General features: G+C 41.1%; 2 protein-coding genes across 3 annotated transcripts; one reads left to right on the top strand and one right to left on the bottom strand.

Moving 5' to 3' along the window:
• Nucleotides 1–2,763: 2,763 nt before the first annotated feature.
• Nucleotides 2,764–22,720, top strand: lin28b (lin-28 homolog B (C. elegans); the record flags this gene model as incomplete). Its single annotated transcript, XM_079180825.1, has 4 exons — nt 2,764–2,785; nt 9,329–9,519; nt 19,809–19,996; nt 22,405–22,720. 4 exons carry the CDS (start codon nt 2,764–2,766, stop codon nt 22,718–22,720), a joined length of 717 nt encoding a protein of 238 aa, XP_079036951.1.
• A 13,295-nt stretch (nt 22,721–36,015) lies between these two features.
• LOC306711608 (glutamate receptor ionotropic, kainate 2-like) lies at nt 36,016–85,312 on the bottom strand (the record flags this gene model as incomplete). 2 transcript variants are annotated; one of them, XM_079180618.1, is made up of 16 exons in its annotated part: nt 36,016–36,180; nt 38,797–39,047; nt 42,448–42,673; nt 44,663–44,880; nt 45,810–45,928; nt 49,429–49,652; nt 50,313–50,519; nt 50,612–50,725; nt 50,866–50,973; nt 52,584–52,727; nt 63,198–63,371; nt 64,737–64,790; nt 66,063–66,244; nt 68,650–68,913; nt 69,599–69,766; nt 85,189–85,312. In XM_079180618.1, the coding sequence occupies 16 exons, from the start codon at nt 85,310–85,312 to the stop codon at nt 36,016–36,018; spliced, it is 2,742 nt and encodes a 913-aa protein (XP_079036744.1). The 2 variants fall into 2 exon arrangements, with proteins under 2 accessions (XP_079036744.1, XP_079036745.1); XM_079180619.1 differs by having other exon boundaries at nt 68,656–68,913.
• Nucleotides 85,313–144,179: the final 58,867 nt, after the last annotated feature.

Raw genomic sequence — 144,179 nt, 5'->3', positions numbered from 1 at the left:
TCTCAACAGTCACATGTTCACTCTAATTTCTCTCTATTTATTAAGGCCTTTTCTTTCAAATATAACATTTCAATTGCATGAGAAAAGAGAAAAGGCTGTAAGGCTTCGCCAGCTGGAGACAACGTGGCCTTTCAAAAGAGAATTTAGGAGGATAGAACTGTCCTAAAAGATCCTTTGATTCTAATTATTAACACACAAATACACTACTTCTTTCATCAATATTACTCATTACCTGATACAATTCATAATTTTCACACACATACTTTCTAGTAGTTTAATAAAATAAACTTAGAAGTCATTCTCGAATTAAGTCCAAGAAAAGTGAAATGCACATAAAATCAGAAGATTGAAATGTTTGTTACAATATTTTCTTTTCTCGTTTAACGTGGAAAAAGTTGTGTGGGATTTTAAGAATTTGATGGAGATATTCAGATTCTTCAGTTCCACAAAATTAAACTAAATATATCACTTGCATTTTTTAAAAATATGATTTTGTTTCTTACTCACTTAATTCTAACTAAATTATCTTCTTTAACTTTCAGCTCTATGTGGACAGAAATCCACTTGTTAACGAGCTTCTTTGGGACTCACGTTTAGAGTAAATGAATGGAATAAAATGTAAGTGGACTAAATAACGTTTACAGTCAAAATGTCAACAACAAGCTCATTTTAAAAATAGAATAGATACATTTTCAACTTTTCACATCATAGCTAATGAGTGAACAATTCAAAGTCTTTGCAGGTTTTAAGAAACACATGGTACGCATGTGGGAATTAATATTAATACATTATTCCTAATGACAAAAAAGCACATTTCCAACCAATAAGCACCATGAAGACAGAGTTTGATAAGGAAATGTGACTTAAGCTACATAATGACTACTGTGTAGTTCGATCACTTACTTGAGAAATAAGTAAGCATAATTGAGAACAGAGAGGATTCTCAACAAAAGCCCAATATACCTTAAATAATTTATGTATGTGCACGAGAGAACAATTAACCACCAGAGGGCGCGTGACAGGCCTGTGGAACCCCGCAGTATAGGCCAACATCCCAGACCGATGACTGGTGTGCAAACTTTTGAGGAGGGGAAGTCCTTATTTCACATTCTGTGATAAAGCTGGTGCTGCATTAGAGTACAAACCAGCTGACTTGATTTAAAATGTTAAATACGTCCTATATTATCCTTTATACATTACAACATATACGTTTTAACGCATTTGTTATGGATTCTGTAATAACTTGTGTCCTAAAAAGTGTTGTGAGACTGCTGGAGCGCGTGCTAATTTCTGACTGACTAACATATGTGAACACACACACACACACACACACACACACACACACACACACACACACACACACACACACACACACACACACACACACACCTGTGATCCTACTGAAATATTAATACGCCAACCGGAAATGGCAGCTCAGCCACTGCTGAGGAACTATATAACTCAGCGGAGGAGCAATAATTAATTGCACATCAATGTTATTGCTATAATAGTTGTCATTTTACTTTATGTTTTCTCTATCGCGTTCATATTCAACAGCATCAAACCTTTTTGTTTGAATGATTTTTGACTTTCTCATGATAGAAAGAAGCTGATCCCTTATTTTAGCTTGATTTTCTGTTGTATCATTGTATTACTTAGAGGCCTTGCATGTATTTAATTGATCAGAAACACATCAACGTCTCTTTGTGTTTACAGTGTTTAAGATGCAGAGTGGTGCAGGTGATTGTCTGTTGCGAGCCAATGGATGGCGCTATTTATATCAGTCTTCTGTGTCTCTTGACTCTTTGGTCTTATCGACTCCCAAGCCCTGGTCTGGGAACAGTTTACTTGTAGCCCACTGCTTTGTGAGGACACAAGGCCGAGTGAGCGCAGAGCAGATGTCAGATCAGTAGGGAGGGTTTGGGGTTGGTAATGTATGACATTCAAGTGTGTGTGTCTCTCTGTATAGTTTTTTTTTTTAATGCGAAATTACTCATTGGCATGCTTTCACGGGAATCTGAAGTGTTTTAATGATGTCTAATAGTTTAAAGTGCTTTTGAACAAGCTGGGTGGGAGATGTGAAGTGTGGATCTCCATCAACAGGAGAGAAAGAGGTGGGGGAAGTCTGTGAGCATGGTGGGGGAGGCCAAGAATGCCACATGGTTTGAAGAGCCACGATAAAGCTCGAAGATATGCAGGAGATTGGGTTCAAATGTACCAATGAGAATATCTGGACTATTGGAACATTTCGCATATAAAACGCCCTTCTGATTCATCTCTAGGGAGTCTTTTTCACACACAAAAACCCGCCGAAAGCAGCAGATTTACCGGCACTGACTCTGAGATCAGAAGCAGCATTTTGTCGGGGGAAAAAAAATGGGGGGCTGTCAATGAAAAATGCGCCTCAACTACCGGATCATTTCGGAGATGATTCTCCAGATGTGTGCCACAGGCTCCCAGCAATCTGTTGGGGACACGTTTCAAAACTAAACAAGCCTGGCCCCTCACGTTGCTGCGTCTTTTGTTACCGTGTATAAAATATTCATCCACGGAAAATCTCTTTGATTCCAGCCGGTCACTTGGCTTCATACGCCAGGTTTAAAGTCAGCCCTAAGCATGTAATTCAAACTGGAGCGTCGACAGGCTTCTAGTCCAGTCCTCCGCTTTCCTCCACATTAACTCTATCAGAGGGGACACCGGGAGAAGCGTTTGTTTCTGCCTGTGCCATCTCATTCATTCACGCCGGAACAAAAAGGGGGGAAGATGTCTGCACCCGCTCCTACAGGTGAGTCCCTTTTTTTTTTTAAACTCCAAAGAAAGGCTCTGGACGAGTAGCCTGTTTTCTTCAACTACATGTGCCGGAAAAGCCCTGGAAGTGGTATTATTTGGTTGCAGCTCAGCTCACCCCTGTGAAGCTGTGGAACCTGCTTCTCATTGACCTGAGATGACCGGATTTGAACAACTTGGCAAAGTGATGGATCGGCTCATTTATCAAAAAGCCATTCAATAGAGTGATGAAGTGTAAGATGCGCACACATGCCCGGATGGAAGCCCGTGATTTAAATGGCACATCGGAATCAATACTAAACTATGAATTCCTTGTGTGAGACCATAAATAAAGAAGAGTTTAAGAGAGAGAGAGAGTAAAATAAACGTTACCGATCACTGCCGCCTTAACTTCATAAGAATATTACCGGGATTTTAGAATGATCTTCCGATTAATAAATACACCGATCATTCGATCAGAAGTCTGTTCACTGGTTGTATGAAGTTGATCAACAAATGGTGGAAAACTTCTGAAAGGTTCAATGAACCTAAGAAGAGGGAAATGAAGTACATACTTACCCATCGAATCCAAGCAGAAATATACAACCAATAAATAAGACGGTGAATTGAAGCGGATATTTTTGTCCCATTGTGCGCAGCTTTCGGCGCACCGGCTGCAGAGGCGCTTCTTTTCCAAACCTCCCCCAATCTCTCTCTGACGTCACCGATATTTCATTCACATATTTTCGCCCTGTTTACTCCTGTTGGAGGAGAGTTTCTTCTATTGAAAAAAATACTACTATCACGTGATTTACCTACCCCAAAAAGTTTATTTTCCTTTTTTTGTTTCTCGCTGTTGCTTCCCTATAGAACTGAAAGGAAACCCACCCTGCTGAGTTCAGGTGGTGATAGAAAGCTGCCTGTATAGGCTCTTTGGAAATGTGTCGGATTCAAAGTCTTGATTTAGGATTATTGCGCCAACGCAAATCTGAAATCACATTTTGAATGAATGACTCGATGCTAATTTTGCTAAATGAAGCGAGTGAATGAATCAAATGTCCCACAAGCTTCTGTTTGACTGTTGTGGTCAAGTGTGGAGCACATGGCCCACGTGCACTTCTGTGTGAAGCTTGTGTACATTTTTCGTTGATTCAAAATATTCCTGAACGAAATCTTTAGAAATGGCAAATGAAGAACGTCATTTGAATGCAAAAAAACCTATTGTTTCTTCTTCTTTTACAGAGACAGGCAGAAACCTCCAAGAATGTGATTTCAAACTGGAAGCAAATTCGCCTGTGTTTAAAGTTTAAAAAAATAAAATAATTCAGAGAATAATGTCCTTTTCACGTAAAAAGCTTTCACACGTTCGTACTCCCCAGTCCTTGTAAAATAACTCTTAGATTTGATGACCTGCTTTGCCAACACTGTTTACACTTCCTTGCAAAGGATATAAAACGTGAAGGATTGGTGGCTGGAATGCATGAAGTAAACGACACAAAAATAACCCCTTCACTAAAAAAGAAAGGAGAAAGGGGAGAGACAAACTCAATGAACCCTTTGAACTGCATTGACAGCAGCAGGGTAAAGGCACATTTCCTCTGGGAGCCTTCAGGGTGACGAGTGGGGGTTGGGTGGGGTTAGCTGGGGTGATGGAGTCCAAAGTCTGCTCAGAAATGTGGTATTCAAACAGCTCAGGAATCTGCTCCTGCTTATGGGGTCAAATCCTCATAATTATCTGTTTTGGTCAAAATAACTAACTGCTTATATTCTCAGACATGAGTTCAGTTTGCATTCATTTAACTTACAGGCTGTTCTTGTCTAAATGACGGATTATGGTTTATGGCTTATAATAAAAAAAAGTTGATTATAATTTATGACCTTTAGTTAGTGTTCACTGGAGCAAACCACCATTATTAAAATGGGGTGTTTCCTTTCTCTTTTTTTCAAGTCTTTAAGTTGAAATACACCATATATTCTCCGGTGACTGGCTGTGAAAACAGCAGGGGACTTTAGCACTATATGCCTGAGCCGTCTAATATGTCTTATTTTATAAATATATTCAAATGTTTTAAACAGACTAAACCATTGAATACTTGCACACTGTCTTGATTCTTAAACTTATATTCATGCAGTCCTAACAGAGGTTCATAATACCTTGAAAGGGTTTGCGCACGTCTGTTGGTGTTATTACAAAAAGTAATGTGTCTTAATCAACATATGTTGATAATATACATTCTTCATTATTTTTACATTCAATTTAACATGAGAGCAAAATCTAATTATAAACTTTGCCAAACGCGTCCTCTGAACTTAATCAACTTTAAATGCCATGATTACCAAAGTGAATCATCAACATTTTTATACATAACATTGTCATAACTGGATCTTAAAAATAGACCATTTTATGAACTTTTTGCTGGACTCTTTTGGTTCAAGTATGTTAGTGGGAAATAAAGATTGTTCCGAAGCTCAACCACATTTGAAAGCAATGTTATCCTGCAGCATAAAGGCAAATAAAAGGAAGCCAAAGTAAGACTTTTATGTTGATTATAAGATAAACACCAGATAAATTAACTAAAAAGTTGTATTTTCAGTTCAGCTTTAAAATAGACCAATGCTATGAATTCTCTTAATTAACGCAGAACTTAATGTTAAACATTTTAAACATTTCTCCACAAAAGGAAACAAGGAAAATAAGATTGATGACTAAACAAGTTTCAGCACAATCTTATCAGCATGAAGGCCAATACAAGTAACTAAAGTATAACGTGTGCGTGGTGGGGATTAAAGTAAATAAAACAGGGGAAAAGTTTAAGTTGGTGGTGGTTATAAGATCTCATGTTTGTATTTTCAGTTCATCTAAAAATAGGCCGATTCATGTTTCACACTTCTCATATGAAAGGTTGCTATTTTGTTTGAAGCACTCTTCTACACAGAAACACACAATAAAGACATTTTAAAATAGTCTTTTTATTCAGCATGAGGGTAAATTAAAAGATTGTTCAAGATTTTTATTTAGTATTCTTTTTTTTTAAAAATACAGCAATGTTGATCCCTGACCTTTTTTTGCTAAACTTCATTAAAACAAACTCGCTCTTATTAGTCGATGTGCAGTTTTCTACAAATAAAAAAGTGGAAAAGATCTAAAATGAAAACAAGTTTCAAAACAATCTTATCCTGCTGCTTGAAGACAAATAGAAAGGGATGCCAAAGCATGTGTTGATTATTTAAAAAAAAAAAAATGTAACGAGCAGAAGTTATATTTTCAGTAAAATAAAGTTTCAATTTCCCCTTAAAACACCCTGTACTCATACATCTACCATCAGTTTGACACGTTTCACATTGAATAAAAACATTTTCAGCCATATTAAGGTGTTCAAATTGAGTGTAGGTGGCTTTAAATCTCCACTAATTACTGTTTTGGTATTTCAGTTGCTTCCTTTGACCAACAGGCACACCCAAGCCACCCATATCTAAATGATTCCATTAGCTTGCACACATGTCAGTGAGCTGCACTGTGGGGATTTCCACCGACTTGTCCTAATCAGAAAGGTCCTGTCAGGATATGAGTGAGTGGATAACATCTGACACTGGTATCCAACCCTGTGACCCAAACAGTAATTCTATGGCCACTGCAGAGGCCTCCTCTACAAGCATCTTCAAAAACAGGCCTTTTTGCGCGGGGGCTGGGATGGATGGATTGGGGGTAGGGGGAAAACTCGTGAATTCCGGAGGGTGGGCTCTTTGGCTCTGGTGGAGATGGGCTTGTTGTTTTTTCATTCCTCCAACGTGTTTTCCCTCTTTGCTCATATACCCGGGAATAACCCCTGGAGAACCGTCCCACCGGGGCATAGATGTGAGATACGAAGGGACGTTTCTCAATGGACGTAGTATTTTTCAGGCTTGTTGTTATCAAGCTGCTGCGTGGCCTTGAGTAGCCGCAGCTCATGGTTGGACATATCTCTCCGGAGAGTGTTTGTCTCATGCTGGTGGACATAGAGTGTAACTTGCATATGCAGTGAGACTTGAATAAGGGTTTAAACTCTTGAGTTTATCCAAGTTACATTTTTGTGAAAGTCTTTTCCTGTCTTTTTTTTGGAATGACTTACATTTATATGCTTTATATTCATATAATTTACTAAAGTAATAGGCATCTACAAGTAATATTTGTCAAACAGACACACAGTTTGTAGTATATGAAGATGAGAGGTTATTAACTTTTTCTTTTGCTTCATTAGGATCCACTTTCTACTCAAAGTAAACGGGTCGAAATTGTCTTAACAAGCTCTCATTGCTGCATCTTTATTCTTTTGTAATGCAGAAGAGAATCAAGCACACGGCTGATGCCTTCCCTCAACAACGTATAGCCACCGTTTAATCATCTTTGTGCATCACTTTAAGTGTCTCTGTAAAGCTTCTGCAATGTGCCCGTTGGCCTGAGGCTTGGTTTTCTATACTGACAACTGAACACATCAGTTTTCAGGTTTGTTTTTCTGGGTTTTCCAGTCACATTCCAAAGCTGTGAGTTCAGCTCTCCTCTGGTGCCCACTATGATGCTGGGAGGTAACTGGTTGTGTGTGAGGAACATGAGCTCAAAAACATGTCCATGCATAGAAAGCATGGAAAATGAGCATTACATTTTTTTTTTTATTCTGTGTTGTTATTATAAGTTATTTTCGTCTGAGGTGAAGGGAATGTATAAGTCCCTCAGTGTGGTTGGTTGTTTCTTTCTGTCATGAAGACCGGAGTTTATTTAACCGAAATATAGACCAGGCTTAGAAAAGTATAGGGTTCCAGTTAGGTGTTATGGTGTCAAATGTAGACATGGGTCTCCATGTTTTATTGTTATTATTAACCTTATCTTCCAAATCTTTTAGTGTTTCAGTTAAGTATAAGGCATGTCGAAGAAGTTGTTTAGACATCTACGGATGGATGGTTATAAAAAACCTGAGCTGTGTTTTAAAGTCTATTTCGTATTTTGCAGATTTTAGATTTTAGTGCACAAATTGACACACTGCTGCATGTTCATACATGATAATTGGAAAATCTGTTTTTATTTCAACAAACTCTGCTAATTTCTCGACATATTTTTCAGTTTTCATCCCCCATGTTTTATTTGTCCCTCCCTGCTGCTATGACCACCCAATTACACCCAAAGGATTCATTCTAATGTAATTGAATCCCATCTAATCTCATCTCAGAGTATAATAGCTTTAGGCTATGTACCAACCCATTATGGTATAGCTTTACCACCAACAAAACACAGTGCAAACAGTACAATCTCCTGTGTGTTAGAGGCTCTCATTAACACAGCGCTTGTTTTTATTGAATCATAATCACCGAACTGAGGCTGTAGCCTACTCTGCTCACGGTTGCGAGTCCGATTCCCCCCCCCCCCCCCCCCCCCCTCTTCCCTGGAATCGCAGAGCAGATATGAGCAGCAGGAAAGCGTGGAATTGTCAAAGTCACGTGTTCTCACTACGGGAACGGGCACAGCCAGCTCGAGAGCGAATGAGAGCGAAGGAGGGAGAGAGAGAGAGAGTGAGAGGGAGAGAGGGAGGGAGGCAGAGAGAGAGAGAGAGAGAGAGAGAGAGAGAGAGAGCAGTGCAGAGGTGGTGTGAGTGAGGAAGGGATTGAAGGGAAGAAACAGAGACATGACACAAATATCAAAAGGCAGAGAGCACGTCGTACCATGCGAGCTAAATTGGTGACCGATGGGATCGAGGATATCGGATTAATGGTGACTACTGCAGCCCGTTTTCGCAGAGGAAGCTTCTCTATTGCAACTTGGGCGCAGAGGGTCCGCGGGGAAACATGGCCGAAGGTTATTCTGCAATTATTCTTCTATTTTCATTTTTTTTTTCTTTCCTCCCTGTCTGCTCGCGCGAGGAGGAAGGTAGTAGGAAGGGGGGGGGGGCGCAAGGTGCAACGTGGTTGTTGTTCCAAACCCACTAAAACACCGACCTGAACCGCCCCATGCCCAGCACCGTCTCTTACCATGTTTCGCTGCATTAAGATGCATTGTTAGGAGCGTATAGTGCTACTCTGCCCACTACTACAAGCGCGAGGAGCCATGCGTACACCTGCCTTTTGGATCACACGGCAAAGCAACTCCACTGTAGGAGTGGGCTGCAGATGCACGAGACAAATATCCTCCTCAAGTTCCACCGGGACTGAGCGTGCCTTCGCACGAGTCAGAGGCGATCATCTGTCAGGGAGTAACACGCAACTTTTTTTGAGGGAATGTTTGCGTTGATGCACACCGCATCACAGCACCACGCGCACCCCCCCCCCCCCCCCCCCCCGATCGCTTATGTGATGTCGAAAATAGTAGTGGAGGAAATTTCTACCGGCCGTGAACTTCACAGAGCCCAGTGTTATAGCAAGTGGAGGGGATTCCCCCCCCCCCCCCCCCAACGCTTCTTGAAGTTCTTTTATACGCAAACAGAGCCCATTGAACTTACATAAACCCGTATGCGCGCAGGGAAGTAGCCATCCTGTGGTGTGAACTACCTCCCGAGCCTGTGAAAATGTTCTAACTTTTGCCTCTTGCGCGTTTCAGGAGGGCCGGGTAAAGGTGGCGGAGAAGACCCCGCCAAGTCCACCGAGCAGGAGGACCGGACTCGACCTCAGATCCTGTCGGGATCGGGCTTCTGCAAATGGTTCAACGTCCGGATGGGCTTTGGATTTATTTCAATGACCAGCAGCGAAGGGAGCCCCGTCGACCCCCCTCTGGATGTTTTCGTCCACCAAGTAAGTTGACGCCAAAACCCCCCCCCCCAAAAAAAACAGCACAAACGAAGGAATGAACATCCTCTGTGTAGTGACATGGCGATCATCGGCCTCATCCGGTTTTCTAAAGCATTGACTGAAAGAATAGTTGTATTTCCTTCTCGAACTATTTCACTGTCAATTCAAATCTTACCTTGATCCCCACAGCCCCCCCCCCCCCTTCCCCTCGTGTAGCCTACTTCTCCCCAGAGCACCAGGCTGCATTGTATCATCCGGATGTTTTGCATTGCCCAACATGTTACTGTGTAATCACACGTTGTCCACGGGCTTGAAGAAAAAAAAAAAAAAAAAAGAAAAAAAAACTCAACACGTTAAGTTTCCTCTTTAAGCCACATGTGCCCCCCCCCCCCCCCCCCCCCGCGCACTGTAAAGAGAAGGGGAGACATGTCATGTGGCTATGACACGGGTAGTTTCACACTTGGCTCTAATGGACAGCAGAGCTGGCTTGATATGCGGCCACTTAACATGTCGGAAGGTACGTTTTAAAAAAAATGAAAACAAAAGTCAAACTGTGCACTCTGGCGCTGTTCTGAGAGGCGTTTGGCTCTGCTGTTCTTTTCGTGGGTGCGTTTTTTTGAAACAGCACTTGGCCAGTTTTCCACCGCATGTAGAGTCACTGTTGATTTATTGCGCGCGGAGTTCATTTCTGTGGCTTTGTTTTCCACTTATTCTGCAGCACTCAAAAGAGTCCCATGAAGTGGCTTTGAAATACTCAGGGAGGAAGGACAGAGGATGAGGAGAGGCATTTTCTACCATTTCATGTGACCTCCTCCCCTAGAGGTGTGTTTGTTGTGGACTCACGGGGTATTGTGCTGAACTTGTGGGAGGGGGGTATATTAGGGATCAGATGCTGTGAAGGATGAATAAAAAGAGGTCCACTGATCATTATCAGGCACATTGGGAGTATTGAGAAATGTAATTTATGGTTTCATAAAGGCATTCGTTTATTTCCTTATAAGCCCATTCACGTGGAGCTTTTGATGGTATACTTTTGTATCGGTCATAAGTTGTTTCCAGTCTGAGATAAGGAAGGGGGACCTCTGAGGTCGACTTGATTGCTAAAGATGTTGTTAACCTATTTGTTGTCCCTCAGCTGTGCACCAGTGGGACAGTTTGCGGTGATGAAATTAGGTCTTTATTACTGCTATATTAAACATTTCTCCATGATTTCTGTTGCGTTAATCACCCTATATTTTGTTGTTTCTTTATATGTATGTGAGATCAAGAACATGTTATTGTCCTTGACTTGTAACTTGCATCTTCTGCTCGTTATAAGTGTACTATTGATCTATATGAAGTTAGTTATTTTTTTATAATTTATTCTGACGATAAAATCAATTTGGATTTAGCTGTCTGATTATAATGTGATTTACAATCCGCAGTGAACTTGGTGCTAAAGAAAAATCCCATTTTCAGTGAATTATGTTTAAGCAATATGTTGACCTTTGCTCCATCTGTCTCCATAGTCATGGCATGGACAATCATAGGCCTCGAGCAAGTAATGCACGTTTAGTGTTTCTTACCGTCTTCTGTTTGTGCGAGGATCCAATTTTTGAAATCCGAGCATCGCTGTGCATATTTAAAAAGGATGAGCGGCTCAGGAGCATTGCATCAGTTTTTTTTGATTGATGCTTTCATATTTGCATCCTTCAACATACTCAAGGCTCCTAATTTCCCCTGCTGGCCACAGCTGTTTTTTAGAAGTGGATCAGCAGGAGAGAAGGAAGGTGTAGTCTGGTAATACGGCCTGAACACCTGAGCAGAAGTCAAATAACGTCCGTCTGTCTCAGCCGTTTGTAACCTTTCGGAAAGGCCAGGCTGGTGCCATATATGAGTCTGTGGGAATTAGTTTTTCTCCCAAGTGCATGCTGTCTAGTGAGGTATTTTGGTAATACAGGTGCATTCAGAGATGCACATGGTTGCAATTAACAACTGTCGCGTTCTGCTCTAGATAATGGTTTTCTTAAATTGTGTATAGTTGCATTTTTACATGTTTTAAAAATGCAAATTGTTCCACTTAAACCTATTTATAGAGGAATTGTCTAGCATACAATGAATCATATGTTTACACTAGTGCACCCCCCCCCCCCCCCACACCCCCCAATGTTTCCAGCTACGTGTTTACAATAATACAGCTGTCATTTAACACAAAGAGCAGACAATATGCATTCATAAGCACATTGTCATTCTGGATGCAAAACACCCCAGTATTTGCATATGCACTCTCATTAAATCAGTCGCTGGATTTCTCTGACTGTGTCTCTGCTGTCAGCCTGAAGACATTTGGACGTATTGATGCTGTTTTCAGGTGTTTAGGAAATGTTCAGACGTGGGAACATTGAATTTACATCCTGCAGGTTGCCACAATACCTTTAAAATATATATTTTCGGGAATATTGCTGTTGGGATACAAATATTTGAAATCCGTGACAAGCATGAAGAGCAGACTTTAGCTTTGCAAGCTGCTGACAGAGAGAGTTTGGCTCGACTTAAAGGTCATGCAATATTGTCTGCATTTATGATACACGGTTACCTGTCGGTTACTGTAAAAACAAAGCGCCGGAAAGATTGCAAATAGTATTCCTTCACAACACTTACCCTATATGCCCGAGAGAGAGAGAGAGAGAGAGAGAGAGAGAGAGAGAGAGAGAGAGGCAGAGGTCAGAACGATGGGGAGGGGAAGAGGGAGCATGAGGACATAGAGAACGAGGGGGATAGAGGAGGAGTTTTCCTAGGAGAGGGAAAGAGGAGGCATGTGGGAAAAAAAAAATAGGTGTTGGTGGTGCGGGGGTGGGGGGGGTGGTGCTAGTGGTAGTCGAGCAGGAAAACACGAGCGAGAGGTTGGAAAAAGACGAGTCCGTGAAAGAGCAGGAGGTAAGAGAGGGCGGGCGAGAGAGAGAGAGAGTGTGTGTGTGTGTGTGTGTGTGTGAGTCAGCGAGAGGGTCCCCGCCCGACCACGAGTTCTCTTCCTGGGAGGCCTCTTCATCAGGGCTCCTATCTGATCACTTCCTTTTGGGAGGTGGTTGTGTGTGAGAGCGAGAGAGAGAGAGTAATTAAGCTTCTTCACCCACTTTACCCCTCTGCTTAGTGAATCCGCACACAAAGCCATTTCATTATCTCTGTTTGTCAACCCCTTCTCCACCTGGACTGAGTGTTTTTCTGTGTGTAAATGTGTGTGTGTGTGTGTGTGTGTGTGTGTGTGAGTTCCTGCTGGGACTCGGGGGTTGCTCTCTCCTCGGGCATTCTTTTAAAAGAGGAATTTCTTTAAAGACAAAAAGGCAGGAGGGTTGGGTGAGGGGTGTGTGTGGCGGTGAGGTGGGGGGCTGCTTTCCCTTTGTCGGTAATCAGTTTGAAATGTTGAACAGTTTGCTGCTGCTGTTATTCTCCCGAAACCTCCAGAGTGTGTGTTCAATTTATGGAGCCCCCGTGAGTGTGAATGTGTGTGTGTGTGTGTGTGTGTGTGTGTGTGTGTGTGGGGGGGGTTCTTACTTTCTGCTCTTAACTACCAGACTGTTGATGTCTACATGTGAACCGTTGTAAGATGTTTCAGGTTTTGAGTGTGTGTTTTAATGCGTGCGTGTGTGAGAGCGAGAGAGTGAGAGAGAGAGAGTGTGTGTGTGTGTGTGTGTGTGTGTGTGTGTGTGTGTTTTGTGTAGCGAGGTTAAAGTGGGCCCCTAGTGAGATTAACCTCTGGTCCGTGTCACCGTTTGGCATGCAGGCCCCACCCATCTCTGCCTCCAGATAGCCAGTATCAGGCTTTGTCTCTCCTGTAGCCACACTACCCCCCCAACCCCCCCCCCCCCCCCCCCTTCTCTTCTGCACATCAAAAAACGCAAAAGAAGAAGAAAGACTAGTCATGTGACTTTTTTTTGAGGAGCTGGCCACATACGGCGGAGATGATTGGTAATTGGAAAGGTGGCGGAGTAGAAAGCAGAGCAGGCCTAATAACAAGTCGCAGTTCACCTGAACGTTTGCATCTCGCACATTTAATCATTTCATTTGATTTAAATAAAATCCTAAACGCTAAATTCAACAATAACACATTAATACAAATAATGCAAATATGTCTACTGCAATTTTTCTTTCTGCACTTTGATCTCATGTTTAATTTCTTAGCAGAATAAAGAATTTATCCAATACTTTTATCAGATGTATCAAAGTAATAGAGCTGCAACTAGCAATTATTTTCATTATTATTTTATCTGCAGATTATTTTCTTAATTATTTTTTTTTTAAAATGACCCATTCCAATTGCTTTTTAAAATCTGACCAAAAGCCAGAGATATTCAGTTTATTATTTAATATGAAAATCAAAAGCATTAAATCCTCGTATTTAAGAAGCGAGGACTAAAGAATATTTGGCATTTTTGCTTGAAAAATGACTGAAACTATTGATCTTGAAAATAGTTGTTTTCTGTCAGTCAACTAATTGTTTAATTTACTAATAATTGAATCTCTAAAAGATTATGGAAAATCTACACTATAAAAGAAGATTTAGAGATTAGTTTTGGAGGGATTTCTTTGGTCTAAACAGCGTATAATAATTATAATAATAATAATTTAATAATAATTGTAACATTTTCCCAAATGAAAAACACGGTTGTCATTAAGCATATGACTGATAAGAAGATGCTGCCACTTAATGAATAGATAGACCTACTTTGATCATATTAATCTCTTAATATCTATGTCATAAGCAAGCAAATCGGCTAATAAGCATTATCACACTAATGGTGTTTGACATGCATGATGCTAATGCGTGCAGGTTGAAGTCAGTGCCAAAATATACAGAAGAAAAAAACAGTTGCTTGTTTTGGCCTTTTGCAAATGAAGTCAGCTGCAAAATGACATGTATTACATTTAAATCATGTTCAATAATAATATCACTCGTACAACTTAAACTAAGAGGAATGCAGTTTATATTTGTTAATGCTAAGGTTTCAAAAAATCAATTAAAAACACTTTTATTTTTCAACCAGTTTTGAACCTGTATATAATTATTACTTGACATTAATAATTTCCTATATGAGCAGACTTCACTTCCTCAAATAGTTAACATTAGATTTTTTTGAAAGAACACAACCACTTGTGTCTAAAACAGATTTGTCTTTCTGTTCTGAAATCCTCCGGTTATGAGCTGGCCGTGTGTTTTATCACCGGCCACCTCGGCGAGGTTCATTTCCCCTCTCGTGCTGATAAACGTAGAAAGATGATCTAGTGCTTCCTCCCTCGGATCAAATATTTGCCCCGGTCATAATCGGGGGTGTTGGATGTAGTTAATTTGAGGCAGGTGAAACATGAAGGCTTTTAAGTGTTTGATGGGGGTTGGACAGGGTTCAAGGGTCAGGACCACTAATGACAACGTGTTGAGGAGGGCTGGGGTATCAGCGTCATAAGAGCGGCTCCGTTGGTGGCTTTTCATCGACATATATGTTTGTGCGTGCTTTTTCTTTTCTCCGACCTCATCCAGCTTTCTCGCTCCTTTTCTCTCTCCTCTTTCTGCTTTGGTTTATACGCATCCTGTTGGGTTGTGTCCATCTGAGCTGATCTGGCCCAGCTTTGTCCACTTAGCATTTCCTGTGTGTAAAAAGCTACTTAATGGCACCGCGCCACATGGTGACCGCCGTCTCCCTCACGCTCACCCCTGCACATCCCCACCTATCCTCTCAATACCAGCGCCATCCAGCGCGGCGGCTCCGCGCGAGCCACCTCTGATTCAAAGCGTCCCGCAATTAGCCGTTCCATAGCCGGTGGTCGCCACGGAGAGTGGCTTGGGGGAGGATGGTGGGTCTCCTCTCTCCGCTTCCCCATCCCCTCACGTTACAGCTTCCTGTATTGATTGCTGGGTCTGGTGATGACGAGGGCCTGGCTGATGAAAAGGAGGACTATTTCTATCCAGGATGTTGGAGTCCGTATTGATCGCTGGCTCCTTCCTACACATACACGCACACACACACGCGTAGAACCAAAGGAAGATATTTATTACATATAAGGAAGCTCGTAAGCATAATCAAGCCATTTCAGAGTGTGTTGGTATCCATCTTGTTGGCTCGGTTTCATCAGTTTTGAGGATGACCGCAGCTGTTTGTTGGTGGCTTTGAGTTGAAGCTCTGCGAGCTGGTGTGGTCCGCCAGTCGGGCAGGGGGTGGTGCTGGGACGGTTATACCACTGACCCCCGGATTTCTGCTGCTGACCTGTGGGGCTCCTGATCAAATGGGGGTTTTGTTCCTGGGCTCTCCCCCCCCCCCCCAGGTCCAGCCACTGATCAGGAGTTGCTCCTCCATTGGAGCTGAACAGAATGCGCTGGAGGCATTTCCATGAGCCCCCTCCTCCTCCAAACTCCCTCCCTCATCCACCACCAGGCCACTCCTCCATTTTGTGTTTGCCCCCTGTCTCTCTCTCTCTCTCTCTTTCTCCCTCTGACGTTCTGTCGTTCCCTCTCCCCGGCCGTGCCCTTTCCTGACCTCGGTGCGTAAACTGAAACGGGTCAGGACACCCGCCAGGACACCCGAGTAGGAGGGGACTCGGGTTACAGGTTCTGATTTGTGAAGTTTTTCTTCTTTTTTTTTCTTCACACAGACACATGCACACGCCAACATGGAAGCACACACACATAGATCAATCCACATGCTGCCTTTATTATGCAATTGCGGAGAGACTGAGCTGTCGCAAGGCCATGCTTCATAAATATTACTCATCTGAGGCGTGAGTGTGATACCGTGTCTTATATGGAGGACACGTGTGTGTGTGTGTGTGTGTGTGTGTGTGTGTGTGTGTGTGTGTGTGTGTGTGTTTTCCTGCATTTCTGCAGAACAAAAGGGGTTGTGTGGTTTCCTCACTGGTGCATTGTGGGCATTGACGGGGTTGAAGAGGGGGTAGGGTGCTGAGACGAACCACTCAACTTTGACCTGGAGAGACGAGCTGCTTGTGGACTGAAGACAGGAGAGAAACAGGAAGGGCTCATGCGCCACACGGCCCGAGAGACGAGTCAATGATTATTCATCATTATTCAGAATCCGTTTGTTTTGTGGGGGATGGGTGCATGTTTTTATTTGCTTCCTACTGATTTCTGCTGCAAGAATGCCTTTCAATTTGGATGGTCTAATGATGGAAATCATAAATCAATTTGAATTTGAACGAGCAGGGTTCTTCTGACTGCTTGAGCTTCCATAATGTGTTGTTCATAAAAAATAGAAAGCCAGCTCTTGTGTATACATGTCATGTGGTAAATAAATATAAATGAATCCATTGTTTTTGCAGCACGGCAACCAAACATCGATCTTTATCGGTTATATTAAGTCACACGCTCAGTTTTTGACCACCCTCATCATCCCTTCTGTTTTCTTCTGGTCTGTAAAATCTCATTTCCATTCCCTGATCCTCGTGCTTTTCCCAAAGCCAAATCCAATACCTGAATACCCAAAAATGGACGAGTCCTCCATTAGCAATCGACTAGAAGCAGCGTGGCCCTGGCTGTAACCTCGCGGACTGCAGGGAGAGAACCAGAGAGAACAGCTGAGACAGAAAAGAACGAGTTCCTTTTTGGCAAATTATGTGTAATGAGCCCCAGCAATTTTCCTTTCTTATAAATTAAGGAAATGAAAAGTGTGGAAATAAGGAGGAGAATTTGCTTCCAAGAAGTTGCATGAGGCAAAGTTTACATTTTCTAATTGGAACCACTATTTGCTCCGTGTGGCGTCTTTGCTTGAGTCGGTGGATATCTGTGGAGTGCCGAATGAGTTCGACACGATTTGTAGCTGCTCCTAATTCCTGAAGATAAATGTTCATGGACTGAAAGAAACGTAGAAAAAAATGAAAAATATAGACATTTCTAACGAATTAAAGCAGTGGTCCCCAAACTACGGCCCGCGGGCCGGATGCGGCCCGCCTCCACATTTGGTCCGGCCCCCTGAACAATACCTGAGACGCATTATGATTTTTTTTCAGTCTGCACAATTAATCGAATTTTAATTGCGATCACGATTTTGGCTGCCACGATTAAATGAGCATGATCGTCTGCGATATTAACGTTTAAAATACGTGCTCTGCTACATATCAAATCAAACGCTTCCTGAATCAGCCAACCACCAGGGGGCGAACGAGATGAGAGCTGTCATGCGCGCACCCTGTAGAAGTAGAAGAGTAGAAGAAGAAGAAGAAGCAGAGAGACAGGAGCTTGAAGGACGAGTACTTGTGCTTCATTTATTTACACGCCGGCATGTCATGTCTGTCACTACATGGTCGCGCGTTTTCAATTCCCCTGCTCTCTGCATCGCGCACGGCGGTGTTCCGCCCCGATCCGCGCGCACGATGCAACAGTCGCTCACCTGCGAGTAGCACCCCCCCCCCCCCCATAATCGTGCGGCCCTAGGTCAAACGATATGTTCAGTGATGTGGCCCTCACAGGAAGAAGTTTGGGGACCCCTGAACTAAAGGATTAAAAAAATATTGTATACATATATATATTGTTTTCTTTTTAATCGTAATTTTTTTTTATTTGTTTAAATGTAATACATTTGTCTTTCATACAAAACCTTTTTAGGTAAAAAGTAAAAGTTTGAGATAAAAGAAAACTAACTTAACACATTTAAGCTGCCTATTGTCAAAAATAATGTCTATGAAATGGATTTGAATGAAACTTTCCTATAAAGATAACCTAAAACTGATTAATATATTTAATAAAAACTCGTGAGATTTAATGTGTCTATCCTGAAAAGCTTTTCGTGCATTACGTGGAAGTCTCGGCCTTTTCCACATCACCACATTCTACTGAACGTTGAAATATGTTTACAAAAATATATTTCAGTAAGAAATCTGCAGAATTCGTTTATGTGGATTATTATAAATGTTGTGTCCCAGAGCTTATTCTCAACAAACTTGCTTTTATAAAGCATATAATGAAACCATTACAATGAAACCAGTTTTACACTTTTATCCTTATTTGTATAGTTGTATTCAGATAGATACCTGTCAGAGTGCAGTGGTTCTATTCTTTGTTCTTAATTAATCTACACATTTTGTCTCACTGCTTCATTCATCCCCACCTCCTCCCTCGCTTGACTAATAGACCACCTATAGAGCACCTTTACCTTCATGCTACTGCAGTCGTGGACACGGACAGAAACAATACTGCTGAGCACATTTTCTCTCCTTACCTGCCTCCGGTCATTTGACCATTTCTCTCCCTCTTTCTCCTACAGATCCGCGGATAGAAAGCTAGCCCGTGCGTTATTTATAGGCCTGGATGTATAGTAGGTAGTCGGTTTTGCTCTGCACTCTGCGTGCTCGTGTGGGTGTGTGTGTGTGTGTGTGTTTACCTCTGCCCCGAGATCTGCAGGGCTTGCCGCGATTCACGAAGGTCACATGCGGTGCCTATCAGCCGTCCGCTCTGTGCGTTCAACAGGACATAAATCATTGTCCAGTGGTTATGTAGTAACTAAATCAATATTGCCGATCATGTAGATACGATGGTGGATGTGCTGCGAGAATACGATTGCATGGGTGTGACGCACTCGTCTTTTTCGCCCTGCCGGAGGAATAGGAAGTGGTGCCTCTGCGACAAGTAGATAAAGGGAGCAAAGCAAGGACGCCGCGTGTTAGACAAGTGTCTCTGTGAGCAGACTTGTCGTGGCAGTTGGTGCAAACCACATACAGTCAATGCACATTGTTTGAATGATGTCTCTCCGTGTACATTGTGTGCTGTACTGCATGCAGCAGTGCGCACAAGCACCCACAGTCGACAGTCCCGCGGGTGTGAATAGCTCTTGATTCTTCTGTGAGAATTGTTCGTTAAAAAGGATCAATGCATTAAATAAATTAAAAAAAATCCTTTTTCTGTTTCGCACAAAGGCACTTTACCTTTCACCTCAGCAAGAACCGTTTCTGTGTAAAGCATACAGTCTTTGTCAGCTTACTGTATCATTCGAGCTTCCAAAAACACCCAGTATTAGGCTGTCAATGTAAAGTATATCTCCGTACCTCTGTGTATATAAACCTTTTAAAAATGACATGTTAGAGAGTGCTCCCTAATGATTCTATAATATTCAAGGACATGTGGATTTGAGTGACTCATTGCTGCGTTATATTGAAATGTGCTACAAAATCATGCGATTCATTTACAGTGCAGGGTATATGACTTAATGCGGACCCTTGTGTATTGCAGGCACTGTCCATTTTTTTTCAAATAATTCATTGAGTTGCAAAGTGCCTGCCAGTTTTAAATGGATAATTGCTTCTCTCTCTCCCAACAGAGCAAACTGGTGATGGAGGGCTTCCGCAGCTTAAAGGAGGGCGAGCAGGTGGAGTTCACCTACAAGAAGTCCTCGAAGGGCCTGGAGTCCCTGCGGGTGACCGCACCTGGTGGGGGACCCTGCGCAGGCAGCGAGAGGAGACCCAAAGGGAAGGTCCCACTCCAGAAACGCAAACCAAAGGGAGACCGGTGAGTAAGATGTAATTAAGAAACATGGAAATAAAAGACGTGAGGCCTTTTCTTTTAAAAGGACAGAGGCAATGCCGCGTCAGCTGCAACCTTGGCATAAATATATAAGATTGGCGATGCAGAGGGTGAAGAAAGAACAAAAAAAAATGTTTTGTGTGTCTGCAGGAATGTAATGATTCATATGCACCTAGTCTCGGCTTTATCTAACAAAAGCTGAAAATGTGTGAGCACTGGCAGCTTGCTTTCAGAAAAGCCGGAGCATATAGTCTGTAGTAGAAGGAGACATATGTTGTGTGTATGTCTCACTGCAGTGAGCTGTTTCTGAGTGGGCTGAGATTATAGATTAAATCTATTCAATCTGCCCGAGTACATGTCTGTTGCTATGGTTATTGTTGCACAGTAATAAGGAATTGAATGGGGCACTTTGCCTGCCTATGGCGCTATTTTAAATCAATTGGCCAGCCTTTACATTAGAGACAGCATTAGCACAGGGATGGATTGGCCTTACATGCATCTGAACGTGCCAGTAGCTCTATCAATTGTTTTGCACTCAGTACAATTCTAACGCGTGCTTTGCTAGCGTCTGTCACAGGGAGCCATACCTTAAACAGGAAGTTTTGCACCGTCCTCCTGTTTGACATAGAACAATGTCTACAAACTATGTGCTGTATCTTATCGGATGGCATCACATGACTACGAGGCTGCATTTACATTAAAGTCCAGCTATTTATGTCGCTGCATCACGGCCGCGTCAGTGGTGTCCCGCCTTTTAAGGTGTGAAGAGAAAAAGCTTTTGTTAGAAAGGAGGAGACGGAATCTGGGAGAGAAGGCTCCCTGGTTGTTTTACGCAGCTGAATAATTCAGTTTATTTGGGATAATTGATCCAGTGTTTTCGGTCAAGTGTCTTTCTACTAAGGTGGCAGCAAGACAGTGTTGGATTCAGGGATGGCAAGTAGGTATCTGTGATGTCGTCTGTGTCTTTGTGAGCGCGCTGAGCGGCTCCGGTGGCAGTTTTACGATGCTCCGACCCCTGCTGGTCACTCTGTTATAAAACCTACTATTGTTTGGTCCTTTCCTTCCTCCAGTGTTCTGTGGGTTTCAGGTCCCTTAAGGTGTTCGATGTAAGAATCGGATTGAAATATTCACCTTTTATGGAAGTAGTAACTGGAGACATGAATTATGAAAATGTCTCCCATCAAAATGAAACACGCGGCGTAAACAACTTTCCTCTGCTTTAGTCCCCAATTGTTCTCAGCTGTCTTGTTCATTACGGCTGTATCAGAGGTGGTTTCCTGTTTCTCTGCATATACCATATTTTTCATCAATTATGCGATTAATGAATCACCGTTAATACAAGGTATCAAAGACAATCATCTTTTATAATATATAGTTTTTGCAGCTGTTTGTATTTGAATTAGTTACTGTGTAATCGAACACATTAGAAGATGATTTCTGAATACATTTTGAATATACTAAATGTAAAAATAGAACCGTAACCGACTACAGATGGATACATAATGGTTGATAGCATTTGATTTGATGTTTTGAATATTGTTTTAAGGTCATGGCAGTTAATTTAAATAATGCTTATATGAATCCAGTTGTCTTTAAACCTGACTGGGTTGCGATATATTCCCCAGATTTGACTGTCATTGCAATAATGCATGAAAGAAAATACCTATGGTTTACTGTGTCCACGCTTTGTTTTGCTGATTGACTGTCAAACTGGATGAAATAAAACAATTAAAACCATAATAGCGAACCATTGTTTCATGATTTAGTTTGGCGATATCCTTCAATTAAAATCACCACACAGGGGGAAGTGGAAAAAAAAGAACCAGTGAATAAATCCGCTGTTCTAGATTCTGTGACCTGAGAAGTGCGAATCATGGTGCTGCAGAAAAAAACAAACTGAAGAGTGACACCAAGCCTTAAATACAAACATCTAACGCCTAAAAAGCAAAAGCTGTCCTTTTGATTTACGATGGTGCCAAAACAGTTTGTGTCAATCCTACCGGCCTGCAATCTTAGCCGTCACTGCCTTTTCCTTTTTGTATTCTTTTTCTTTCAGCAGCCAATTGCTTCTTGTCAAATTTGATAACACAGTGTATTCTGGCGTGCCACAGACTTCTCCTCACATATCATGTGGCATACTGCCATCTAGTGCTGGATCCTAGTTGGAGCAAGTATTTCAACTCCACAGTGGTTTTCACTGTTTTTCCTCTTTTTTTAGAGTACGGTCATGTATTAATCTCAGTTATTTTTTTCCAGCTACAAACAATTATCACTCTTTCTTCTGTCATGTAATAAAGGAATAATGTGATCACGGTTTCTACTTTGTGCTCTTGAATACGTTTGTCATCATCCTGCGTATCCTGTCTTCCCTCCTCGTTTCCTCCCCTCTGCAGCTGTTATAACTGTGGAGGTCTGGATCACCATGCCAAGGAGTGTGACCTGCCCCCCCAGCCAAAGAAATGCCACTACTGCCAGAGCATCACGCACATGGTGGCTCAGTGTCCCCACAAGGCGCTGGCGCCCGCCACCGGCTCTCAGGACCAACAAGCGTCTACCTCGGCCTTCGGCCCGGGGACCGGGCCCTTCCTCTGCCCCCCGGAGGAGGAGGAGCAGCGCTCCGGCTCGTCTCCCCTCGAGGGCTCCTCCTCCTCCCCCGAGGAGCCACACACACACCGCGGCCCCCGCACCCAGAGGTGGAGGAAATCTTGAATACAGCCCGTAGAGGTGAACCCTTTCACCGCTAACCCCTGACCCTCATGTCTCCCCTCAATCAAGGATACCTGAAGCCCCCCCCCCCCCCCCCCCACCACCCCCCCTCATCTACCTCACACCTGTGAAAAAAATGGGAGGTCTTGATTTCTTTACTTTTATTTTATGTTTTCTAACAGCGCAGCTATGGCAACGATCAACGGGGTACGGACGTGCGTGAATGTGTGTGACTTGCAGTCATCGGGTGCAGCTATGGCAACCGCTGCTGGAATAGTGACTGCAGGGACTCTGTGACTGTTTTTCTTGTTTCAATCAGTGCAGCTCAAGAGTGAAACAAGGTGGTATGAATCTTGTTTTTCCTCTCCTTGGACCTAAATGATGGCCATTTTGAATGCTTTTGTTCCTTTCAGATGTTGATTTAAAGCCACACATTTCTATCCTGTCGGCTTAATCGTCCCGAAAATCATGTTGCATCCTTTTGGCACACACGGTAGCTCATCTTAAGGAGGATTAGACTTTTAAGAGCTCAAGAACCTCCCTCTAAGCGATAATCCAGACCCAGAGGATTGTTAGCTCGGCTCATGAAGATCTTTAGGGAAACTTTATGGATTCCAGAGTGAATCTTTTTTTTAAAAGACGGCGAGCCGCTAAACGCCTCCTCGTTTATCTTGAAACACTCGCTACAAACCTCTCTCTTACATGAAATAGACTGGACCAGCTGATTGTCACAGAGTGAGCGTGTGTGTGTTTGTGCATGCATGTGCAAGACTCGGGAGAGGAAAACGAGAAGGTGTGTGTTTGTGTGCGTGAGTTGTGCATGCTCGGAAACAAAGCACAATGGTCACGCTGGCCTCTTCTCCTCTTCTCACGCTATTAACGTTTGGGCTTCCCATTATTAGACGTAGACCAGCTTAGATAACACGTTGTATAATCCCGCTAGATCATAGTTTATATTCCAGGTAATGGATCCATCATTAGACTTCCACTTTGGTCGTTGCCGAATTAAATGAAAATAACATTACAGCTTATAAATCATAGTATAAGTAATTAAAATATATATGTAAAGTCCCAGGATATAATTGAAATTCTATTAATTTTACGTAATGCATATATGAGGAACTAGCTCTGACACAGCCCTGTATACTGCATGGGATACTTTGTTGTTGCGTGAAAACGTGTAGCTCTCTTCTCTATTTAACCGTTTTCATCTATGACAAATCAAACTGACCTTTTTTAAACGACATTTGACTCCACGCCTTCTTCGAACAGTCAGCAATCACCTCCGGCCCAGCACAAAGAGTCACACCGTGTCTTGATTGTATGTGCAGATCATTACAGTGTCATCGCAGCTGCTCTACTTACTTTTAATACCTCACAACGACTTCCTTTTGGAAAAGCGAACGTCACAGAACGCCCAAGCTGTTTTGCTCTCCCAGCTGTGAATGCAGTTAGGTCGAACCACCTGTTCTTTTTTTTCCCCCATCTGTGCCTACCAGTTGTTAGTTAGCACCAGCCAGGTAATGCTCACTCCAAGTCAGTATGAGAGGCCGTCACTGCTGCTGTTTCAGACTCACTGGAGAGAGAGAGAGAGGGAGAGAGAGAGGGAGAGGGAGAGAGAGAGAGGGAGAGGGAGAGAGAGGTGCTTTTGGTATAACTTGACTCCCAAGCATGGCTTTAGTGGCACTTATTTGTGACCTAATAACTCTTCTCTGACCATATTGAATGTGAAAAGAGCCCATCTGAAGTCGACTCCTCACAAAGTTCATGTCGGGCGGCTTCAGAGTTATATCTTAATGTTCTGACAAATCAAATAACTTTGTATGATGAAATCAAAACTCTCTTGTGTGTTTATATAAAGCTCTAAGTAGACAACCAACTTTTTCTTTGGTATATTTCTATACCAAATAGTTTGGCTTTATTCTTTTGAAGGCATTTCAAGTTAAGACTTGCTGAAGTGCTTTGCTGTCCTCGATCTTTCAGAATAAGAGGGAGTTATTGCTGAAAGCGCAGCACTGCGGTTATTATTATTGTTGTTTTTTTTTTTTTTAAATGTACAGCTTTTTGAATGTTTGCGTGCGTTAAAAAAAGAAAATCAAATCTCAAACAATGCAGACGGGAAAAAATGACACGAAAAAAGTGAATGACCAAACCACACAAGGAGCACAGCCCATGCTCGTATCTTTACGGAAACATCTTTTTGTACGATGTATTTGTACATTTTTACACACAATTCCTCTCAGGATGATGAACTGTTCTCAGGGAATTAACCAAAAAAAAGTGTATTTTATTCTTTTGGGACTCATCCACTGACTGACTCAAAAAAAAAACTGTTAAGCAATGGGCGAAGAGACGTATGTAACCGATTCATGTACTGATATTAGCAACTACCTCTTGTGTTATACATAGTTGTTCATTTCTTTTTGTTTTGTATATGTTTGATGAGCTTGTATGAATAACTGTAGGTCTCTATTGTACTGAGGTGTTGTGTGAGAAGTTCCCTCGTGTTGCCACAGACTCCCTGGTCTTCCTTCCCAGATTTGATAAGTAACTTTTTTCTTTTACCGCTAAACTTTTCTTTTTTTTTTTTTTGTTTACAGCAAAAGCCTACCTCATATGAGCTGTTCATCCACAAACTCCTTACCTCCTCCGTGCAGTCGTTTCTCCCATTAAATTGCCACTTGTCGCACTAGAGTCACATCCGCATTTTCAGCGAATCAGCCCTGGAATGGCTCGTCACTTGTGACTCCAAATACGTCTTACAATCAAAGCCCTTTCCAAGGTTTTACACAGTTTTTCAGAATGGGCGCGCTTGTCTCAAACATACAGGGTGAAGTTTTTCTGCCAGCTCTTGTGTTATACCGTCAGTGTAACACTCACCACTTATCTGCAGACAGCCAGTGAGTTAACCTCAGTTTGTTGGGCTAGCTAGATATATGTTGAATATGAAATATTTAACATTTCCATGTGGACACAGTTTGAAAAGACATGGATTGTTGTTTCTTAGTTTGTAAGTATTTCATCTTAACCGTTTTAGTGACCACTTCATGTGATGGGCTTAAGGTGGAGAAGAATAGGATTGTACTTCGCACACGGAGTGCCTATCTCTATGTTTTGTTTGTCTGATCCTATTACCAAATAGATATTTCCTGTTTTTGGGGCTCCATGGTAATGGCCTTTGTCAGCCATTTTTACAGCCTCAGATAATCAGAAGTTGTGTGGTTTGGAGATGATGCCCCTTTTTGTTGCAAACTACATTTGTAGTTTAGAGCGGCATTGGAGTTGACAAGAAATCAGTAGATTTTGTACTAATGGTGACATTGCATAGACGTCATTCTAAAAAAAAAAAAAAAAAAAAAAAAAAAAACTTTATGGAGATGAATATTGTTAAAAGTGCTTTTTTTTAAAAACTAACTCATGAGATCAAAGATTGATTTTGCATATGGCTGCAATCTTATAGTTCATGTTGCAGGGGGCCTACATATTGAACTGAATGCTTGTTTATGCCAGTTATGAACAAAATACACGGCCGCGGTAAAATATAGTGATATTATTATTGTTAGTAGCTTTATCTTTTCTTCCAATCAATGTAACTACTGATTGATCTCTTGTTAATTGTCCTGTTCAGTATTCAACACAGCCAAGACACCCTCAAGAGAATAATCTCCGTATGGTAGTAATAATAAAATGGTTATTGTAAAGGTTTGTCAAGGCTACATGTCGGATAACAAATTGTTATAAATATTTTCCAACTTGTCTTAAGTTTTGAATCATGCGAATATGAATATAAGAGTTTCATCCATGTAATCCTCAAGACCGAGGTCAACTTGAATGTACCGGTTGTATCTCAGCAGAAGGTCCAAACAAGGAAGCTCGAGAGTGTGGTCACACATTTCTTTGGACCCCAATCCTAATGACTACATCATGGTAGCTTCTTCACACTCGTGCATTTCTGCCCCTGCAGCTGTGTCAATGAAGGAAATGTCACATGAAGAGGGATACACCTGCTATGTGGAGCTATGCAGTGTCCAAAGGCATTGTAGAGATTATATCACTCACACGACGCCATGTTAAGAAAGATTGTGATATTTATTTAGAAACCGGGATAAAAAAAACAACATTCTTTTGTTTTTCTCTTTTATTTTCATTAACTGGACTTGTGTGGAGTTAAAAGGATAATTCAGGTTGTTTGGTCACACATCTCTGTCAGTCATCTCTGTCCTGCATTAGTTACAGACATGGCCGAGCTAGCTTCTCCGACATGCTTGTAAAGGAAGAGGTGGGTGGAGGGCTATTAGATAGATATCAGTCTCACTTTGGTCCGTTCAAATATACTGCTACTGCCAGCTTTAGCCTTAGCTTAGCACAGAGACTGAAAGCTCACTCTGTTTTGTATTTTCAAGATAATCCCATTTGAATTTGACAGGGTTTTATTGGCTTTTTCTTAAACACTTTTTGAACCTTGAAAAGTTCAAACTCACTGGGTTTTTAGGAATTCATTGGAGAATGAATTACTCCTTATTCAATGAGAATAATAACTCATGGTATCATTGAAGGAAACATTTCTAAATTCTAGTCTAAATTCTTCAGCAGCTCGGCGGATCAATGGCTAAAATAAAACCATGCACACTGGGCCAAAGACGACCCCAAAATCAAATGAAAATCACATTTAGGCCACATTTAAGACCGAACACATTGAATTATCCTTAATGTATCAACAGCCTTTGGAGACAGACAGGATGTACTATGCCATGATCCCCGACGGGAAACCTCAGCAGCCAGTCTCGCTGCTCCCTCATGTGATTGTTTAGTAGGGACGTTGCCTTTGTCAGCTGCTCTGTGCTCTGCCTTGACTGGAGAAACAATGTATTCTAGGGGATGATCAGTTATGATGTTTATTTTTTTTTTTTTAACTGAACTGTGTTATGTCAGATTCACATTGTGTACATGAAATCATACTGAAACGTCAGACCTCAAAAGGACCTATAAATCCAACCAAGGCAGTTTAAAGTGCAGATACCTCCTTGTGTTGAGGAATAACCTCACGTTTTCATGTTTGTTTATGTTTTTACTCTCTGCATCGTGGCCAGAGGGAGTCTTCTGTGCTCTCCTTCTCTGGAGTATGTCGAGAGCCAAGCACTGATTGCTTTTGATTGGGGGAAAATGTTCTTCTATGTGCATATCACTCATTAGCCCCAATGTAAGTGTACTGCCTTTTTTTTTTTTTATTTCTGTGAATCTTGGATTGGATTTTTAAATATGTCTTGAATGTTTTACTTGATTGGAAAATAAACCTATTATATTGGCATTAAAGTATGTATAATTTCCTACTAGACATTGCAGTGGTATATTATTCTCTATATGTGAATCGGATCGTAAGTTTCACTTTTATAGACATTGGGCTTCTGCAATTCGTCCAGATGGTATTCATGAAACGATAAGTAACAATGTTATTGCTGTTTTGTTTCCCAAATGTCTGGAATGGAGGCTGCAAGTGCAGTTAGCATGCATTATTCAGAATGGCCATAATTATAGTCACTCAACCTTAAGTAAGTGCAATACTAAATCAACAATGTTGATAACCTGCAAACTTTTGCTGGCCCTAGCTTCTCAAATGCTCACATTTGCAAAATGTCTCTGTTTTATGTAACTGAAAACGGAAATATCTTTGGATTTTAGACTATTAATATGACAGAACAAGCTATTTTTTTAAACGATAATCATTTTGCAAATGTTGGCCTTTAATTGGACTGTGTGTGAAAGATAAACTGACAAACACACATTCCTTGTGAGGATCATTTCCTTTTTCACATTTTACAAAAGAAACCATTGATTTATTACCAAAATAACCAATAGATTAGTTTGTAATGAAAATAATTGTTCTATTCAGCCCTTAATTAAAAATGCAATTTATCACTTAAACTGAAGTGAACTGCTGTATTCTATGGCTTGTTTTTCTCGAAGGACTTTCTGAAGCCAGTTCAACAACAGAAACGTTAAGATGCATCAATCACAGCACCCATCTGTCGCTGAAACTCAAAGTAAGCGATGACAACTCAAAAGTTGAAATAGATTCCTTGACTCAGTTTTCCTTCTTCTCCACTAGGGGGCAACCTAGCGCCACTATCTCATTCCTCCCCCCCCCCCCCCCTCAGGCCCGTGAAGGACACAGCTAGTGCAGATTAATCACTTCAACACATCTGACTCACCAAAGAAGCTGGTGTTTCTTCAAAGTCCTCTCTCTCTATTTGCCTGCTCCTCTTTAATGGCCCAGCGCCTTGCTTTTTTATAACCATCCGTCTCTCTCCCAGTCCCTCTGCTAAGCACATCTATTAAATGAACGCTCTTTGTTTACAGTTTCCCTTTGTTACCCACCATCATTTTCCTATACAGCTCTCCTTTTTCATATACGATCTCTGGAGATGATTCTTTTCAAGGTCAGCTGCTTTTACGGCATGTGATTTTGGAGGTATCACGGGCGGGCGGCGATAAGAAGAAGACAGGGGAGAAAGGATAGAGAGATCTAAAGGATAATATTGCTGGGCCTTGAATGCAAACAATGCAGTGTGTGTTTTCAGGACGTCAGAGGCGGCACACAGACTGAGGAGAGGAGAGGAGTGCATTTCTTCTTCGTCTTTCTCCTCCTGTTCCTCATTCCTAAACTGCATGTTGACCTTTGTAGTACCGCCTCCAGGCTGTATGCTTTAACCTTTCCAGTGAGATAGAGGGGGCCCCTGCACTGGGAATACAAGATAAATCACAACTGCTGTCTGTTAACACGACAGACAGCAATACACACTGGCATGCTGGCACCGCTAAAACCGTTGTCCTTCCTCACAAAACCCTCCTCGTCCTCCAAAAACACGTGCATGCAATAAAAATAAAGATGTTCACAGCATCAGCATCACTGGGCTGTTGCATGCACCCTGAATTATTCATCCTTCATTAAAATGCACTATGTGTAATGATAGCCAGGAGCATGTTTTGGGGTATACTTTTTTTTTTTTTGGAGCAAAACACGCAGGGGTCTTTAGAAGTCATTTGTGGTCAATTTTGTATGATCAAGCATGCTCCAGAGGAAGAAAAAAAAAAAAAAATCCCATTTACTTTCTTTGCATTGGGAATTCATGTTGAAAGAGATCAAAGGGGACAGACAAAGAGATGAGAGAATCGACATCTTCTCGTCTCCATTTGGCTCCCTATGAGAGGAGGAAAATTACTTTAAAGCTGCTGCCTTGATGAAAGAAAAGGGCGTTATGCCTGATGTATTCCTCCAGAGGTGGAATCAACAGTATGAATGACTCAAAGGCAGAGAGAACATTTATTTGAGAGAACCTAAGGGGGAATTTTGGTGAGAAAAAGAGAGTGCTATTTGACAGCGGTGAACAACACACTGATTCCCCTGTCAGGAGATGTGACTGGTTCAACACTGTTATTTCCGGGGTGTGTACATAAAAAAAAAAAAAAATGCAGCAGATGTCATGAGATAGTGAGCTCATTTGCAGGAACAGTCTGGGGATTTTCATCAGACTGAGTAGCATCAAGATGTCTATCGAAGAATATGATTTACTGTCATATTCAAGCCACAACCTTGCATTTTCACGGGACGAAGTGCAGAATGTGTCGTGAAAATGAAATAGCCTGTAAACGTCCCATTAGTTTCTCTCACCTCTACCCGAAGAGAAAACCCAGCACTGTCATTTCTTCTCTGACAGAGCTGTCAAAGCATCGCGCTCGCCCCTCCTAGTTAGACATGAAGCAAAGAGAAATGAAAACATTGTCGGTGAAAAGACTCATGGGGTAACGGAGACGCCAGGAGCAGGGTGAATCACTTTGCAAGCTGTGCTCCTCCATTTTGCAGCTGCCTCCCACCACTACACATCTGCCACTGGGAGAAAAAAAACATCCAGATAGAAAACCGCATCCAAACCAATTGCTAAGTGACACAAAAGATCACTTCTTCCAATTGATATTCATTTGCAGTCGAAACAGGGTTTGTCCCCCTGGGCACAAGTGTGTGTGCATAAACCCACATACAGGTGGCAAATGGTGGAGACTGTGCATATGAGCGCACAGATAATACACTTACTATTATAAGGGACTATTAGAGTTCTTTGCGTGGGGGCAATGGTGTTTCTATTGCACCCACCTGTGATATCTCTGGGCAGACACATGCCACTGCTGGGCAAGATCCTAATGTGTACCAAATCATCACTTTTCAACCAACAACACCTGCCCGACTCAGGCAGTTACTGCTATTCCCCATTTATTGTATTTCCGCAGGGATTTCATGGTATGCATGCTGAACTCCACGGAAAGGAGTCGAAGCTCATTTCTAGAGCTGAAATATCTACAAAACCACAAGCTGAATATTGTACCAAACATCTCTGCTAGGTTGAGCCACAGAGTAACCAATCATTCAATTATTTACACAGACCGTGCCAGGAATCTGTGATTTTCTTCGGGACGGGTAAAAGAAATGTTGCTGAATTATTGAATCTTTTTGTTTGAAAGCCACAAGTGCCTTTTGTAGAATGCACATTCACTTTGACCTGAAACGAAAGGAATCTAACAACAAATTGGTATTTGGTATTGGTATTTTGTTGTCGTATTTACACGTTATATAAATACATTTACATGTGCTGATTAGATGTTTGAAAGTTCAAAAGAAAAGAATAATAGATGTTGAGATGAGTGAGATGAGTATATATGTTATTCTGTAAGCTAGGGGTGAGTGAAATGGATGAAAAATCTAAAATCTAATTTCAGACTTGCATTTTAAAAATGCATTACTATTTATGTTTTGTTTTGTTTGTCATGTCTTTGTTGTGTTTCAAATGGGCTACAACTGAATTTCTATTTTACATCCCTGTGTTGCATAATGACAATAAATGATCTGTGAATCCTTGAATGACTTTTTCTGACATACTGTGAAATTTTTATGGCTTTTTTCGACATATTATAAAACAAAATGTTTCAACATTCTATACTATAACTTATACTATGACTATTTCTTTTAAACTTCTTTCGACATGCTATACTATTACTTCTTTCATTACTTTTTTCAACTACTATACTATGACTTTTTTCAACTGTTACGACCTGGCTCCAAGGATGCAACATAAGGGAGACGAGACGAGTGATAAAAGTAATAAATAGACATTTATTTAACGAACCAATAACCAAACTAAACAAACGATCGGCCGAAGCGGCAGCCGTGTCAGCCCATGAGAGTAGAGCAGCCAAAGAGGAAGTGAGGACCAGCCAAAGAAGAGGGGCAGCCTTTATAGTTGGGACCAAACCAGCCTCAGGCGTCGCTCATCAGTGGCCGATTAACATCCTGCAAGACAAACAGACAGGAAACAGGACACAGACCCGTGTGGAAGGGAGGGGTCGTCACACAACATACTATACTAAGACTTTTTTCATGACTTTTTTCGGCATACTATAGAAGACTTTTTTTCCATATTCTATATTATGGCTTTTTTATGACTTTTTTGACATACTATACTACGACTATTTTAGACATAATATACTATGACTGTTATTTTAATTGTTTAGACAAAAGTCGCAGTTTAGTATGTCAAAGAAAATTATAAAAAAAAGTCATAATGTAATATGTCAAAAAAGTCACAGAAAAGTAATAGTAAATGTCAAAAAAGTCACAGTATAGGTTGTCGTAAAAAGTAATAGTTCACTATGTCGGAACAAGTCATGAATTGGTGCAAAAACTATATAAAAATTACATTTTGACATAAAGCAGCCCTGTTCATTAATTTGTACCATTGCCATTAGCAGTATGTAAATCTCTGGCAATTTATGTCATCATTACATCACCCACCGCTACTGTGATGACTTTAAGTGCATCAATCGTTACCTAATAAAAGGGAAAAAATTTGGATTTACATGATTCTTAATCTGGTACCCTGAATTATTTAAAGCACTGGGAAATGAGCGGAGGAATACATTTCCTCCTTCACAAAATCTTTCTTGGCAGGTGCTTTTGGCCTCTAATATCTGTATGACAAACCAAAGTCACATTCAGAAAGCAATTTTCAGTCCACAACGCAATCTTGGCCATTAATTGCTAATGAACAAGATGTTATTCAAGGATACCTTTCCAAGGACCACTTAGGAAACGAAGGAAGAGGACTTAATATGATGGAAATAAGTGTGACAGACTAAATGGTCCCTGCTGAACACATTGACGCATGCTCTGACCTTCCCTGTCAATCTGAAGGGCAGACAGGGTGGCCATTTATGTTGTGGGGACAGCGCTCGGGCTGCAGAAACCGTTTTCGTCATTACTCCCAGAAAACCTTGTCAGAAACCCAGAGCTGTCTGATGGCCCGCCTTGTGGGAGGGAAATCAAAATAAACAATGAAAAATCTGAAAGTCAGGAGGCGTAGAACATTCTCGGGACCTTTTTGGTCAGGCTGTGCAGTCTCCCGAGTATCATTGTGTATTCTATATACTCACAGTCATCCGGATTTCTGGGAGCTCAAGGGGGTATCAGAGAGATTGATACACAGCCAGGTGGACAGATGGACCAGTCCGAAAAAGAGTTGGTCAACACGCCTCCAATCTTGATTTGATTAACAATTTTAGCAATTACCTAATGTCCTCCTTCCAGTCGATTAGAAGAGGATGACATTTCAGAATTTTGCAAGTCACTGTTGCTTGATGGCGTCAGTAAAATAAGTTATCAAAACATATCCTGTCTTCAGTTCATTTGTTACCAACACAATTAAATAGATGAATGAATAATATGAGGCAAAACTACAATTATGACATTTTTAATGACATTATTTTTGTAAAACCTTGCATCAATGTCAAATTCTTTTTTTCTCGATAGGACAGCCAAGCCTTTGAAGGCGTTTTTTTAATAAATGTTTCCAGGTTTTCAATCACTTCAGCTCGCACCACAAGATCTAGCTGCATGGAAAATGACAAGCAACACTTGTAGAACGGCAACGAGTTTCGGTGTTATATCTTCCCTGTCAACTTTTATAATCTTTATATGTAGATGTTTTAAATAAGCATTTGACTAATTCCATTGACGTACAGCAGAGATGTCATCACTTGCATTGGGCTGTGTGTGTGTGTGTGTGTGTTTTTGTCCCTGGAACAACAGATCCAATGATGAACTGAATAGTGTAAGAAGACAGGGGCAGTGAAGAAGTAATCTACTAAGTATGCTTGTCATTTCACAACATGGGACAGAGTTAACGGGCAAGATATGTCGTGGGGCCAAATGTGATTGTGTCACTTTGTGAAAAGAATCTGGAGACAATTAGTGGACAAATGATCTGCTCAAGACCCCTTCAGGGAACACAAGTAAAGCAACAAGCCAAAGACGTACAGGAAGTGCCTCGAAGCCGCCGATCATTTCCACATCACATTTACTGCAGTTGTACTGTTACATACATTCACAGGTCGCCCGTCACTGAGGTTCAAAATTCATTCCTGCCCATGGAAACATCAGGTGAGAAAACAAGTTCAACTCTTAGTAGCTGCTCGAGAGCTTTCAATTATATCACTCGATCAGATAAGAGCTGTCTAGTTGGGATGGTTAAAAAAAACTGACAAATACAATTAGAAGCTTACATGGCAACTGAGCAAATTTGATTAGCTGATGAAAATCATATATGACTGAATGCTCCTGAACAGCTACTAAATGGACCTTGTGTTGATATTATAGCCAGGTATTCATTTTTACTGCCTGTCACAATTGCAAAGATCTATATGTCTTTTGCCAAAAATTGAGTTTTCAAAGTATTTCTTTCCAAAACACAATCTCTCTGTTCTACGAGATTATTTCAACCCTTTTCTTCAATCAACTCAACTAGTTTAAATCATTTTTAAAAATCCAGTGACGTTTTTCCTCTTCTAGTGCAGCGGTTTGCCTTATGACTTGATACTGTCAAAGATCCCATGAAAAAACTTGAATTGTTTGCAATCTACTATGGCTGAAATGTAGCCTGCTAACAAAATTGTAGCTTGGTGACTACAGTTATGTTTTAAACACAAGCAACATTTGCATGTTTCACGATGTATTTTATCGTGACTCATCATAGCTACAGATAGTTAACCACACTTTGTCGTCCGCAGAGGTTTGCTGACAGAAGCTTCGTTCCTATTTTCAGAATGAGTCACCACCGTTCCTACTTTGAGCACCACTACTTTACAGTTTCATTGTTTCATTGTTCTTACCCACCAAAAACCACCACATTGTCCCCCACACATTATGTACAGCTGGCCCCATGATACTGACAGACAAAAGACTGAATCTCTGATTGATGAGAGAAATGAACCCTACACAGCAGAGTTTGAAGCCCCACCACCAACAGTTGACAGAATTTGAGGGCTGAGTTGGTATCTGCTACATATTTTGTCCACAGGAGGGGCTACCATGATACAAAGTACTACAAAACTTCTTGTTCTTGTACAAAAACAAACATTTTTGTAGAAATCCTGCATTTTTAAACAACAACTGATACAGAGTGAAAACTGCAGACCGCATGTAAGGACAGACATGAATAAGGACTTTGACAGTATACATTGCTTGTAGAGGCTTTGAACATAATATTAGGCATGATAGAAAGTTCTTCACAATGGCAGAACTTTTGGCACAAGAAAGGCAACACAGAAGAAAACGATGAGTATTCGACAAGGTCAGCATAGACCAAATATCACTTTTTTTTTTACATCAGTTCATAGTAAACCATTTGGCACTGACTACCATTCCATTTGTTGGTGGGAGATTTAGTGTTTGTTTAAACCATTTGAAAGAAACTCAAGCCACTGACGGGAGGAACCAATCGGGTCAAACACACATGGAGGTAAGACAAAAGGGCATTGACATCAACAGAAAAACTACATCTGGTGTTACTGTCACAATAGAGTTTTGCCTTCTGCACAGGTGTAAAGTGTGTCAGATGAGTGTGTGTCTGTGTGTGTGTGTGTGTGTGAATATATGTGTTACGTGTGTATGTTTACGTCCACTTCTAGTGTGGACCAGACTTACGTTTTGACCCCAAGCTGCTTGGATCCCATTTCAATTTACATACTTTTAAGTTCCTTTCCAGCTCCCTTCAAAAAGTGAACGTCACAGTGAGGTGACACTGCTCAGGTATCTATATTTCCACAGGAAACATCTGTCTACATAAGCAAGTGGGTTCAAAAAGGAATCCTGTTTTGACTGCTAACCTCAGTTTGTGGTTAAGTCAGCGTTAATTTGACCCCGTCTCCCCTCCATGGTTTTTAATCATGGTGTGTGTTCAGGGTATGCTTAACGTTCATGCCATGGTTTCCTTTCCTGGGAGTCTGCGGTCGTTGAATGTGTGCATGTTAATGACCTCCTCTGTCTTTACAATGGCGGGCGGCTGAGGCTTCTGTTTGAGACGACGTTGGCACTTCAGAGACACACGCAGCTCGTCCATCATGGCGCTGCAGAAAGATCGCTGCAGGAGGCAACAAGAAAGAGGACAAAGTCACAGCTGGCACCATGCTGTTCGCCACACTACTCAAACATAACCATTAGCCAATATCGTCTTTTTAAGAAGATATTGAATATTGGTAAGACAAGAGGTTCATTGATGATTGGTATTGTATGAAAGAGATTCTAGCCTACCCAACTGATGAAAATGTATTTTTCAAAATACAGTATGCATTAATTGGTAACATTGTGGTGGGGCTATCCATGTCCATACTGGGCTTCTCTTAAGAAAATAGTGTGTTTTAAAGCCTCGTTTTTTCTCCATTTCTATAATATTGTTTCTGTGTATATATCGTAAAGCAAAACTTGACCAAAAGTATGTGGACATCCAAACATTACCGTCATATGTCGAACATGAAAAAACAAACCATAAAAAGAGTTCCAGAAGCAAAAGTACCCATCGGTTGGATGAGGAAGAATATAATGGGTAATCTTTTAATGCTAATTGAGTAGTATCATTAACAAGCTGAACATATGGTTAGCTAGATGGTAAGATGGACATAGATGTAGCAGCAATCAATGATAGATTGACATTTTTGAAGATAAGTTGAGGCTTAACACTGACTAGTGTAATAGTCAATCCAACATCTTAATTTGTCTAAAAATTATCTTTGAAAAATCAGGCCTTCGTTCCAGATTTCCCCTTTTCAGCTCTACTGTTACAAAAGGGTCTAAATGCAATTTTAGAGCCTTTTGCACCCCGCCAAGAACAAAGAGAAACATTTAACATTTGCAACACTTGCCGTGCAAGCAGACAATATAACAATATTGAATGAAGGACAAAATATCCACTTCAGCAGATTAAATCCCAAAATGTTGGTACTTTCTTTTAAAACACCCATTCACCCTCTCATAGAGGGACACGTGTTATGTAGCATCAGTAATATGTGCCTCTGTTGTCCCTGCAATATGTATGTGGCGTGAAATCCTATAAATGTCAATATGCTTGTGCATCAACGTTGCCAAGACAAATTCCCATACATTCACTCTCCGATTATGCAAAATCTAATTCAAATTCTTAGAGGGTGTAGGAAGAGAGAAGATGTGAGAGAGGAGGGAGAGCAGTAAAGTATAAAGCTATTATTTTTCAGTTTGTGTATGTGCGTAGGTGTGTGAGATGGATATCTGTAGGTGGCTTATACAGCAGGTATATTTATTGTTTTTCTCCCAATTTCCACATATATTTGGCTGCCGCATGAATGAGATATTTTGTGTACTCAAGAAGATGAGTGATTACAGAAGTCGCGAGGGGCAGAAAGGGTGAGAGAAAAAGAAATGGTGAAAAACATTGAGGCGGGATATGGATTAGAGTGATGGAGAAAAGCAGAATGAAGGGGGTAAAAAAAGCTGGTGATGTTAGGGTGGAGGAGATTCGTAGGGAAGGAAAATAGAGGAGAGGCTGATTGTCTGCATGTAAATTACTACCTTGGTAGCCTAGAGATTGTGGCATTTGCAAATGATCTGAATATTGTGACCCAGTCTTGCGGCTTATGATTAATGATAGCAGAGATGTGCTCTGAAACATATGCGAACCTTAAAAAAAAGCCAGAAATGTATTACTGTTGCAATGAAATAACACGCCGCTGCACTGTGCTAATTCGGTAGATGGAAATAATTAAAACGCGCTATGAAAAGGACTTTCACAATTATCTGGAAAGGAATTGTACGAGTTAAAGAGCTCTAAAAGACATACTCCACACTGTGTGATGAATCATGTGCACTCTGTACTAAAATAGAGCACAGATAGAACAGTCTAAAATATATTCAGTTCCTTGCTAGAAAGAAACATAACCAGAGGGGGGGAAGAAAAAAAAAAACGGCTGCAAATATGCTGCACTGAATGGAGAATGTTTTAGTTTTCAGACAAATCTAAAAATTAAAGGACCACTTCACAATTTTTAGTTCCAAGTCTGTGTTATAAACAACACTCGCATGCAGCTTTTGGTCGCCGTGATCATTCCTTTCGTCCATACTGGCCATGCAGAGATCACCATCCTGACCTCAGTCCTCCGTCCAAGCAAAAATGCATTGTACATTTCAGCATATAATAAGTAGGGGCTACCGAGGTTACAGTGTAAAAAGTACAAAATGCTGTCGCTTTAATATTATCCCTCCACTGCAGCTCAGCAAGGAAACACTGTCTGAAACGCAAGAAGGAATGTTGTGCTGAAGAGGCTATACTACTGAAATACCCATTTGATTTGAAGGATGAAACCTCATATTAGCTTCAGTTCAAGGGATCTCTTCACGGCCAGTACGGACAGGAGGGAAAATTACAGCGAACAAGGACTCACGTACGTATAGGCATGTGAGTATTGTTTCATGGCCAACTCATTCCCAAACCTGCAAAAAAGAACAAGCATGCAAGCTAAAGACACACTACAAGTGTGTATGCTGTGTTGTATTTGATCATTTGGTTTCATTTCTTAAATGTATAGTTTAGTTGACCTAAAAAATGATAAAGAGCAGAAGTCGTGCACACCTGTAGGTTGACAGGTGCGTAGGAGAAGACAAATACAGAACAAAAACTCCAAATAGAAACAACAAATCTCTGAGACAAAGAATAAAATATATCCAGTACCTTTTCCAGCTGGGCGTTCTGGTTAGACTTGTAAATCACCTCCCCTACTGCCACAAACACTGACAGCACCAGTCCTGCAGCCAGCACGATGAAGATCCCGCCGATGTTCTGCACCCCCAGAGCGCTGGCCTCTTTGCTCTCCTCCTCAGGACAGCCGTTTCCTCTCCACCACTTCTCCTTCATCATGTGCAGCTTCCCTTCCTCCTGGAGCTGCAGAATGGCTATCGTGATCTTGTCTCTGTACGGAGATCCTGCGAGGACACAGCGTGAGATTAGTGGGCATGGATAATAGTGGGATACAATAAAACCTGATTATGCCTTGCGAAGTTATTGTTGAGTACATGTGTATATATATATATATATATATATATATATATATATATATATATATATATACATCCGACGGTGGTGGGTGTATGAAACACGCTCTGGCTTGCATGTGATCATATAACCCTTCATGTTATTGTTGGCTGCTTAGAGGGAGTTTTTTTTTTTTGTAAGTCCTTCTTCAAATCCCACTAATCCCTATATTCACAGAGTGACTCCAAAATTCTCACTCCTCTCTGCAGTGTGTGAATTATAATGCACAGGGAGTTGGCAACAAAGACTTGGCTTTGTGTAGCAGAGCTGCTGTTGATTCTGACGAATTAGCTGCTGTTTGCACACGCTTTCATATGCTATAAATGGTGCACATGAACAGGAAAAGAACAGAGAAGCCCGGCGGAGTCTACATTACATGGGCAAAAGTGTTTGGGATTAAATATGTGTATCTGAGATGGGGTTGCTCTATCACTGTGTTTGTATGCATGTTAATGTCATGATGAGTAAAAGAACCCAAATCCACAGACGGTGGGAAGACGCCAGAATTAGCGACAAGGCATTAAGGCGCAGCGGGTGCTGGTTTGATCAAAGGAGGAGTAATCGTTGCAGGGTACCCGAGTGGGGTCGTGTTCCTCTCCCATCCACAGCATGTGTCACACAGCACACGGCCCGATCGAGGCGCGGCGCACACTCTCTGCCCGAACCAGGCCAGGACAGATTAATACTTACTGTGAGCATTCATGTTCCACTTATAAACTGGTTCAAAAGCTTGTTAGTGTATTTATATGATTACAGAAGTCATACATAATGAAGCCTGGTCGTACATTTCCATTCCATCTGCTTATTTAGTGCCTTAAAAGAGATGAAAGAGTGGTAAAATGTAAAAATGAAAAAATGTTGTAATGTGGGCTAATTTAAATCATTTTACGAACACAGGGACATTTTGTGCTAAAGCTCCGGGGGGAAATTAACTCATTATGGCCCCAGGTAGCAGGTAGCATCATTGTGTCTATTGCTCTCACACAGTTGTACCTCTCAGCCCCTTGAGCTCCCTCTGTCTCATCTATCATTTACCTATTGCAATCCATCATCCTTTCATCTCCGCACCTCTCTGTGTATTTAGACTGACGAAGTGAACAATAATACAAAAACAGAAAATTACTCAAAGTGCCGCTGAATTTTTACCAGCATGTCAGTGTTTGCTTCTTTGATCATAAATAGTCTATTTTTGTTTGTGTGCCTGTGCTTATCTGTGCTCAAAATGTCTTTGTGACGTGCGCACAATAGAGAGACAATAAAGTACATACGATACACGAATCTGCTCATGTACATACAGCTTTGACTATGCAGTCACGTATATGCATGTGCACGTGCATGTGAAAAGCATATGCTTGCTTCATTTGAAGATGAGAAATCTATCAAGTATCCGAGTCCCCCGATACAGGCTCCCCTCATATTTCAAATGATTAATGATGGCCTAACAAAGCAGGCCTTGGATAAATGCTAATAGGATGGGTCCTTAGAGAGGAGGATATGGAGAGCGGGGCCCGGGCAAATGGAAAAGTGCTGTGCTTGACACACTGTGCATACACAACTACCTGACAGATGTTCAACACTAGAGGACATCCATCACTCCCACACTGTCTGGCCTCAAGTATTAATGTGATCACAGTTTAAGTCGATAGCCGGAGATGATGCATTTGCGTTTTGGGAAAGGGACGTGTGAAAACCACCAAGAACTAAAAGGTTAAGACCTATTATACAGCTTGCTCTGGTTTATTGCTGTAACAGCCCAACAGGGAATGCACTGCAAAACAGTGTTAAGCACGGCAAAAGTTATAGGCCAGAGGTCTCTTTGGGACCAGAAAACAAGGGGAGTGCCACCGTCTGAAATAAGATTCCTATTATTCCAAAAGGATTGGTGGCACGAAAACAGAACTCACTTTGAATTAATGATGCAACTATCGCAAGACCTCTTCTATTAGAAAAGAAACATTTTAGAGGCTGCGATCAACTATATTTCTGAAATATTGAGCAATGAACGTCAGCATTAGAGATTGAAATGATTTAGAGGCCAGCAACAAGCTGGCATCTTTAATTTTTTTTTTTTTATGCATTCAAATACTAACCCACTCATTGCTGAATTAAATTTGATTTGGGGTATATTTTGGACTCATATACAGTATCTGACACACTACGTCATCACGTTAATGGAAATAGAGCCGATCCACATTCTCTGTCTGTGTGTCCATCTCAAGGGCATCAGTGTTAGTACTTCTGCACTTATAAGGGCCACAGTGGGACTATATTTCACAGCATCACCTAAGCTTTGTTACAATCACGGCAATCATGGCATCCCTGCAGATCTATAACTGCCACATACTCATCAGCAGTAGCCGGGTCCAGATGTGGATGGCCAGAATTAATCCTCCATATTTTGATGGCCTTCATATCACTCATGATATATGTGGCTATTACAGCTGGTGGAAGTGCTCTCTGTGGCCTCGTCGTGACCACTCTAACCTCTACAACACCAGGATTGGAACCATCCTTTACTGTAGGGTGTCCTGGAGCGTCAGGGTTATAAGCTGCACGTTTATTAAACCTGGCAAAGACTATTTGATATGCAACACAATTGTTATCGTATTACAGGAAGTGGAAAGTGGTTTTGGTTCTTCTGCCTCATCATAGGATGGCGCCTTCAAATGTCGGAATGCAATTTTTTTGACAGGAGAGGGTAAATAAGCAGGTGTGAAGATGTCTTAGTGCTCGAAACACACACCATGAGTGCTTTGTTGTTGTGGTTTAAAGCTCACAATTCAGACGGCGTCAAGTAAGTTACAGGGAATTGCACTAAATTGACTTTCGGGTTGGTTTCTGTGATTGTTTCACGGTCTTGCACTCACTGCCCTGTGTGACTGCAAAGTAGGCTGGAACACACCATTAAAGTATCGTAATTGTTTAACCCAGGTTTGATTCCCTTCTCTGTAAATAATCCTGTGAGACAATGCATTATGGGTAGAAAGAAAATACAACCCTGCTGAAGGAGCGCTCCAACTTGAGCACAATTTAACCTTAAACATAAATTCAACCTCTTCAGCCATTCGCTTTTCATTAAGATAAACCTTTTACACCTGGCACCGTGACCCCATCAATGAAGGTCGACCGTTTTCGTTCTCAGAGTTTATCAATCACCCTCACTATGTACAGCACCTTTATCTGCAACACAGTATCTGCAGTATCTCTCTTTTACCTAAAGCTTTTCAAACCTGTTTATAAACACATCGGGCAGCACAGAGGCTTATACTGTAGAGGTTTGAGGATATTTACCCATAGGTGTTCCCACTCCGTAGGCTCTGGAGTCTATGAGGCCTCCAACCTGTGTGAGGTTGCAGTTGCGCTGGGTGACAAACTCGATGGTGGTGGACTCCATGAGGAAGGCATAGTCTGAGGTCAAGGCGCGCTGGATTCCCTCATCCACGTTCTTGACCATCACAGATTGCCTCCTGCTGTTCATGAATTCCCACATCTTGTCGTAGGTGGAGATTTTTGTTTTCTACGAGATACCAGAGAATAGAAGTGGAATAAGATTGGTGGCGTATTAGGAATGAATACGGGGATCATACCTAAATTCTGCAGTTTAAATAATTTAGTTTCAAAGTCAGAGAAAAAAACCTTCATATTACATTCTGCATTTTTTTCAGCTACATTTTTACATAATAGCTTAGATTTTTTTTTCTCCTGTAGATGTGAGGGTGCCGGGACAGATTGTAAAGCCCTCTGAGGCAAATTTGTTAATTCGTGATTTTGGACTATACAAAATAAATTGAATTGAATTAATGGTGGCGTCCGCCTTTCCTGCGCTGATTTCACTCAAGGTATTCACAGGATGCAATGCATGTGTATGCATATTCATTCTCTACACTAATGGCTGTAAGAGCATCCATTCCAACCATCACGCCATCAAATTCAAGGGTGACATGGTCCTTATCTTAGGGTCTCTACAGGTACATGGGGCCAAACTCAATGATTTAGTAGAGTGGTGAGAAAATGCCCTGCTGGAGTTGAATGTCCCCAAGACTAAGGAGATTGTTATTGATTTCAGGAGGGAGCCTCCTAGGACAGACCCAGTGGTTATACAATGTGATTGTTGTAATATGTTGTGGGCCAGTATACATATATTGACAGACATCTTAAGGGTCCACTCTTGTGGAAATTTGTCTTTGGTGTCACAGACATGCATACACTTAAAAGCTTTCTTTCCCATCCATCAAAATACACATACAAAACTCAAAAAACCTAGGTAAGTAATATAATATAGTATTTGATAACACCATGAAGTTTGAGCAAAACGCAGAAGGCGCAATGAAGAAAGCACACCAATGCTAATAGCCCCTCAGGAAACTAAAACATTGAGAGTCCAAAACCCATCCTACAAATCTTCCAAAGTTCCTTAATCGAGAGTATTCTGTGTTTCTCCTTCATTTGTAGGTTGCCATCCTTCACTGTCAAGAACAGAACTCGCCTCTAAACCATAGTAAACACCTGTTACACAATTGCCCCCCGAAGCCTAGTTTCATTCTATGAGCAGCAGTTCAAAAAAAAAATGCCCATGACATCATGGAGGATAGTACTTATGTCCTCCTCCCCCAGTTCTAGATGCTTCCTCTTGGGTGCCATTCATTCCGGAAGCTATGATCAGCCTGGTGAACAAGGAACTGAAGGAGAATTCTGGGCTTTATTTGAAGCTTGGCACATAAAATAATTAAATGCCTATCTGCCATGTGGACTACTTCCTTATTTATTATTTATTTGTATCTTTATATTATAGAATATGACTTTCATTACTTTCTAAATGCAACTGCACTATCAGCTCAACACAGTCTCAAACAGCTCTTTTGCTTGTAATAGTCTGTTAGTGCATGTGTCTTTATTAATTCCCCAAATCGAATTGCCTTCTTGGATTAATCTGTATTGAATTTAATTGAATAATCTAGCGTTAATGTTTTCAATATGATTTCATGGATATCAGCATCACTGTTTTGCCGTTCACTTTCATAGCATCATATAAGAGCTGAATTAAGTTACTGCCAACGCAAACTAAATATTTCCAACTACTGCGAGTTCACTTTAAAAGTGTTCAGCTGCCAAAACACGTTGTGGCTTTTATTGTGAAGCAGTTACAGGAAATGCAACGTATTTGTCACTAAGGTTAGTGCTAAACGCAATCAAAAATGCATCTACCAAACAGGACACACTCATTTTTGGACAGCGGATCAGTTTTAAATATTGCAGGGAGCTATATAAATGAAAATTGCTGTTGCAATAATTGTTAACTGATATCTTTACTAAAACAACGTGAGTTTGTTTTGACTGCCTAGCAAACTGACACAGTTGCTCTTGTGTTGTATTAATGACGAAGTAGCTGCTAAAAGTAGCTGTTACCACAGGTGACTGAAATCTTAAGAATTATAACTTTGGTAAGTATGAAAAGAATATTTCATATAAAAAAATACCCTATAAACACCCTGGCAGACCTAGCTACCTTGAAAAAAGTCATGGTTGCACCGTCCTCCACCACCCCGTACAGGATTTTAGTTTGCTTGGCCAGGTCGTCGGCTGAGTCTATGGGCGACTCCATCCTCTCCACGGTGAGGAAGGCAGCCAAGTTGGCCGTATATGAGGAAATAATGATGAGGGTGAAGAACCACCAGATGCCTCCCACTATTCGTGTCGACAAGGCCTTGGGCATGAGCTCTGATCCTGGGGTGAGGGAGGTGGCAGGAGGCATCGTTAATTTTTGAACGTGCAAAAAAACAAAATAAGATTAGTTCATTTAAAAACAGGCAAACTTGTTTCAAGAACTCTCTTCAAGTTTTCAACTCAGGCAGATAAACCGCTCGCTTCAAGAGGAAATCACTAGAGAGAGCTCTCTGGACAAGATGATTGTTGGATTTCAAACAAGTGAAATTATCTTGTCTCAGTCAGCAAGTCAATTCTTTAAATAATGCCAGGAACACAAATATATAAATATATATCTATAGATATATATATCTATAGATATATATATATAAAAAAATGGGTGTTTGCATAAATCAATCCAAAAACATTCAATATTGATTGTTCAGAGCAGCGTGGAGAAGTGACAGGCTGTTTGGGCCAGAGAGTCATGTACCCAAGGTAACCTCACATCCTGACTCCACACCCCACTGATCTCTAGGTGCTGATGGGCCAAGGGCAAGAGGAGAGGACACTGGGTATTACAGTACTATCATTATCATGATCAAGAACCTATTTGTAGACTGTATGATTATTAAATACATCTCACAATACACGCAAGTTGAGCTGCTGTTGATTAAAAAAACAAAACACTATTACTTTTCTTCAAATTGTAATCTGATTTGTAATTCAGGATTTTGAAACAAGGGTAATTTGATTCTACTCAAATGGTATTCAAATCTATACCTCTCATATACAAGTATATTCTATGCTCTTATGAGATAAATTGATTAAATAACTAAATAAAAAACTACATGCACATTTACTCTAAGTTCTGTCTTTCTAGCAGTCGAACACCAGAGATCTCTCTTTGTTGCCGCCAGCTTGGACAAAGAAGCCAACCCTCAGAGACAGTGGGATATAGAGAGCTCCAGCTCCAAAGAGCAAAAGCAGCCACAGGCTGAGGCAACTACCTTGCTGCATGAGCGCCCCTACTCCAAACCAGAAACTATTGAGCAGCGTAAAATTGTTTTCCACTACATCCGAGTCTGGGTTGCATGGATGCGGGTTGTACCACTCGTAGGGGCTAAACCTATAAAAAGAAAGAGCACAGAGACATATGTTAGCGTGAAGCCAAGAACAGTGTGTTCACTGTTGCAGATTAAAGGGCACATCAAACACATACCATTTAAAACATTGTGAGCAAGAACAAAGGGAACGTAAATGTGTAGGAATCCTGTATTGTGGCCTCAGGGTCAGAGCTTCTGCAGAGACCAAAGCAAATCATTCTGACTTTCGCCGAGATCAACGTATTGGCATATTCAAATGCCATCAGTTTATTGTGAGAACAGATCAATAGGCTGGAATAACACTGTCACTGATGATAATGTCCTAGTGCGCGATGATCTTTGGAGCTCATTTGGATTCACTGACTCAGGAGCGTTTATGTGTTTCCCCCATCAACTGCAATCACTGCTACTCTGCAGATGCCACATTCTCCTTACGCCCCACGAACATGGGACTTGTCTTCTTCACTTTTCTTTTTGGTTTCTCAACATGCTGCCCCTGTTCTTCCACCCAACAGCTGCTCACAGCTTCATCTCTTTTCCCCATCCTGCATTCGACACCTCATTTTCCCCAATTGCCTCGCTTCCCCTATGAACCTCCCCCGTTTACCCCCATCCCTCCCCCGCCCCGCCCTGGACATTTCTCATTTATTATCCTAAGCAGAAGTGGCATGGTATTAGCGCAGGTTGATTGGGTTAGTGTTAAGCATCAGGAACTGATTGAGTTTGTGCTGAATTGGGTGATAGCGGGAACATTGCATATGCATCAGGTAAGGCTGTTTAGCAACCCCCCCCCCCCCCCCCCCCCAACATGCCACATGCTAATAAGCCTGTGGGACAAGTTTTTCAGGTTGATGCTGCGCAGAAATGTGACGCAATTTGCACTTTTTAGAGACGCATATGTGAATATATAGAGCAGCATTTCACATTACCAAGCCAAATATTATTTGACGGCAATTTTATGGCAGCACATATTTGCCACAGAGACTGCATGATCGCTGTACATCTGCATACAGATATGTCACTTGATCTCTCCTAGTTGCTGCAGCTGCCTAATTATAAGCCCTATTTTACAAGCATTGTGAACATGGCAACATTTTTAGAGTCATATTCCTCTTACTTTGAAGCTGTTTTCTATGCTGTCCCCTTGAGAAGCATCTACGTTGACATGGTTGTGATGACACACTATAATTCTTCCTGTCAACCCCATCAGGATGTTGGATTTGCCGGAATGCCAATGAGCTTGGTCTCCTTGGAACCACAGGCAACTGAAATGGCACAATGGCCTTATGGAGCTTTGCAGAATGCCGTGTGTGCGCTCACATGTTCGTATTTGTGTATGGTTTTATGCCTGTGTGTGTCAAGCCTCTGGCAAATGAATGTTTGCGCATGTGCCTTTAGCTGTGTGGGTGTGCATTTGCATTTGCTAAATCAAATCCATCTCAAAGTCAAATACTTTCTGCGATGATTTATCTATGTTGCCGTTTACGGACGTTACATATAATGTTGAGCTGCAGCCTGAGGACAATTGTTGGTGAGATCTGATATGTGCCATAGGTGAGGCAGTGTGAGTCTGTGTAAATCTATGTAACATGCTTATGATTGGATTGCGTTTGTCCTTCTCAATGTCTACATGTGTATTCTGTGTGCACCCCCACCGATGGCTCCTCTGTATGACCTTTGCCTGCAGCTGGCCCGTATTCCTGCAGGTCGTGTTCTGCACACCGATCACCAGGAAGAAGGAGACGTGGAACACGCGGAACGTAAGGTCACCTCCTCACACCAAGCACGAGGGACATGTTGTATGGCACACAGAATTCTAAAAAGATTATCCCTCTCTCCCGTTCCTCTTCTCCTTCGTCCGTCCCCGGCCTCAATAACACGACACGCTCCCTCCATTAACTGTCTGTTGGATTCAATTACTCTGACTGGCATTATGGATCTGCTGCCTTTCTTTTCTCAGGCCAAGTGAAGAGGCTGTGTTGGGGATGTTAAAATCATAGGTGTCCGGGACTTGGATTGCAAAACTGCAACATCCTGTAATTACATGCACACTTTTATTATGCAATTTAAAGCATCCATTCTTCTTGGCAGGTGGACATTTTCTATACTAGAAAAGGTTTTGCGATCTGAAAGAATACGATTTCTTTTCTTAATAAAGAGAGGAATCAATTCAACCACAAACAGAGCTGGAAGGAACCACTGAGTGAAATGTATTTCGCTGGAGCTTGAAATGAGAAAGCTTATTAAGTCAGAAAAAATTGTGTTTGTGTGTGTGTGTGTGTGTGTGTGTGTGGGAAGCAGTTCAAAGACGTGAATCCCTGGTGAGATTGAGGTGTTTAGTGTTTTATTGTGCAAAACCAGTACTTCATAAGCTCACTCAACTCACTCTATTTGCAGAGGATTAAAGAAAATAATATACTCTGCATTTGGGGAATTGACCAATCAATCGGTGGCCGTGCAATCAATACCACAATTATGAGAGAACTAGCTCAGCGTACTGAAGAAGAAAACACTGTACTTATATATAATATAAACTTTGCTGAATGTTTTTGGTCACATAGTGTGAGAACAAGCACTATTTTTTGCCATGGTGTGCAAAAAAAATGGCACAATGCATGCATGCAGACAAGGGCATTATAATTTAATAAGAGTACCGAGACCATTTCATTACAACCAGAAGAATATCAATATAATTGCATGCTAAATCACTTACCCTGACCATCCGTGGAAACAAAGGGCTACGGGGATAATTTGCATATTCTGAACTAACTTAGGTGACAGTTGCTGCTTTCCTCTCATGTGATCATTGTGCCGGTAACATTAGATGACATGTGCATTAAACCCAAACCTCTCGGAATAAAAGCAGAAGAAGAGGAGCCCTGGGGTTAACACACAACTTTCGACATCGGTCATGCATCTGGGGTTTTAGGGGGGTGGGTTCACCGAGATATCTGTAAGAATTGTACCTGTACATTTCTTACAGAGACACATAACGAGTAGCTGGTATAACAGTTGCTGATGCTTGGGCAAATATGCCCGAAATAGTGTGAGGAGTCAGCAGATTTGAATGACATACCAGTGTTTTTCCTTGTTTTAGCTAATTTACTGTAAGGCACTGCAGGTAATGAAATCATTGAATCCTTTTAATTACCTTTTAATTATTTTCATCAAAGTTTTAAGTTTCAAGTTTTAGCGTCATTATCAATGTTTGATAATGACGTTAAAACAATTGTTATGAAAACTTTTCTGGGTGGTGAGTTCAGGTGCTGGTGGGAGGTTTGGAAATCTGAGATTTTTTTTTTGGCATCCACAGTACACTTCCAGTTGTATTTTAAAGGCAACGCCTCTTGCTGGAGTACTTCTGCCACCAGTCAAAGCTTGATGCCCGGAGGGAGCAACTGCTGTGTGTTAGTGAAAACAGGCAAACAGGTAGGAAAGAAGGACGTGGAGGAAGGAAGGAAGGAAGGAAGAAGAAAGGGAAAGGGGGGTGGGGTGGGGTGGGGTGGGGGGCTTGACATGTTACCTGGCTATGACAAACAGCACACAACTGACACCCAAGCAAGCCAGCAGAATATACATCCAGATATCGGGCGAGAGGGGGTTGAGGAAGGAGAAGACCCCAGGGTTGGTTCCGTTGGGCTTGCGGTACAGGATACTTATCCCCAGCGTCATGAAGGGCTTTGAGAAGTCGATGACCTTCTCCCTGACGTAGGTGATGGCAAGAGGAGACACTGCCAGGTCTGCTTTCTGCAATGAGATAATAGTGGTTGAGTGTGTGTGTGTGTGTGTGTGTGGGGGGGTCAACCAATAAAAAACAATCAATAGAATTAACAACTGATTTCCATCAACAGCTGGTCTGTTCAATATGTACAGGAGGAAGAGCCATGAGAGAGGAGAGGGAATAGCTGGGGTCATAAATTCAGAGGGATTAGCAGGTAGGAGGTTGAGTTTCTCTGGAAATGACAGGTTATATGTTTGATCCTTCCTATGTGGTGTTAAAAGTGAGCCACCAAGGCAACAATTTTGGGATTAGATTATTCTGTGACAAAGTATCCTTAAATCCCCTAAAATGTAAGATTAGCCATCATTGGTGTTACTTTTGCATAACCCCTCCAAGAAAAGCTTTTTTTCATCATACAGTGCCAGTTTTTGTTTTCTTTGCAAGACTTTCTGCTTCTGTCGATTGTTTTATATTGTGTAGGTGGCGCTCTTTCTTTTTTTCTACTGTTCATGCCAACTAACAAACTATGAGCAATCAATTACCTATATGTCTCAGGCATGTTTGGGACATTGCATTGTTGGCTGTTGTAAGTAAATAAACTGAAAATGCAGAAAATATATGTTAATCTGCTTTTAGAGATTTATTTGCATTTTTTTTGTGTGCAGTCCTGGCGATTATTGACTCACATGGTCTATTAGCTCCCGCACCATGCCGTTCCATTCGCCCGTGGTCTCATCCAGCGCTCCATACTTCCCATCTTCCACCAATCGCACCTCATAGTGGAAGCCCAGGATGCCAGAGAGCTCCCTCAGCAGGTCGATACAGTAGCCCTCAAAACGGTCGTTTCCATACAGAGGCTTGTCTGACTTCTTAAACATCACATATGGCTCCTCCTATACGGGGACAATAAGTCAAGCTGTTTTTTTCTGTGCGTCTTTATTTTCTGCGTGTATTTGGTGAACGAGTTTGTGCTGCCTGTGTCTACCAGTATGGTGGATACACGCAGGGATTTGTTGGCCAGAGAATCTGTGATGTTAGATGTCTTGCTTCTGTGAGACTCTGTCATATTGAGACCGCTGGGAGGATCCCATGTTCCAATCTGTTGAAACAATTCAGTGTCAAGTTTGCATCACCTTGTCTAACGACAGGAAAAATAATGCTTGAAAGCATTCAGCCCAACATTTCCTTTTTTTCCCCCTTCAAGACACACATCATCAACTACACCATGGTTTGACACACCTTTTCCAGCCCATCCTCCTTCAGACTGATGACATCCAGGTCGAAATCTGTCCTCAGTCCATTGGTCTTGTTGAAGAGAACACGTCCTGTCAAACCGTCCCAGTGAGCCTGCGGACAGAAGCACACATCATAATAAATCAAAATCCTCAGCACAGTCATTCCATTAACCTTATTAAGTTATCGTCTTTCTCATCAGCATCAATCTAACCGCTACCTGCAAAACTTCTTCTGTCCCAATTATGAATTTTGTCTGACTCTCCCCTCACTGTCTATCTCAACAACATAACAAAAAAAACAGAACAATAAAGCAGCCAGAATAAAAGCAGTTTTGACAGGTAAGAGTTCATTATGCATGTGGTTCATTGTGATTGAAGTTTCACTTCAAAGCCATTGGAGAAACAGACGGGCGTGGAGAGCGATAGCAGACACAGGAGGGGGAGGAAGCGCCAGCAACTACAATGGCTCAATCTGAAAATTACCTGCAATGATACCATCCACAGAATGAAAGAGCTTTGCAGAACAAAGCAAATGGCTGACCCCCGACTACGGTTAAGGAGACACACAAAGGCTTTGATATAAACACGGGTGGAGATATGCACGGAGAGAAAGTGGGAGACATCACAAAAAACATGTAGTTGCTGCGGATAATGCGATGGTTATTCAGATTACATTATGAAGATCATTTCAAGTGTTAAGCAATAGACTCGGGACAGTGGGTAGGATTTGCTGGCATCTCAATATTTCATACTTGTAATAGTGAAGCCGGCGCGAGGCGCGCCAGAAAATGACGTAATTATCTCAGAATTTTTGTAACTTGGCACGCGCGTTCACGCTACTGTCACAAATAGTTTACTGATAAAAAAAACAATTTACATGTTTAGGGATTATACAAAATAGGCCAATTCATTTTGAGTTGCTTTAGAAACATGAGGTGGTAAAAAGCTTCATTTGAGTATATATCTTTCCAGCCAAATCAAATTGTTTACAGGATATCCAACCTTATTTTCTTCCGAATGCATATATATATCTATTGATTTTATTAAAGTACTCCATGAATATGACATATGAGAGTAAAGATATTTACAACCCCTCGTTCATGGCTTTTTGCCAGTTACACCTACAGTCCATGGGCATATCTATGGGTTACACAAGTTGGCTTTTTGATTCCTCACAGTTTATTTTGTTTGTACAACCTCTGGCGTTTCGGAGAATAATGCAGCGCACAGCTCATCGAGCATAAATGCCTCCGTTCATGCTCGGAGCTTGCATGCCGTCTGCGGAGGCTCGCGCTAGTGGTGCAACACATTGGACTTTGTGGAGAGGACGTGATCCCAATCTTGATATAAAGGGCCCATGTCAAGCTAACATAACACAAGCTAATGATTCTTTGTTACAGGTGATTATACACTAATGAATACATAGTTATGAATATTATATTTCATTTCTGCAAACAGATCCCCCAAAATGCTACACACTATGCCTTTAAGTATGTTTGTATGCGTTTGATCATAATAATTCTAATTTTCTACAACAGGAAGACAAAAATGCTAAATGTGCAGCTCAGTTCACAGGAAGCGCTCCAGTGATTCACAAAGGGCATGCTTGCAAACATGTGATTGCACTGATCAATATAACATGCCCGAGCTACATTGTCCAGCACATTCCACAGGTCAGAGGTCAAGACAGGCTGCACGTTGCTAGCACAGATGGCCTTGTACCTCTTTGATGAGGCCGATGAAACGTCCCCCGAAGCGCCACGGCTTGTGACGATTACACTGCAGAGAGCTGACCGTGATCTGCTGCGATTGCTGCACCGCCACCGCCACCACATGCACAGCGTCGTACATCAGCGCTGCATCCGTCTGCGGACAGGAAGGTAATATAATTAGACATTTTTATGACACCTGCCAATACATCTGTCCACATGACCTTTAATCTGTCCGTTTGTTCACCTGCGGAGGAATATAAGAAGCCGTGTGAAGTCTCGGGTGACTCGCTTTACTCTTTTGTCAGGACAAGAGAACATAAATTAGACGTAATGCCAGCAGTAAATGCCCCACACAAATTACACTGTGTCTCAGCCTGTTAGTGAAAATACCCGACCACTGTTTGAGGCAATGAGAAAAACTCTGCCAGGGAGAGTCTCTCAGTGGAAGGCCGACCTGTCACTGTGAAGACTAATGGTTCCTGATGGGTGTGCCTGTTTTCTAGAGAGAGGGAATGCAAAACAGGCACCAGTGCATACGGGAAAACTCTGACTGCTAGACTTGGTGTAACATGCACAAAGCATAGCTGGGATACATGGTTAACTGCATTGAAAAGCACCTATAGCCATCCACATAACCCCAGTAAGTCATCAAAGGGAGTAAGCTAAAATGTTTCACTGTGACTGTGAGATGCTGAGGTTTATCTTTACTTTCTGCATGGCAAACATCAATTCCTTTCAATTCCTACCCAAGTCAACACACTGCAGCTTAGCTTCTATCCTCTTTCCATGGTCCCACACAGTCTGAAATACTCTGGGGTGATCTCATTTGAAAAGGTCCTGGATGACCAACCTATGAGGGAGTATGAAAAATGGCTTTGAGACCACAAAGTATGTGCAGCTATAGGGTCTTTGTGTACGTGCTGGCTGTCAGAGAGTATGAGCGGAGCTTCGGCACAGCAAGGCGCACCGCAGGAGACCTGCGAGCTGCTGTTCTGCTCACATTAGTTCCCTATGCTGTCTCTATAGGTGCAGTGGAGCGTCCATGCCATCCACGCAGGAGAAAATGAGAGCAGGAAGGGTCTGGGAGGGGCAGAAATTATACTACATCTACAATATGTCCAACCTATATTTATAGTGGCAGGTCAATTAAAGAAATAAATCTTACTTCCAAGAGCAAGAAAAGAGAAATTCAAGATAGCGAGGAGGGGAGAGAGTGGTGTGTGGTTGCAATGGTGAGCCAATTGTCAGCTTTTAGCTTGTCCCCGAGTTCTCCTGTGCTTTTGGAGTTGGTGACTGCTGATGTCAAAGGCAGCAGCAGATCAGAGCATGGGGGACCCATCTCTGCACTCTTTCATCCCCACTGCTTCCCTGGGAAAGGGAACAGCTAATGCCATATCTGCTCTCGCAGTGCAGGCTAGTGTGTGGATGCGTGTGTGTGTGTGTGTGTGTGTGCTAGTCATGGCAAATGCTGATTAGCAAAAGAGTGTCATTCTGCTCATCTATTTTGTTGAATAGTGAGGAGGAGTTCTGCACACAGTCAGCATCGACACCCTATTTTATCCACTGAAGGGATGTCAAATCATCCAATTATTGTGTTACCGACTATATACGAAGACTTATACGCTCATTTTAACTCTCCTGCGGATGGATTTTCAAAAACAGCTCAGTCTGATTTGAGAAAGGTTGTAATAATTACATAAAGTTTCAGTCCAGTTCTCAACTACATTTATTCAACAAAATGGTTTTAGAAATTCATGCACTTTAAATAAAATCTGTGCTGCCTTCAACTGATCTTTTCTTTTTTAAATGCCTTAATATTAAATCCAGCTGGGGCATTTTAGCATCACATTGATGTGTGACTGAAGGCTGATAACTCAAGAATTTGGTAAACGACAGATACTTTATGATAAATCAGATACTGCATACCGTATCTTATTTCAAAACAAAGGAAAAGCCTTAAAATATGCTACAATTAACATTTTTTTAGTTCATCAGCAGCAGTGCGAAGAGTTCTTTTCATCTGGGCAACCTACGAGACGGCAGTTTGTTTATTGTAACCTAAAGATTGATTTTGGCTTCTAGATATATCAGTCTGTTTGAGAATAGGCGTTTATTAGATATTCTACAGTGTGAACATAGTTGTGTATGCTGCTGTGTTTGCACTCTAAGGCCAAAATACTCCACAGAACCCCCCATCAGGGCGGTTTGTGGAGTTTATAGGATTTATGTCTATTATTATTATTATTAGCTTCTCCTTCGACTTAACAATCATTCCTGGAAATATTTCCTCCGTCTTTAACTTTTGATTGCCGTGATGTATCAAATATTGTCCGGCTCAAATGATTTATGTGGCAAAGATCTTTTTCCTTTTTTCCCTTTTGGAGCAGAACAATTCCTGAAAAGCCTTTTGTGATGGAAACAAAGAGACGCTGGCATCAAGTGGAAGGAGAGATCAAGAGGAGGAAAAAAGTGAAATGATGGCTCACAGCTCTGGCAGATTGTATTCAATTTCAAAACAATCAAAGAGTGATCTTGATATTTATTTCAGAGCCAAGCATGGCCCTGCGGGGTGTTTTAAGTGCTGTGAAACCAATCTCGAACCCCTGGGACACTCAAAGAGGGGACAGGGTTTCAGACAAGATGCCCAAAACCTTTCCTGCCTCGTCTTTCTCTCTCTCTGTCTCTCTCCCTCTTTCTCCCTCGAACACCCAGATAACCATCTGCAATCACACAGTCTCCTTTCCAGCCCTTGATGTCTTAGTGCATCTCTGCATGTTCCCTCTCTTAGAAAAAACGACACGTGAGACGCATGCAGATATTAACACACATAATGCAGAAACCAATTAGCAGCGTGTGTGTGCACCACACACACACGCAAAAAACGGGAACGCAATCCGGCATAGTGACAAACCTAAAGCTTCCCTGAGGCATGCCTCATTTGTCATAGTTGCATGCCGTTTCCTCATTTCGAAAAAACGCAAACTCCACTGAACTAGCTGCTGTGTGTATGTCTACGTGTGTGTGTGTGTGTGTGTTTACACAAATATATTCCATTTCACTGCATCAGTATTCACACCAGCTCTCCACCTGTGCATAATTCCATAATTCCTCTGATAATGTTGCACCCTGAAAAATGACATCTCTCTTTCTCCTCTCACCTCGTCTCAATCAGTCGGCCCTTTCCTCCCGCATTCTTCTAAACCCACACGCACATTTCACTTCCTGTCTGGAGATGAGTAATGCGGCTGCTTGTGTACAGAAGAGCCCCACTGTTTATACATATCACATACATCTGATTAGCCCTAATGAGATTAGCACTGACCTGTTATTCACCATGCATCACTGGGTCGCAGCTGCTAGGCACAGACCGACAACACACACACACGCACACACACATACGTGCAGATATGCACACAGATACGCACACGCACCGGCAGCATTGCCATCAGCATCAGAGTCACAGTGTCAGCGGGAGAGAGAGAAGCTCATTGTTTTCTTGGAGCCGAAGTCACTTTGCCCTCAGATCACAGACAGACCCATGGGGTTTGATGATTTGATAGAAGAAGGAGGTAATTATTCATTCCATTCCATAGTTTATATGCGTTTGTGCCGCTTCACTGCACAGTCGGTGCCAGTACTTGAGTGCCAATCTCTGCTGTCAGATACATTACTGCTTTTCTAAACTTTATTATATTCCGCAATTAAATCTTCACTCGTCAAGTAGAGTTTTCTTTAAAAACTACGCCAAACCCTAATCTCACCAACCCCTCACTGAGAGAGATACTGCATTTGACTTGTCTGCCAAAGATGAAATTCTCATGAGGAGGATGGACACTGGTGGGAAATTGCATGCACATAATTCGGAATAAATTTCACTTTTAGCAAGGAATGCGGCCTCGACCTTTTAAGTCAAAGAAGCATACCGTTTACAGATGCTTCTGATGCTTCAAAATGGTCTGGATATTATTATGTTTTTGCTCTTTTTAGTATCACTGTCGTAATTCAATTCAAATGTGTCCCCGGTATTGGTGTGTGAGACCTTGGGCACTGAAAATAAAATGAATGAATAATGAAATAGTCAGTGCACTGAGAATTGTGCAAACTTTCACTTCTAGGACAAAAGTGTGAAGACCAAAAGTTAAAAAAACACTGAAATGTGACATATGTGATTTATGGGGCATATTATGGCTGTTTCAGGCCTCGTAGCAGAGAAGGGAGAGCAGTGTCAGATCATCTTGGTGGGGGAAAAGTCCTCGGGTGACTGCAGCTCAGAATGGTGCCATCTCTTTTTCTGTCCATAACTTTTACACTCTGTCGCTCTTCGTCTCTTTCTTCCTGGGTGCCGATGTTCTGCCCCTGTCTCTCCTCAGTCCCTACCTTTCATCTTTATTTCTGTCTTCCTTCTGCCTTCCCCGGTTGCTCTCTACAGTATTTCACTGAGCTGTGCATGAGTGTTGCTCAGTGTGGGTATATAGGGAGCTTTGCCAGTGTAGTCACTGTCATTCTTCCTCTTTTTTTTGTGTTGGAGGTTTAATCCCTGTCTCACATTGCATTTCCACATACTGAGGCAACCGAGCAGCCTTGTTGCGTTTTTTTTATGAATTCTTTTTTTCCGCAGGAAAGTAAGACTGGCTTCTTCCGATGAGCATCCCTTGGCAACACATCCATTGATGGTGCAGGATTTACGTGAAAGCACATTCATGGTTTTATTGTAGATTTAAGCACACTTTAAAGGGGGATATAAAGGACTGCACTGCAGAGATTTTTTTGTTTAAAGAAAGGATCCAGTGGGAGTGGTGAGAGAGCGAGCTGAACTCTATGTCTATATACATGTATTCAGTAATGGTGGAGTTAAAGGACGCTCAGCTTATCAAATACCGAGAGATATTTAAATATTGACAAAACCTCCTCTTTGGCGTCACACTGTACTTTTATCAATATCTTAATGATCTTTTTGTTTCAAGTATAACTAGAACAATTGTTTGTTTTTTTACCCTGTAATGCCGATAAATAGTATAATTAAACTTGGAAAAAAAGGGGAGAGAGAGGAAGTGGCCTGAGAACAAACGCTAAATGGGAGAACCAGTTCAAACATGCACAGACTGCTCGTGCTGCCTCTTCTGTTTGTTCCAAACAAACCCACGATGCTGCTACCAGAAACACTTTCTTGCAGAGCAGCTGTATCCCTATAACGATGGGTTCAATTCTGTGTGAAAGCAAAAGCAATAAGCAAAAGCTTAGATAATAGGCAATTGACACGCAAGGTCGCTAGTGAAGTTGATACAGCAACGAGTGGGCGCGTACCTCTATCCAATCATACGCTAACCTTACTAAATCGTCTTTGTGTTGGCCATTTTCTCTGTGGCCCATGGCCTTGAGATTTTGAAGAGGCTGAGAATGCTCTGAGCAGTGGTGTCCCACCAGACCCTTGAGGAAACTGCAAGGTGTTGACAGCAATGTCCACTTCAGAGTCCACCCTAATTAGCACCATGCTGCCTAACCTACATCTGATTAAGTATCTGTTTGACATGATGGTCTTTCCTCATATTTAATCAGCCTCCTGTCATGTTTAGCTCGTAGATCTGCACATTTTTCCTCCCCTCACTTCATCAGCTATACATACACTTCCCAAAATGTCCAGAGTAACAAAGCGTTGTTCTTCTTTCAGTGTAGTTCATTATGTTAAGACAATAAACAAGCGAGACATCGAAGTACAATGTGTTAGCGCAAGCGAAATCCAGGCGAAAAAAAAGATAATAAATCTATTTTTCTAAATTCCGTCTCTTGATCTCTCTCCCGCTGCTGGTTTTCGCTCACAAAAGGCTTCTATGGACCAAGGGAGAGTCGGTGCTAATAATGTTGATGCTGTGCCAAGCCCAGCTGGTGGTGCCCGGCACAGGGCATCGAGTGTCTGCTCTCCGCAGTTGCGGTCTTTAAAAGGCCTTCTCCTCTGCCAACTGGGATCAGAGGGAGGGAGATCACATTGCTGTAATGGACGCAACCAACCTGTGAACCTGTGTGGAGTGCAGTCTGTTAGCTCTGTACAACACATTCAACATCAAAGCATCATGCTAGTCGACGTAGCTGCAAAGAACATGTGTGCGTTTTTTAAAGCACTGGAGAGCAGGTTGCAATAACACCTAACTAGAGCGTAAAATATACCAATAAATGTATTTAAGAAAAGTAATCGATGATGAATGTATTGGATTTGAAACACAGGTACACAACTTCAATTTGGTGATGAATGAACAGCGACCAAGACATGCACAAAAAATATATATATACAGTATATATATATATATATATATCAGCTACAATTGGCTTGGTTGATGCATCGGCTGGGCACTGAATCAAATGAATCTGCTGCTGCTATGTGAATATTTACTGTCAGCACTTCCAGTGTACTGTAGAATTATTTCAGCTGCCTGGTGAAAACTCAGTTTTGAATAAATCAAACGAATCCCAACATAAGAAATAAAATGTCCACCTCATTTCTGCAGCGATTCATATCAGGCAAAATGACAGAATGTGTCCTCTATTCAATATCATATTGACTGGGGGAGCTCAAAATGTGGCTCCACATCCACACTGGGGACCCTCATTTTGTGAGAATGCTGCACAAATGAAGTTCACATGGGGGAAGGGTTCACGTGTCGGTATTCTCTTCCCGTGGTCAGATTCCAGGCAGCCATTTGCTACCCGACAGCAAACCTGAGCCAAGTCTCCACCAAACGTGGGGAACTGAATCAGACATCTTACAGAATGTGCTTCACACTTACATACAGTACAAAACAAACACACACTTGTATGTAAACACACATTGTAAAACACCTTCTAACCAGAGCGTAGGTGGCCCCTACCCTATTCCCAGCAGTGCTTGTTAATGCAGCAAGGTCTCTTTTCTCTCCCTTTGTCTCGCTCTTGCTGTCAGACCAACTGTACATTTCTCTGCAACCCTGTTTCTCCTCCTGCGTACACAGTATCACCCACTCGAGATGGATGAATAAAAACATACATAGTCCTCAATAAGCATACTTTTTAATCCCAATATTAACAAAAATGTTAAAAGTGAACATTACGTTAAACCCTGTGGATATGATTTCAGTCTTTATTGATCTGGTACCAGCAAGTGTGATTTAATAATACAGGTCCCAGAGTTCAGTTCATAATAACATATATTGACCACTGAGGACAGCAAACAAACCTTGAGTGAAAGAAGACGAGCAACCCGTGTGTGTGTGTGTGTGTGTGTGTGTGTGTGTTTACAGTGAATTAATGATCGAACGTCGCCTTCATGTAAAATAAACGCACGCTCCGAATTTTGTCTTCAGAGCTATACGTGCAGGGGCCCGTTTTTCAAAAGTGATTTCCAGGCACTGCTTACATGCAGATTGCAAACGGTTTCACAAATACTTAGCCACGCGCCACAGGCAGATAGTTTGTTTTGATTAGTGAAATGTGTCAGAATTAACAGGAGAGGAAATTATCTTGTGTTGCAAATGTAGTGAAATGCATCATTGCCTGTGAATCCCTTGTGCGTGGGTGCACTTTGCGTCCCACCGGGGAAAGGCAGATTGCCATTAACGAGTATATAGGGAGGCAGTTACATAATGCAAATACACTGAGTAGTTGTTGCTGAAGGAATGCTGGCCATAAACAGCATTAAATATTTAAAATCTTAAGGACTATGACCATATAAGTATGGAAAATATACTGTACTGAATTTTCACCTGGGCGTTTCTATGCATCTGTCCTTCCTTTCTCCTTCCCTCTTACTGTACTGCATGCAGTAAAAGAGTGTTTTTATATAACGAAAAAAAGGCAAGTTACTCTTCTGCGTTGGGGACAAATTAATTGTCATTAGCAGTTATGTACTATAGCATCCTGGGAAAGTTTGCTGAGCATGCATGTTCTTGTGCTGATTGGAAGTAAAGGGCCTCGCCTGAGGATATCTCAGCGATAGCTGCTGATTGAAAGGAAAAAAAAATGGTCACACTTGCGGATTCTCTTTATTGGTTTGTCTTTATCTTGAGTGTCTTCATGTGTCCCTGTTAAGCTAACATGCTTTTTACAGTGTCCCATGCCAACTAAAGCAGCAACCCTATCATGTTAAACATATTACCCAAATAACCGCTCTCTACTAAAAAGAGAGCCATTGTTATGAGCTATTACACCAGAATTGCAGTGTTGACACTGGAGAACATCCCGCCCTCTGTTGTGGTAATTATAGCTCAATGAAATGTAGACATAAATAAAATGATGCAGATGTAAAAAATATCTGGCCCTAAAGCCTTAGTGAGGCGTACAACTGGGAAACTGTTTTTTTTTTCCCCCTTTTCCTCAATTAAATCCAAGTATATACTTAGCTCAGTGAATGGGGATTTAAAAGAATGCAAATTACAATGAAGCATTCAGACCAAATAGCTCATTAGCTGCAGGCAATAATTATACACAGATGGGACAAAATAATAATCAGATTATCCATCTATCTATCTATCTTTCTATCTATCATTAAACAGGTTGCAGGTCGCACACTGCTGTTAATTCACATAGAGATGGATGGGGATATGATTAAAGAGTCGACATAAACCAACGAGATCGCACACACGTGCAGGTTCTCACACACGCACACACACGTCCGAGTGCGTTTGTGGCTGTGAGCTTGCACTGGGCCGCCGAGGAGGGGCTTCTCATTATGCATCCTACCCTGAGAGGCAACACTCGGCCTCACCCAAGGCTCAGAGTGTCACAGTGATTATACACTACCCCGCATTAAAGCGAGCCAAGTGGCGTGATAAAACATCACATGCACCTCTCGACGCACGTAACACCCCCACCCCCATCTCTCCTGCCCGTTCTCCTCATCCTCATCAACTCCCCTCCTGCGGCCGCCATCTCACCTTCCCCATCCCCATAACCCTCCTCCTCCTCCTCCTCCTCCTCCTCCAATCTCAGTCAATCAATCCTTCGTGAAATCACAAGGTGACACGGATGGCGTTGTCCTGGTAACCATTGCTACACAACTGTTGCCTAGGTCACCGAGTACAAACAAGCCCGGAGCCCAGCAAGGCTTCTGTGTTGGAGAGAATGAGAAAAAGGTACGAGAGCCGGGAAATAAAAAGCTGGAAGGAGGGTCGGGGGGGGGGGGAGGGAAGGTCACCCACTGGCTGCTGCAGCCCACTTTAATTTAATGATACTCTTCAAGGTGGCTTTTCAGTAATGAGTACTATAGCATAAATATCAGCATCTGTAAATTAAAGAAATGCATTTGACTTGCAGGAAAAACAAATATTATTCTAATCCATACGTTTATAATGTAGGTATGTGCAATTTTTCAAATTCACCAGCAGAACAGTTTTTCCATTAATCCTTTATTATGCCAATAAAATGGCAATGTTTTTATATACGTGCTGCTGTTTCTTCATTGACGCATTCTAAGGAATCCTCTTAGGGCAAAACACTCTCAACAATAAAATACATCAGAGCCGGGATTTATAAAAAGAGCACTCTAATGAAGTACTTTATCAAACTTGCAGTAGCCTTTGGACGCATTATTCATTATTTAACGGCGGTTTTAGTCCAGTGAGATATGTCAATATGTAGTATAGGATCTGACAAAGTGATTCATGCAATGCTAATGAATCAATTCAACATTCTCCACTAATATAATTTCCAGAGGAGGAAAAGAAAAATCTGATTTAACCTCTTTGTGCATTGCATTAATCTTTTTGCATACAGTAACCGCTTTGCTCGAGTTTGACACATGAGAAAAAGAATACACATACCGATGTTAGAGGGAAATAAATATGATATTTCTATATTTACCGCTGTTTGTACTGTATGTTTACTGTAGTGATCTATATAGTGTGAATTACCTCCGTCCTTTAAGTTTTTGATGAAAAAGCAGGTTTTTTCATTACTCAGATTACTTCTACCAGATATTAGCTGTCCAGAAGAAAGAAAAGCTGGCTGAAAGCAGGAAAGAAAAGGTGTTTGTCTGCGAGGAAAGGCATTATGAGGGAGGCGGAGTAAATTCACTGTTTGCAACAATACCCAGAGAGGGACCTTGAATGTCCATGAAGAGCCCCATTCCCTTTTTCACTTTCAAATCACCTTATCCCATGATTTTTTGGATGTCATCCTAAAAATCCAAGGCCATTATTTCCATCCAATTTGTTCCCTCTCTCTGCATGAACACTGACAGATTGTCATATTTTGGCCACGCTCCCAGAGGAGAGTTGTGAGAGGCAGGAGGGCAGATAAACGGCTATTACCATTCACACCGCCTCATTACGGAGCATTTAGACCCAGGAGTACCCGCCCGAAAGCACCACGCAGAGGGCGTTCATGCTGCTCCTGTGCCATGGGACTTGTGATTGACAGCTGGTGTTCATTTATTTATTTTTCTTATTCAATGTACAGTCACATTGGTTCATAAAAAAAACATTCGATACATGCAAGTGCTTGCGTATCAAACCCCCACAGGAGCTGTAGCAGTTCATATGGTTTCAGATCGATTTGGTCATTTGGACATACAAGAATGAATTGCAGCTATAAACATGTTTTTTGCATACACAGCATAACATTTGCATTACGCAAGCGGCACGAAAGATTTTGAGCCTACCGTCATGAATCCATCCAGCAGGCCCGAGTCCGGTTTGGGTGGGGCTTGTAGCCGCTCCATTGACCACTTCTCAATGATTGACGACACCTGAGAGTTTTCTGTGTTGAGGATGCGAAACCCAGTCATGTTGACTCCACTGTAACGATACGGCTCCATGTCGAGGGCAAAAAGGTCCTGGATGCATAAAGATGAAAGTCTAGATGTGTTTGAGCTGCAAAAATAATTACTTTATTATCTTTGCTTGTACACCTCTGCATCTCTCACCTATCCTCAACAATCAAGATTAGACATTTGAGTGGCACCTTTAACAAATGATGGCAGAAGAGTGCGGTTGAAGGTATTTCAGGAGCTATTTTATCTCATGCTGAGGCAGCAGCCTTGATGAAGTCAATGTTTTCAAGGTTACAGGCAGGCTTTTGGTGGACTGCCATCTATCATGTGGAAGTGAAAGGACAACCCAATCGCCCTGCATACAGCATGTCTGGCATCTCACCAGGCAGATGTCTTTGGGATGCAACAACACAGTTGACAGAACAACAGCAGGTGATGGACGCAGAATGGGGGTGCCACGGTCAATGTTTGCTGTCCTATTCCTAAATCCAAATGGATGGCTCTGTACCAGTATACAGCAGCTTTGGCCGGCACAGTGGCCATCCAACTGGCCAAACACTGGCTGATGTTAACGCAGGCATGTTTCCACCCCAACAAGCGGCAGCATGCCGCTGAGAGAGGCCTATGATCATTATTCTCTTTTCTTTTCCAATGACATACCTGCTGCCACTCACTCCCCTTTCATCTAGCCAGGTCCTTATGTGGATGCACAAGGGATAATTACATGTCCTGTGCACTGGGAAATGTCTTTTTAGATCACTTTTCTTTGACCTTTCCCTCAGACCTCCCAATTGTGCTCCAAACAACACAGCATGCCATTTGTTTGTTAGCTATAATGGACCAAATGGGAGACTCAGGGCTATTATCTGAGCTTTCAGTCTTCTCTGGGCTCAGGAAAGATGTGCTGCTGTTCATCTGCAGCGTAGCAAGCAATCTTTGTAGTGGCTAGATCAAAGAACTTTGGAGAACTTCAATCGCTGCCAGAGTCAGAATAAAATATATCCAACTGTTTTGCTTGCCTACACTCAGGGTTGCGGAAAGCCACATGTGGCGAGAAGGTTGGTGAAGAATTGAGAAAATAAACTGAAGTTCAACTTTCAGAACTGCTACTTTAAAATGCAAAGAGTATATTTACAATGAAATACATGACAATGGGTCAGCTTTTCAAGGTTATCTATTTCTAACAGCACAAATTCAGGTTGTAGTTAAGGGTTCATAATGCTTCACACAGAAGGAAAACAATAGCATGTTTTTCTCTGACTGGCTCCTGGTTGATTCATATATCGTCAGAGAGGAAAACAGCTTTCAGACACTTCGACAGACAATTTATTTTTGCCTGACAACATACAAAAGACAAACACAACAACAAACACAAATTACAACATAGTATACAATTGCCTTTGTCAACATAAAAAAAGATGTACTCACCAGGGTAGTAAAAATATAATGGTAGTACTCTGTCATCATACCCATGGCCAGGGCCTACGGGGAGAAAAGAACATCGGGTAGTAACAAAAAATCAAAGATTCATAGCTTAATGACCATGTGACTATTCATTTAATTTGAATTATTTATTTAGTCTGCAACTTGCATAGTCGGACACTAACATCTCTGAGAAAAGAAACAGTTTTATAGTAAAAGAGCATCTAGACCATTTTGAGTTGGTGATTGATTAAGAGAACCATTAAACTATCATAACACTTGTGGCCATAACAAATACAAGACAGCATTGCAGTTATTGGATGAAAAGGTACCCTCTATAAACTTTAAGCCAATAGTAAGGAGTCGTTGTCATACAGTTTATGTTTTGTTGTGCCTACAAAGTATTCACCATCAATACAAATGCTTCTTGTTGGTTCCCATAGACACACAGCTGTATTGATAATTCAGACAGTGCAATATGCTTCTTAGAAGACTTCAGTTCAATAAGGACCCCGACCATTCTCATAAATAATGTGTCTTTGTAAAATGAATTTATGCCTGTGAGCGGAATTAGACTTTCTAATTAAAAAACCTTTATTGTGCAATGGAGAGCTTCCATTGTGACGGGTCAGTAGTAGAGATCTAATATTCTAGAAAGAGATTAAGGATGCACAGAGCAGAAAGTAGGTATCTCAATCACTTGCATCAGTGCTTAAATAGAGAAGGAGTAATAAAGGGAAAACTGTACTTATTGTTTCACAGCATAAACATAATGAGTGTACTTTGAGTCTATGTACTGAGTACTGAGTCTACGCTTCTATTAAGTAAAATTATGTACATTTTGGGCCTGCAGGTAATTCAGTTTTAATTTAATTCAAGAAGCGCTATGATACAATCAATCATCCTATAAATAAGACGTCATTATGAAATAAATATATATATTATAAAGAAATGGTGTAAAATATATAAATATTTATGTAAATCATATGTGACAACAACATTGTCTTGGAGAGTGACATTATTAAATTTCACAATAACAATATGAAAGGAAAAGTGACATTGTGAAATAAAAAATACCTTTTAATGAACTCTTATAAAACTAATAATTCAATAGATTTTTTATTACATTTAATGCATTCCCAAATCATTCCCAAACATTTTTTCTTGTATATATTTAACATACATTTATTCAAATTACTATTAATTTAATCCTGATTAATTAATTAATTAATTCCATATTAATTACTTTGGGGCACCATACATAGTCCCCGGGTTTGTTTTTGTTGCAATGAATTGAATAAACCGTCCTGGCTCATTAAGCTGGGCTCATACCTGTTTAAGGATCCAGGCAGCCATCTCATGTCCACAATCAAAGATGACATGGAACTCTTTTGCCTTCTTCATCTCCTTCAGAAGTGGCTTGGCATCCTTGGTCTCCGTGGGCAGCTGTCGAATCTTCAAACGGATATTGTATCGTGACGGTGCCTTGATCAGCTCCTGCAGTCGAATCAGACCTGCAGACAAAGAGGACACACAGCGTGAACAAGGAATTTTAAAGATGCAGCTACATAGTGTGTTTGATCTGCTGCCATTTTGAAGTATCCCCGATACTAAAGAGACCACAAAAAAACAACTGGATTCAGGTTTTCTCAGCAGAAAAAGGCTCATATGCATGCCTTCCTAATCCACAGTCTATTGATCCTCCTACTCATGCTTGGCAAGCAAACAGACTGCTACAGACCTATCAAGAGAATTAACACCAACCCAGCACATTGCACCCTTTTATACCAAAAGCACGAAATGGAAAGAACCTCAATCTGCACCCTCCTACAGAAACTTTCAACCCCATAGAAGCCTCCAAAATGTAAATTTGCTCTTCTCATCCATGATACCAAATAGTAGTATGGAATAGGTTCAATTTTATCTTGATAGAAAGCTGCAGTCAATCCCGAATCTCCGCTCTCCCTCACACACTTCAGATGTGCTCTGATGAGAGAGGCTCTGTTTGCCCAGCTTGTACTTGCCCCTAGGGAGCCCGACGCCACCGTCACATATTGAGCTACAATCTTCACCTTTCATTTCTCGGCCACACACTCGGGGAGAAAGCTCTCCGGGAGATACTGCGACGAGATTACAATGAGTTTCTCCCTCAGTAAAGAACTTCAGAGTGCGGGATGAAAGAGGCTGGATTGATGGGAGAGATGATTACTTGTCATGGGTATAAAAATGGATGGAGCAGTGAGGGTAGTTTGAGAGGGAACTGAAGAGAGATAGGATTTTCTTTTTTCGTGGAACCACTTTAAGATAGCTCAGCCTATTTTTTATTTTGAAATGAAGTGCTGTGTGAGCAGTTTAATGGTCTTACTGTGAGTAGGGCTGGGTCTCCCTGAGGCCTATAGAAGGATTGGTGTGAAATAGGAACATGCAGGTCTTGTTGTGAAAAGTACCATTGCAGGGAGGAATACTGAACCACCTAGAGCTTTCCTCAGGTAATCCCAATAGATCCCTACTCTAGGGCATGTCCACATCTCCCTGTTTATGTCCGTGCCGACACTTGGGGAGGTGTTAAGCAAGAAAGAAAAAAAACTGTCAAGGGAGCTCAACGTTTGGGAAACACTGTCAGTGTCGATGTTTGTGGGCTCTGGCTAATGCCTTCAGACTTTCCCCCTGGATCTTCTAACGGCTGTGTGTGAATATTTTATCCCCTCCGATAGTTTTTCCTGCCAGCCGTCAGATAGGCTCCAATCAGCAGCGCGGGGCCCTGGAGCATGAAGCTGTGTGATTACAGCCCGGGACCAGGTGGAAGCGGTGGGGGAAAGCAACGCGGCTATGCAGCAGTCACACTTTTCAGGGCGTCAGGTGTGTTGTAGCAGAAACACTCCACAGAGGAGGCCCAAGCCGCTGCTATCGGACTGAGAGAGAGGCGAGAGGTCACCTTTTGACATCTCGCTGGGGCAGTTTGCTGGAGAATGAGGGTGTTAACATACTGAGCTCCAAGGCAGGAAGTGAAGAGAGGTCAAGGAGATGAGTCAGAATAATGTGACAAGTGGGACGAGTCATTGGGATATATAGTCCGAGGTTAGCATACGGGCACTAGCATGCTGCAGGATTGCCTGTCATAGAGATGATGGAGGAAGCAAAATAGCAGTAAAACTATCACATTGCTTGATAAAAGGAAGAAAAAAGGTAGTACATTTATATTTAACGGCCCAATTTAGGACGTCAACTCCAAGACAATACTCATTTGTAGGGAATGAATTCATTATGCAACCTGTCTAAAATGTAAACTTCCTCTCAACTCAGTCTAATTTACCTACATGAAGCTGTCAACCACATCGCGCCAAATAGCTCATAAATTGCGAATGAGCATTTGGATATTGTTATCTTCTCTGGAGCGATTACACTCAGAATATCACTGCACTCAAGCTAAAATACGACTCGTCTTCTAAAATGCACATTATGAGCCTCTCCACAAAGTCACAGGACAGACAAAATGGCTCACAGACACATTTGATAGCCACCCTTTAGAAATCAAGTGTCTCTGTGTGCTATTAACGTCTGTTGTCAGCCCCCACATCGTACAATTCTGTATTGCATTAATCTGAAGAGACACTGGGTCATTCTGGGTAATGCCGTTCTCTTTTTTTTCTACGCTGCTGCTCACTCTCCTGGAAGAGTGACATGGGCAGCACCTGCAGGACTGAGGCAGAACAGTAAGCTATTGATTTCTGAATTAACTTGACAGGTTACAAAGCACTCACTGAACTCTGAGCTGCAGCGCTTCTTTTGTAGTTCACCCAGTACCTCTGTTTTTTTTCCGGACATTTGACGGTGCAAAAGCTGAAGGTTATAAACACTGTCACACTAAGCAGGCAAAACAGAAGCACCACTGAAAGATGAAGACAGACAGTGACTGTACCTGTACCTGTGCTGTCGTCATACACCACAGTGACTGTTCTCCACTTGAAGAAGTGCACCAGGTCGAGGATGGCTCTACTGAGGGAGGAGAAGTCGGGATACAGGCTGACATAGTACGAGTCCCTGTTGTCTGACACTTGATGCTTCCATTTGGTCTGGACGTGGGGCACTCCCAAAGCATTACAGATGGATTGGACTGCATTGGCCGATGAGCTGTGTGAGGGGCCAAAAATGGCCGCCACCCCGAGGGAAAGCTGATCACATGCTAGTAGGGTAAGAAGAGGAAGAAGCGACAAGTTAGCTTAATGCTTTACATTTTGCCCACATATGTCACACCAAAACTAACATGAAGTAACAAGAACAGGTGTTTTAAAATGGTCACAGTCCAACTGATGGGAGGGGGGCCCCATTTTGTTTGTGAGCACAGCATATGGGTAATGCAATACACATCTCTGCCAATGGTTTTAGACCACTTTTCTAATAAACACATTTACTGGGTGTCAGACTCCTATTCTAGTATAGCGCAGACATTTTACACTGAAAATAACGGTAAATAGAGTGCACCATTGAGTTTGATCTCAGACACAGCCAATGATTGTATACATTGATTTTCTGTGTATGTCGCTACTCTTTGGTATTAAATGTTCAATCCACATAATCTGTGAGCTGTTACACAGCTCAATAGCAAACATTTGACATTTTTTTGCAGAAACATGCTGAGTTTTGGATGATTTTGTCCTTACTCGTTTTGAATGTTTTGTACTCTTTTATGAGTGTAGTCATCCCTGTAAGGAGTACATTTCCATGTACTCCTTACAGGGTACAAGGAGTACATTTCCAAATTGCATGGGAGCCAAATGACTAAACGATTCTTTCTTAATTTCTTCTACACAAAAGTTGTTGCAACTAAAAATCAGAAAAACAATTTCATAGCAAATCCACCGACTCACCTTTCCTGGAGGCTTCAAAGCTGTCGTAGATGTTTATTCTCTGGATGTCATAGGTCAGCGTGGTGTTTTGGAGCAAGGTGCGGTTCCTGTTGATTGTGTTCAAGGCAAATTTAAAGGCTAGTTCCTCTGCTCCGGAAGGGCCGCTCTCAATGGATTCAAATATTCCTCCTGAGGGTCAGGCAAAAAAAAGTAACAGCTGAGAAAAAGCCCTCTGAATAACCAGTTCTTGTAAGAACAGAAGATTCCATAACACAAGTGACATTCAAGTAAATGGTCGATATGATGCAGGCAATTACAGCTCAAGCTGTGCTATCATTTTAAAAACTGGTGCGATTGTGTTCAATGCTTTACACAGCTCAGGCAGACACTGACATCGAACTGATTTACAGTGCCGATAAGGCTTCTGGATCGCAGCTAATTTGCATTCTGTGGCAGTTGTCAGTGTAATTATAGGCAATTAGTTACATTGGGAGGTGAGTTCAGGGGTGAGTGACCTTCTTTAACTCCTTCACTCAGCCTTGGCAGAAAGGTTCACTCTTCCACTTTGTCCCATTGATTTCAGTGATTCTCAAATGAGAGGAGAGCAAAAAAAGAAGAGAGCGCAGGGAGTAGAGCAATGAGGGCAAAAAGACAAAAAAGAAGGTAGAGGAAAGGCAAAACAGAGCCATGGTCGGAACCAGTAAGATATGTAAAGAGGAATAAAAAGAAGGAGAAAGAACAGAAAGACAGGCGAAGTGAAGGAGAAGGCCAATCAAATCAGAAAACCTCAGGAAGCTTTTAATTATACTCATTAAAAACAAATCGACTCAGAGGTTGAAATGATTATTTCTGCGTCATATTTGACTGTTGATTTTTAATGGGAGAGCTTCCTGATGGGAGGTTCGTGCTGTGCCTGCCTGAGAAATCTTGTTAACTTTTAGATGTATGTGATTCACACCTTGGGATGCTCAGTAAAGTGAAAGTCTACAACACAAAAATAAACAATAGACACTGTTTCACCACACCGCATGAGCCAGACAATATAATTACCACCGCAAAGTAAGGTGTTGTCAACTTAAAACAGCTCTTTTCAGACTTGTCAATTATCTTGAGCCAAACAAAAGACGAATAAAGCTCCAGATGGTCCATCAATGTGGTTCAGAATACTAAACAAAGGAAGGCAATGTTTGAACAGACGGCGCATTCATTTGACAATCAACAAAAATGCATGTCAATAAATTTGACACTAACTTTATGAGGACATATTGCAAAGTTGTGATCAAATTTAAATGCTCTGTTTTTAACTAAATATATATTTTTATATATATACAAACGAGGACATACTATATATTGTGGTCAGTAAAGAATACTGTTGAGAGTATTTTCACACATACAGCATTAGGAAGAGGTATTGTCATGTTGTAGGTGGTGCAATACGCCGGAGTATTAACCATATTACAGTTTCAAAGAGAAAATGTGTATGTCAAACAACTGAAACAGCTGTAGAGTCGAGCAACTACTTTAAACTTTCGAAATAAAAAAAAGCGAACCAACATTCCCGAAAGCTGGTCCGCCTTTGAGGATGGACAAAATCCTGAGAAAGCTTTACAGAACTCAAACTTAAAAGAGAACGTATGACGTTAGGAATAAATAAAAAAGATGAAAGGGGGTCGTGAGAGCGGCTCTGAGAAAAACTCTTGGAGTCAAGAGCTGAGTTCAGCAGTCCATCCACGGCTCCCATCCTCTCGGAGGACAGAGAGTCGGTTTGACGAAATCCAAACTGAAAAAAAAGTGTTTATTGATTAAATTACAGAGAGGGAGGGGAAAAGAGAGTGAAAGAGAAGAAGACAGAGGGAGTGAGGCATTTTTTTTAAAGAGCCGAGAAAGAGTGAGAGCTGTAGAGTAACAGACGCAGCAGCTATAAATAGCGGCCGGCCATGGCAGGAGGGGAAAGAAAGGGAATGCAGGAGGGAAAAGAAGATGTCATTAATTTGAGTTTTATCACTGTCACCGCGGCACACCCATATGCTTCCTTGCTTTATATTATAGAATGTTCTTTTATATGTAATGTCCAGTAGAGAATTGAAGAAGGTGACATGGAGAGGTAAAGAGAGACGTCGCAGTGGAAGATAAGGATTCAGAGTAAACCTGTAAAGGCACTTTAGTAAATGTTTTGTGCTTCACTGTCATTGAGTGATAATAATGAGGTTCTCATGCGTTGGTCCTCCTGCTATACAGCAATGGGATGTGAACATGATGCTATTCATGGCATTTCATTTCACTGAAATCGCACATTAATCTGAAAAAGACTGAATACCCGAGAATCACCATTAAAGATGATTGGAATCGTGTCAGTCTGACCTAATAGATAATAATTACAATATTGCCCTGAGGGAACAGACAGAGCTCCACTGGCCTTTTGGACGAGTTTGAAAATGAGCATATAAGGATATTAAGTTATGCTCATCGTATTTCTTTGGCATGCTCTATGGCTGGTTTGAAACTAACCGCGTACCTTTGAGAACACAGAAGAGCAGGAAAATAAAATTCAGTCCACAAAGGGTCACGTTTCCTCCTTCCAAGGTTATTTCAAGCATTGTGTTACAGAAAATGAAATGTGTTTTGTTTGATTTCATGCTCTTTGGAGTGTAGCATGTTACATGGGAATATATCTTCAGTATTGTTTAAACTGAATGATGAATTTAACATTAAGATTCCTTCCCAAACTCAAATCTGGTTGTAATTTAGCTTGCAAGAAATCTTGCATAAACCGTCTACTCATCCTCCTCTTATTAGTTGGTGTTGTGGTCTATCTGATTGCAGGTGTGTGAGTTACAGCTGAGATAATCAGTGTATGTGTGTGTGTGTGTGTGTGTGTGTGTGTGCGTGTATGAATTATGGTGCCATCATTGGGACTGGTGTGAATTATAGTGCAAATGAAAGCTCCGGTGAGTTATGAGCTGGATAATCACCCTGACGACAAAACAGGCCTGTTGATATGTGTGTGTGTGTGTGTGTGTGTGTGAGAGAGCCTGAGCAGAAAGTGGAAAGAAAAGGAGGGGGGGGGGGGGGGGGCTCGATGTAAATTTGACTCTCTTTTAATCTTTGTTCACAGTTAATCACGCACATTTTGGATTGGTCATTGTTAATTGACTTTGTCAATGGCTTTGATTTCTGACAGAAATGAATTTTCTTTTGAATAGAAATCATTCATACATCACTAACAATAGAAATGAACAGACCTTTAAATGTATGTACAGGTGATGAAAGTATGTATCACTGATGGTAAAATGTATTCTACAGCTCACATGCTGCTCTGAACAATAACTAAAACTTACACCATATTTCAGTGACTTCAGTTCTCTGTAATTAGCAGAGAAAGTGAATTTAGTATTAAATTAAAAACTACATACCAACTAAACCATGAAGGAAAGTACAATTAGCCCTCTCTGCTCAAGGATGCTCTTGTTCACTCGGAATCAGATATGTTGCCATGGCAACTCATGCCTATATGCTATGGCTGATAGGCATCGGCAGTTTTGGAATCTGGGCAGCTGATTGGTGGAGGAAGAGCGTTTTGATAGAGCGGACGGCCTGTCTCTGTGACTAATGACCAGCAGTGCAGCTGCAGGATAGTGGTGGGCTGTAGGGTGGGTGCTATGGTAACCAGCAAGCAACCCCGTCGGTAGGGCAAGTGGCCCAGGTATGGACGTGAAGTATAGCTCAGTTAAGCAGGACCTCCACCCACCACCCCCAAAACCCTGGACTGTTTCTGTCTCCTTCCGTCTTTCAGCCGGTGCTCGGAGCCAATCGGGCAAGAGGCAAGAGTGACGGAAAAGACCCATAAATATCCCTGAAATTCCCGATGGGAGCGGTCCCTGACATGTTTGGCGGTGAATGGGACATGATGCATGAAGGCCTGCAGAGAGTCGCCGCCCCTGGTCATTAATCTGAAGATCCCTTTGCGGTAGACTGACCTTCCTGTGCTGCACAAGGGCCAATTCTCTGTCACGCTGAAAATCCCCAGAAATCTGACCAGGCCAAGGGATACATCAACTCTGCATGATGTTCTGTAGTGCGATATCACACAAACAAACCATCATTTCAAGGTAATTAAGTCCCGGTTTACAACATCATTTAAATCCAAACTGTTTTTTTTTGCTGAGGACTGACATTTTATTGTGCTCTACGTTCATGTACATGCTTCTTTAATATTGTTAGTAGAGGTGAAACATAATGTTGTATTATTTGACCAGCTACATCTCTCCTCAGAGATAATATCTTGCAGAGTCTTGGTGCTGTAAAGGCAGGATAAGGAAAGCATTAAACTTGGTTAATAGAGGTACATTTTATAAGCTGACACTTGATAGAGATCTTGCTTGAGTCTACTAAACTTGTTTAGAAGCCACACTTCAGCTTAAATCAAATGAGAGATATAAGTGTAAAATCAATGGAGGGAGATACTAGTATTGCTGAATAGGAATTCAGGTGTTGTAGAGCATCAAATACCAAGGAATTAAAACGTCCACAACCCAAGAGAAAACAGTTAAAAACACAAATAAGCACAAAATTCGTAATGATTCACTCTAGAGTTATGGAAACTGAACATGAAACCATAAGAAAGCCGATGATGTGAACAACAGTTTAGCTGTTGTAATCTGACTTGTTTGGCTTGTGGTGTGTTTTTTCTCCAGGATGGAATCACTCTTGTCACCCTAAAGCCTCTTGACACTAGACTGGACTGTCACCTGCCACTGCTCCGCGTTAAGCCTCAGGCTGACTCACGCACCGCGACATACTCGTGTGAGCACATACAATCACGCACTCTTAAGATTGAGCGTAAGCAAACCTGTCAGGTAAGAAACAACTGAGTCTGGAAGAAAATGTGACCGATGTGAGAATTTAATGCCCACGCCTGCGGCATTCAGAGATACCTAAGTTCATTTTCACTAATAAAAATTAGCTCTACCATTGCCAAAAAGGTTAATTTAATCTTCGATTAGAAATGTGTGCCACCACCCTCGTCCCTGACCCAGCTCCAAGCAGGAAACCAGTGATCATGAAACATGTATTAATTCTGAGCGCTGGCAACAGATGTGCTAATTTGCCCGGCTCTCTCTATTCATAATAATGTGCCAGCTCCCTCCTCAAAATTTGCGCTAATTTGCAAGGGCTCATTGTTGACGTGCTAAACTACCGGGTGACATTTTGTGTGCTAATTTGTCAAGCAGGGACCCCTTTTGGTACTAATTGTGCCAAACTGTGAGTACACTTTCACAGGCCTTGAATTGCTGAAGTCCCAAATGACTTCTGTCTGCTCGCAGTTTTCAACCTCTCCACTGCTCTCAAATTGCGAATGCAAGAAATACTTACTCTGTGAAAATAAGATGTAGAAGCACAACGTGCACACGCTCATTTTCACACACACACACACACACACACACACACACACACACACACACACACACACACACACACACAAAGATACACAGATGCTCATTCAGACACACACAAATATGCGGCAGCTCTTGAGATTAGATGAGCTCCATAAAGAAATATCCCAGTGACGTTTGAGTCATAGCATAGAAATAGAATAGGAGTAGAATGGACATCCTCTTTCAAACATTAAAAGGCCTGGAGTCACAACATATAGAAAACTGGAAGCTCCTTGCTTGCAAAGATTAAAATAGCTAAAGCTTCTAATGCACATGAATAAACAGGAGCACAGACAACAAAAGACAGACTATAACATACCATTCAGAATGACGGCAAGGCGTTTTGAGATCTTTGCAAGCAAAGAGTTTTCAGTTTTCTTCATGTTGTGTCTCTTTTCCCCACTGTATCCGACAGATACCAAAGATAAGAGTTTGTTGTTTGATTTTTGAATGCACCATTCCCACCTGCCCAAATATTCCAGGGTAAAACATACAAATATTCATGGCATTACCATTGGAATAAGATTTATATAAATCACAGGTAAACATGCCTATTAGTATATATCTACCAATGTTATCATGCTTGTCCCAATAGCACACTGTATGTAAATGTATTCAATAATAAGGTTTGTCATCAACATAACACATATACAGCATGCGGTTATGACGCACTGCATATTGCAGCTGTGTTTTAGTGAGAAATAAAAATGTTATTGTTTGATTGATGCACAGGTATTTTGTGAAGAATAAAGTGACTTCTACACGCCGTGGGTTTTATGAGCCTTCGCGTTCCGAGAGTAAACACGAGTATTCCCAAAACTGCCGTCACAAGGTTATGAAGTTTAAGTAAATAACACAAATCCCACAACTGCTGTCAGGAGCTTTTTCCTGCCAACACAGAAGAGATGTGATTCGGCTCTAATAAACAGGCCATAGGGAGTGAGTGGGACCAGTTACTGAACAGTATGCTTTCCGATGCTTTATGCCTCACCCTTATCTGCCATTTTTCCTTCCGTGTCCCATTTTTTTTCTGTCCGTTATCAAACAACCACGCGCATCCACGCGCATACACACCGCGTTCCTCACTCCCACTGACTAGAGAACGTCTCATGGTGGCCTCGGCAGGTGACAGACGGCAACCTCACAGCAATGCTCACTGTAAACTGAGTTTTAATCAAGCCTAAGCACGTGTGAGAGATGCTAATGATCCACTGCAGGCTAAGAGAGGCAGGAGTCCAGCCTCAAGAACATTGTTACTATGCATGCATGTGCGTCTCTGGCTTGCCGTTGTGATATAAAGCATTATCATTCATTTATGGCATTGCAGCTGAGAAGTACGAGGCCGGACGGACTCGGTGTCTCGAGTTTCTCTGAATACTGCAGCCCTCAAGCTGTATCGCTCACCAAAATAAATATAGATGAGAACTTGACTACCAGTAATCTTGGAGTCTTAAAACAAACTCTAAAAGTAAAGCAGTGGGATTTCCGGCTGTCTCTCGGTACACTTGATAAAAAGACTCTCACGTCATCTCTGACATGAAACTACAGCTCTTATAGTAAAAGAGTGTTAATAGGGGGGGGGGGGGTAAACGTATATTACAACATCTCTAACATACATTTAACATGTATCACACGCAGCCGACCTTGGAATAGAACTAAAAATAAGTTTGATTTATAATGTTGCAATTAGGTCACAGCAAATTAGACAAGACTCCATTGTTCTCTTTGCTCGCTCCTCTGCTCTCATTCCAATTCTCACTGTTCTCCTGCTCATCAAAATGGCCCTGTATTACACTATATTCATTGTCATTTTGAGCAAAATGGCTGTAAAATGAGACTCTTTCTTGCAGAAGGGCAGATGTTATCTCCATCAGAGCCAAAGGTCAAGAATTAATTCAGCAGTCGGCTTGTTAAAGCTCAGAGCAGGGTTCTAGTAATCTGATTATAATAATTTTTTAATCTTCATAATTTAGAGATACTGGAGCAGAAGGTGGATATTATTTTCAGATAGGCAATGACACAGAAGCTGGTAAATAATATTCTATAAATATATGAAGTACAATATAATTATATACAGATTGGGCAATGATGTTCTATATACAATTCAATTATAATCATACAGTCATTTCTCGTAGCTTGCAGTGCATTTAAGCGAGAGTTCCTTCTCCACAGTAAATCCATACGGTATCTATACTGTCTTATAAAATGACATTTCTGCAAAGAAAAGAATATGGAAATACAATATAAGGGTTGGTTTTTAGAGACAAAGGAGTGTTGTGTATACAACGTCTTGGTCATAAGAGCTACAGCACAGTGTTCTATTCCAGGATCAGGAAAAGTTCAATGAGACTGAAAAGGTGTTCTTTGCTTTGAAATTCAAAAAGGTACAATAAGAAATAGAGGTGTGGAATGTGTATGCCATATGAGGATTCGTGCCTTTGTGTGCAAGGACACTGAGACCAGGGGAAGAGAGGAAGCAAGGCTTGATGATAGTGAGAGAGAACAAAGTAGAGGGGAAGGACCAGGAGACAAGCTGAGAGCCAAAGGGAGACAAAAACAACAACGAGAGAAGGACAGCAGAGGACAAAGGGGGAAAAAACGGAGAAAGGAGAAAAATGAAAGAGGAAATGGACTTTTATTTCTTTCTGAATATTGATTTGAGGCTGAAAGTGCACCTCCTTGCAGCCAGTCAGATGTGTTTAGAAAATAACTGGTGATGGCCGTGATGTCTAACGTCAGATTAAGCCGTGGGACATAAGCAGATTGCAAAGTCAACTGTCACACGACCAAAAAGAGGAGAGTTTAGAGACAGGCAGTGGGAGAAAGGAAGGAGGGGTGGGGCAGGAAAACAATAGATGAGCGAAGGAAATGAAGAGGGAGAAATGGAGAATAAAAGAGGTCACAGGAGGCAGATAAAAGACACTCAATTAAACGGCTGAATGGATAGCCCATTAGACCTGAACGGACACCCGCGTCCTTCCCCTCCTCTCCTTCAGCCACAGGGCAGGAAAATGTCAGCTCCTGGTTTGGGTTCATCAGCCTCCCATCAGACACTGCCGTATGCAAGCTAGCTGATAATCAGAGCTACAGGTACAAGTCAATGTGCAACTCTTCGCTGCAAAGGTGTGTCGATTTTTTTTGCTTGTTCTACAAACACACACAGGCAATTGCACAGTGGCAGAGCAGGGAAGGAAATGAAAGAGACCTGAGCACTGACTTTGGAAAGGAAAATAGCCAGAGGCTTACCGAAGCTCCTCAAATATGCTTGCTCGTTTTTTTTTTTTTTATTATCAAAAAGTAAGAAAAGATCTTTGAGGAAGAATGTAAAAAGACAATAGAGGTGAAGTTGGGAGGACATCAAGAGTCCTAATCTTTCTTGTGATCTGCTCTCTTCTGTTTATTTCACAATTCCTCACATTTATTCACACCCTGCAGGCTCGAAAATGCAGTGTCTTTTGTCATGTTCAATAAAGCAATGACCGGGTGTGAGAGTATCTCATCTGTAGCTGTGCGAGGGAAATGGAGTCAACTTGCTTCAATAGGTCGACTGAAAATCTTAAAACAGATTGCACAAAATGAGAAATGAATCCAAGTGCGTTTCAGTCCGCTGCAATGCTTGGCGAGCGGATAACGGATTGGAGGGTCGTACCAGACGGATGGGGATGTGCGTTGTTTCAAGTGTGGGCAAAAAAACATCAGATCCCTGAAAAAAAAAGCTACAACAGCTTAAAATTGCAATTTTAGCATTAGAGCTTCTTTACCGAAATGAGATTAGTTTTAATTCATCAACTGGAGACTGACTTTTGTGCTCGCGTCTGTTTCCATCAGCTAAAGCTGACACAAATTCTTTCCGTCTCTGTTTCTATTAGCTAAAGCCGACACATATTCTTTCTTTCCTGCGCATATTTCTCCTCTCACCTTTCCTGGCACAAATACCTTCAAAGCAAAAATAACGGAAGACTGATTTAGAGAAAGCTACACAAACACCTCCTTTGAGCAAGGACAGAAAAAAAATGAAATTCAACATAGCAGGAGGAGACGTTTTGCATAGCCCTCGTGGGCCGTGGACAATAGAGTGTCATGCTGATTCAAAGAACATGATTTTAGGTAAGCCTGCCTCAATACGTCCTCCCACAGAGCCCATTTCCCCCCGTGTCCTTGGCTCACACAGAGAAACGTTCAGACGTCCGACCGGCCGTGCTGTCGATGGGAGCACGTATTCTGCTTTCTCTCTTTCAGTCAGTCGCTAACCCTCCTCCTCTTACTCCTTTATTCAGCTGGCTGGAGATGAAGGTGAATCACCACATCCTAACCTGATCGGTGACTCACATCATAGCCAACACAGGAGGGCTTTCTGCAATCGATTGACTTCTTGTAGTTTGGACGTCAGTGCTTTCATTTACGGCGTATATGTGCCTCCAACTATCGTTCCTGCGTGCTTGGAATTCACATGAAATTGCTCCTGTTTACGGGACAGATTAAGACACCGTTTTAAATGTAGATATCGCGGCATCGATTCAATTATAGATATTTGCCACTTAGCGCGATAGCAACAAACACATCCAGCAAATGACCTCCTGCATATATTAACAATTAGAGCAAATACACAGTAAACATTGAATCCGTCTCCCAATTAGCACTATCACCAGCTTGCATAATAAACCATTGACAAGCCTTGTTTGTTTTCCTCCATTACGCAAACAAATAGTCGTAAATTACGACAGCTCGGCTCCTATATGAAGTTAAAAGTCTCATGGTATACTCCCACACACGACGCAAAGCGTGGAACAACATTGCAGTAAGTGGAACTAGTATACCATTTAAAGCGCAGCCACTTCAGAACGTATATATCACACAGAGAGTAAATTAAATATTCCAACTGAGTTTGGAACGTGTCAGATCTGTGCTAGAAATGTGATATTGTCGACATCAAAAAACATATTGGCTCCTCGAAGTCCCTGCAGCTCGTCTCTGTTTAAAGTCGTCATTAATTCACAGCGACATGCATTATTAATCCAAACCCGCGCATCCGTCTTAAAGCACGCATAGTTTTTAGTTTACGTGTTTGCATTCTCACAGATGGTAACCTGTGACCACACAGGAGGAAGCCACCCGGGACTTGGCACAATACCTGCTATGCTGCCAGTTTCTTTCATGTTTTCATGATTCCTCTTAGCAATACAAACACATTGTTTTTTATTGATTCACACCATTTTACCGTCTACTGGAAGTGGAGACAGCCACCTATGTAATGAGGCAATATAGATAAAATCATAATAAAAATATCTTTTGGGTTTAGTTCCCCAAGAAACTACCGACGAGGGTATTTGTGTTACCAATGTTTGTTTTTTTACCGTTTTTCTGTCCCGTAAAAGCTATTTCATGCTTATAGTCCCGCCTTGCTAATACTATACCGCTGACATTTATTCAGAGCTGCAGTGCATGACTCCTGGCCTCCCACTATATTTCCACAACACACTCTACTGTCCTTGCTGTGTCTCCTCACAGAAGCCATCAGAAAACAGTAATAAAAGACCACGACTGAGAGTGGGCTGAGAGTGGACTGCTCAGAGGCAAACTAATCTATCTTTACTTTGTATCTGCTGGCCTCGACACTCACTGTTTTTCTACTCGCTCTCACTTTACACAGACTCCCTCTCTCGCTGTTTTTCCTTCTCTGAAAAACATTGTTTTTCTTACACCTCTCATTGACTTTAGATCTCCCTTGGTGCGATTCTGAGAAGGACAGCGCCACATGTGTTAAAAAGTTTTTTTTTCTTCTTTAAACTAAAAAATAAAGATTCCTTGTGAGCATTTTCAGCTTTGACCTTGAGGCAGCTCTGAGCCAGACGACCAGGCAGCAAGACATACTGCACGGCTCTTCTCAAGGGACAGTTTCACAGAACAATTGCACGTATAATCCCCAACCCTTCTGATACGCAGGGAAATGTCTGAGTGGCAATGACACGCCTTCCACCAGGCAGTAGAAGAATACAGGACTCAGATGTATTTGATTTATAAAAATAGACAATATGTCAGAGGAGGCAGTTATGCTCGAACGTGTTACCCTGCAAACACGGTCAATCATCTAAAGCCTCCTCTCTGAAGCGAATAATCTTTTCCAACGAAGCTGGTAAATCTAAAAAAAATGAGTAAACACTAAGCAAAAGAAGAAAACTAATTTCATACCTCACAGATATTTTCCATTTCAAAATGCCAAGAAATCTGTACCAAGAATTAATCGCCATCGAGCCTTTTGTAACTGAGGCATGACAGCAAGACCTTCAAAGTCTCAGGAATGTAAACATGTTTAAGAAATCCATCTAGATAGTTCTCTGCTTCAAGCCCATGTGTGGTGCTGCATGATAATGTAAGACAGATCTCCTTTTTGTTCTTGGAACCCACAGTGGGTATTTTTAAACCGTGGAAATAATTTGCCAGTAGAGAGGAGAAGGTTTCATATTTCTATAAGCTACAGCGCGGCCAAGTGACACATGAATATTTTAAGCAGCTTTGTGCCTATTTAAATGTGTTTGCTGTGAACGTGCTGGCAGTGGGCCAGGGCACAGGGTGTTATCCTTAATTCCTGCAATCCCAAACTAAACTCCATGCTGATAATTCAGGCTAGCGGAAAGCAAAAGCAAATAAAGTCAATTAACCACAAACTCCCCTTGAATTTGTTCCCTCTGCCCTTGCTTGTTTTTGACAAACCTTGTAATTTCTCCTCCATGAACACAGCTGATGGAATGAAAAGAGTGTTCAATATTAGAAATGCAATAAAAGGCCTTCATCCTGGCACCGCATTGTGAAAGTAGTTAGATAAAGCTGTCATTCGCCAGAGGACTGACAAAAATGCCTTGATTACCGTTCCAAGAGGAAACAACAATGTTGTGTTTAGTCATAAATATTCCCACACATGTCTGTATTGGGGAAAATATAAACATATAACTAGGAAATAAACAAGCAAAATCTCGGAGTCAACAATTCTTACAGCAGCAGCCAATGGATATGCTTCTGGCACAGCGGTCTAAAGATGGCAGTGATAATGTCTCACAGCCGCAGAACAACTATGGTCATCAAAATTAAAACACTGTATATATACACACTATATTTCACAGTTAATTTTCCCTCTGTTGAAGTTCTTCCTGGGACGTTGTATGAATGAGACACAATTACCAAACTCAATTAGCATTGATGGAATGGCAGATGTGATGACTCATTGCTTGAGTGAGCATTTGTAACGGGGACGGCTAAATAAGATCATATACGTATAGCGCCATTTCCATGGAAGAGTGCAAAATTAGCTCTTTTTAGGAGCAACTGTAACTGAGGGAAAAGAAGTATGTTAGCCAACCATAGCTCAGCTTGCAAATTCAAAACTAAGTTCACTTGTTCATGCCACGCAACTAAGCTGTTACATTTTACATTTGAAGTGGACATTTCACAGCTTTTTCTTCAGCCTACATTGTACGAAAGCATGTGGAGAGAATACCAAAGTGGCAATTGAAAAAAAAGATCTTGTTCTGGGAGAGCCTCAGCAGCATCAGTAACTACAAAGTCTCTTTCAGCGTTCCCAAAAGGCGAGTGTGAAATTATTATAAAAAGAGAATCTTATCTCCAACGTATCTTATTACGCCGTGTATGGCTGCACCGGGCCCATTTCAGAATCAAAGTAAATGAATTACCTGTAAGATTTATAAATGAGGAACATTCAACTCAATAATTAATTTCTGTGTGGAAATTAGCTCAGCACTTTTGCCTGCAGCTGGTGGCCAGAACACTTTTAGTTTTTTTCTTTCTCTGACACTTGTCGCTCTACACGGTGAGGCCGATGCTGTGAATACAAAGGGCTGACTATGTTTTGGTGTTACAGTGTGTGTGTGTGTGTGTGTGTGTGTGTGTGTGTGTGTGTAAAGGTCTCCGCCTGACAGGAGAACAGTGGTTGTACAATGTGAAGCGCCTGTCTGGGCAGAATGGAACTTGGGGCAGGAACAGCCAGACCCAGGGGAGCTGACCCCCTCGTTTAGTCAGCCTCTTGCAAGCAGCTGGGATTATCTGCTGAGCAAGCACATCCTGCAGGACAGGAAATGCACGCAAAAAGTACCAATGGGCTCCATTGACTCTCAAGGCATTTTTATATTTCTCCTCTCTCTCTCACATCACACAAATTTAAACACACCAACTAGCATTTCTTTTTTTAATACAAATCGAGGACACACGAGTCTATCTTTCTCTTTCTCTTTTGGAAACTCAGCTCCTTTACAAGAAAACACAGACAGATACGCATATCATCTTTTCTAAAGAGAATTAATTACACTACACGAAACTGAGCCATCTTACAACAGATAGATGAGACGTGGCTGCTACTTGACTGACAGAGAAAATGCTGTTCAAAAACTCAGCGACACATCATAGTCTATTTAAAAGCATAAGAATTGTGATTTTTGGTCAGCAACAGGCAGCAGGCCGCGCTGCCGGGTTCGCTGTCCGTGGTCCTGAACAGGCGATCAGAGGCTTGTTTGGTCGCACTATCAGGACCATGGACAGAGACCCGCCTATTTTTAGACTTGTTTCAGCCGCTCCTGCCCAAGAACACAGGCAAAATCAGGCATGAGCTTTACCTCTGATCTTACGGTGACATGGATCACCTCTTATCTTGCGTGATTATTTTCCCATCGTGTCACTGATGCCGGATGCCTTGCAGGGTTTCAGCCTAAGCAATATTTGGTATGGCGACGTACAGTCAACTAATGATTCCGAATCTAATCTGATACTGTTTGACTTTATCAAATTACCGTGATATCAATTACCCAAATTCCCCCCGAGGTGTAACAAATATCGGATCATTTTTTCCCGACATCGGTTCAGGAATCTCCTCCTTATTTGCCGGCATGGGAATTTTTGTGTAACAGCGACTTTTGTCGTCCCCCATGGATGAGTGAATCGACGCCCGGCGACTGTCAGACAACGTGTGAGACGGGAAATCGCTCATCGGGATGCAGGATGCAGTAGGAAGACAAGCACATCCCGTTACCATAGCGGCAGTTTCTGCGGACGCCGCCTGACTCTTAAACAGGACCCTCGGGGGAATTGGGGATTGCAAGGATGTGTTGTCAACACTTGATGACATCCGTTGTCAGGGAGAGGAAGGGGAGGTGTGGGGCGCTCCGCTGTCACTCCAAGGTGCTCTCAACAAAAAAGCGAAAACATAACCATCCTGAGACGGATCTAATTAAGCAACGGGCAAAACCTCAGGAGGCCGTGATTTGGTGTGAACACAGATGTTAATAGCAGCATTTTGATGTTATGAATCAGCAACTGCACTGTAGTGGTAACTGTTGAAGAACTACTTTAATCCTCATCTGTAATTATCATTCTGCCACCAGGCGCGTTCTTAAAGAGAAGTGGCTAATCAATGTTGAGGCTAATACACATACTCTCAGTATGAGGTATTGTTTTCTATAAGTGTATTTCACTTTTGGTACATTTGGCTCCCAACGTGCCTCAGCCAATCACCACTGAGAACCGGAAATATTAGTTTGATCGTTGCCAATAACGGTATAAATAAGTCAAATTACGGGGATTCCCGTTGGATAGCAGTTGAGTGGGATTAGGGATGAAAAGTAGCCTATACTGCCCGGCATATTGATTGGCCCTTGTGACAGATCAGAGCGATTGATCTGCACTCCGGGTGTAATGTTTACATGTATACATTTACTACAGAGGACATGTTGGGGTGTCAGCAGTTTAAAAGACCGTGAAGATACAAGACTCCGTGAGCAACGTGTCTGGTAGAGATACCCTTCTTCTGTCCGTGAACTGTTGCATATGTGTGCTCCTTCTTTTAAGGGTTAGCTACAGTGGATTTTCGTTCAAAGTTACTGTAACATCCTTGACTATCCATCCTTGACGGTGTAAAATGCCTTCAAAATATCGTTACAAAACATTATGAGATTATAATGAAACAGCTGTCAACTATTCATTAACGAATATACATCTTTAGAGTGCTGGTCTAATTGTTTTGCCAACTAAAACAATGCAAGAGTGGGACGAATTGTCTCGATACATCTGCTTGTTGCGTTCCGTGAATCCATGCATTCGCTGTCGACAATCCAGGCAGCGTGTGGCCAGACATCGTTACAGATGATACCGTATTATAAACAAACACATTCTTACCAAATCTTAAAACGTGTGGCATCCCGCGAGAGTGACCAAGAAACAGCAGCAGAAGCGGGATCAGCCTGAGGTTGGACCTGAAAACGAGACTGCTTATCATCAGATGATGGGAGGTAATCTTCATGTTGTTTTTAAAAAATGCACAGTGGTTTAATCCCCCCGGTGCGCGGGTTTGATTCCCCCGTAATTATGTTACGCTCGTTGGGCAAGGCAGGGTGACGGCGGCCCTGGATGCGCAAGATCACGGCATGGTCACTCGCGCTTTCCCTAAATCCATTAGCAGTCCCGGCATGATTCCTTCCCCTTCTCCTTCTCCTCCTTCACTGCGCCAAGAAGCAACAATCCTTCGGGTCGAGGGACGGCGGGACATCCATATCGAGGGGTACGGATCCAGTGGGGAGGGGGGAGCCCAAGCATGGGCTGTAGGTAAGGTACTGGAGAGGGTTGGAGAGGGGCTACAGAGCACCACGCATAGGATACAGCAGCGATATACAGCCCCCTATGAGGCGCTCTGGGTTGCTTGCGCTCCCATTATACTGCACTGCTGCACAGGCTCTGACGTCGAGCCAAGGTTAGTGTTGTGAACGCGCACCAAGAGAGTGAGAGAGAGAGAGGGGGCGAGAGAGGGAGAGAGAATGGAGATGAATATACAGATAGAAATAAATGAAAAAGAGGAAGGGTGGGGATGTAGGGAGAAGGAGATGGATGAAGGGAACGAGACAGAGAAAAATAATGGGGCGGGAGAACTTTATCCCAGGCTGTAGTTCCTCTGTTAGCCCCAAAACTTCCCGTCAAGCTCCCATGCATTCTGAGACGTGTCAGTAACGATGCAATCTTTCAGATGCACACAGCAGTAACTTCAGCGTGAACCCTTAGCCTGCAAGCCTTCCGATCCGATTACCGCCACATACGGATCCATTTACAAAAGCAAATCATCTTTGATGGGTAAATCTATATGATGATGAAAATAAAATGTGGTCAACTTGTAATGAAGTTGTTCGTGATAAGGGGCAACAGAAACCTATATGTTTCAATATATATATATTATTCAATATATATATATTATATGTTTTGCTTTAGTGCAAGATCGCTATTCAGCACCATGGACAGAGACACAGCACATCTCGGCCGCACAAAGCACTGAGAGTCTGATAGAAATAGGAATCCTTGACTGCGTCTTTCTCAGGGTTCAAACAGTCAGTAATGATTTAGTCGATTTTCCCATGGAGAATCTCTCATCTTTGGCTAATTCTAGAGGCACGTTCTTGTACAGGCACATACAGAAATAACTATGCACACGCACTGCCCTGCACACAATACCTGGCCAACTTCTGCACACGAGCGATTTAATCTCATGTGTGCAGGACATTGCACTTTTTATTTCCTCATGTGCATCCGAGCCAGATCAACTTCCCTTTCTAAACCTTTCAAACAACAACCTTTCAACAATTTCCACAATCTTTTCCAGAAATGTGGGGAGATCAAAATTGGCAGAACAGCAAATCCGTAATATCGACAGAAGCTGCTGAAAGTGCGCAAATATTTAACCTATGCAAATAGCTCCACTTTAGACTTAAAAGCCTTCCAGCAACAGACAATTCTCGAGTGTGAGCCCTCCTCCGACGTGAAGGTGCATGTGGCATACACAGAAAGGCTCCGCTAAATTTCACGGGGACCGTCATACTCTCGAGATGGTAATAGGCCTATCGTGTTTACATCTGATTAGTGAGTTCAAACGAGGCTGTATCCTGGAAGCTCTTGTGTGGGTCTACGTGCTATTGATTTAACACTGCATGCACCTTATCAGCCCAATGAGCAGCTCTTTATGGGCCACTGCATCAGCTGGAGCTATAGGTACAGTGGGGCGCCCCGCCCCAAGGGGAGTTGAGGGCTATTTAATCCCAACAGAGCTGTGAAAGGAGGTCTTTGATCGACGCCACCAGAGTCCAAAGCCTGGATGAACACAGTCATTGTGTCACTGAAGTGTGAATGGCTGGACTGTGCCTGCCTGTATGTGTGGCGTAGAACTATACTCAAAAATAAAATTACTCCAACATTCCTGTATTCAAATAGATCCTCCAGGTGATCTTGGCATACTTTAGGGTACATTTATTTCTTATGTCACAAAGATATTCTAAAAGTATCAAATTGCTGTTAACATGTGTGTGTTGTATATTTATTAGACTACAGAATAGTAATATTAAAAGTAAATGTGTGGATAGGCAAAGGATACTTACGCCTCTCTTTTATTGGAGTGCTACTCCATAATACGTTAGGCCTACCACATCTCTCAAATCCCGATTCAAAAATAGAAGCGAATGCATTTAATAGTGAAGAGGGTGCTTGTATCAGCTAAAGGAAACACAAAGTAATTACATGGGATCAAGTAGGTGGTCTGAACACTGACTTTGAACGCGTGTCAGTTTGCGTGGGTCTGCACACCAGCAATCTGCAGCGTGAGAATATCAAAGAGTATGACACTCATCATGCCACCATCTGGTCTATTAGCATAATTATGAGAAAAAAATCAGGGTTTCCATATAAGTCAGCAGAGCTTCACACAGCATGAAAGGAATGCTCATTGAGCTCAGGGAGAAGATAACAGACAGGCGCATTGGTTTCGTCTTAAAGTCACAGCGCCCTCTGGCCAAATCATAAGGTATTGCACCAAGAAATGCCCTCAGGTGTCCCTACAGTCAATGCACCCACAAATTAATTTGCAGAATAGAATGAAGGCTGCCACAAATGATTCTGACTTAATTTTATAATATTAATCGAAACAGTCTGTGCATCAGCATCAGGTTTTTAAGGACGACAGAATGCTCCACATTAAATCTCCGTAGTTCATTTTTCGTTTGTAGTTTAGTTTAACACACTTTTTCCTCCCCAAAGCCAGTCAGCATAAAATAACTGTGTGTGTAAACCAGTTGGAAAAGAGGAGGTGAAAGGAACAGCTAATTCCCTCATTATGATGTTAAAATGACTCCTGCTCCTTTAGCTCGTTGTGACTAATAGGAAAATACCATTTGGGAGATGTACTCCTTTTTTTCATCTCTGATCAAACCGTGTCGTTTTTTAAAGGAGACCACAAATTAGATTACTTTATACACACCCACTTGCTTGTAACCCAGAGAGGCTTCCACATGAGCTGGCTGGTGTGTTTATTCAGACGCCATTCATGCACTGGGTAATGCAAAGGGGACTTTATGCAAAGGAGAGATAACCACTGCTAAAAGCCTTCTGTCATTCTCTCTCTCTCTCTCTCTCTCACTCTCTCTCACTCTCGGTTTCTCTCTCCCTCTCTCGCTCTCTCTCTCTCGGTTTCTCTCTCCCTCTCTCTCTCTCTCTCTCTCTCTCTCTCTCTCTCTCTCTCTCCCCGCCCTTGTTCACTCTCTCGCCCAGGCAGACTGGTGGAAAGATAGCATTGGCACAGGGAGGGAAACCATGGAAACGAGAAGCTGATGCACTTTGAATGGTAAAACCCTGAAAGAGAAGACATTCATTCAATTCAGTTGCCCTGCTAAAGGCTCATCACTACTGCATTATTTGAAATGCTACAAGTTTATTCTAACACGGTTGGCTGCAGAAAACCAACAATGGTGTCACTTCATCAGCCCATTGTGTCAGGACAACTGTAGCTGAGGATGTCTGAACACTTTGGCAAGTTGAAGGAGGGCCCTACAAAAACACACACACTTAGGCTACTCCTTTTGCACTCCCACATACAAAACCTTTAAACCTGCTCCTTTTCTTGCTACTATAGAACAGTGTTCATCCTTGCAAATGCATCACACCATGCGTGGCCCACTTGAGCCTGTAATCATGGCATGCTTTGAGTTCAACATATTTACATTTACGGCTTGTGGCTTTGCTTCAGCAAATGCCTTTGAACAAAACAGCATGCTGAAGTCAGCACTGGCCTATATGTCTTGAGAAGTGCTGTCGATGAAATCCCAGGGACCTCAGTGGGAATACATTCTTCAGAGACGACAATTAGTCAAGTGAGACAGTAATTAGGACCTCTCTGCAAACTGTCACTTCCAGTTAGTGCTGACGGATGCCCGCAAATCCCCCCCTGCAGCAATTGCAGTCAGGCAGACTTTCTTCTGGTGCTGCACACTGTTGACAGCCATCTGCAACTTCTGTCTACCATGGTTATACTTTAAAAAAAAATGGCATTGAAATACAGTAAAGTCAGTAGCATGATGCTAAAGCAATACAACCAGCTCTATGATCACACCATCATGATTGCGGCCAAATCACCTGTTATGTGGTAGGACCGGAGTCCTTATCATTACCGAAGTGACTAAATTACCATGCTGCAGTACTACAGCAGTTAATACGCACTTAGTTGAAATTCGTGCAAAGAATGTACAACGTGCCAATATGACATACAGTTCCGTCTCTAACTGCTAACAGAAAACATAACACAACTTTTTTTTTTTTTAACACCAGCTTACCAAACATTTGCAGAGAGAAATACCTCTGCAATTTGGTTGCCTGCGTATTGCGACGTCCTGATCAGGGCTATCGTTCCTATCAAAACAAGAATGGACCGGTCGTCACAGTTGGTACATCATAACTTGCTTACCGAGATCATCGTGTTGACGTTAGCGCCAGAGTGCGGTGCCTGTTGATTGCATTCAATTTAGATTTGCATATATTGTGCGCGCTGGTGCACTGTCATGGCTTATTGGGACACGATGGAACTCAGGCATCGTCACTGTTGTTAGCCAGGTGTGGGTGCAAAGACCGTTTGTGAGGCCTTCAAATTGGCTCCTGTTCCAATTTTACATACACCATATATCTTAAATTATATCTACTTCACTCTCTGGATCCATTGTTTTTAATTAGTTTGAGTTAAAGATAGCATCGCAATTTCAGACAAGGACGTAAAAGGCTATGAATAAAAGATTATGCTTCATAGGCTTAAAAGACCCTTATACGTTTGCACAAAAGTTCAAAATAAAAGACAACAGACTGTTTATCCAACATTTACAAATGATGACCCTGGGTGCCTTTATTGAAACATACTTATATGCCACTAAGGAATACTCAAAACCCTACATTTTGAGTACAAAACACATAGCTTGAGAGGTGGGGCTGGAAAAGTCAGTTTGGGTTCACAACAATTCACACTGGATTGTAAAGCTGACCAAGTTTTTTGGTGTAAAAAAGTCAGAATGTCTATTTGAACTTCTCAAACTTCTCCAGCAGCATACTCCACCTCTGTCTGTCCTGTCATGGTCCAAGCACTCATTATTATGAAAGATTTTTTTTGTTGCCCATTTTATTTACGGTGTTCAGAATAGTCATGACACTGTCAACAGCATTATTTATAAGAGAAATATAAGATGCTGAGATTTTCCAAATAATAACCCCCAAAAACATAATATCAACATAAATAAATCCAAATAAAGAAATGTCCTCCTTTTTTATTGTTTATGTCTTTGTTCTTGTCAGGAAAATACATGCTTTCTGTTCTTTGTGGTTTCAGATCTTAGGAAAGAAATCATACATATTCACAGACACAGACCCACAACAACACACACACACACACACACACACACACACACACACAAACAGCAATGAAACTAGACTGATTGGATGGTGGACGGCTGGAGTTGTTATTACAAGGCATCCAGCAGAGTCTGGTTTGCAGGATAAGGACGTCCTTACAGGGCATTTCTCAGTGTGAACGATGAGGAAACGGCCCACTGTGTGTGTGTGTGTGTGTGTGTGTGTGTGTGTGTGTGTGTGTGTGTGTGTGCATGTGCGTGTGTGTGTATAAGAGAGAGAGAGAGAGAGAGAGAGAGAGAGAGAGAGACTGATAGATACCCCAGAGAGAACGTTTGGAAGAGAGGAATAGACAGAATGTGGACAGATGCATCTGTCTGCCTACATATTTTGGCCATCAAATAGAAATCTTGGCAATGCTTGCAAAAAGTGACTTTTCCCATTGGACTTTTAGCTGCCAAGGGTTTGCCTGCAGAGACAGAATGGAGAATAAGAGAGGATCACAAGACTTAACATTCTGATACAGGAAAGTCTCCTATAAAGTTTTCTTTCTGCAAAAACATCTCCATATTTGGTGTCCATGAAGAAGAGGGCCTTTCCAAGCCAGACATGGAAGTGTAAACAAAGAGAGGACACACACGGTTGATTTTCATACATCTGGGGCTTCGTTAATGGGCTCTCTTGGTGCCTATTAGTAACTAATTAGGATTTGATCTAATACTAACCATTTCACAGACCACTGACAAAAGAGACATGGAAACAACCTGTAAATGTACACAATAACAGATCAACATGTTCTACAAAACTGTGTAGACACATGCGAATTGATGCATGAAAGCACCTGAAAAGGTCTTGTCGGGGATGAGTTACAGCAGGCACACATGCCTAACCTCCATCTCAGTAATTCAACTCACTCTGTTTCCACAAAGATCCAGGGATCAACTGTTGCAGGAGGGGGATGAAAGGGCCCAGCAGTCGCCTCAAACATCCGGGATCAGAAACTCCAAACAGGGATAACACCCTCTCAGCATTCAATGTTTTCAATCAAGGGATCAGCTACTGTGACTGGAAACAAAATGTCCCAGACAGCGATCACGCAGCAGTTGCCGGCAGACAAAAGCTGGCACGACTAATATGTCTTGTCAGAGTGAAAATAGCCTGGTATTGTTCTCACCTTCTGGAAAGGTACAGGCATAATGCTTTTGTCTTGTTCATCTCTCAGCAGTCATGCTCTAATAGCTTTTCAGGCTCGTATTTGTTTGGCAAGAGGGATTTAAAGTTCAAAGTTTCACTACCCACATACTGTAGTGATGGAGGTTATGGAGCTATTCATTTACAAATTATTCAGCATGAATCAAATGTATGTCATCATAAATGTGCTAAATGTGTGTCTTTTGTATTAAATGGCATTTGACGGATGGATTTGAGAATTATCAAACTGCCTGGTTAGGGATTTATCCAAAATAACTCAAGGTACATGGACTGTGCCTTCTACAGCTCAAGTGTTTTCATGAGCTGCCAAGACATCAGTGGTACAAAAATGTATTGGACTGACACACTGAAATACTTAATTGTGTGACAAATCTGTCAGGCAATGGCTGTTTGGTGGTTGTAAAGAAATGTAAGAGATTAAGGACAAGTGTGAGATGTGTTTAGTCACAATATATTTATATACTTTCAATCCAGAATTTTCTTTTGCTCATGCAAACAAACATATTCATTGCATAAGAGATAGATGGCTTCATAAACTCTCAGTATGGAATTCTAAACATCCCACTTACAATTATATGCAGACACCTGCTTTTTCTGGCTGACAAAATGGTAATTTTAACGTATTCAAGTCTCAAGTCTTCTGAATTACTTTCAGTCGTTTCTCTGCCATGCACAAATCCTTGGAGTGGTTTTAACAGGCAAATACTTGTTACAAAGGTCCTCAGCATCTACAGTAAGCCCTGTACAAAATCCACCCTGCAGTAAAATGTTGCCACCTAAGCCTTAGTAAAACCCAGGGAAATATCTGGATGGAGACCAGCGTCAGTGTGGAAACACAAAGAAGGGTTTGATCTCATTTATGCCCTCACTGTTCTGGAGGTGATAAAATGAGGCCGGTCTTGAGCTTGGCGAGGTCAGTCCTCTCCTCTCCTCTCTCCTCCTCTCACCCTTGCCTCTCCCCTATTAATCACGATTGTACACATGAAAATGAGCTTAACCCTTCTTCCTGTGCAGCGCTCTACTTTCCACTCAAGGACACCTTGCAATAGCAGGTATGAGAAGGATCTCTCTGTGCATATTTTCCTCCTGCATTTCCAATGGACAGCATTTGATCCAGCTTGACTTAGCTATGAATATATGCCGGATGGGGCTTTACCCTCTCTTGTTAAGGCTGTCACTCTTCCTTGTGTCGCCTCATAACAATTAACACTTCCATAAACCCTTTTGTCAAATGCTTAAATCGGAAAAAAATGGAATTGAAGGACTTATCCGTACCCCCTTGAGTCTAATATAATTTCACTGCACAGCAACTAAACTATGTGAAATGAGGTTGGTGTATAATTTACTGTAAATGCTCATGAAAAAAGAGGAGGACTAAGAGGAAGAGTGAGAAGATAGTGAGAAAGAAGATAAAGTCGCAGAGGGAGGGAAAGAAAGAGAAGTAGGTAGAGAATGAGTAAGAGAGAGAATGGGAAGAGAAGATGAGCTTGGTTCCCTGTGTGACACAGTACTCCACTTAATCATCCCCTGGTCTATAAATAGGCCTTCACATTCATGGAATATTAGTAGATTAATGGAACACCATAATGTGCTGAACTTCAACACTTTGGTTGTACTTCTGTTCAGTTCAGATTTAATTTTACTTCTCCTAAAAAAAAGAAGTGAAGAGGGAAATTCCCCCAGATTCAGTTTACTCCTTCCCTCCTGCTCTGTCTTTTATTTTGTCTACTGAAACATGGTCTTACTGGAGGACAGACAAGCATATTTTAGGCGGAATTACACTAAAGGGCAGAAATATTGATGCAGGGCAAGTATTAGCGAAACACCCAAAGTACACAAGGTTTTAACACAGCAGATGGTGGAAATGTGTTCTCCCCTCATTTGATGATATTTAAGGTATTTACAGTCATAACTGTGCCTGTTAGTGCACGTGTGTTGATACAAAATACAGATTCACTGACATATTGTATGTTTTTCTCATCAGTGATGAACTGCTATCCAGCACCTCCTGCTGTCTGTATATCATAACTGCTCCCACCATCTGTTCTAAACACACCAAATCATAACTTGCTAATAAATTCCTAATAACACGGGCAGAGTTGTTAAATAAAAGTTAATGACAAAATGGATTTGCTGTTGATTAGCAGTTTTATTGCTTTTTACTGTTGATTGAGTTCTTACAATACAAGACAATGATTTCATAATCACTAGAAAGAAAAGAGAATAGACTGATAAAGCACATAATGGGCCTTTTTCCACAAAATGTTTTGGAATGGTAAAAGCAGAAGCATAATAGAATGAACTATGACTGAGCTCCATACGGTCCTGGTATAGAACAGATCCATCATTGATCCATCTTTTCTTTTCCTACAAGTCAAAAGTCAAAATGTCTGCTGTAAAAAAGGCCTATTATACATGTACTACCTCCACCTGGAAAAATAAGAAAGAAAATATAACATGAAAGAAAAATCTGACAAAATTCAAGTGATCAAAATTTGAACGTTGTCTCTTCTTATCCATCGCAGTCTTTGGAGTCGGGGCTTTTTTCTAGCATGGGCACCCAAACCGGACTTTGTAGTCACGGCACCTGCGAGATCTTTGGTCCCGTTTGCGGCAAGCAAATCCATGGGTTGGACTGGAGCTGAAATATGATTCCAAACAGGAGGTCAATATAATATTTAAAGCAAGGAAACCATATTGAAATCAAACAAGAACTTCATTTTAGTGGTGCACAATGTTGAAACATACATTATTGTTTACCTATGATAAAAACATGATCTAGCTTATGAAAGTACTTTACACAAATGTTAAAATTTAAATATTTTAATCATCTTTCCTCCTTTTTTCTTGATGCCAGGTGTAGGTTCTTTTACAATTAAAAATATCTTAGATAGCCAACACAATTAAGAGAAAGTAATCATGTAAAAGGAAGACCAATAAATTGGGTTATGAGTGTTTCTTACTCTCCAGACCACAAATAATGTTATCTCAAACAAAGCTGTTAGCACAAGAATAAAGTAAGAATCAGCTAAAACCTTTAGACATTATGTGCCTATTAGCCAGTTTCCTCATGGAGCTCATTAAAATGTCATCTTATGGAATGTAAATGTGCATCTACAACGTTTCACTGTTCAAGCAGCAGCTCCAGGCAGTACATCTTGATGATTTGGATACGTTGGGAAAGAAGTTTTAATTTTGAGAAGTATAGATTCATTATTTGGTGGTTGGTAGCACAATGGTAAAGTATTTCCCTGTGATGCCACTTACATATGGATGACATCCCCTGTGGCGGAGGCTGGGGTATTTGTGTCAGTGGTAACAGCCTCAATGTGCAGAGGATTGTCACAAATTTGTCTTGGGTATTCTCTCCTCAGGTTACTCAAAAGCTCCCAGTCCCCTGTTCTACTGGGATTATCTCGGTCATACCAATTGGTCCAGCACACTGCACGCAGCAAAAAAGAGAGATGATGACTGGTGGGAAACTGCAGGACAAAAGCAACATTCTAAATGAACGCATATGCACAATAACGATAAAGAGAAGGGGAAATTTTCTATCCATTAGTAGCTTTATACAGCACATGAATGTGCTCACACAGTACCTTTTCCTTCACAGAAAGGGGAACGGCAGCTGAAACGAACGCGATAATCCTCACAGCGGCGCTTCACCCTTTGGTCAATGTTTCTGCAGGCGAATCCTGTAGTTGTGTCACTTCTGAAAAAAAGAAACACAGTGGCACTTTATAAAAACATTCCTGGTCCTCAGAGGATGAATCTACCCAACTTTGGTGATCCCCTGACCACCTTCCATCAGCTTAACCAGAAAGTTGACTTTTCTGGTATTGAGTGTAATGTTTTGATAGCTATTGGATGGATACCAATTACATTTGGTAAACACATTCATTAAGTGAAATCACTTTGGTGTTCCCATCATCATCATCATCATCATCATCATCATCATCATCATCATCATCATCAGGTCAACTTGTTAATATAAAGGCCTAAACTAATAACATTCCTATCAGCCAGTTCAGTGAATATTAGCCAATGTTAGCATGTGAACAAACATGCTAAACTAAGACGATAAACACTGTTAACGTTATACCGGCTTAATAGTCAGCATAGCAGTTCCCTTTGTCATTGTGTTAGAGTTCAGCTCAAACCACCACTGTTCCTACTGCCTCACAGAACCTAAATTCTTGTTTTATTGGTGTACACACAATGAATATATCTTTTTAAATTTAAACATATTCAATAACCAACATATTACTCTATTGTGACTGCTCAATGACTAAATGTCACTCCCTTAATAGAAGAAATATTCATATTGTACCACTGCACAAATATATAAATAGTTTTTCGACGTATGCTGCCACATTTCCTGATGCTCATTGGTTAGCAAGTACATGGCTGATCAATACAACAGAATAGAATGTGAAAATATGTTTGGTATCACAAACACATCAAGAAGCAACATTAATGCATCACATTCAGGAGAACACAATATAAATCATTGCATTAAACACATTGAAATTATTCATACTCGGTCAGAACTTACTTATAAATAACATCCCCTGTTAGATTCACGCTGAGCCCAGTTAGAGTTTGGGCCTCAATATCTACTGGGTTTGGGCAGAGCTTTCCTGGGTTCGCTATGCGAAGACTGGCGAGAGTTTCCCAGTCTCCACTTCCACTGGGGTTATCTCTGTCAAACCAGTTTGTCCAGCACACTGCATGGAGCAATACAAGATAGATGATAACTGGTGGGAAACTGCAGAGCAAAAGCAACATTCTAAAAGAACACTTATGCACACAAAACGATGAAGAGAAGGGGAAATCATCTTTTTATTAGTAGCTTTAGTCGGCACATGAATGTGCTCACACAGTACCTTGTTCCTCGCAGAAAGGGGGAAGGCAGCTGAAACGAACGCGATAATCCTTACAGATCTTCCCTGATTGGTCAATGTTTCTGCAGACGAATCCTGTAGTTGTGTCATTTCTGAAAAAAAGAAACACAGTGGCACTTTATAAAAACATTCCTGTTCCCCAGAGGATGATTCCTCCTAACTTTGGTGATCCCCTGACCACCTTCCATCAGCTTAACCAGAAAGTTGACAACTGTGGTGTTGAGTGTAATGTTTTGATAGCTATTGGATGGATAACAATTACATGTGGTAAACACATTAATTAAGTGAAATCACTTTGATGATCCCAATATCATCATCATCATCATCATCATCATCATGATCATCATCAGGTCAGAATTTTCATTTAAAGGCCAAAACTAATGACATTACGATCAGCCTCAGTTGCACGACGTGTTCAGTGAGATTTAGCCAATGTTATCATGTGAACAAACATGCTACACTAAGGTGATGCACGTAGTAAACATTATACCTGCTTAATAATCAGCATGTTACCTTTGACATTGGGTTAGAGCTCAGTTGAAACCACCAATGTTCCTATAGCCTCACAGAACCTAATTTCTTATTTTATTGGTGTGATATAACACACAATGAATATATCTTTTTAAATTAAAAGATATTCAATATCCAACGTATTATTATACTGTGACTGCTCAATGACTAAATGTCACTCTCTTAATATTAGAAATATATATATTGTACCACTACAAAAATAGATATATTGTTTTTCAACATATGCTGCCTTTTCCTGATGCTCATTGGTTAGCAAGTACAAGGCTGATCAAAGAACAGAATAGAATGTGGAAATATGTTTTATCTCACAAACACATTGAGTAGCAACATTAATGCATCACATTCAGTAGAACACAATATGAATAATTGCATTAGACACATTGAAATTATTTATACTCGGTACGAACTTACTTATAAATCACATCCCCTGTTGCATCCGCACTGACCCCAGTTAAAGTTTGGGCCTCAATATCTTCTGGATTTGGGCAGATATTTCCTGGGTTCACTAAGCGAAGACTGGCGAGAGTTTCCCAGTCTCCACTTCCACTGGGGTTATCTCTGTCAAACCAGTCTGTCCAGCACGCTGCATGGAGCAATAAAAGAGAGGTGATGACTGGTGGGAAACTGCAGACAAAAGCAACATTCTAAAGGAACACTTATTCACAAAAACGATGAAGAGAAGAGGAAATCATCTTTGCATTAGTAACTTTACACTGCACATGAATGTGCTCACACAATACCTTGTACACCACAGAAAGGGGGATGGCAGCGGAATCGAACGCGATAATCATTACAGATCATCCCCCTTTGGTCTTTGTTTCTGCAGATGAATCCTGTAGTTGTGTCACTTCTGAAAAAAAGAAACACAGTGGCACCTAATAAAAACATTCCTGGTCCCCAGAGGATGAATCCTCCCAACTTTGGTGATCCCCTGACCACCTTCCATCAGCGCAACCAGAAAATTGATAACTGTGGTGTTGAGTGTAATGTTTTGATAGCTATTGGATGGATAACAATTACATTTGGTAAACACATTCATTAAGTGAAATCACTTTGGTGATCCCATCATCATCATCATCATCATCATCATCATCATCATCATCATCATCATCATCATCCCGTCAACCTATTAATTTAAAGGCCAAAACTATTAACATTACTATCAGCATGAGCTGTACGACATCTTCAGAGATTATTAGCCAACGTTAGCATGTGAACAAACATGTTGAACTAAGACGATGCACATTGTAAACATTATACCTGCTTAATAATCAGCATGTTACTTTTGATATTTCGTTAGAGCATAGTTGAAACCACCACTGTTCCTACAGCCTCACAGAACCTAATTTCTTGTTTTATTAGTGTGGTATAACACACAATGAATATATCTTTTTAAATTTCAACATTCTCAATATCAAACGTATTATTCTTTTGTGACTGCTCAATGACTAAGTGTCACTCTCTTAATAAAATAAATATGTATATTGTTCCACTGCACAAATAGATAAATAGTTTTTCTACGTATGCTGCCATTTGCTGATGCTCATTGGTTAGCAAGTACATGGCTGATCAAAGAACAGAATATAATATGTAAATATGTTTGGTCTCACTAACACATCATGTAGCAACATTAATGCATCACATTCAGTAGAACACAATATAAATCATTGCATTAAACACATTGAAATTATTGAAACTCGGTCAGAACTTACCTATAAATCACATCCCCTGCTGCAGCCACACTGACCCCAGTTAAAGTTTGGGCCTCAATATCTACGGGTGTTGGGCAGATCCTTCCTGGGTTCGCTCTGCGAAGACCGGCGAGAATTTCCCAGTCGCCACTTCCACTGGGGTCATCTCTGTCAAACCAGTCTGTCCAACATGCTGCACGGAGCAATAAAATAGAGATGATGACTGGTGGGAAACTGCAGAGCAAAAGCAACATTCTAAAAGATCGATCATGCACAAAACTGATGAAGAGAAGGGGAAATCATCTTTGTATTAGTAGCTTTAGTCTGCACATGAATGTGCTCACATAGTACCTTTTTCCTCGCAGAAAGAAAGAGGGCAGCTGAAACGAATGCGGTAATCATTACAGCGCTTCCCCCTTTGGTCTCTGTTTCTGCAGATGAATCCTGTAGTTGTGTCACTTCTGAAAAAAAGAAACACAGTGGCACTTAATAAAAACATTCCTGGTCCCCAGAGGATGAATCCTCCCAACTTTGGTGATCCCCTGACCACCTTCCATCAGCTTAACCAGAAAGTTGACATTTGTGGTGTTGAGTGTAATGTTTTGATAGCTATTGGATGGATAAAAATTACATTTGGTAAACACATTCATTAAGTGAAATCACTATGGTGTTCCCACTATCGTCATCATCATCATCATCATCATCATCATCATCATCATCATCATCATCAGGTCAACATTTTCATTTAAAGGCCAAAACTAATGACATTACTATCAGCCTCAGCTGTACGACATGTTCAGTGATTATTAGACAATGTTAACATGTGAACAAACATGCTACACTAAGACGATGCACATTGTAAACATTATACCTGCTTAATAATCAGCATGTTACCTTTGACATTGTGTTAGAGCTCAGTTCAATCCACCACTGTTCCTACAGCCTCACATTGCCTAACGTATTGTTTTATGGTATAACACACAATGAATATATCTTTTTAAATTTGAAAATATTCAATATCCAACGTATTATTCTATTGTGATTGGTCAATGACTAAATGTCACTCTCTTAATATAAGAAATATTTATATTGTACCACTGCACAAATTGATAAATTGTTTTTCTACGTATGCTGACATGTCCTGATGCTCGTTGGTTAGCAAATACATGGCTGATCAAAAGAACAGAATAGAATGTGAAACATGTTTGGTCTCACAAACACATCGTGTAGCAACATTAATACATCACATTCAGTAGAACACATTATGAATCAATGCATTTAACACATTGAAATTATTTATACTTGGTTAGAACTTACCTATAAATCACATCCCCTGTTTGAGCCACAGTGAGCCCAGTTAGAGTTTGGGCCTCAATATCTATTGGTGTTGGGCAGATCTTTCCTGGGTTCGTGATGTGAAGACTGCCGAGAGTTTCCCAGTCCCCAGTTCCACTGGGGTTATCTCTGTCAAACCAGTCTGTCCAGCACGCTGCACGGAGCAATAAAAGAGAGATGATGACTGGTGGGAAACTGCAGAGCAAAAGCAAAATTCTAAAAGAACGATTATGCACAAAAATTATGAAGAGAAGGGGAAATCGTCTTTGCATTAGTAGCTTTACACTGCACATGAATGTGCTCACACAGTACCTTGTACACCGCAGAAAGAAAGAGGGCAGTTGAAACGAACGCGATAATCATTACAGCTCTTCCCCTTTTGGTCTCTGTTTCTGCAGACAAATCCTGTAGTTGTGTCACTTCTGAAAAAAAGAAATACAGTGGCACTTAATAAAAACATTCCTGGTCCCCAGAGGATGAATCCTCCCAACTTTGGTGATCCCCTGACCACCTTCCATCAGCTTAACCAGAAAGTTGACATTTGTAGTGGATTGTAATGTTTTGATAGCTATTGGATGGATAACAATTACATTTGGTAAAAACATTCATTAAGTGAAATCACTTTGGTGATCCCATCATCATCATCATCATCATCATCATCATCATCATCATCATCATCATCATCATCGTCATCAGGTCAACATTTTAATTTAAAGGCCAAAACTATTAACATTACTATCAGCATGAGCTGTACGTCATGTTCAGTGAATATTAGCCAATGTTAGCATGTGAACAAACATGCTAAACTAAGATGATAAACATTGTAAACATTATACCTGCTTAACAATCAGCATGTTACTTTTGTCATTGTGTTAGAGTTCAGTTGAAACCACCACTGTTCCTACAGCCTCATAGAACCTAATTTCTTGTTTTATTAGTGTGGTATAACACACAATGAATACATCTTTTTCAATTTAAACATATTCAATATCCTACGTGTTACTCTATTGTGACTGCTCAATGACTAAATGTCACTCTCTTAATAGAATAAATATTTATATTGTTCCACTGCACAAATAGATAAATTGTTTTTTTACGTATGCTGCCATTTCCTGATGCTCATTGGTTAGCAAGTACATGGCTGATCAAAAGAACAGAATATAATATGTAAACACATTGAGTAGCAACATTAATGCATCACATTCAGTAGAACACAATATGAATCAATGCATTAAACACATTGAAATTATTTATACTCGGTCAGAACTTACTCATAAATCACATCCCCTGTTTGAGCCACAGTGAGCCCAGTTAGAGTTTGGACCTCAATGTCTATTGGGTTTCGGCAGATCTTTCCTGGGTTCGCTCTGCGAAGACTGGAGAGAGTTTCCCAGTCCCCACTTCCACTGGGGTCATCTCTGTCAAACCAGTCTGTCCAGCATTCTGGACCAAGGTTTTAGAATTTAGACAAATTACCAAGAAGACATTTGACATCTTTCAATAATTGCACATGTTTTGATAGGTCAAAAGTAAAAGATAGATACCCACACAGATGAAATAAATGTAATAACAAGAATTTGGAATCTCCTTATGAATATAGGTGGTATAGTAGCAAGGCCACGGAGAATGGAGTTATAAAGAAAATTAAAAATGAATGACCTTTCTATTCCAGGTGAACCAATGAATGGTTTGGTCTGTACTTTAAATATCAGGATTGCCACTGAAAATAATCTCTTATTATGGGTTACTTGACAAAAGGTGAGTCTGCTGCTGTTCCATTGCTGCTGAAGGTAATTTAGGAAAAATAGAGTTTACTGTGATTGTGTATATTCCTGATTATAGAGTAGTCAAAATGTTTATATTTGATCTTGACCATTGCAGTTATTGAGATGATTCTACCGAAGAAGAATCCGTCCAAAATAGCAACACTTAACTATATAAGAAAACAAGACGGTTACAAACACAGAATATGACATAGTGCAATCTCTTACCTTCGGTCACTGGAATCAAGGGGCCAGGAGTCTGCTGCTGGTGGCTTGCTGCTAAAGCTAATTTAGGAAAAATAGAGTTTACTGTGACTGTGTATATTTCTGATTATAGAGTCGTCAAAATGTGTACATTTGATTTTGACCATTGAAGTTATTAAGATGAACCTACCGAAGAAGAATCCGGCCAAAATGGCAACACTGAACTATAAAAGAAACCAAGAGGGTTACACAGACAGAATATGGCAAACTCTATACAGAACATGTATATCTGCTTTGACAAAAAATAAAAAGAGAATACATTACCAAGTTGATCATGATTGTAGATACTGGATCTCCAAACCTGGAAGGAAAGTTGTTGTTTGAAATATGAATACAATTGTACATTTTCAAAATAAGAGGTGGATGAATATTAATTAACATTTACATTTACAGTGTTTCAAATGTTTACTCTCTTAATTTAAAATCTCAATTTTAAATACATTTTCATTTAAACATAAAGTCACAATTTAACAAAAAGACACTTTATAAAGACATACATTCTTAAACAAGAGTATCTGTGAAATTACAATGCAATCTAAAACTTAAGTTCAGAAGAGACACTACGTTACTTTTCTCTGCAGAAACAAGAGTCTTCACCACAGTACCTCTCAGCTGAACAGCTTGGTTTTATAGAACCTCAATGTGGGTTAACAAGCCTCTCCTGTTTCTCCTGTTTCTTCTGTCTCTCCTGTTTCTCCTGTTTCTTCTGTTTCTTCTGCTTCTCCTGTTTCTCCTGTTTCTTCTGTTTCTTCTGTCTCTCCTGTTTCTCCTGTTCCTCCAATCAGACATGGTTTTGGAAGCTAATAAAATACTGTGACTGGTAAACCCTCACGCTCACTGGAGTTACGTGCTGCAGACCTCACCCACAGAAAGCATTACAAAATGCCCCATTAAAAAAAACTGAGCAAGATTGTGGTAGTGGGCATGGTCTGTGCTCAAGGTAGAGATGTATGGGAGTGGTTCAGGGGAACAGTGCCAGGTTGAGTTTAATTGGTTGGCTCAGCTGTAAATTGTTTCTAATTATCCTTCGTCCTGTTAATCAGTAGTAGGCTGGAGCTCTGGTGGCTGTGACACACAACGAAGGACATAGAGACAGTAAGAACAGCAGTCAGAGTCTGACTGTATCGTGGACGCTGGGCTGTGTGCGCTCCGAGGAGCCGGGCAGCATGAGAGAGCGCATTGCAGTTTGCATTGTTTTTGTTGAGACTGAATAAAGTAAATTAATTTGAATGGGAATAGTGAGAGAGAAAGAATATGAAATAAATGCAATGAAATAAAGAAACATTTATTTTGAATTATTCAACTCTGTAATCACAGTTTTCAAATAGTTTAATGACCCCCTCAAGGACCTCTATAGAAATACATCATTATTATATTACTGCCGTAATGTTGTGTTATTGTTGTGTTCATTTTCATTTTGATATTATTTTGTACTTTTGTGTTTTGATGCATTGGCCACATTGTTTTTAGAAACTGTAATGACAATAAAGTAACTCTGAATTCAATTTAATTGAATGGAATGGAATTAAACTGAATTCAATTCAATTGAGAGAGAGAGAGATGGATTGATGGGTAGATAAATATCCTATTTCAAAATTCTGTGATTGCAGCATTTCAACTTTGTTACGGTACAAAGAGCTGAGAAGCTCAATAGAATACAGAATATGTGTTGGGAGGTGCACGAGATCATATCCCCAAACTGGTAAAACATGCTGTACAGGCCCACATGTGAACAAAAGCTTTTGTTAAGTGCTTGCATTTATGTGTGTGTGTGTGTGTGTGTGTGTGTGTGTGTGTGTGTGTGTGTGTGTGTGTGTGTGTGTGTGTGTGTGTTTGGGAATAAGAGAGAGAAAGAGATCCTAATGTAAATCAGTCAATAAAATAATTAAGGAACATTTATTTTGACAAATTCAACTTCATAATCCAATATTTCAAAGAGTTTAATTACCTCTCAACAATTATTATATTAAAAATTAAAAAAGTGATATATACGAAACACATACATATATCAATGCAGTCATATTTAGCACAAATTGAATTAATGCTTTTTCTACAAGGACTTGTATTCACAGAATAATTTGTGTGCTTCTTACACTGTGAAGAATATACCCTTTAGAACAATTTTTATCTTGGGAACTTTCTCTTGGAAGGGAATTGAAAAGAACAAAGAAACTAATGAGTGATTCTTAGAAAATGTTGCAGCACTTACACTGTTCTTAAGATTTCACATAAAATGTTTAGGGAAGAGACCATCTAAATCAAAACAACTCTACTCATGTCATAAATATAGGATGCATTGTGTCAAAATGCTATTTTTCATCTGTTCTCAAGTGTTTTCACATCGGCCGAGCATATTTCGATTCCCAGTTTCTCTCAGGTGATTCTAATCAAGTCACAGATCCCTACATTGACTTGTCTGCATTTCATTGTTACACACACAACACATTGCTGTCCTATTTCAGTATACACCCTCTGCAGTGCTTGTGCGACCACTAATTAATTGCCCTTTGAGAAGAATAGCTACCTCCCTCTGTTCAATAGCAGCTGGGGATAGTCTTGTGTCTATTCATACATCAGCATTAAACGTTGTCATCTGAAGGGGCCAGTGTAATATTTTACACTAAATTGTGCTTTGGACTGGATGCCAAAGTACAAATGACAGCATGGTGTGAACTCATTTATCATTCCCCCCTCTCTCCAAACGTACACACACACTCCTCTCTCTCTCTCTCTCCCTCTCTCTCTCTCTCTCTTTCCCCGTCTCCATGGAAATCATTGGTGTCTCCGTCCTCCTGTGGTGAAAGAGCTGACGGCAGACTTTCTGTTGACCATCAGTTTGTTCGGAGGGAGCTCTGAGAAAACACATTTATTTTAGGAGCAACTGGAATACATACCCACTTTCTTGTTCATCTATCTTTGTGAGAGCTTTTCCACTGCCCCATTGACTGTGTTCATCTCATAACGTCAAAGCGGCCTGCTCGCCACATTCATATGGCACCGATTAATACAGGAAGTAGTGTGATGGTCATTAAGTGAAGTGATGTAGATCAAGTGAAGGATGAGGGTATACTGCTGTGGTCAACACTGATTTGCACAAGTGTACTGATCTTCATCTTGATTGTGATGACTGGGATAATTGTGGTGAATGTGTTATTTTACTCTGAAATACAAAGTCTCTGCCAGGATGTTACTCACATTTAAACTTTGTCAAGGCAACACTCAAACAGTATTGTCAGACAGCAGTGAAACTTACACAAGCTGTGTTTTAATTAAGAAGACCAACAGGTAAATGTTCAGGTAAGTTTTAAATGATGATCCACAAAGCTAATTTCTTTCAACCAAAGTTGAAGGCTGCGAACCAAAATAATACACCAAAGGTTGCTCTGAAGTTCCATTGAGCTCTGGGGAACCGCAGAGTCGGGTGTCAAAACTCTGTAGGTTCATCCCTAAAAGTGTTATCTTTCACATACAAGTGGTCTGGTGATCCATTTCAAAATATAGAAATGTTGATTGTAGATGCTGTAAATGTTGTGACGACCCCTCCCTTCCACCAGGGGTCTGTGTCCTGTTTTCTCCTGAGTTGTCTGCCAGGATGTTAATCGGCCACTGATGGGCAACACCTGAGCTTTGGGTTGGTCCCAGCTATAAAGGCTGCCCCTCTTCTTTGGCTGGGGTCTCCTCCCCGCTCCTCTCGGTTCTTCGCCTCTCCTCTCCTCTCCTCTCCTCTCCTCTCCTCTCCTCTCCTCTCCTCTCCTCGCTGCCTCCTGTTTGGAAGACCTGGATGCTGCTTTGTTTTGATTGTTTGTTTAGTTTAGTTCAGTTATTGGTTCTTTAAATAAATGTCTATTTGTTACGTTTATAGTCGTCTTGTCTCCCTCATGTTGCGGCCTTTTGAGCCGGGTCGTGACAATGTATAGACTTATTCAGTGCTGTATGCACCACAAACACAATTCCATCCACATCCTGGACAAATAACACCAAAGCTATCTGCACAGACAAGATAGTTATGTTTTTTTTTTTATATGGGTGAAAGAGCCCTACAAGTATTTTAAATATGAACTGTATGTGAAATGTAGGGTATCATATAATGATAGCTAATATGTTATAACTCCTAATAGTAGAAGTATTGCACATGCACTTCACACTTTTGCATGCACTGAATTCCTCAGCTCCTTCAGCACTAAAGGTAGCAAGGACGCTTGTAATGTCTCTTATCTGTAATGTTCCTCATGTCTCACAATGCATTGCAAGACTACTGTATGACTTCCAATGCTCCACACTCGCCTCTAATGTAACCGGCTGTTTAGGGGGTCATAAAATTAACCATAGCATTAGTGAACCACTCATGCAATTGCCAATTGTATAAGATAGGGGATTATCTGTTGAATTGGACCCTTTTGTTCTCCCATTTTACCTGTAATGGTTGGTGACAGTGTTTTTTGGGTATTAGCCAGAGTCGTCATGACCTAAAAACAGGGATACAAATATGTTATCAATCAATTTAAAGCCAAATGTCAGAGTGCCATAATTAATGTTCATATGTGCCTATACTGGTTAGACGTGCCAGTAATGACAGCCATGAACTGAAGTCTATTTTCTCTGTGTACACATTATATCCTTTGAAAGAAGCTTTGTCTTCAGTATCCAGCTGTTCAAAGTAGAATGTGGCCTGAGGATAATTATGTAAAGTAGAGGTAAGGAGATGAAAATGTGGAAAGGCTTTAATTATCACCGGAAATGAAATAAAGGCTAGAGACAGACAAGGCACTTATGAGACACAGGTTTTGATAATGTGCCATTTAAATGCATCGTCCTGTGTCTGGCACATGCTCGGGTTACACAAAATGTTCCTTTACCAATATCTTGTTGATTATTTATTGGTATTGCTTTATTGGTGTGTGAAAGCAAGAAGTTGTCAAGAAACAGGAGAACCATTCAGACTGTAAGCTGTAACTGACAGGTATGGTATTCTGTGAACCTTTGCACACAATGTTTTAATAATGCTGCACATGCAAATACGGGCTGCAGTAAATGTCTAATACATGTACATGTAGTGTTGTGTTATCTTATTGATGCATGAATTAATTCAGAGAGAATAAATGCCATAAAATATGCAAATGTTTATTCCCAGGAGGAGGAGCTAGATTGGAGTGTAAGGACTCACTGATATTTTCTCAAAAATATTACTAGAACCCCCCGGTGACCTGCTCTTCAATACATGATGTAGGCTACACATACACACACCTGCACTTGTGCATACCCACACACCCACACACACACACACACACACACACACACAAACACACAAACCGTGTACTGCTTTTAACTGTGCCTCTGTGTGAAGTGTGGCTGTCAGTCGTGCTCTTATACGTCATCATTCGTTTTGCATCCTGACAACCATTCAATCAAACACTGGCCTCCGGGATTATGCCGGAACCCTTCTCCACAGGGACTTCGGTTACCATGGTAACAACGGGTGTGTGTGTGTGTGTGTGCGACCCACCAACAAGCCAAAGATTGCAGTGTTGTCTTTGTGTTAGTTTATCTGTCTCCCCCTGTGTCTTTCTGTCTGGTTTGTCCCCCTTGTGTGAAATGTAAGTGTCTCTTGCTCTCACTTACGATTCTTGGGCTTGTCAGTAATTGTGATGTGCCACAAGTGTGTCAGAATACAAGGTTTCTGTTGCCAGCTCACCACTTTCCACTGTGGATAATCTCCAGAGTAGTTTTATAAAACATAGTTACAATCTGTAACTCTTGATTTTATGAGTGTGGGCGTTGCTATTGGGTTCATATCTGCACGCATGCCCTGCATGGGTCCCCTCACGCGTCCGCACACCTGTATGACCACCCCATAGTTCTGCTCCCAATTTAAAATAGCATTGCTTTAGCTGCCATAGGTGGTATCAGAGGGCCCCACAGTTTGGAGGGCTACACCTATACTCATAGAATCTGGAGTTTCTCCGCCAGCAGCTGCACCAGGTTGGGGAACCATGATGCGCTTGTGCGTTCTGGTGCCAGTAGGATGATCGTTAAATTATCTTCCTGAATGTGCTCTAACAGTTGATGAATCAGAGGAGCTGGGGGGCCATGGTCTGTGAAAGAAGACATCTACTCCTAGTGGTGAGTGGTCTTCTGTGTTCATGGAGAACCACAGAATGCACATTGTGCCGTGCTGTTGAAAACACATGACAGCATCAGCGTTCAACTCTGTGTGTCCCAACCAAAGGTCAAAGGTTGTGCTTGGATATCACTACTAACTCAGCCTGATGGGTGGAAGGTGGTTGAAAGTCAGTAATGCACATTTTAAACAAGTATTTGTTACTCATGAAAATGTGAGGAAGTGAATGGGCTGTGCCTGCTGCATTGTGACTTGTGTGCACCTCTGCTTTGTGTGAGGAGCATGTTAGAGTATAAGCAGATTGGCTGAGAGAAAACTGCTTATATTCTTTATTTAAATTAAAAACCATTTCATGCTTAACAATAATTATAATTTCAAAGTTGCATTCAGCTCCTTGTGATGGATTGCATGTCTAAAGAATCCTTCCCAGTGCTGTAGTCTGAAGTCATCCAGCAAGTCTTACATGAAGCCTACTTATTATTTTCACTTGACATCCTCTTTCCTCTTTGAGTAATTAAAGTGAGCATTTGGGCAACGCCAGTGACAGGAAGTCCGCTGACATAGCCAGTGGTCTAATTAGAAGCACATATCTCCATTCTCATCCATAAAAACACTCGTCACCTATGCTTTAACACCAGCTGCGATTAGTATCCTGCTGCAGAATGGCTGTTTAATGAAACCCTTTTGCTGCTGGAGTTTCAAAGGCGCTGAACAGCAAACAAAACAACACTCAGGAGAATTAAGGTGTTTTTTCACTTCAGTGTTATCTCTGAAATTATGATGAATCACCTTGGGAGAAGAGACTTGGAAAAACAAGCCGTGCTTCTCACACAAGAAATGTGGAGCAACATATGGTCACCATTCAGACGGATGCTGGTTCATCACATTTGGTGTTTCTTGCGGCTGCAGGGCGTGTATAACTGATAAAATATTAACCATGGAGAGTATTTGTTCATGTGTTTTCATTCATACCCGACAGGCCTCTGTTGTCAAGCAAGTGCTACGACCTGATTCATTACGCCAGAGGATCATGTTTACTCAGCTCCGATCTATGTTATTTCTCATTCACAGCCCTTACGGTGCTATGAACCGCCTAGGCACCGTAAGGGCTGTGAACCGTGTTGCAGCCGACTGCCAATCTGTACTCTGTTGTGCGGGGCTTGCCTGCTGACAAATGGCCCGGAGGAGAGTCCAAGGAGAGTCCTGTCAGAGCCAGTCAGCGCTGTGCTGCTGCATGAATCTTAGGAGATAATTGGGGGGAGAGGAACAGAGAGAAGAATGTTAACAAAATATACCATTAAAAAGTTTACTACAAAGCACAAACTGCATAGGATCATTCCCTGCAACAGACATTCAATCAATTTCTGTCAACGCATCCTTTAACAAGAGCTGACGCTCAAGATGTGCCTGAAAAAGATGAACAAAAAAAGGATATATTTCATGGAATGGATGCAGCAGGCAACATACAGCACACTAAAAGCCAAAGATAAAGATGCAGAATGTGCAGTGACGATCCCAACTCGCTGGCCTCGGTGGAAGCTATCACTATAGCTAATGGATCTGCCTTGGGGTTAACCGGTGCACAATTGAAAAACCATCCAAACCAGCTTGATTTAGAGTTTTATTGACTGATTATTCAGGTCAAAACTGCTGACTGAGTCCGGTTATGATCCAGGCAACGAGAGACAGAAAGCAAAGGTTCAAAAGGAGACTTGATGTTTGGAACGAGAGGAAAAAAGGCAATGTAATAATCCTATAATTTGAATGTGCGCCCTATGGTTGATTTCAATCGGGGAAGTATTACCAGAAGAGTAAAAGAGTAAGAAGCTGGGCTCAGAGGCAGAAGATACTGCCAAGAAGCAGCACAGCTTTAATTTGCTTACCCACAATGTTTAGTTCATTATCTTAGAAGATGTTAGACTTTTGAAATTTTAAATGCATGACTTTCACTTGTAATTTCATATTTACACATATCTCTTACCTTAATAAATGATCGGAATACGTCTGTCAAAATGGCTGAAATGCAACTAAAATGTACATTTTACACAGTTTGATGCATGTTTGGATTATCTTTATGTCTCTATTTGAGAGCAGGGTGGAAAAGTAAACAGCAAAACAGTCCCTCATCATCCAGTTCAAGTTCATGATGCTGATGTGTCCTCAAGCAAGACGCAGAATCCCTGCGAGGCAGCAGAGCTGGAAAGTCACTCGGAAGTGAATCTGTCCTCTGAATCAAGCAAGTCTCAGTGAAAAAAAGATTCAACAAAATTTATTTAGAGGACATTTCTGCTTCATCACATAGAGCTCAGTGAAGAGACAGGACGTCCTACAGCAAGAACTCACATTTAAATCCATGATGTGCTGAGTAGAGTGTTTTCACCTTAATTAATATTGCTGCTTCACATTATATATCATTTCATTGTAAACATCCCGCAGTGGTGCTCCAAATTCCAGATTTGGTACAACAGCCTGAAGTAGTTTGTGTGTTGAAAGCTCTGCCTTTGTGCAGCACTAATGCTATTCTGGTAGGGAAAAGCACATACACTAGCAGCAATATCAGTCAATGTTTTATAATAGGAACAAGGCAGGAGAAGTAATACATCCATAAACCCTCCCTCTCTCCTTTAAACAAATGTGCACGTTACACAGGGACACATGCACACACACACACGAGTATCCCTCTTGGCTTGCGTTGCAAATCTATGATAGAAAGATGTCTCACTCCAGGGGTGCAGTATTGCATTGTCAGAGGTGTGTGACAGATATTAATGTCATAGAGGAACATGATGGATGGAATTCCTTTATGAAGTTGCTTTTCTATCTCTGGCTCTGTGTCCCAGAGCCTGGTATGCTGCAGACAGCCCTTTAATGAGCTCTGGAAGCATCCACATCCGCTGACAGCCCTTCCTTAGCGGCCTCTTTGCCTAAAAACGGTCTGACGGGCACTGACTCCGAGGAAGACGGGGGAAGTCAGAACACACAGGCGCCTGGTACACGACAACAGGAAACATGTCCTCCTCCTTTAATGATGAATGAGAATGTGATTGTGGAAGTTTAACACGTGCTATGTTGTATTTTAAAAAGTAACCAGAATTAGAACACACATCACTTATTGTGTGTCATTTTCCATAATAATATCCTGGTCATTCTAAAATAACAGGATCATATGACAGAGCTCTGATGAAAAATTATGACACAGTCTGTTCATTTATTTTACACAAATAAGTATCATGTGTCTATCTGTCGTGCTCATATCACATCCCTTAATATTGATTATGTGTAATATGTTTTATGCATAACCCATGTTAATTATACTGAGAGAAGATTGGGAAACTGCTGGTTGATAGACAGTGTTTATAATCACTTCTTGATAAGTGTTGTCTGTACTGATTACATGCTCATTAACTAAATGGTTACTGATTAAAAGAAAGATTGTTTGGCAACTGATTGCTACCTGCTGCCTCTAAATATAGGCAACTGTATCTCATAAATACATTTAATAAATACAAACATGTTGATTTGTATAAGAATGAGAATCACCTTTCCATGCACATACAAGGAATTTATTTGACTCCTTTTTTGCATCTCTCTCAACTTGGGCAGAAATAGAAATAACAACTAGGGACAAGGACAACAGAGCTACAGTGTGAAGAAATACATTCCAATGGATATACATGGACTGGATTATTATATGCAGTAGGTACATGGAAACATAACTATGTCCTGTATGTACAGCATGGATGATTTACATTGACAGTCGCAGAAGATATGTAAATATTGAAAGAAAATTGCATTAAAAACTGTAAAATTATAATCTATAATATAAGGATGGTATAACATCTTGTAATATAACATCATGTAATAGAATCTGTAATAAATAGATTTCTTTGTGTTAGAGAATTATTGACCATGCATGAGAAGAAAGAGGAAGATTTAAAAAGTAGTCATGTAAGGTGTGTAATTGTTTATTATTAGCAAACACCTCATGCCAATGTATCATCATACTTGATGTAAAGCTGTGTATTAATTCTTTGTGAACTCTAAAGCAATAATTTCAAACTTTTGCTGGTTCCTCTGCAGTACAGCAACACTAAGCTGACACCTAGTGGTGAAAATAGTTATTGTACAGTACTTATCTCTTTTTTCTGTAGGTATTTTATTGATCACAGTAAGGAGGTTTCATCTTGTTTGCAACCCTCCAGGATGATCTGATGTCAAGATTAAATAAAGAAACAAGAAACACCAAGGTAAAAAAAAGAATCAAAGACACCTGAACAATAATGTGATTCTGTGAAGAAAGTTTAAGATCACTGAACTAGATGTTGGACAGAGTCACTGTATATCAGAGGATATACTTGGCTGTATGGGGCACCAACATGATTCCGCTATCAGCTCTTTGAAAGTCAATGCATTAGTTTTGGCCAGTGGTGGGCTGTCAGGGCCAGCTAAGCCTTCTCTGCTGGCCAAATCACAAAGTTATAGCCACAATTTTTCGCATTAGCTTATTTTCTCATTGCACAGGTGCTGTCTTCCTCAGTTGCTCTGCTTCCAGCACAGCTTGTTTTAAGGAGAGCTTTTATCCAATCAGATTCAGCCGCTATTTCTCTATGTAAGGACAGAGGCCCGATGCCCGCTATAGAGAGCCTTTGCAGTTTAAGTAAATGGGGACGATATTGTTGATTGTCATAGTCTTCAACCTCTCAGATGTTTAGTTTGACATGTTGGGCGTAGTCTTTGACGTGCCAGTGGTACTCAGGTAGCCTGCTAAGTACGTCTGCTTTAACGTGCGCCGTGATTGGTCAGTGAGCCAGCCTGACTTTTGTCAAACAGAAAGCTAGCTAGCAGATCTTAGTGTTTAGTAAGAGTTCAGGTTGAAACATATGTAAGAGAAGTTATGACATGTTTAGCGTTTTGCTTGGAGTAGATTATTTTTTTGTTTTACCTAGCTTTGTTTTGTTATCACTCAATGGATGAAGGAGGAGGAGAAATGGATTTGAGAGTTACGGACTTTGTTAACAAAGAAAGGAGGATGGACTTTGTCTTTAAGTGAAGGCAGATTTGGTAAGTCAACTGCTTTTGTTTTTACATCTGCAGTAGCGCTACTGTGTTACTTTGTCTATCGTGTCGTTTTTATGAATAATATGAATGGATCGAGCGCTGCGGTGTTGCTGGAATGATTTGCCATGCTTGCCATTTTATGTTGCCATATAAATATATGTGACTGGTTCTTGTGAGTTTGTTCTTGTCATTGTGTTAATTACATCGATTGTGACTTGTCCGTTGATGACGAAGCATCCCGTCATCGTGGGGTTATTTTGGACATTTGATTCTGTTTGAATCAGTAGGGAACAGCTAACTGCTATTGTTTCCCTGCTAAGCTAGTTTAGCTTAGCCTCCCTGAACACACGTGGGGCCTCAGCTGTTTTTTGTTATTGTACCGGGTTCAAAAGGTCACACAGCCCGTTGTCTGTTACGTGAGCACAGTCCACCGAAAACATTATATTTCCCACAATTTAAGCTTCTGCATTTTCCAAATGCACTGGTATTATTCAAACATATTGTTCAGTTCGTAAGCCTCGTACCGAACGGTTTAATAGGAATACGTGTATTGTTACACCTCTAGAAACAAATAACCGTAGCTCAGTAGGACAGCACAGAAGGCCCAGGTATAAAATAAACGGCCCGCCACTGGTTTTGGCATTATTTGTTGCTCACTTAGACGTGAATAGACGTGTTGTAAAATAAACACCTACATGTGTATTTTGTAATTATTTTCTTTCCACTAGTCTAAAAGATGACAAAATTGCCCAAACTCTCCTCTCCTCTGTTTTTGCCTGTAGTCTGTCACCTTAAATCTGTCTCTCAGCCCTCACTCAGTATGCTCATGCTGCCTAAAATAGCCGTCAAGGTGCTGGAAACAAAGTTGGTCCACTATATAACACAAGAGGGCGCTATAGTTCTTCGGCTGATCTTCAGGGTCTCCATGCTGTTGAACATAAACATAGATGTGTTTCAGTGGCTTTTCTGCTTTCTGCTGTAAACGTATAAAGCATCACACCATTTTTCATATATCCACTAAAATGTAGTCAACACTGCCCCAGCAGTTTGTCTAGCGTTACTATGTAGTCTGAAGGAGAAGCAGGCATTAAGAATTCTGTGCCCAAACTGAGGACCGCCACCTGCTCGGTCTTCCCTTTCTGCAGGATATTAAAACTTGTGTATCTGTCCATCAAAGGCCTCACACCTCAACAAGTGAAATCATCCACTTCCTGTGAGCGCCCTCTCACTCACCTTATAGGCTTTATTGTTCATCTCTGATGTGTGACAGCGTGCATCCGAGAATGTATCTGTGCTGACGTATGATTGGTAGAGCCCTCCTGCTGCTGCCGTCTCCTCCAGGAAGTAGGCATTACTGCCCAGTTCTTGTCTTCCTCGCTGACCCTGCATGTCAAACATGTGCATATTTACAGGTAGGGGAGCGCCGGGAGAAACACTTTAAATTCAGATAGAGGCTGAGCTTAATGGCTGCATTGGAGGGATAGTGATATCTGTTGATTTCTGTTTGATCATACCAGGAAGGCATGGAAAAAGTAGATATTACAAGTAGGAGAGTAGGAGCATGGCAGGACTGGCAGCATATTTAGAGGAATCACTGAGTGAAATGGGTTAGAAACTGGAAAAAAAGTATTACAGCCCTGTTATTTGGTCCCTTTTAGAATAAAGGAATCATGTGTGTGACGGCAAGATCATTCTATGTTGAGTTCAGAATTAACTGTCAACTGATAATCTAGAAACCCAATAAAAACACAGAAATTGACAGTCAAGCCTCTCTGTATCTGTTGACCACATCTCTTCCTCTATTCAGAACCAAAAGTGGGTCCATTCTCTAGTTCCTCGTCTTAGGAAGATAGGAAAGGGCCCGGGCGCTGGAGGCTGGAGGGTAAATATTTGTTTTGTGGTCTCTCCGTAGAGCTCCAGATCTCAGTGTGCCTCTTAAGAAAACGTTCTCCCGCACGGGAGCAACCAAAGCAAACAATCCCACATCACGCCGTCTGGCTCGCCGTGGACCCTCGTGTGTTTGTTTGTTCAGACAGCCGCCATGACAGACGGAGGAACACTGGGAAGGAAGACATCTGTGTGCTTGTCCTATTCCCTAAAGCTTTGCTCTCTGCAGACATGGGTCGAACAGTATAAAAATGATTATTGTAACCTTCTTATCTAAAAAGACGTAATACACCACACAGGACGACAAGAGTGTGAGGACATTTAAGATGAAGGTGTTTGAATGTCAGTTAGGGATGCTTCACTGTCATTGACATCTTCATGACAGTATTTTAAGGGTCATTCTTTGGGGGCCTTAACCCTGATGATGCTTTAAATGCGCTTTAACAAACATATTATTTTAGAAGTAACAGCTACTAAATGTCTGCACCATATTTAAGAGATGTACAGTCTTAATTTTGTTTAAATAGTCATTCTGAAGCTTTTCATGTAAATCATTTGGAAAAAAAACTAGTATCTTAAGTATCCATCTGTGTGCGTGTGTGTGTGTGTGTGTGTGTGTGTGTGGGGGGGGGGGGGGGGGGGGGGGGGGGGGGGGGCGGTGTGTGCATGTGTAAAGATCTCCGCCTGACAGGAGAACAGTGGTTGTACAATGTGAAGCGCCTGTCTGGGCAGAATGGAACTTGGGGCAGGAACAGCCAGACCCAGGGGAGCTGACCTCCTCGTTTAGTCAGCCTCTTGCAAGCAGCTGGGATTATCTGCTGAGACAGCACATCCTGCAGGACAGGAAATGCACGCAAAAAGTACCAATGGGCTCCATTGACTCTCAAGGCATTTCTGTATTTCTCCTCTCTCTCTCACATCACACGCACTTAAACACACCAACTTGCACCAACTTGCATTTCTTTTTTTAATAAAAAGCAAGCACACACGAGTCTATCTTAATATTTGTCTTTTGGATACTCAGCTCCTTTACTAGAAAACACAGACAGATATGCATATCTTTACGACACGAAACTGAGCCATCTTACAAAAGATATGAGACATGGCTGCTACTTGACTGACAAAAACTCAGCAACACATCCTAGTCTATTTAAAAGCATAAGAATTGTGCTTTTTGGTCAGCAACAGGCTGCAGGCTGCGCTGCCTGGTTCGCTGTCCGTGTTCCTGATCAGGCGGTTCAGTTTGTTTGGTTGCACTATCAGGACCATGGACAGAGACCCGCCTATTGTTAGCCTCGTTTCAGCCGCTCCTGCGCCCAGAACACAGGCAAAATCAGGCATGAGCTTTACCTCTGATCTTACGGTGACATGGATCACCTCTTATCTTGCATGATTATTTCCCCGTTGTGTCACTGATGCTGGATGCCTTGCAGGATTTCAGCATAAGCAATATATTTGGTATGGCGACGTACAGTCAACTAATGACTCCGAATCTGATCTGATACTGTTTGACTTTATCAAATTACCGTGATATCAATTACCCAAATTCCCCACGAGGTGTAACAAATATCGTATAATTTCTTCCCGACATCGGTTCTCCCAGGAATCTCCTCCTTATTTGCCGGCATGGGAAGTTTTGTGTAAAATGCTACCATGCAGCGACTTTTGTCGTCCCCCATGGATGACTGAATAGACGCCCGGCGACTGGCAGACAACGTGTGAGACGGGAAATCGCTCATCGGGATTCAGGATGCAGGAAGACAAGCACATACCATTACCATAGTGGCAACTCCTAACCCTTACTCATATTTAGTGCCTTCACAGTATGGTCCGGGACCCAGACCAAGAATTCCCTCATATACCAAATTTTAAACTACAGATATATTTAGAATGTCTAAATAGCCTATGTCTCATTAATAAATGTATGATTAATCCTTAATAAATGTTTCACAGAGTAGGGAGAGTGTATTTTTTAAGTTTTACAACATTCGTTTTTGGAGAAAAACATCTACTATTACACATTATCATGTCCTGTTTTACATAAGACAAAAACATAAAAGCCATAATGATTTAAATATATTTTATTGAATTTAACAATGCCATGAACATTCTGGAACAGTTGGAATTCATAATATAATCATTTTTAATCATTGCAACCATTAAACGCCGTCCTCACTGCTATATCATAAGAAATCATAATTATCAATATTAATTCAACATTTAGAACTTAGAACACAAAACATCACATAATAAAATGTTTAGGTAGTCTCTGCATTCAAAGCATGTGGTAGGAAACTTGTATGGAACTTGCACATGTGTTTCCCACATGTGCAGCGGGTTGTCCCTGTTTTGCGTTCCTTCTTTGGGCAGAAGTTGCATCTCCTTCTCTTCTGTCCCCTTGTGTTATGAACCATGAAGAGCAGCAGGTGTCTGTCTCTGCGGGAACCTGGGCAAATGTCGTGGGAACACAGACAGTTCTCGTGACAGTGTCGAGGTCCCGCTTGAACTCTGTCACCACTGTTCCATAAAAAATACACACAAACATGGCCTTCACAGTTTCAAGATGACCTAAAACCATAATTTTCCTTGATTTGACCCACACTGGTATATCTAAAATCCATCTGACCCGAAACAGCCAACAATTACCACGAGTACAAAAGTATGACATTTTAAAATATTTTCATTTTTGTGTATTAAACCTCAGGAGGCCGTGATTTGGTGTGAACACAGATGTTAATAGCAGCATCTTGAGGTTATGAATCAGCAACAATGCAGTGGTAACTGTTGAAGAACTTTAATCCTCATCCTTAACTATCATAGCACCAGGCGTTCTTAAAGAGAAGTGGCTAATCAATGTTGAGGCTACATATACTCTCAGTCTGAGGTATTGTTTTCTATAAGTGTATTTCACTTTTGGTACATTTGGCTCCCAACGTGCCTCAGCCAATCACCACTGAGAACCGGGACTATTAGTTTGATCGTTGCCAATAACGGTATAAATAAATCAAATTACGGGGATTCCCGTTGGATAGCAGATGAGTGGGATTAGGGTTGAAATGTAGCCTATACTGCCCGGCATATTGATTGGCCCTTGTGACAGATCAGAGCGATTGATCTGCACTCCGGGTGTAATGTTTACATGTATACATTTACTACAGACGACATGTTGGGGTGTCAGCAGTTTAAAAGACCGTGAAGATACAAGACTCCGTGAGCAACGTGTCTGGTAGAGATACCCGTATTCTGTCCGTGAACAGCTGTTGCATATGTGTGCTCCTTACGGGTTAGCTACAGTGGATTTTCGCTCAAAGTTATGTTAACATCCTTGACTATGCATGCTTTACGGTGTAAAATGCCTTCAAAATATCGTTACAAAACATTATGAGATTAGCCAGACATCGTTACAGATGATACCGTATTATAAACAAACACATTCTTACCAAATCTTAACACGTGTGCATCCCGCGAGAGTGACAAAGAAACAGCAGCAGAAGCGGATCAGCCTGAGGTTGGACCTGAAAACGAGACTTATCTTCAAATGATGGGAGGTAATCTTCATGTTGTTTTTAAAAAAATGCACAGTGGTTTAATCCCCCCGGTGCGCGGCTTTGATTCCCCCGTAATTATGTTACGCTCGTTGGGCAAGGCAGGGTGACGGCGGCCCTGGATGCGCAAGATCACGGCATGGTCACTCGCGCTATCCCTAAATCCATTAGCAGTCACGGCATGATTCCTTCCCCTTCTCCTTCTCCTTCTTCACTGCGCCAAGAATCCTTCTGGTCGAGGGACGGAGGGACATCCATTTAGAGGAGTACGGATCCAGTGTGGAGGGGGGAGAGGGTTGAAGAGCACCACGCATAGGATACAGCAGCGATATAGAGCCCCCTATCAGGTGCTCTGGGTTTCTTGCGCTCCCATTATACTGCACAGGCTCTGACGTCGAGCCAAGGTTAGTGTAGTGAACGTGCACCAAGAGAGAGAGAGAGGGGACGAGAGAGGGAGAGAGAAGGGAGATGAATATACAGATAGAAATAAATTAAAAAGGGGGAGGGTGAGGATGTAGGGAGAGGGATATTGATGGAGGGAAAGAGACAGAGAGAAATAATGGGGCGGGAGAAGTGGGAAACTTTATCCAGTCAAGCTCCCATGCATTTGTAGACTTATGGTACATTTATTTCTTCAGATGTCACAAAGATATTCTAAAAGTATGAAATTGCTGTTAACATGTCGTGTCTGTGTGTACATGCATTAGACTGCAGAATAGGACTATTAAAAGTAAATGTGTGGATAGGCAAAGGACTCTTACACTTCTCTTTTATTGGAGTGCTACTCCATAATACGTTACCACTTCTGTCAATTCCCAATTCACAAATAGAAGCGAACGTATTTAATAGTGAAGAGGGTGCTTGTATCAGCTAAAGGAAACACAAAGTAATAATGGGATCAAGTATAGGTGTGAACACTGACTTTGAACGCGTGTCAGTTTGCGTGGGTCTGCACACCAGCAATCTGCAGCGTGAGAATATGACAGAGAATGACACTCATCATGCCGCCATCTAGTCAATTAGCATAATTATGGAAAAAAATCTGGGTTTCCGTATAAGTCAGCAGAGCTCCACAGAGCATTAAAGGAATGCTCATTGAGCTCAGGGAGAAGACAACAGACAGGCGCATTGGTTTTGTCTTAAAGTCACAGCGCACTGGCCCTCTGACTTATCCGTACCCCCTTGAGTCTAACATAATTTCACTGCATAGCAACTACACTATGTGACATTAAGTTGGTGTATGATATACTGTAAATGCTCATGAAAAAAGGAGGACTAAGAGGAAGACAGAGAAGATAGTGAGAAAGAAGATAAAGTTGCCGAGGGAGGGAAAGAAAGAGAAGTAGGTAGAGAATGAGTAAGAGAGAGAATGGGAAGAGAAGATGAGCTTGGTTCCCTGTGTGACACAGAACTCCACTTAATTAATCATCCCCTGGTCTATAAATAGGCCTTCACATTCATTGAATATTGGTAGATTAATGGAACACCATAATGTGCTGAACTTCAACACTTTGGTTGTACTTCTGTTCAGTTCAGATTTAATTTTACCTGTCCTTAAAAAGAAGTGAAGAGGAAAATTCCTCCAGATTCATTTTACTCCTTCCCTCCTGCTCTGTGTCTTTTATTTTGTCTACTGAAACATGGTCTTACTGGAGGACAGACAAGCATACTTTAGGCGGAATTCCACTACAGGGAACAAATATCGATGCAGGGCAAGTATTAGCGAAACACCCAAAGTACACAAGGTTTTAACACAGCAGATGGTGGAAATGTGTTCTCCCCTCATTTGATGATATTTAAGGTATTTACAGTCATGACTGTGCCTGTTAGTGCACGTGTGTTGATAAAAAATACAGATTCACTGACATATTGTATGTTTTTCTCATCAGTGATGAACTGCTATCCAGCACCTCCTGCTGTCTGTATATCATAACTGCTCCCACCATCTGTTCTAAACACACCAAATCATAACTTGCTAATAAATTCCTAATAACACGGGCAGAGTTGTTAAATAAAAGTTAATGACAAAATGGATTTGCTGTTGATTAGCAGTTTTATTGCTTTTTACTGTTGATTGAGTTCTTACAATACAAGACAATGATTTCATAATCACTAGAAAGAAAAGAGAATAGACTGATAAAGCACATAATGGGCCTTTTTCCACAAAATGTTTTGGAATGGTAAAAGCAGAAGCATAATAGAATGAACTATGACTGAGCTCCATAGGGTCCTGGTATAGAACAGATCCATCATTGATCCATCTTTACTTTTCCTACAAGTCAAAAGTCAAAATGTCTGCTTTAAAAAAGGCCTATTATACATGTACTACCTCCACCTGGAAAAATAAGAAAGAAAATATAACATGAAAGAAAAATCTGACAAAAATTCAAGTGATCAAAATTTGAATGTTGTCTCTTCTTATCCATCGCAGTCTTTGGAGTCGGGGCTTTTTTCTAGCATGGGCACCCAAACCGGACTTTGTAGTCACGGCACCTGCGAGATCTCTGGTCACGTTTGCGGCAAACAAATCCCTGGGTTGGACTGGAGCTGAAATATGATTCCAAACAGGAGGTCAATATAATATTTAAAGCAAGGAAACCATATTGAAATCAAACAAGAACTTCATTTTAGTGGTGCACAATGTTGAAACATACATTATTGTTTACCTATGATATAAACATGATCTAGCTTATGAAAGTACTGTACACAAATGTTAAAATTTAAATATTTCAATCATCTTTCCTCCTTTTTTCTGAATGCCAGGTGTAGGTTCTTTTACAATTAAAAATATCTTAGATAGCCAACACAATTAAGAGAAAGTAATCATGAAAAAGGAAGACCAATAAATTGGGTTATGAGTGTTTCTTACTCTCCAGACCACAAATAATGTTATCTCAAACAAAGCTGTTAGCACAAGAATAAAGTAAGAATCAGCTAAAACCTTTAGACATTATGTGCCTATTAGCCAGTTTCCTCATGGAGCTCATTAAAATGTCATCTTATGGAATGTAAATGTGCATCTACAACGTTTCACTGTTCAAGCAGCAGCTCCAGGCAGTACATCTTGATGATTTGGATACTTTGGGAAAGAAGTTTTAATTTTGAGAAGTATAGATTCATTATTTGGTGGTTGGTAGCAACATTTTAAAGTATTTCCCTGTGAGGCCACTTACATATAGATGTTATCCCCTGTGGCGGAGGCTGGGGTATTTGTGTCAGTGGTAACAGCCTCAATGTGCAGAGGTTCAGCACAAATTTGTCCTGGGTATTCTCTCCTCAGGTTACTCAAAAGCTCCCAGTCCCCTGTTCCACTGGGATTATCTCGGTCATACCAATTGGTCCAGCACACTGCACGGAGCAAAAAAAGAGAGATGATGACTGGTGGGAAACTGCAGGACAAAAGCAACATTCTAAATGAACGCATATGCACAGTAACGATAAAGAGAAGGGGAAATCTTCTATCCATTAGTAGCTTTACACAGCACATGAATCAGTACCTTCTACAGCGCAGAAAGGGGGGGGGCAGCTGAAACGAACGCGATAATCCTGACAATGGGGCCAAAAACCCCACCTTTGGTCTCTGTTTCTGCAGACAAATCCTGTAGTTGTGTCACTTCTGAAAAAAAGAAGCACAGTGGCACTTAATAAAAACATTCCTGGTCCCCAGAGGATGAATCCTCCCAACTTTGGTGATCCCCTGACCACCTTCCATCAGCTTAACCAGAAAGTTGACATTTGTGGTGTTGCGTGTAATGTTTTGATAGCTATTGGATGGATAACAATTATATTTGGTAAACACATTCATGAAGTGAAATCACTTTGGTGATCCCATCATCATCATCATCATCATCATCATCATCATCATCATCATCATCACGTCAACATTTTAATTTAAAGGCCAAAACTATTAACATTACTATCAGCATGAGCTGTACGACATGTTCAGTGATTATTAGACAATGCTTAGCATGTGAACAAACATGCTAAACTAAGATGATGCACATTGTAAATGTTATACCTGCTTAATAATCAGCATGTTACGTTTGACATTGTGTTAGAGTTCAGTTCAATCCACCACTGTTCCTACAGCCTCACATTGCCTAATGTCTTGTTGTATTAGTGTGGTTTAACACACAATTAATGTATCTTTTTAAATTTAATCATATTCAATATCAAACGTACTATTCTATTGTGATTGCTCAATGACTAAGTGTGACTCTCTTAATATAAGAAATATTTATATTGTACCACTGCACAAATAGATAAATAGTTTTTCTACGTATGATGCCATTTGCTGATGCTCATTGGTTAGCAAGTCCATGGCTGACCAAAGAACAGAATATAATATGTAAATATGTTTGGTCTCACAAACACATCATGTAGCAACATTAATGCATCACATTCAGTAGAACACAATATGAATCATTGCATTAAACACATTGAAACTATTTATACTCGGTCAGAACTTACCTATAAATCACATCCCCTGTTTGAGCCACAGTGCGCCCAGCTAGAGTTAGGACCTGAATATCTTGTGGGTATGGGCAGATCTTTCCTGGGTTCGCTATGCGAAGACTGCCGAGAGTTTCCCAGTCCCCAGTTCCACTGGGGTTATCTCTGTCAAACCAGTCTGTCCAGCACGGCGCTGCACGGAGCAATAAAAGAGAGATGATGACTGGTGGGAAACTGCAGAGCAAAAGCAACATTCTAAAACAACACTTATGCACAAAAACGATGAAGAGAAGGGGAAATCATCTTTCCATTAGTAGCTTTACACTGCACATGAATGTGATCACACAGTACCTTGTACAACACAGTAAGGGGGATGGCAGCGGAATCGAACGCGATAATCCTGACAAATGCGCTTCCCCCTTTGGTCTCTGTTCCTGCATACGAATCCTGTAGTTGTGTCACTTCTGAAAAAAAGAAACACAGTGGCACTTAATAAAATTATTCTTGGTCCCCAGAGGATGACTCTACCCAACTTTGGTGATCCCCTGACCACCTTCCATCAGCGCAACCAGAAGGTTGACATTCGTGGTGTTGAGTGTAATGTTTTGATAGCTATTGGATGGATAACAATTATATTTGGTAAACACATTCATTAAGTGAAATCACTTTGGTGTTCCCATCATCATCATCATCATCATCATCATCATCATCATCAGGTCAAAGTTTAATTAAAACCTCTTGAACCCTAGGCAAATGTTTTGGCCTCTGCTCGAAAATTGTAACCCATACTAAAACGACTAATTCTGTAACTACAAGGTCTATTTTAATAATTTTGATGGTTTAATAACACTACGAATTGTGAGATTTGTTGAGATGAGTAAATATTGTGTATATGTTACTGGTTAATAGTAGCTTAAGACAGAACACAGCAAACAGGGGAAATTCCCAGGTTCGCCTGAAGAAAAAGCACTTACATTTTTTAAATGAGGCCCTGGCTAGCCTAAAAACATTCCCAATTCATAGCAAAAACGGTGCAGGTGCCTCACAAAAAGATTTGGTGTAAATAAAGTGAAGCAAAACAAAGTTATAGAAGTTTATGTACGAAGAAACATGCCAAATTCTTATTTTGGAACCAGGAGTTGTAGCTGTTCCATTGTACTTTTAATATATACTATATTACTACATGTTTCCCTATATTTCACTTTGTTTATCACTCATATTGTACAATCTATCATAACAGAGCTGTTTGGCATCATTTTGAGCCATTTTGCCATCACATTCAGTAGAACACAATATGAATCATTGCATTAAACACATTGAAACTATTTATACTCAGTCAGAACTTACCTATAAATCACATCCCCTGTTTGAGCCACAGTGAGCCCAGTTAGAGTTTGGACATCAATAGCTCGTGGGTTTCGGCAGATCTTTCTTGGGTTCGCTCTGCGAAGATGGATGAGAGTTTCCCAGTCCCCACTTCCACTGGGGTCATCTCTGTCAAACCACTCTGTCCAGCATTCTGGACCAAGGTTTTAGAATTTAGACAAATTACCAACAAGAAATGAGACATCTTTCAATGATTACACATGTTCTGATCGGTCAAATGTAAAAGATAGATACCCAGACAGATGAAATAAATGTAAAAAATACAAATGTGGAATCTCCTCATGGATATTGGTGGTATAGTAGCAAGGCCACGGAGAATGGAGTTATAAAAAAATTCAAAATGAATGACCTTTCTATTCCAGGTGAACCAATGAATGGTTTGGTCTGTACTTTAAATATCAGGATTGCCACAGAAAATAATCTCTTACCATGGGACACACGAGAAGGGTCAAAGGCGACAGCGGCAGCAGTCTGCTGCTGTTCAATTTCTGTTGAAGTTAATTTAGGAAAAATAGAGTTTACTTTGACTGTGTATCTTTCTGATGGCAACACTTAACTATAAAAGAAAACAAGAGGGTTACAAACACAGAATATGACAAACTGCAATCTCTTACCTTCAGTCACAGGAATCACGGGGCCAGGAGGCTGCTGTTCCCTTGTTACTGAAGATAATTTCAGAAAAATAGAGTTTACTGTGACTGTGTATCTTTCTGATTATAGAGTAGTCAAAATGTCTACATTTGATCTTGACCATTGCAGTTATTGAGATGATTCTATCTCAGAAGAATGCAGCCAAAATGGCAACACTTAAATATAAAAGAAAACAAGAGGGTTACAAACACAGAATATGACAAACTGCAATCTCTTACCTTCAGGCCATGGAATCAAGGGGCCAATAGTATGCTGCTGGTTGCTTGCTGCTAAAGGTAATTTAGGAACAAAAGAGTTTACTGTGACTGTGTATATTTCTGATTATAGAGTCGTCAAAATGTTTATATTTGATTTTGACCATTGAAGTTATTAAGATGAACCTACCGAAGAAGAATCCGGCCAAAATGGCAACACTGAACTATAAAAGAAACCAAGAGGGTTACACAGACAGAATATGGCAAACTCTATACAGAACATGTAAATCTGCTTTGACAAAAAAGAAAAACATAATACATTACCAAGTTGATCATGATTGTAGATACTGGATCTCCAAACCTGGAAGGAAAGTTGTTTGCATTTAGAAATTTGAATACAATTGTGCATTATCAAAATATTTAACATCTCAATTTTAAATACATTTTCATTTAAACATAAAGTCACAATTAAAAAAAAGACACTTTATAAAGACATACATTGTTAAACAAGAGTATCTGTGAAATTAAAATACGCTCGAAAACTTAAGTTCAGAAGAGACACTACGTTACCTTTCTCTGCAGAAACAAGAGTCTTCACCACAGTACCTCTCAGCTGAACAGCTTGGTTTTATAGAACCTCAATGTGGGTTAACAAGCCTCTCCTGTTTCTCCTGTTTCTTCTGTTTCTTCTGCTTCTCCTGTTTCTCCTGTTTCTTCTGTCTCTCCTGTTTCTCCTGTTCCTCCAATCAGACATGGTTTTGGAAGCTAATAAAATACTGTGACTGGTAAACCCTCACGCTCACTGGAGTTACGTGCTGCAGACCTCACCCACAGAAAGCATTACACAATGCCCCATTCAAAAAAACTGAGCAAGATTGTGGTAGTGGGCATGGTCTGTGCTCAAGGTAGAGATGTATGGGAGTGGTTCAGGGGAACAGTGCCAGGTTGAGTTTAATTGGTTGGCTCAGCTGTAAATTGTTTCTGAATATCCTTCGTCCTGTTAATCAGTAGTAGGCTGGAGCTCTGGTGACTGTGACACACAACGAAGGACATAGAGACAGTAAGAACAGCAGTCAGAGTCTGACTGTATTGTGGACGCTGGGCTGTGTGTGCTCCGAGGAGCCGGGCAGCATGAGAGAGCGCATTGCAGTTTGCATTGTTTTTGTTGAGACTGAATAAAGTAAATTAATGACAAAACAATGTTTGGATATAGTGTGTGCAACTCCACCATTCTTCTCTGGTCACACCTCTATAGAAATACATCATTATTATATACTGTCGTAATGTTGTGTTATTGTTGTGTTCATTTTCATATCGATGTTATTTTGTACTTGTGTGTTTTGATGCAATGGCCACATTGTTTTTACAAACTGTAATGACAATAAAGTCACTTTGAATTGATTTGAATGCAATTTAATATAATTTAATTGAACAGCATTGAATTGAACTGAATTCAATTCAATTATGAGAGAGAGAGATGGATTGATGGGTAGATGAATATCCTATTTCAAAATTCTCTGATTGCAGGATTTCAACTTTGTTACGGTACAAAGAGCTGAGAAGCTCAATAGAATACAGAATATGTGTTGGGAGGTGCACGAGATCATATCCCCAAACTGGTAAAACATGCTGTACAGGCCCACATGTGAACAAAAGCTTTTGTTAAGTGCTTGCATTTATGTGTGTGTGTGTGTGTGTGTGTGTGTGTGTGTGTGTGTGTGCGCGTGCGTGTGCGTGTGCGTAAGCGTGTGCGTGTGCGCGTGTGCGTGTGTGTGTGTGTGTGTGTGGGTTTGTATAGGAATAAGTGAGAGACAGAGCTCCTAAAATAAAAACAATGAAATAATTAAGGAACATTTATTTTGACTCATTTAACTTTATAAACCATAGCATTAGTGAACCACTCATGCAATTGTCAATTGTATAAGATAGGGGATTATCTGTTGAATTGGACCCTTTTGTTCTCCCATTTTGCCTGTATTGGTTGGTGACAGTGTTTTTTGTGTATTAGCCAGAGTCGTCATGACCTAAATACAGGGATACAAATATGTTATAATCAATCAATTTAAAGTCAAATGTTAGAGTGCCATAATTAATGTTCATATGTGCCTATACTGGTTAGACGTGCCAGTAATGACAGCAATGAAGTTTTTCAATTCTGTAACTCTTGATTTTATGAGTGTGGGCTTTGCTATTGGGTTCATATCTGCACGCATTCCCTGCATGGGTCCCCTCACGCGTCCACACACCTGTGTGACCACCCCATAGTTCTGCTCCCAATTTAAAATAGCATTCCTATAGCAGCCATAGGTGGTGCCAGAGGGGCCCACAGCTTAGAGGGCTACACCTATACTCATAGAATCTGGAGTTTCTCCGCCAGCAGCTGCACCAGTTTGGGGAACCATGATGCGCTTGTGCGTTCTGGTGTTTCTAAAATGACCATTAAATTGTCTTCCTGAATGTGCGCTAACAGTTGATGAATCAGAGGAGCTGGGGGGCCATGGTCTGTGAAAGAAGACATCTACTCCTAGTGGTGAGTGGTCTTATGTGTTCATGGAGAACCACAGTGCACATTGTGCATTCTGTGGTGAGGTGAACAGATCCACTTTTGCCTTCCCAAACCTGTCCAACAGCATTTGAATGAATAAAGGGGGAGTGGATGTTTTTTTTCTAGTATGCCAGGTCTGACTGCAGAAGGCGTCTGTTGTGCTGAACTGGATCAAGGCGGAGGCAACCAAACCACCTCTGGTTTGTCTCGTACAGAGGGGTCAAACGGTGACCACCACATGGCTCGCTGACATCGTACCGAGCAGACGCACCACTGTCACCACTCTATGGGGCGCAATTTGTAACAACAGAAAGTTTAGAGAAAGTTTGGAGAGCCAAAGAATAGCCGAATGGAAGCTGGTTGCACTGTTTTTTTATTCCCTCGAACCAGAAACACAGGAACTTTCATTGCTTTGAAATTACAAGAATGTGGAAAAAGGAGTCTCTCAGATTGATGCAAGTGAACCAGTTGGGCCAGCGCAAACATTCCAACACACGTCTAATTGTTGAAACCTGTTGAACAAATTCAGCTCCAAAATCGGCCTCAACCCACCTGTTTTCTTTGGTGTGAGAAAATGATGTGAAAATAACCCCTTGATGTCCTCTCCTGGAGGGATGTGGGAGATCGCTTCCTTACTCAGAAGCTCTGCCAGACCGGCAAACTGGAGCATGTAGTTTCTTGAAACTAACCTATAACATCCATGTATACATGGGTCGCTGGCTGTGCTCCGTAAGCGGGCAACGCACGTCTGTGTGGCGTCTGTTCTTATAGTTTGCAGCCGGCTTGTAGCATTCTTCCCCGCTGTGTGAATCAAGTGTGTATTCCCTGCAGCCTAAGTGAAGGCTGCATCGCAAGGGCTGGTGCTGGCCGTGCTGCTGAAAACACATGACAGCATCAGCGTTCAACTCTGTGTGTCCCAACCAAAGGTCAAAGGTTGTGCATGGATATTACTAGTAACTCAGCCTGATGGGTGGGAGGTGATTGAAAGTCAGTAATGCACATTTTAAACGAGTAGTTGTTACTCATGAAAATGTGAGGAAGTGAATGGGCTGTGCCTGCTGCATTGTGACTTGTGTGCACCTCTGCTTTGTGCGAGGAGCATGTTAGAGTATAAGCAGATTGGCTGAGAGAAAACTGCTCTTCAGAGGAAAATGGTTGGTCCTAAGAAGGGCTGTTGGGTTTCCATTGCTCAGCTGGAATGAGACACTATCACTATTCTTTGTGGGGCGACTGGGCGGTCGGGTTGGACAAGGTAACAGGTGCAACAGTGAAACCAGATCAACGACAACTACGAGATGTTATCCATTCAATAGTTGAGATATTTCAGTCTGGATCAAAGTGGTAGACCGACTGGCTGATTGACATCATATATCAAAATAAATTAAATTAAATTAAAAACCATTTCATGCTTAACAATAATTATAATTTCAAAGTTGCATTCAGCTCTTTGTGATGGATTGCATGTCTAAAGAATCCTTCCCAGTGCTGTAGTCTGAAGTCAGACCACTCTCCATGAGTGGTGTGAACAGTTAGTGGGAACCCGCATGACCTTTGGAGGGTTTACGAGTGTCCAGAAGGAGAAAAGGGTCAGACTCCATCATCCACTTCCTGTGAGCGCCCTCTCACTCACCTTATACGCTTTATGGGGAGGAGGAGGAGTTTCATGAGACATCCTACTGATGAAGGACTACACAGATGGTGTGCTTGTCCTATTCCCTAAAGCTTTGCTCGCTGCAGACATGGGTCGAACAGTATAAAAATAATTCTTAACATGTTGTAACCTTCTTAGACAACAAGAGGAACGTGTTTGAATGTCAGTTAGGGATGCTTCACTGTCATTGACAACGTCATGACAATATTTTAAGGGTCATTCTTTGGGGGCCTTAACCCTGATGATGTTTGAAGTGGGCTTTAACAAAAATATTATTTTAGAAGTAACAGCTACAAAATGTCTGCACCACATTTAAGAGATTTACATTCGTAATTTTGTTTAAATAGTAATTTTGAAGCTTTTAATGTAAATCATTTGGCTAAAAACTAGTATTTTAACTATCCGTGTGTGTGTGTGAGAGCTGGTATTATCTGCTGGACAGGAAATGCACGCAAACAGTACCAATGGGCTCCATTGACTGTCAAATAATTTTTGTATTTCTCCTCTCTCTCACATCACACGCACATTTTATTTTTTAAATACAAATCAAGCACACAGGAGTTTATCTTTCTCTATCTCTTTTGGAAACTCAGCTCCTTTACAAGAAAACACAGACAGATACGCATATCATCTTTTCTAAAGAGAATTAATTACACTACACGAAACTGAGCCATCGTACAACAGATAGATGAGACGTGGCTGCTACTTGACTGACAGAAACAAATGCTGTTCAAAAACTCAGCGACACATCACAGTCTATTTAAAAGCATAAGAATTGTGCTTTTTGGTCAGCTGCAGGCTGCGCTGCCTGGTTCGCTGTCCGTGGTCCTGAACAGGTTGTTCAGCTTGTTTGGTCGAACTATCAGGACCATGGACAGAGACCCGCCTATTGTTAGCCTCGTTTCAGCCGCTCCTGCCCCCAGAACACAGGCAAAATCAGGCATGAGCTTTACCTCAGATCTTACGGTGACATGGATCACCTCTTATCTCGCATGATTATTTTCCCGTTGTGTCACTGATGCTGGATGCCTTGCAAGATTTCAGCACAAGCAATATATTTGGTATGGCGACGTACAGTCAACTAATGATTCTGAATCTAATCTGATACTGTTTGACTTTATCAAATTACTGTGATATCAATTACCCAAATCCGCCCGAGGTGTAACAAATAGCGGATCATTTTTTCCCGACATCGGTTCTCCCAGGAATCTCCTCCTTATTTGCCGGCATGGGAAGTTTTGTGTAAAATGCTACTATGCAGGGACTTTTGTCGTCCCCCATGGATGACTGAATAGACGCCCGGCGACTGGCAGACAACGTGTGAGACGAGAAATCGCTCATTGGGATGCAGGATGCAGGAAGACAAGCACATCCCGTTACCATAGTGCCGACTCTTAACCCTTACATACTGTTCATACTTAAAGTCACAGCGCCCACTGGCCCTCTGACTTATCCGTACCCCCTTGAGTCTAACATAATTTCACTGCATAGAAACTAAACTATCTGAAATTGAGTTTGTGTATGATATACTGTAAATGCTCATGAAAAAAGGAGGACTAAGAGGAAGAGAGAAAAGATAGTGAGAAAGAAGATAAAGTTGCCGAGGGAGGGAAAGAAAGAGAAGTAGGTAGAGAATGAGTAAGAGAGAGAATGGGAAGAGAAGATGAGCTTGGATCCCTGTGTACAGTACTTCACTTAATCATCCCCTGGTCTATAAATGGGCCTTCACATTCATGGAATATTGGTAGATTAATGGAACACCATAATGTGCTGAACTTCAACACTTTGGTTGTACTTCTGTTCAGTTCAGATTTAATTTTACATGTCCTTAAAAAAAAGTGAAGAGGAAAATTCCTCCAGATTCATTTTACTCCTTCCCTCCTGCTCTGTGTCTTTTATTTTGTCTACTGAAACATGGTCTTACTGGAGGACAGACAAGCATACTTTAGGCGGAATTCCACTACAGGGAACAAATATCGATGCAGGGCAAGTATTAGCGAAACACCCAAAGTACACAAGGTTTTAACACAGCAGATGGTGGAAATGTGTTCTCCCCTCATTTGATGATATTTAAGGTATTTACAGTCATAACTGTGCCTGTTAGTGCACGTGTGTTGATAAAAAATACAGATTCACTGACATATTGTATGTTTTTCTCATCAGTGATGAACTGCTATCCAGCACCTCCTGCTGTCTGTATATCATAACTGCTCCCACCATCTGTTCTAAACACACCAAATCATAACTTGCTAATAAATTCCTAATAACACGGGCAGAGTTGTTAAATAAAAGTTAATGACAAAATGGATTTGCTGTTGATTAGCAGTTTTATTGCTTTTTACTGTTGATTGATTTCTTACAATACAAGACAATGATTTCATAATCACTAGAAAGAAAAGAGAATAGACTGATAAAGCACATAATGGGCCTTTTTCCACAAAATGTTTTGGAATGGTAAAAGCAGAAGCATAATAGAATGAACAATGACTGAGCTCCATAGGGTCCTGGTATAGAACAGATCCATCATTGATCCATCTTTACTTTTCCTACAAGTCAAAAGTCAAAATGTCTGCTGTAAAAAAGGCCTATTATACATGTACTACCTCCACCTGGAAAAATAAGAAAGAAAATATAACATGAAAGAAAAATCTGACAAAAATTCAAGTGATCAAAATTTGAACGTTGTCTCTTCTTATCCATCGCAGTCTTTGGAGTCGGGGCTTTTTTCTAGCATGGGCACCCAAACCGGACTTTGTAGTCACGGCACCTGCGAGATCTTTGGTCCCGATTGCGGCAAGCAAATCCCTGGGTTGGACTGGAGCTGAAATATGATTCCAAACAGGAGGTCAATATAATATTTAAAGCAAGGAAACCATATTGAAATCAAACAAGAACTTCATTTTAGTGGTGCACAATGTTGAAACATACATTATTGTTTACCTATGATATAAACATGATCTAGCTTATGAAAGTACTGTACACAAATGTTAAAATTTAAATATTTCAATCATCTTTCCTCCTTTTTTCTGAATGCCAGGTGTAGGTTCTTTTACAATTAAAAATATCTTAGATAGCCAACACAATTAAGAGAAAGTAATCATGAAAAAGGAAGACCAATAAATTGGGTTATGAGTGTTTGTTACTCTCCAGACCACAAATAATGTTATCTCAAACAAAGCTTTTAACACAAGAATAAAGTAAGAATCAGCTAAAACCTTTAGACATTATGTGCCTATTAGCCAGTTTCCTCATGGAGCTCATTAAAATGTCATCTTATGGAATGTAAATGTGCATCTACAACGTTTCACTGTTCAAGCAGCAGCTCCAGGCAGTACATCTTGATGATTTGGATACGTTGGGAAAGAAGTTTTAATTTTGAGAAGTATAGATTCATTATTTGGTGGTTGGTAGCACAATGGTAAAGTATTTCCCTGTGAGGCCACTTACATATGGATGACATCCCCTGTGTCGGAGGCTGGGGTATTTGTGTCAGTGGTAACAGCCTCAATGTGCAGAGGATTGTCACAAATTTGTCCTGGGTTTAGTCTCCTCAGGTTACTCAAACGCTCCCAGTCCCCTGTTCCACTGGGATTATCTCGGTCATACCAATCGGTCCAGGTCCAGCACACCGTACGGAGCAAAAAAAGAGAGATGATGACTGGTGGGAAACTACAGGACAAAAGCAACATTCTAAATGAACGCATATGCACAGTAACGATAAAGAGAAGGGGAAATCTTCTATCCATTAAAAATAGAGTTTACTGTGATTGTGTCTATTTCTGATTATATAGTCAAAATGTGTACATTTGATCTTGACCATTGCAGTTATTGAGATGATTCTATTTAAGAAGAATCCGACCAAAATGGCAACACTTAAATATAAAAGACCCCAAGAGGGTTACACACACAGAATATGGCATACTGCAATCTCTTACCTTCAGTCACTGGAATCACGGGGCCAGGAGGCTGCTGTTCCGTTGTTGTTGAAGCTAATTTAGGAAAAATAGAGTTTACTGTGACTGTGTATCTTTCTGATTATAGAGTAGTCAAAATGTGTACATTTGATCTTGACCATTGCAGTTAATGAGATGATTCTATCTTAGAAGAATCCGACCAAAATGGCAACACTTAAATATAAAAGACCCCAAGAGGGTTACACACACAGAATATGGCAAACTGCAATCTCTTACCTTCAGGCCATGGAATCAAGGGGACAGGAGTCCAGTGCTGATGGCTTGCTTCTAAAGTTTATTTAGGAACAATAGAGTTTACTGTGACTGTGTATATTTCTGATTATAGAGTCGTCAAAATGTTTATATTTGATTTTGACCATTGAAGTTATTAAGATGAACCTACCGAAGAAGAATCCGGCCAAAATGGCAACACTGAACTATAAAAGAAACCAAGAGGGTTACAAACACAGAATATGGCAAACTCTATACAGAACATGTACATCTGCTTTGACAAAAAATAAAAAGAGAATACATTACCAAGTTGATCATGATTGTAGATACTGGACCTCCAAACCTGGAAGGAAAGTTGTTTGCATTTAGAAATTTGAATACAATTGTGCATTATCAAAATATTTAACATCTCAATTTTAAATACATTTTCATTTAAACATGAAGTCACAATTAAAAAAAAGACACTTTATAAAGACATACATTGTTAAACAAGAGTATCTGTGAAATTACAATACGCTCGAAAACTTAAGTTCAGAAGAGACACTACGTTACCTTTCTCTGCAGAAACAAGAGTCTTCACCACAGTACCTCTCAGCTGAACAGCTTGGTTTTATAGAACCTCAATGTGGGTTAACAAGCCTCTCCTGTTTCTCCTGTTTCTTCTGTTTCTTCTGCTTCTCCTGTTTCTCCTGTTTCTTCTGTCTCTCCTGTTTCTCATGTTCCTCCAATCAGACATGGTTTTGGAAGCTAATAAAATACTGTGACTGGTAAACCCTCACGCTCACTGGAGTTACGTGCTGCAGACCTCACCCACAGAAAGCATTACACAATGCCCCATTCAAAAAAACTGAGCAAGATTGTGGTAGTGGGCATGGTCTGTGCTCAAGGTAGAGATGTATGGGAGTGGTTCAGGGGAACAGTGCCAGGTTGAGTTTAATTGGTTGGCTCAGCTGTAAATTGTTTCTGAATATCCTTCGTCCTGTTAATCAGTAGTAGGCTGGAGCTCTGGTGACTGTGACACACAACGAAGGACATAGAGACAGTAAGAACAGCAGTCAGAGTCTGACTGTATCGTGGACGCTGGGCTGTGTGCGCTCCGAGGAGCCGGGCAGCATGAGAGAGCGCACGGCAGTTTGCATTGTTTTTGTTGAGACTGAATAAAGTAAATTAATGACAAAACAATGTTTGGATATAGTGTGTGCAACTCCACCATTCATCTCTGGTCACACCTCTATAGAAATACATCATTATTATATACTGTCGTAATGTTGTGTTATTGTTGTGTTCATTTTCATATCGATGTTATTTTGTACTTTTGTGTTTTGATGCAATGGCCACATTGTTTTTACAAACTGTAATGACAATAAAGTCACTTTGAATTGATTTGAATGCAATTTAATATAATTTAATTGAACAGCATTGAATTGAACTGAATTCAATTCAATTATGAGAGAGAGAGAGATGGATTGATGGGTAGATGAATATCCTATTTCAAAATTCTCTGATTGCAAGATTTCAACTTTGTTACGGTACAAAGAGCTGAGAAGCTCAATAGAATACAGAATATGTGTTGGGAGGTGCACGAGATCATATCCCCAAACTGGTAAAACATGCTGTACAGGCCCACATGTGAACAAAAGCTTTTGTTAAGTGCTTGCATTTATGTGTGTGTGTGTGTGTGTGTGTGTGTGTGTGTGTGTGTGTGTGCGTGTGCGTGTGCGTGTGCGTGTGTGCGTGTGCGTGTGTGTGTGTGTGTGTGTGTGTTTGTATAGGAATAAGAGAGAGACAGAGCTCCTAAAATGTAAAACAATGAAATAATTAAGGAACATTTATTTTGACTAATTTAACTTTATAAACCATAGCATTAGTGAACCACTCATGCAATTGGCAATTGTATAAGATAGTGGATTATCTGTTGAATTGGACCCTTTTGTTCTCCCATTTTGCCTGTATTGGTTGGTGACAGTGTTTTTTCGGTATTAGCCAGAGTCGTCATGACCTAAATACAGGGATACAAATATGTTATAATCAATCAATTTAAAGTCAAATGTTAGAGTGCCATAATTAATGTTCATATGTGCCTATACTGGTTAGACGTGCCAGTAATGACAGCCATGAAGTTTTTCAATTCTGTAACTCTTGATTTTATGAGTGTGGGCGTTGCTATTGGGTTCATATCTGCACGCATTCCCTGCATGGGTCCCCTCACGTGTCCGCACACCTGTGTGACCACCCCATAGTTCTGCTCCCATTTAAAATAGCATTCCTATAGCAGCCATAGGTGGTGCCAGAGGGGCCCACAGCTTAGAGGGCTACACCTATACTCATAGAATCTGGAGTTTCTCCGCCAGCAGCTGCACCAGTTTGGGGAACCATGATGCGCTTGTGCGTTCTGGTGTTTCTAAAATGACCATTAAATTGTCTTCCTGAATGTGCGCTAACAGTTGATGAATCAGAGGAGCTGGGGGGCCATGGTCTGTGAAAGAAGACATCTACTCCTAGTGGTGAGTGGTCTTATGTGATCATGGAGAACCACAGTGCACATTGTGCATTCTGTGGTGAGGTGAACAGATCCACTTTTGCCTTCCCAAACCTGTCCAACAGCATTTGAATGAATAAAGGGGGAGTGGATGTTTTTTTTCCAGTATGCCAGGTCTGACTGCAGAAGGCGTCTGTTGTGCTGAACTGGATCAAGGCGGAGGCAACCAAACCACCTCTGGTTTGTCTCGTACAGAGGGGTCAAACGGTGACCACCACATGGCTCGCTGACATCGTACCGAGCAGACGCACCACTGTCACCACTCTATGGGGCGCTATTTGTAACAACAGAAAGTTTAGAGAAAGTTTGGAGAGCCAGATAATAGCCGAATGGAAGCTGGTTGCACTGGTTTATTATTCCCTCGAACCAGAAACACAGGAACTTTCATTGCTTTGAAATTACAAGAATGTGGAAAAAGGAGTCTCTCAGATTGATGCAAGTGAACCAGTTGGGCCAGCGCAAACATTCCTACACACGTCTAATTGTTGAAACCTGTTGAACAACTTCAGCTCCAAAATCGGCCTCAACCCACCTGTTTTTTTTGGTGTGAGAAAATGGTGTGAAAATAACCCCTTGATGTCCTCTCCTGGAGGGACGTGGGAGATCGCTTCCTTACTAAGAAGCTCTGCCAGACCGCCAAACTGGAGCATGTAGTTTCTTGAAACTAACCTATAACATCCATGTATACATGGGTAGCTGGCTGTGCTCCGTAAGCGGGCAACGCACGTCTGTGTGGCGTCTGTTCTTATAGTTTGCAGCCGGCTTGTAGCATTCTTCCCCGCTGTGTGAATCAAGTGTGTATTCCCTGCAGCCTAAGTGAAGGCTGCATCGCAAGGGCTGGTGCTGGCTGTGCTGCTGAAAACACATGACAGCATCAGCGTTCAACTCTGTGTGTCCCAACCAAAGGTCAAAGGTTGTGCTTGGATATTACTACTAACTCAGCCTGATGGGTGGGAGGTGATTGAAAGTCAGTAATGCACATTTTAAACGAGTAGTTGTTACTCATGAAAATGTGAGGAAGTGAATGGGCTGTGCCTGCTGCATTGTGACTTGTGTGCACCTCTGCTTTGTGCGAGAAGCATGTTAGAGTATAAGCAGATTGGCTGAGAGAAAACTGCTCTTCAGAGGAAAATGGTTGGTCCTAAGAAGGGCTGTTGGGTTTCCATTGCCTAGCTGGAATGAGACACTATCACTATCCTTTGTGGGGCGACTGGGCAGTCGGGTTGGACCAGGTAACAGGTGCAACAGTGAAACCAGATCAACGACAACTACGAGATGTTATCCATTCAATAGTTGAGATATTTCAGTCTAGATCAAAGTGGTAGACCGACTGGCTGATCGACATCGTATATCAAAATAAATGTAATTAAATTAAAAACCATTTCATGCTTAACAATAATTATAATTTCAAAGTTGCATTCAGCTCTTTGTGATGGATTGCATGTCTAAAGAATCCTTCCCAGTGCTGTAGTCTGAAGTCAGACCACTCTCCATGAGTGGTGTGAACAGTTAGTGGGAACCCGCATGACCTTTGGAGGGTTTCCGAGTGTCCAGAAGGAGAAAAGGGTCAGAGTCCATCATCCACTTCCTGTGAGCGCCCTCTCACTCACCTTATACGCTTTATGGGGAGGAGGAGGAGTTTCATGAGACATCCTACTGATGAAGGACTACACAGATGGTGTGCTTGTCCTATTCCCTAAAGCTTTGCTCGCTGCAGACATGGGTCAAACAGTATAAAAATAATTCTTAACATGTTGTAACCTTCTTAGACAACAAGAGGAACGTGTTTGAATGTCAGTTAGGGATGCTTCACTGTCATTGACAACGTCATGACAATATTTTAAGGGTCATTCTTTGGGGGCCTTAACCCTGATGATGTTTGAAGTGGGCTTTAACAAAAATATTATTTTAGAAGTAACAGCTACAAAATGTCTGCACCACATTTAAGAGATTTACATTCGTAATTTTGTTTAAATAGTAATTTTGAAGCTTTTAATGTAAATCATTTGGCTAAAAACTAGTATTTTAACTATCCGTGTGTGTGTGTGAGAGCTGGTATTATCTGCTGGACAGGAAATGCACTCAAACAGTACCAATGGGCTCCATTGACTGTCAAATCATTTTTGTATTTCTCCTCTCTCTCACATCACACGCACTTAAACACTCCAACTTGCATTTTCTTTTTTAAATACAAATCAAGCACACAGGAGTTTATCTTTCTCTATCTCTTTTGGAAACTCAGCTCCTTTACAAGAAAACACAGACAGATACGCATATCATCTTTTCTAAAGAGAATTAATTACACTACACGAAACTGAGCCATCTTACAACAGATAGATGAGACGTGGCTGCTACTTGACTGACAGAAACAAATGCTGTTCAAAAACTCAGCGACACATCACAGTCTATTTAAAAGCATAAGAATTGTGCTTATTGGTCAGCTGCAGGCTGTGCTGCCTGGTTCGCTGTCCGTGGTCCTGAACAGGTTGTTCAGCTAGTTTGGTCGAACTATCAGGACCATGGACAGAGACCCGCCTATTGTTAGCCTCGTTTCAGCCGCTCCTGCCCCCAGAACACAGGCAAAATCAGGCATGAGCTTTACCTATGATCTCACGGTGACATGGATCACCTCTTATCTCGCATGATTATTTTCCCGTTGTGTCACTGATGCTGGATGCCTTGCAGGATTTCAGCATAAGCAATATATTTGGTATGGCGACGTACAGTCAACTAATGATTCCGAATCTAATCTGATACTGTTTGACTTTATCAAATTACTGTGATATCAATTACCCAAATCCGCCCGAGGTGTAACAAATAGCGGATAATTTTTTCCCGACATCGGTTCTCCCAGGAATCTCCTCCTTATTTGCCGGCATGGGAAGTTTTGTGTAAAATGCTACCATGCAGCGAATTTTGTCGTCCCCCATGGATGACTGAATAGACGCCCGGCGACTGGCAGACAACGTGTGAGACGTGAAATCGCTCATCGGGATGCAGGATGCAGGAACACAAGCACATCCCATTACCATAGTGCCGACTCTTAACCCTTACATACTGTTCATACTTAAAGTCACAGCGCCCACTGGCCCTCTGACTTATCCGTACCCCCTTGAGTCTAACATAATTTCACTGCATAGAAACTAAACTATCTGAAATTGAGTTGGTGTATGATATACTGTAAATGCTCATGAAAAAAGGAGGACTAAGAGGAAGAGAGAAAAGATAGTGAGAAAGAAGAAGAAGTTGCCGAGGGAGGGAAAGAAAGAGAAGTAGGTAGAGAATGAGTAAGAGAGAGAATGGGAAGAGAAGATGAGCTTGGATCCCTGTGTGACACAGTACTTCACTTAATCATCCCCTGGTCTATAAATGGGCCTTCACATTCATGGAATATTGGTAGATTAATGGAACACCATAATGTGCTGAACTTCAACACTTTGGTTGTACTTCTGTTCAGTTCAGATTTAATTTTACCTGTCCTTAAAAAAAAGTGAAGAGGGAAATTCCTCCAGATTCATTTTACTCCTTCCCTCCTGCTCTGTGTCTTTTATTTTGTCTACTGAAACATGGTCTTACTGGAGGACAGACAAGCATACTTTAGGCGGAATTCCACTACAGGGAACAAGTATCGATGCAGGGCAAGTACTAGCGAAACACCCAAAGTACACAAGGTTTTAACACAGCAGATGGTGGAAATGTGTTCTCCCCTCATTTGATGATATTTAAGGTATTTACAGTCATAACTGTGCCTGTTAGTGCACGTGTGTTGATAAAAAAATACAGATTCACTGACATATTGTATGTTTTTCTCATCAGTGATGAACTGCTATCCAGCACCTCCTGCTGTCTGTATATCATAACTGCTCCCACCATCTGTTCTAAACACACCAAATCATAACTTGCTAATAAATTCCTAATAACACGGGCAGAGTTGTTAAATAAAAGTTAATGACAAAATGGATTTGCTGTTGATTAGCAGTTTTATTGCTTTTTACTGTTGATTGATTTCTTACAATACAAGACAATGATTTCATAATCACTAGAAAGAAAAGAGAATAGACTGATAAAGCACATAATGGGCCTTTTTCCACAAAATGTTTTGGAATGGTAAAAGCAGAAGCATAATAGAATGAACTATGACTGAGCTCCATAGGGTCCTGGTATAGAACAGATCCATCATTGATCCATCTTTACTTTTCCTACAAGTCAAAAGTCAAAATGTCTGCTGTAAAAAAGGCCTATTATACATGTACTACCTCCACCTGGAAAAATAAGAAAGAAAATATAACATGAAAGAAAAATCTGACAAAAATTCAAGTGATCAAAATTTGAACGTTGTCTCTTCTTATCCATCGCAGTCTTTGGAGTCGGGGCTTTTTTCTAGCATGGGCACCCAAACCGGACTTTGTAGTCACGGCACCTGCGAGATCTCTGGTCCCGATTGCGGCAAACAAATCCCTGGGTTGGACTGGAGCTGAAATATGATTCCAAACAGGAGGTCAATATAATATTTAAAGCAAGGAAACCATATTGAAATCAAACAAGAACTTCATTTTAGTGGTGCACAATGTTGAAACATACATTATTGTTTACCTATGATAAAAACATGATCTAGCTTATGAAAGTACTGTACAAAAATGTTAAAATTTAAATATTTCAATCATCTTTCCTCCTTTTTTCTTGATGCCAGGTGTAGGTTCTTTTACAATTAAAAATATCTTAGATAGCCAACACAATTAAGAGAAAGTAATCATGAAAAAGGAAGACCAATAAATTGGGTTATGAGTGTTTGTTACTCTCCAGACCACAAATAATGTTATCTCAAACAAAGCTGATAGCACAAGAATGAAGTAAGAATCAGCTAAAACCTTTAGACATTATGTGCCTATTAGCCAGTTTCCTCATGGAGCTCATTAAAATGTCATTTTATGGAATGTAAATGTGCATCTACAACGTTTCACTGTTCAAGCAGCAGCTCCAGGCAGTACATCTTGATGATTTGGATACTTTGGGAAAGAAGTTTTAATTTTGAGAAGTATAGATTCATTATTTGGTGGTTGGTAGCAACATTTTAAAGTATTTCCCTGTGAGGCCACTTACATATAGATGTTATCCCCTGTGGCGGAGGCTGGGGTATTTGTGTCAGTGGTAACAGCCTCAATGTGCAGAGGTTCAGCACAAATTTGTCCTGGGTATTCTCTCCTCAGGTTACTCAAAAGCTCCCAGTCCCCTGTTCCACTGGGATTATCTCGGTCATACCAATTGGTCCAGCACACTGCACGGAGCAAAAAAAGAGAGATGATGACTGGTGGGAAACTGCAGGACAAAAGCAACATTCTAAATGAACGCATATGCACAGTAACGATAAAGAGAAGGGGAAATCTTCTATCCATTAGTAGCTTTACACAGCACATGAATCAGTACCTTCTACAGCACAGAAAGGGGGGGGGCAGCTGAAACGAACGCGATAATCCTGACAATAGGGCCGTGACCAAAAAGTCCACCTTTGGTCTCTGTTTCTGCAGACAAATCCTGTAGTTGTGTCACTTCTGAAAAAAAGAAGCACAGTGGCACTTAATAAAAACATTCCTGGTCCCCAGAGGATGAATCCTCCCAACTTTGGTGATCCCCTGACCACCTTCCATCAGCTTAACCAGAAAGTTGACATTTGTGGTGTTGCGTGTAATGTTTTGATAGCTATTGGATGGATAACAATTATATTTGGTAAAAACATTCATTAAGTGAAATCACTTTGGTGATCCCATCATCATCATCATCATCATCATCATCATCACGTCAACATTTTAATTTAAAGGCCAAAACTATTAACATTACTATCAGCATGAGCTGTACGACATGTTCAGTGATTATTAGACAATGTTAGCATGTGAACAAACATGCTAAACTAAGATGATGCACATTGTAAATGTTATACCTGCTTAATAATCAGCATGTTACGTTTGACATTGTGTTAGAGTTCAGTTCAATCCACCACTGTTCCTACAGCCTCACATTGCCTAATGTCTTGTTGTATTAGTGTGGTTTAACACACAATTAATGTATCTTTTTAAATTTAAACATATTCAATATCAAACGTACTATTCTATTGTGATTGCTCAATGACTAAGTGTCACTCTCTTAATATAAGAAATATTTATATTGTACCACTGCACAAATAGATAAATAGTTTTTCTACGTAAGATGCCATTTGCTGATGCTCATTGGTTAGCAAGTCCATGGCTGACCAAAGAACAGAATATAATATGTAAATATGTTTGGTCTCACAAACACATCATGTAGCAACATTAATGCATCACATTCAGTAGAACACAATATGAATCATTGCATTAAACACATTGAAACTATTTATACTCGGTCAGAACTTACCTATAAATCACATCCCCTGTTTCAGCCACAGTGAGCCCAGTTAGAGTTTGGACCTGAATAGCTTGTGGGTATGGACAGATCCTTCCTGGGTTCGCTGCGCGAAGACTGCCGAGAGTTTCCCAGTCCCCAGTTCCACTGGGATTATCTCTGTCAAACCAGTCTGTCCAGCACGCCTCTGCACGGAGCAATAAAAGAGAGATGATGACTGGTGGGAAACTGCAGAGCAAAAGCAACATTCTAAAACAACACTTATGCACAAAAACGATGAAGAGAAGGGGAAATCATCTTTCCATTAGTAGCTTTACACTGCACATGAATGTGATCACACAGTACCTTGTACAGCACAGTAAGGGGGATGGCAGCGGAATCGAACGCGATAATCCTCACATTGGCGCTTCCCCCTTTGGTCTCTGTTCCTGCAGACGAATCCTGTAGTTGTGTCACTTCTGAAAAAAAGAAACACAGTGGCACTTAATAAAATTATTCCTGGTCCCCAGAGGATGACTCTACCCAACTTTGGTGATCCCCTGACCACCTTCCATCAGCGCAACCAGAAGGTTGACATTCGTGGTGTTGAGTGTAATGTTTTGATAGCTATTGGATGGATAACAATTATATTTGGTAAACACATTCATTAAGTGAAATCACTTTGGTGTTCCCATCATCATCATCATCATGATCATCAGGTCGAAATTTAATTTAACCTCTTGAACCCTAGGCAAATGTTTTGGCCTCTGCTCAAAAATTGTAACCCATACTAAAACGACTAATTCTGTAACTACAAGGTCTATTTTAATAATTTTAAAGTTATAGAAGTTTATGTACGAAGAAACACGCCAAATTCTTATTTTGGGACCAGGAGTTGTAGCTGTTCCATTGTACTTTTAATATATACTATATTACTACATGTTTCCCTACATTTCACTTTGTTTATCACTCATATTGTACAATCTATCATAACAGAGCTGTTTGGCATCATTTTGAGCCATTTTGCCATCACATTCAGTAGAACACAATATGAATCATTGCATTAAACACATTGAAACTATTTATACTCAGTCAGAACTTACCTATAAATCACATCCCCTGTTTGAGCCACAGTGAGCCCAGTTAGAGTTTGGACATCAATAGCTCGTGGGTTTCGGCAGATCTTTCTTGGGTTCGCTCTGCGAAGATG

Source organism: Pholis gunnellus (assembly GCF_910591455.1).
Source record: "Pholis gunnellus genome assembly, chromosome: 19".
Lineage (NCBI taxonomy): Eukaryota > Metazoa > Chordata > Actinopteri > Perciformes > Pholidae > Pholis > Pholis gunnellus.
This window is presented reverse-complemented; position numbering and strand designations above follow the sequence as displayed.